This window comes from Anarrhichthys ocellatus, unplaced genomic scaffold (genome assembly GCF_004355925.1).
Source record: "Anarrhichthys ocellatus isolate YVR2014 unplaced genomic scaffold, GSC_Weel_1.0 scaffold39, whole genome shotgun sequence".
Taxonomy (NCBI): Eukaryota; Metazoa; Chordata; class Actinopteri; order Perciformes; family Anarhichadidae; genus Anarrhichthys; species Anarrhichthys ocellatus.
The window spans coordinates 2,428,293-2,553,416 of NW_022280069.1; the positions used below are offsets into that span (position 1 = coordinate 2,428,293).

The 125,124-nt window shown below is 42.4% G+C and overlaps 7 protein-coding genes and 1 long non-coding RNA gene across 11 annotated transcripts in view; 2 read left to right on the forward strand and 6 right to left on the reverse strand.

Annotated features, from left to right (window-relative positions):
- meox2a (mesenchyme homeobox 2a) overlaps positions 1-8,238 on the reverse strand; it is a 9,724-nt gene extending 1,486 nt beyond the window's left edge. Inside the window, exons 1-2 of the mRNA XM_031867311.1 lie at positions 7,283-8,238; positions 2,943-3,115 (exon numbers count right to left, since the gene is read on the reverse strand). Of these exons, the coding sequence (XP_031723171.1) occupies positions 2,943-3,115; positions 7,283-7,850 (741 nt within the window). The 5' untranslated portion in view covers positions 7,851-8,238. The remainder of the gene's footprint in view (positions 1-2,942; positions 3,116-7,282) is intronic.
- A 27,566-nt stretch (positions 8,239-35,804) lies between these two features.
- On the reverse strand, positions 35,805-80,625 carry crppa (CDP-L-ribitol pyrophosphorylase A). Its single transcript, XM_031867310.1, has 10 exons — positions 80,253-80,625; positions 77,798-78,068; positions 73,907-74,056; positions 69,450-69,554; positions 68,627-68,672; positions 66,336-66,433; positions 60,197-60,274; positions 59,908-60,000; positions 54,577-54,696; positions 35,805-37,279 (listed from the first exon to the last, which is right to left on the reverse strand). Exons 1-10 carry the CDS (start codon positions 80,504-80,506, stop codon positions 37,175-37,177), a joined length of 1,320 nt encoding a protein of 439 aa, XP_031723170.1. The 5' UTR covers positions 80,507-80,625; the 3' UTR covers positions 35,805-37,174.
- LOC116394308 (uncharacterized) lies at positions 50,858-53,938 on the reverse strand. Its single transcript, XR_004213449.1, has 2 exons — positions 53,748-53,938; positions 50,858-53,707 (listed from the first exon to the last, which is right to left on the reverse strand). It is a non-coding gene; the product is annotated as an uncharacterized LOC116394308 (long non-coding RNA).
- A 1,453-nt stretch (positions 80,626-82,078) lies between the features above and the next one.
- sostdc1a (sclerostin domain containing 1a) lies at positions 82,079-84,317 on the reverse strand. The gene is made up of 2 exons (XM_031867567.1): positions 84,110-84,317; positions 82,079-82,518 (listed from the first exon to the last, which is right to left on the reverse strand). Exons 1-2 carry the CDS (start codon positions 84,315-84,317, stop codon positions 82,079-82,081), a joined length of 648 nt encoding a protein of 215 aa, XP_031723427.1.
- Positions 84,318-90,861: 6,544 nt separating this feature from the next.
- On the reverse strand, positions 90,862-96,443 carry ankmy2a (ankyrin repeat and MYND domain containing 2a). Its single transcript, XM_031867453.1, has 10 exons — positions 96,246-96,443; positions 95,876-95,940; positions 94,268-94,406; positions 94,058-94,156; positions 93,338-93,498; positions 92,586-92,800; positions 92,177-92,312; positions 91,888-92,016; positions 91,617-91,746; positions 90,862-91,230 (listed from the first exon to the last, which is right to left on the reverse strand). The coding sequence occupies exons 1-10, from the start codon at positions 96,310-96,312 to the stop codon at positions 91,109-91,111; spliced, it is 1,263 nt and encodes a 420-aa protein (XP_031723313.1). The 5' UTR covers positions 96,313-96,443; the 3' UTR covers positions 90,862-91,108.
- A 3,877-nt stretch (positions 96,444-100,320) lies between these two features.
- pkdc (protein kinase-like domain containing) lies at positions 100,321-102,465 on the forward strand. The gene is made up of 2 exons (XM_031867529.1): positions 100,321-100,861; positions 101,177-102,465. Exons 1-2 carry the CDS (start codon positions 100,425-100,427, stop codon positions 101,766-101,768), a joined length of 1,029 nt encoding a protein of 342 aa, XP_031723389.1. The 5' UTR covers positions 100,321-100,424; the 3' UTR covers positions 101,769-102,465.
- An 822-nt stretch (positions 102,466-103,287) lies between these two features.
- Positions 103,288-111,746, forward strand: herpud2 (HERPUD family member 2). The gene is made up of 9 exons (XM_031867566.1): positions 103,288-103,410; positions 105,123-105,529; positions 107,215-107,292; positions 107,943-108,050; positions 108,837-108,976; positions 109,256-109,381; positions 109,594-109,923; positions 110,144-110,240; positions 110,843-111,746. The coding sequence occupies exons 2-9, from the start codon at positions 105,383-105,385 to the stop codon at positions 111,044-111,046; spliced, it is 1,230 nt and encodes a 409-aa protein (XP_031723426.1). The 5' UTR covers positions 103,288-103,410; positions 105,123-105,382; the 3' UTR covers positions 111,047-111,746.
- Positions 111,747-123,124: 11,378 nt separating this feature from the next.
- Positions 123,125-125,124, reverse strand: part of tbx20 (T-box transcription factor 20) — a 10,018-nt gene continuing 8,018 nt past the window's right edge. For 2 of the 4 annotated variants that reach the window (XM_031867521.1, XM_031867519.1), the window contains exons 7-8: positions 124,248-124,360; positions 123,125-124,034 (exon numbers count right to left, since the gene is read on the reverse strand). In XM_031867521.1, the coding sequence (XP_031723381.1) occupies positions 123,712-124,034; positions 124,248-124,360 (436 nt within the window). In that variant the 3' untranslated portion in view covers positions 123,125-123,711. Of the gene's footprint in view, positions 124,035-124,247; positions 124,364-125,124 lie in introns of all 4 variants that reach the window. The other 2 variants (XM_031867520.1, XM_031867518.1) reach the window with 1 other exon arrangement.

Sequence of the window (125,124 nt, forward strand, 5' to 3'; positions counted from 1 at the left end):
GTTGGTTGACAGCACAAACGTTTTGTCTTTAACGTCCGGGGCGTACGCCGCGCTGAGTATCACCTCGAATACTTTACAAGCCTTTTCTGAGAGCAGGGGGGTGGGGGTTTGGGGGGTTCATTTATATACACCAGGCTCTAATGTCAAAACCAAACATGTGATCCTCCAGGCTTACGTGCACACACACACTATTCAGACTCACACACCAGCACTCTACCTGCACTGATTGACGATACTGATCGATAGTGACGCTAACAGTTAAATCCCAACACATCACACTCAAAGACTCAACGTCCATTTTATCCTCTTATCGGTTAGAAGAACTGATCCACTGGTTCAAAACATTCAAGTACTAGTGGACAGCTACACTCCTTTGCATTTAGAGCACGAAACACACTACTGATAATAAAATATATCATAAATAAACACTTTTTTGCTCGGTGGCTTCGAGGTTACTTCTGCTGTTTGAACAGCATTTCAATGACTTTATGTCAACGTGTCAATACAACCTTCTTCACACTAAAATGTAGTCATTTAAATGCCATTAAAACATTAGTTAGATACATTCTTTTTAGGTTAAAACCAAAAAGTGTAGGCAAATTTTGCCGGATCTAAAAATGCATGATTGCTGATCACTTCATTCCCAGTTTCTTTCCATTCTCAAGCTGTTGTAATCTCCAACTGTATGAAACGTTTGGCCCCTGTAGCTCCACCTCTGCCATCAACAAAACATCCATCAAATTTCTCCAAACTGCTAATGCTGCAAATGCTGTGGCCAAATGTTTGTGTTGCCAATATTCAGCCCTCTATCTCCTGCCGTATATTTTTCCTTGACAAAATGGTCACACACGATTAACGCTGCATGAGCTGAAGATACTCGATGCACATTTTATGCTTCGCGGCACAGAAAGATTATTTTCAACAGTCCAAGGCTGAAGTGGAATTACGAAGGCAAACTCTGTGCTTGGTGGTTAAATGGGGTTTTGCCTGACATGGCGGTATCTAGAAGTACTCCTCAAATTCTGTTTTTTTGTACTGTGGAGCAAAGGCAGAGGTTTACGTTCACCATTTCTAATACGTGTATCACTTTGCATGTCACAATTTCCAGTTGCTCTCAGATTGCGTAAGAACTTTAATGCGACTGTTCAGGTTTACGACTCTCATTACTTTGAGAGGCCCCTAAAACACACTTGCGACATTTATATTGACTGGGAAGAAATCATTAGATGCCCCTTCCACAGTACTCTGAGTGCATGCTATACATTTTTATCACGGGTGTCTCAAGTGGGAATTGAACCGCTAATCACGACAGCAAAATGGTTTCAGTATCTGCGGTACTAACGGCATTTCTTTTGAGACATTCGAAGCCTGTAGATTTCTCATGGTGGACAATATGTGATGACAAGAAAAGCAGGTGCAACTAATAACATTAATGATGGCTCTGTTCCATTTAGGTGTCCCAGTAAGAATTAGCTTGCACAATAAAAAAGCAGGGCCCTGGTACTAAATTGTATGGAGCCATTTCTTTTTTAATTAAAAATGTCCACAGTCATCAACTCATTTAGTATTTTTGCATGTACTTGTGCCCATGCAATCTTTGTACCTTTCGTATGATATACATGAATCTTTACAAACACATAATCTATTGATCGCTATTATGCTCCCGAACGGACGCGTACACGTACATCTGCCGACACCACGGACGCCTTGTAGTTTATACTGTCACGCTCCACTAATGCAGTAAATCGTTAGTGTAGAGGCCGCGGACAAGTCCGGACAAGTCCGCACCGCCACAACAAATTGACGGACGTCCCCACAGTGCCTACGCTTAAACCCTCTGATGACCTAAATGTACGTTTCGTGAACCAGAGTGTCACTCGGGACGCATATTTCTGTCCAAACCCGACCCGAGTTTGAGAGAGTAGGAACCGAGCCCGACCCGAACTCGACAGGCATTCTGTTTCTTCAGACGCAGTTCATTTAAGATGATGCGCAGAGTTTGTGTTAACGAAGTGAGTTCGTAAATAGTCACTTTGAGCGTCAGAGTGCACTCTGGCACAAACTGGCCCGTGTGTAACTCTTCGCACTCCGTCTGAGGAGACGAAGCAGTGAATGTGTGATGAACAGCTGAAATCACACATTCACACAGACTGTAGGTCCATCATTTTATTTACTTTACTCAAAACTTTAACTAAAAAGAACTTCAAGCATCGTGACCAGTAGACGGAACCCGAAGATCATTTGCAAATAAGTGTCTGAACCTCGGGTCGGGTATCCACACTCTGACGTGGATCCTAGTGGACTTTTTACACACTAGTGGAAAGTATAACTTTGGCTCAAAGCTCTATCTTTGGCATCTGAAGTTGGGATTTGCATCCGAGACATCAGCTGAAACGCTCAGGTTTCTGTCTCCAGGCTGTTTTTTTTACACTTAATCTGTACGGTATCACACTGCAAAATATCACCAGTGAGGTGTCAACTAAGTGTGACCTACAGCTCCCAAACGGGTCTCAGAGAACGAAGCGTCTGTACGCCGTTTCCTCCCCCCCCCCGCCCATTTGTCTCCTGTTATTCATTTCACAGTCCAGCATTTTACAGCAGCCGGCCCACGCTCGGAGACCAATTTGTGCATGCAGGGGTGGTGGGAGAGAGGAAGTGACTTGCTAGACAGCACTTCCTTCAACCCGTCTCCCTGCCTCGACTCTGGCCCGCTTGAAAGAATGGACAGGAACATCTGGAATATGATAGTCCCCGTCTCACGGCCACATCTGGAGCACAATAGCCCCCTCGAACCCAAGTTACGAAAACACAGTAGCGAGCTGAGAAAAGGCTTCTCGTCGTCCCGAGGCCGCCTCTGTTTTCACAACATGGCATTAATGTGCTAATGGGGGGAGGGTTGTCTGAACCCAGGGGGGAAACAAGCTGCGGTGGGGGGAACATACTTGTCTTTCAGTGAGGTCGAGGTTGACGGCGATCTCGTAGCGCCTTAGTCGGGTTAGGTAGTTGTGGTGGGCAAACTCGGCCTCCAGCTCTCGGATCTGCTCCTTGGTGAACGCTGTCCTCTCCTTCCTGGGTTTGCTGCTCACGTCGGACTTGTAATTCCCGTCCTGGGACTCTGAAACCAAACACCACACGGGTTTCTGTTTCCACTCAGATTTATATGCAACAAAAATACAAAATAAAGCCAAGGCCATGTGGCAGGTGCAAGTCAGCAGGGGGAGAAAAGAGGCGAGGTAAGAGAAACAATGGGAGCTGTCAGTCAGGCTTTATTGCTCAGGTATTGTTTATGAACACTTTAAGTGTCTGGAAGGACTCGTGGGCGGCTACACATGTGCGTCTGACTCAGGCTGGCGGCTCGTATACTGCCAACATGGGTTTAATTTGTCTTACTCTATTTTTAAAACATGGAGCAAAGCAGCTTTGCATGATACGTGAAATTTATGTTTCTTTTTTACGTAAGAACTGACAGGCTGATCCTCGTTTGATGGCAAAATCTGCCAAAGTACTGTTATTTTCCCAAACATTTTTAGTTTTTCTTTCCTTTTTTGAGCTTTGCATGTTTTGATTGACATTTCTTTTGCACATTTCAGAATGCCAGTAAAACAATAAGTTTTCAGCAATCAAAAAATGAAAAAAGAACACTAAAGCGTTGAGCTTACAGTAGATAACATAACATGTTACCTGATATATGGGATGCTGGGGGACCCTTTAATACAAATAAAACATATCTATGCGTGAGCAGCGAATGCAAGGCTACTTGCAACATATTCTGCATTTCATTGAGGAAGATGTGGGCTATACTTGTGAAAACAAATGCCCAGCATGTGTCATCTCAACTTCAGCTCATCAACCCGGAAAAATACATTTTCTTTTGTTATTTCTACTTTCCGAAAGGCAACACGCACAGTCAATTTACCCTTCAAAACTTTCCTGTTGTTACAGCCTTTTGTGGTTTCTCCGTTGGAAGTGCTTCACTTACACATTGCACTCGAAGGCGGCAGTGATTGCACGCTAATTCATCTGCGGTTGCTGTTAATCCGGCAAGTCAGACTGCAAATAGTCCTGCAGCCTTGTGAGCCAGACTCACAAATGTTTGCGAAGCCTCGAAGCCACGTCAGAGGACCAACTACCTCTTCACCTAAGATTTCCACCCGGAGGGACTCCTGTCGGTTTGTTTTTTTCTGTCAGAAAGAGGATCTTCCTTCTAATTAAGTGTGGGGTTTTTTTCAGAACAAAATAACTCCCTTGAGAGGCTGAAGAGAAGATGAGGGGTGAACTGCTCTACAAAAGTTATATTTGTGTGGCACATCGTTTCAGAGCCAAGGACAAACAAATATATAAACTGTAAGAGTTTTATGCAATGAAACAGATCATTGCTTGACCCGCAGCCTGTGTCCGGCTCCCCCCATGACCTTGCCTTTCCCTCCCTGTAATTTCAAACCGAGCTCTCCAAACAGTGTCGTGGCTGATTGACACGGCCCTTCAGACGTATTTATCCTCTCTCTCTCCCTCCCTCTTTCTCTCTCTCCCTCTCCGGTAAACACAGACATTGTGTAAAGAGAAATAAAAGAATAACACAGCCAGCTGGTTCGGACCAGCAGGCCTGGAGTTAAAACGAGCGGCGGGCTTTTATGAGACAGCCACTACACCACAGCAATTAGGTCCCCGCTGTAACTTTCATCTCCCCACAAAAAAGGGGGAATAATATGAGAAAAATAAGCGCCACCAGACAGGGCACGTCATCTAGGGTTCCTAAATGAACTGAGCTCAGTGCAGGAGGGCCCCTCTCAAAACTAATGTCTTAAGAAATTAATTTTTTTTTTCTCTCATGGTGGAACTTTGCGTGTAAGTTTTTTTTTCCTTTGGTAAAATAATATTGCATCAACACAAGAATGAAGTCGAACCGTGACCCGACACATCCGCGATGTTTTTCTAAAGCTTCTTTTAGGAAAAAGCGTCTGCCAGCGAGAGGCCTCCAGCACCTCACAAAATAAGACTTCAAGCACCTTTTTATTGTTCCACGCAGAAAACCCAGCAACTTCTTTTTAAAAGGACGACCACTCCCTTGACAGCACCAGTCCGTGTCGCACCAAACCACCAGACCACAAAAAATGAGCAGGTTCCGCAGAAACCAGACACCCAAAAATACCAGGGAGCTGGCTCATCTCATTAGCCCACCCTGCGGCCCTCCTCGAGGAAACAATCACAAGTATCAGACGCAGAGAGTTGAGATGCCTCACATTCGAAGGCTAAACCTAACATGGAAATGAGCTCTCAGGGTTTTGTTATTATTTCTGTATCTGAGGCTTTTTTTATTTTGTTTTGCTCAAGTCCAGATGGTGAAACCTAACCGTGGCTCTATCTCGTGCAATTTGGCGGCGGTGTGATATTTAGACAGCTGATTGAGTCAGCAAACCTAGTTAGCCCCAATAATCAGCGTGATTGGCGTTAGCGTGGAGGGAATGCACGGCTCGTGTAATGTGCTGTATAACTATTGTTACAGGGCAAGAGGGATTTGGAGGCAGAGGCTCGGTTTCCAAATGATCTGACAAAGGAGGAGAGGAAATAGGAGGTGGTGCGCTGGATTTGTGGATTAAATATACTATTGCAACATTTTGCACGTGGATAATGTAGTTATAGTAGACATTTAGCACAGACAGAACTATAAAACTGAAAATGAGGCCGTCTGGGCTCTTAAAGGCTCTCTGTGTTACATGATCTGTGTTGCATGAATCTTTAATTTAACTCTCTAGTTCCTGCTAAATCAGAGAGTAATGTGAATTCTAACTGCTCTTTCTAGTGCTTGGTGTTATAACCTGAATTATCACAAATACATATTTCCAGTGCAGTCACAATGTCTATTCATTACAGCTCCCTGTCAGAGGGGAAGGCATGCTCTCTGAGGTGACCTGCAGCATCCTAATCACATGCAGGAGTTTCAGTCGGTGGTCAAGTGCAGGTGACACGCTGCCGTGCACACAAAAAGGCCTATAAAAAGGGTGGCGGGTCGGCGCTGAGGGCCCGCAATCCTCAAATGGACAGAGAGAACGGCGAGCACACTTTCCTTGGAAAACTTAAGATCTCTCGCTAATATCACGTTCCCTCTGCAAGAACTCCGGCGACCCAACCCGGGCAGTTTGTCACGGCGTGATTGATTATCGCGGTGACTGCAGGTTGGAAATGTCCTGCATGTCATCGGGGAGGTGTCACCTACTTGAGTACAATCCTTAAAAAGAGAGATTTGTTCATAAATGTGCAGAGAGATTTTTTTTTGTCCCCTGTTGGTTAGAGTTTGATTATATTATTTTTAATATAAAGCTTATATAATTAAAGGACAATGTAAAGCCTTCAATGTAGCTTTATAATTTGTGGTTTATCTTCAAAAACTACACACACCGGCCAACGACTATATAGAGATCAAAGTCAGAAGTCAAGTCACAAATTTGAGAAAGTCATAAAACAAGAAATAAAAGTGTTTTGAAGCTCACGGCGCTGGTTCACTTTACTGGAACATACAGTCCGTCTGTTGACTATTTATAGATATATGAATATACATCCATTTAATAAATCTGACTTCTGATAATAAGAGTTTATTTGTGGTATTAAATTTATTTTGAATCCTTCTTAAAAGTGCATTTATTTGAGGATAAAATAAAACCAATATCACATCCTACACAGATACTAGAACTCTGCAATCATTTCCTTTTATTTCAGTAAAACCTGCCTGTGATTTATTTGAACATCAATATTTAGAGAAGAAGAAAAGGCTGAGACGCCTCCGTGCGTCGGGTGTTTAGTGTGGCTGTGAGGCGCCGGTGAAGCCTTTTACTATCCGTGACATTAATTCTTCACTGTGAAACTCACTTTCTGCCCTCTGACGAGTGTCGCAACAAACCAGGTGTGATTTCTTTGAAAACAAAGCATGGCCAGGAGTCAGATGTGCCCACACTGGTAACGATGTGGCCTTTTGCTCCACGCTTCAGTCCGCCTGCTGCAACAGCCTCCCTGTGTGTCAGCCGACACCTTAAAACTGCTTCTCACACCGTTTTTTTGTTTTCCTATCGGAGCTGCAGAACTCTCAACAGTAATGTGCTGTTGAAAGATTGAGTGTGCTATTCCTCTCTTCTGCACGGAATTTTTTTAAATGCTGATATTTATGCAATGATGTTTATCTAACAATAAGACTGAATAATGACATGTTGGACGTCTCGACTTGTGTAATGCGTCACGAGCAGCTTATTTAATCATGAAATTGTAAAAGTAAAATCTCAGCTCCTCTGACCTGAACTGTCACTTTTCCTCTTGCTGTTCCTCTTCTCGGCCTCAGCAGGTGACAGAGTCTGTCTGCCAAAGTCTGCAGGCACACAGGAGGCCCCCGTAGGGGTGCTGCCGATGCCCAGACTTGGGGTGCTGGCGCACATACTGGGCCCCCCGGGGTGGCCCAGGTCCGGGGGTGTGGGCCCGCTGTCGTGGGTTGAGTGGGAGTGCGGGTGGCACAGGTTGTGGCGCGTGTTCCCGCCAGGTGACGGCATCTGTGGGATGTGCCACGATGCATGGTGCTGAGGCGGGAGGTGATGTTGCTGCGAGGGCAGGTGGCCGCGGTGAGGGTGGTGATGGTGGTGGTGGTGGTGGTGTTGCCCGGGAAACAGGCCGTCGTCCACCGGGTAGCTGGAGATGATGCAGGGAGAGGGCGAGGAGGTGGAGGAGGAGGAGGAGGAAGAGGCCAGGTCAGGGTAGGAGACGTGGTCCGAGCGTCCGTGCAGAGTCAGGGGAGACTGGGTGAAGGCGGGATGCAGGGCCTGCGCCGGGGCGTGGGGGCTCCGCAGGCACCCGAACAGCGTGTGATCCATCGCGTTCAAACACAAACACACACACACGCGCGGCCCTCCAGGAAAGGTGAGAAGGGCAAGTAAAAGAAGGTAAAGTTACTAAATCAACCCCAAGAAAAAAAAAATCACAAGCACATATCCAAGATCCTTTGACTATCCCAAAACTTTTTTTTCCTCCAGTTTAAAAGAAGTCAGTCTACTCTCGATGAGTCAGAGCAGAAAAGCAAAGTGTGTTTTGAAGATGGTGTCCTGTGGTAATCCGGAGCGTGCGGCCAGTTGCCAGGCTGTACAGGATAAACAGTTAGCCCAGGATAAGCTGCAGCAGAGCCTCTCGGATGTCAGGAGGAACACGGAGGGGACTGGAGCTCGAGGCTGGGAGCAGGAGGTGCTTCCCACTAGGAACTGCAGAACGAGGGGAGCCGGGCGGAGGGGATGTTATAAATAGGGTGTAACGTGAGAGGGAGGCTGGGTCACAGGCTGCATACGCGCTACTGACCACATACATATGATCGCCCTCCAAAAAGCACAGCACAATAAATCTGTACTATTAAAATGGCTGAGCCTCAGGAAAGAGGGCAATTTATTTTGGACTTGGATCTGACCTCCGGTGGCCATCTTTTTCTTTTTTTTTTTCCTGAAAGAAACCAGCCTTAATGGTTCGTGGGTGGGGCTGGGGGGAGGAGGAGGGGGGTGTGGGGAGATAGGGAGGCGAGGAGTCAGGGGTTAACTCAGCATGTCGCCCTGTCTTTGTCAGCGTTGACCCTTTAAATTACTGTTAGTGTTGTGGAAGAAGGCTTCAAACGGTTTCCTCTGCACGTCGTTTTGTCTGCCTCTTGGTCCCTGTATGTTTTACTCCCCACTACTTTTTAAAGGACAAGTTTTGTTCCAAAATAATAACCAGAAACTTAAAAAACAACAACATTCATTGCAGTGCAAAAAGTGTCCAGTCTGAAATAAAGGTTAACATTTTATACCTACTACTCTCAAAAAACCAACCACAGTTCATTTTAATCTAGTGCAGTCAATCATTTTATAGGAGCGGGTTTTTCTTTTGCATATGATTTTTATCTCGTTTTTGAAATGAAACACCTCACATCGTCAAATCCAAATACACAGCAACACTGACACCGGGTTGACTGTCGATGTGAGGTCACCAAGTTGAAATAACAGCTTTATTTTCAAACACCACTTTTGTTGGCTTTAAAAGCAACGTTAATTACTATAGCAATGCAGCAAAATCTTTATAATTATTTGAAATAAGTGCACGCAGATAAAAAAAGAAATAAGAGCTTGTCGCGTCGAGAGTGACCAGGAATAAATTCCCCCGGTAACGGTTTATGACTTTGCATAAGATGAAATATTCCAACCACCTACAACCTCGGCGTACACATCAAACGCATTGTCAGCCCCCACATTCATCATTTTGGCCATAAAAGTGTCATTTTCCAGAAGTGAAGTAGGAATATAAAGCCGGTAAACACCCGGGAGTGAAAGAAGAAAGTCCTCTTTGCTTTGGCTTCTCTTATCCTCTCTTACTTTTATTATTATTATAATGAGCTCAAATAAAACTAAAGCAGATTTACAAGCCCTCAAACTCTGTTATATAACTTCTGATACAATTTATCTAAATGAATCCTGCTCTGTAATTGATTTGAGGGAATGATAAAAAAATCTGGTTTTAGTCTTTGCAATTCAAATATTTTGGTTGTAAAATGTATACAGATAACATCATTAGAACATTGTAATTAAATGTTTTATATTTTATTGAAGATTAAAGATGAATAATCACTTCACACACATGTTCCCCATCCTTCAAATCTCTGAAATTCACAGCAGCAATGTGACTTATACTGTTCAGTGAATCAGGCATCGGATTTAAAGTGCACACAGTTCAGATTTATAGTAAAATAATACATAAAACTAATGATAATTCTAGAGCTGTTGCAGAGTTTTCCGTGGCTGCGGCAGGTTTTTACAGATGGACCGTCACAGTAACTCCGGGGATCCGGGTGGACGACACACAGGCGGTGCCACAGGCGCTGTGGGCCGTCTGAGAGAGGAAATTAATTCCTCTTTGAGAGAAAATTACTTTAACAGATAGCACGGTGGAGGAAGGCTGTAACTTTGCTGCTGTCGCTCCCCCAACACACACACACACACACACACACACACACACACACACAGTTCCTCCTAAGCCTCCGAAGGCAGCAGAGGCAGCGCAGCATTGGAAAGGTGAGTGAGTGTCAAACTCTTCTACTGTTTACCTTACAGATTAAGGCATTTAGCAGGTTAGCCCAGGCTATATATTTGCTCAGGGCCCTGAGTAGGTATTACTAATGCACACGTGTTTCCAATCCTGTCGCTGGTCTCGCAGTACTGATGGCCCGTGGGGGTGTTTTCAGTCAATAGTCTTCGCCCCTCGTGGGCTATTTGAGGCAAAATATCCCACTGTGTGAATAAATGTGGCTTTCACTCATATATCGGGCCAATGTTGGGCTTTTATTGTGAAAATACTTGTTGTCACCAGGTCATTTTGAGGTTCCACATAACATCCATCAATCCATGTATTTTCTTTACACATTTGAATAATTTAATTTGTGATTTTAATATATATATATATATATATATATATATATATATATGTGTGTGTGTGTGTGTGTGTGTGTTAGTGTGTCCTTATTTGTCTTCCCTACAGGAATTATGGCTGAAATCAGATTCTTTACAAAAATAATTGACGACAATGATATTATCGTGATATTGACAGAAAAAAATTACTAAAAAAGTTAAATAATACCATCAGTCAAATTGACTTTAAGTTTGTTTATTATATGTCTCTTTTTTGGCAAATAAATTACACTCAAAATATAGGTATAGATGGAGAGACAGTCCATAAGTGTGTATGCAAAATGATTTAATTAGACATGAAAAAAGGTCTCAACATGAAGATATTGTAAATATTCCGGCACAAAACTACCTGTGTTGACCTCCAGACACAGGAACTTTTCATGTGACGTTATGTCAAAGGAAGAGGAGAGTAAAAACTGGTGAAGAGTTTAAAACGGCGAGTAGGTGTAACTCACAAAAAGGGGGTCAGTGGAGAGGAGAGGCCGCCGGTGTCTGTGTGCTTCTGATGGCGAGGTCGGGGCCGGCGCGTTTTTCACCACAGTCGACAGAAAGTGAAGGTAGACCTGCTGCTCAACCTGTTGCTGTCACTCACACGGGCAGGAAGGATTACAGCAAACGCAGCTCTCTGCCGCCGTCACCAAAACAAACACGCAACTGCCACTTTGGTCCCGTTCTCACATGAAGTTCAAGTGTGTCGCTCACTGCCAGCTTTGGGTTCGGTTTTCTTTTGGGAAACAGCAGCGTGCACGACTTTGTTTGCAGAGCTGAAACCCAATGCACTTTTGCAGAGTTTAATCAAAGGATAACAGCACAGAAAAGTAGTGTGGCCTCATTAATGTCTTTAAAAGCTCCACAAACAGTAACACTTTACTCCAAGTCCCTTTATTGTGCATTAATAAGCACAATATAAACATTTAATAAATGGTTTATGACATGCTAGAATGCATGTGAGCAGATGTAAGTGTTTTTAAATACACATAGTATATATAAAATAAGAATAAAATAGTTGCTGACAATATAGAATATAGTTGTAATAATATATATATTACATAACTATTGTGCATTATAAGCCATATATGAATGCAAAATAAAAGAGTTAAAATACAATCGTACTCCAAAAAGACCTGAAAAATACGAGCCAGTGAAAAGATTTGACATTAAAAATTTGCATTTGATAGTAAAAGAGAAGCATTAATGACAAGAAAGTATGTAAGTCCTGGATGAACTGTACCAAACCGTGTGATAACATTTCATTTCCAAACTCACTTCCCTCAGTTTAACAGCCCCTGATGTGTTCTATGCTTTATAGCAGAAAGCTTTGATGCAGCACTCGGCCGCTCGCTATAATAAGAGTTTAAAAAGACCCAGTGTGTGTGTGTATGTGTGTGTGTGTGTGTAATCATTACTAGACGTGTCCCTCCTTTTTTGTTTTACTCTCTCTTTGCTAATAAGGAAACATTTCAGAGCGTATAACACTCAGTGAGCCTCTCTCATGATGTATTATGCCAAGATTAGAATTAGAAACATAATATGTCCCAAATAAACAGAAACCTTTGAGAGGAGAGGTTTCATTTCTCTCTACGGAGTTTGAATTTAATGGATTTTTAAAATGTCTCTTCATATGTAATATTTCCACCTTCTGTCTGCTCTTATAAAAAGATTGCTGGATCATCTAAAGATCATTGCCTACAAGTATACGTTTGTTTGAGAACAAAATCTGTGAGCAGCTATTTTACAGAAATATAAATAATAGTTTCACCAACAAGGAAATACTTGGACTGTTTTAGATTCATTTCACAACTTTTTATAACTTCTTTATAACGTGACGATACTGGATTATCTGAGCGTCAGCTTCAGAGATAAGTGACACGTTTCCTTAGTTTGATCCTGTGACTAATAACAGTGACAGTGGCGTTGCAGCGTTGAGGTGAACATCTGCAGGCGGCGAGGAAACTGTCGTCGCTGCTCGTTTCCTTTCAGACTTCAAGACGCAGATTTACTGCCGACAGTTGTTCAGGAACGTTGTCCGTGTGGACGACAGCGGCGGGGATGTCAGAGACGTATGACGGAGTGAGACAGTAAATGTTGTCTCCGTTTACAGCTGCATTACATGAGGAGGACAGGCCTTCCCCCGGGAGAGACAGCATGAAAGCATAAAGCTGACGGCTGTGAATGCATTTGTTATTTTAAAACTCACTGAGATGGACAAGACAGTTTTTCCTTTTCAAATTGTGGCTTATTATATAAACACTTTAAAATGTCTATTAAATATTTATTATATATAAATATTATATATTCTAATAACACTTTGCTTCATTGAGGTATTTAAAAGCTGCCATTGTTTATATTATCATGGGAAGTCTTTTATTTCTGGCTGCTATAGATAGAGAAATATAGAGATATTCATCTACAGCGAGACAAAAGCAAGCTGACTTTCCCTCTAAAGAGTTGATATTTGAGAGCTATACCGGCTCTCATGTGACACTGATGATATCTTTGTAAAGGTCTGTCTCTTCACAGTCCGATTTCCCGCTCTAATCGAGACACAGCGCTTCTCTTAGGTGGCCATTTTCTGTGTCTGTAATGGCCGCGGATGGCCGGGGATGAGATCATCATCTATAATGGGGGGCGGTTGGAGCTGCCTGGGTGTGATGGTTCCCCTCTGCCTCCAGCTTGAAGGCATTGGAGCCGTGTGTTGATGCTTTGCAGGGCCTCGCACCGAGTCAGACCACACCTCAAACAGCCTGGGGTCGCCACTTTTAAAAACCCCCAATTTAGATCTGGTCCCGGTGCAACCGCCAAAAAAACCCAAAAGCGGCACCGGCTCCAGCCAGCCACAGTGCTAAGCCCGTTTCCTCCCAGACTAAATTTGTAAACGCCCTCCTTCACTTCGCCCCCCACCCCCCGCATTCACACTCCTCGCCATCTTTCAAGCGAGAGGGAATGGGTGCCAGGCGGGGAACAACTCCAGACTTCTCAATTTGTTGAACGGGGCCATTAGTGATTTTTATTTGTTCGATTGGAATTGCCCGCCCGCCCACCGACCATCCAACCGAACCCACCCTGCACGCTAAACTTACTGCCCCACAACACCAAACGTTGCCGTTGCCGGCTTCGACCAATGGCTGTGGAGGAGCTCTGACCATATTGCATCACTCTGATGTTCCGGCCTCAACATGCTGTTCCAATAAGCCAAATCATTCAAAAGAGTGAAGTCAACCTTTTATGATTTTATGGCTTCCTTCTCTTTTTAGGTTCCTGGGAGTTTCTGGATGATTCCCAGAGCATTTATTCCACTGGGTTACTGTACAGAGGGACCAGCCTGCTTTATGACTAATGTTAAGTCAATGTGTCTGGGCTGAATCTCATTAACACTTAATACAGACTCAGCGCCATCAATTTGATTTCTGCCAAGCATCGCCATTCAATAATATCACAGTGGGTCACTGATAGTGTTTGAATTTGCAGCCTCGCCTCTTAGAAATTATATTTATACGCACCAAGTGTTCTCACTCCAAAGCTGTCAAATACTGAGGCTTGGGCAGTGGCGTCTTGACACCGACGCATAAGGCATCCTTTATTGTCTGTATGAGAGGCACCGGGCTGTCAGCTAACTTCAATGTACACCCATTCACGTCATTATTAGACAGTCAGAGCAACAGCGACAAAGTCCGCTAAGTGTGTGAGGGAGGTGGTGCATTTTTAATGACAACGTTATGCCACAGAGTCACTCGAAGTTACGTCTGTAGCTTACGTTACGTTTTAAGCCAAACCATGTTTTTCCTAAGGGGTTTAGTTGCTTAGACCTAAACTCCACCATTTCCCAACGTTAACCACATGTTCTAACAATAACCGCCACCGCTTCACAACGTTAGCCATTTGTTCCAACGTTAACCGCCATCTATCACAATTTAAACTACGTGTTCCAACATCCACTATCACAACGTAAACTATGTGTTCCAACATCCACCGTTTCTCAACGTTAACCACAGGTTCTAACAATAACCGCCACCGCTTCACAACGCTAACCCTGTGTTTCAGCGTGCAACTGCCACCATTTCTCAACGTTAGCCATGTGTTCCAACGTTAACCGCCACGTTTCACAACGTTAGCCAGGTGTTCCATCGTTAACTGCCACTATTTCACGACATTAGCCATGTCTTCCAACGTTAACCGCCATCGCTTCTCAGCGTTAACCAGGTGTTGCAACGTTAACCCCCACGTTTAACAATGTAAACCACGTCTTCCAGTTCGTAACTGCCACCATTTCAAAACGTTAGCCTGGTGTTCCTACGTTAACCAACACCGTTTCACAATGTTAACCAACTGTAACAACACTGTTTCACAACGTTAACCAACACCGTTTTCCAACGTTAGCACGGTTTTCCAACGTTACCCTCCACTGTTTGACCATATATTGCAAATACTAATTGCATCCTGATGCGTCCCAGACAAGAACGTAACAAAAATATACGTCATCAAAGCCGCAGCTCTCCTTTTGGTCCTCCTTTTTTTTTAGGTGATCGCAACTTCTGAAAGTCTTAAATAGCCCGTTGACATGTATTATGAGTGTGTCTGTATTATTTTTATTCCCTATTTAGATTTTAAAGATTGCATCTTCTTTCATTTCCGGCAGACTAGGTATTTGGTCTTTTCAAACAGAAATGACACGTGTTCTATTGCATAGCGGGGAAGTGAGATCTGTGGAGACATGTGGAGACACTTTCTACTTTCAGCTGTCCACTTGTGATCGAATCACTCAACACACATTTTGACACCAAGTGTAAACAGGGCCTTTGTTGCCTAAACATAAGCACACGTGGGACTCAGGATGTGAACACTGGTGTCTGAGTTATTTAAATAATAACTGTAGCGCTTCATTTAGAAAAGCTGCCTCTGAACATAATCCAGCCATTAAAAACATTACTCCTCACTACGTAAACTTCAGCAAATGTAGTAATATATAAACATCAGCTCGAGTTTGTTTCCTTTACAGCCCTTCACACCCTCATGCCACTTTATTTTACCTGATTGAAACCTCTTTTGAAGACTGCGTCGGCATGATTCTGCTTGATTGACACCTCCCTCGCTCTCCTGTTGGTTCTGCTGCACCTGTTTGGGCGGCACACGTCTAAACTTTATCGTTCTTATTAGCACACGGCCCTCACGTGGTTTCATCATGACCAGATGTCTAATCAGACAGAGTAACTGAAAACACCTGTGAGGCTGTGCAGAGCATTTCATTTAATGTGATCAAAGATCAGCCAGGCCGTGTCTGACTTTAATTTTAATTATATATTATAATAATTGTTGTTTTTTATACTCAAATATTTCATATGTGATTTGACCTTTATTGCTCGCTCATAGGTCCACATGGGTTTCAGTTTCTTTTTTTAAATTTCCTCTCTGTACAAACTAATTATTATTACAGCAACTACCCATACTGCTGCTATTTATAACAGTTATATTAATAGAGCAATCTGAGAAACAAAGCAAAAGTTTCCTCACAGAATATCGGATAATAACAATACATTTCTTAAGATAAGATAATCCTTTATTAGACTTACAGATGGAACAATTGCAAATAAAAAAAACAAGACACAATAAATAAGTGAAGAGTAAAAAACTAAATGTAATAATAGATGGACTAATTGTTTGTTTATTGCATTATTGCACAATTAAAATACTGATATTGCACAATCAATCTATTAATCAAGCTGGAGGTAGCTTTTGGACAGCCAACATTGCAGCGGTATTGATTGGCTAACATTTAATTGATGGGTGAGCTTTGTGTTTTATGTTGTTGTGTTCTGGGTCATTTTGTGGAGGAGTCCAGTCGTCGGGAGCTTGTTCTCTGTGATGGACTATGAGGCACTTTGTAAAGTGACACTAATCCTATCCAACTGATGGTCTACAGGCCTTTTCACTGCACTCAAACCTGTAGGGAAAATTGACTGTTAATCTGTTAGCATATCGATTATTGGCACATTTTATTAATGACTTAGGTGTAAAAATGTTGAAAGCGAGTGCCTCTCGGAGCTGATGAGTCATATCTGGTTCCAAATTAAAAGCTCAATTGGCATTCTGTCAACTCGGAAAATACTGAATACTACCACAAACTATCAATGAAAATAAATCCCCACATAACAAATTATAATACATCTCAATGTCACTCTCAACATAGCTTCTGTAATTAGATTCAGCTGTAATATGACCTGTTGCTCCTCTGCCTACTCTGGTTTCGCTGTCACTGAGGTGTTTTCTGAAGTTGCAGCAGAAACAGTGACCCTTCATCTCTGCTGCTGAAGCTCTCCACGCTTCGACCTGACACCTAAAGGTGCTGCTGACACCTAGAGAGGAGAGCAGGGTGCAGCAGGAGAACAGGGACCTCTACTGGTAGGTGATGAAAGGGATGTGTGAACGTGGGTGCGTGCATGTGAGTGGATACAAGCCTGAAAGCTACACTACTTGACATGATTGTTTAATGTTCAGACGTGTGGATGCAAACTAAAATATATATTTCCATCGTTTATAAATAAATTAAAAAATGGCTTCAGTTGGAAGTCTAAATGAACATCATGACACAAGGTGCTCATGAGTTCAGAGATCATTTTGTTTTGAAATGGTCTCATCTCATTCAAGATGCAAGAGAAGATGTCGATGTGTTAAATAATTTACACCACTGACATACAGTATATACAACTTTTATAGAAATTATTTCCCCTTTATCTTGACACTGGCATGCATACTCTTCAGTTTGAGTCATTTTTTGGCAGGATATCCGGGCCATGGTTGGATTAAATCCTTATCTGAGAGCATGTATTACTATTGTTATTATTAAAATTTGCATTTAATGAGGAAAATTAAATTTACATTTATTGCACCAGATGAGTAAGTATTAACAGCAAAATGTACTGTTAACTTAAAGTACTTGTTGGGCAGAATGGCCGTTTTCAGAGAGTTATATAATTACATATCATATTATTGTAATACTATGACTGATGCTTTAACACGTCAGCAGTATTTTAATGTGACTGTGGAGGAGGTGGAGCACATTTTAACTACTTGATATACTGGATAGTTGGATGGTTTTATCTATAGCAGAGTATCATATTGTATCAATTGATCATTTGTTTTGTTCATAGTATGTTTATAAAGTAACTAATTCCAGCTGTGAGATAAATAAAGAAAAAGTACAACATTTCCCCCTGAAATCCAAGTATAAAAAAGCACAGCTTTTAGATTTTCAAAGTTGTGCTTAAGTACAATACTTGAGTAAATTCAGATGAATGTAATTCCAAAGTGGAGAGACAGCGATGAAGTACTCGTTACTTTAATGCTATGTTATGTGAAGTCCCAACTCCAGCTGCACATGGCTGTGACGAGCCAATAGCAAAGTTATTCTACTGTTTGTTTTTACTTGTTTTTTACTTGCTGCTCTGATTGAGCTGACATTCCTCTCCCCCGTCGGTTTACATCCCAGATTGTTTCCTACTGAAGGCGTGTTTGAAATCCAGAACTGTTTGCTTGACATTTATCTGCCTGCAAATAAATAGCGCGGCTCCGCAGCAGCCCTCGAGTCAAGGGTTATTGCTGCTCGGTGTCAGTCATATTTAGCTCTTGCCCAATAGGAATCCGGTGACCTCTGCATGTTTTGCACTCAGCGGGGTCACCGGCTGCGCCTCCGGGGAACCGCTCCGCTCGCCCATCTCCTCTCACGCTGGGAAGTGGAGTTCCCAAGCATTTCCCCCGACTGTGGTGCAGAACAATCCCATGTCGTCGCCCAATCAGGGGACTGGACGGCGTGACGCATGGCCGGGACAATGGGAGGATACAGGAGCATGCCGTACGGGTGCAAATACCCCCCCCGTTTGTGATGACGACAGGGTTCAATACCCTGAGTTTAGGCCGGCTGTTGATACATGATGACCCAAATATGGAGCTCTCACCCTGATAATATTTAAAATGTGTTGCCTGAGGATCAGATCCACGGAGAGTCACGCTATGAGCTGCCCCAGAGCCGAGCGTCTCTGTTGCCTGTGTGCCGGGACATCTGTTGAAATCATAGCGGGACCCCGTCCCGCCCCTGTTTGCAGTTGCCGCGGCGACGGGTCAGTGTGCAGGAGGCAGAGCGGGGTTTTGTCCGAGCTCGCTGGGACTGAAGAGGAGGCGGCGGTTTGGACGGGATGGACGGCGTTCAGTTCCAGGGCTTTCCGGAACCTCCCAGGGGCTCCATTAAAACAAAAGGAGGAGGAGGAGGTGGGACTTCCTGTTGGAACGTTACAGACCAACCGTGACCCCAAAGGAACTGCAACTTCTAAAGTGGACAGAAGGTCTGCAGTCACAGGACAGTAATACCATGCGTATCTATTACAGAGGTTCTCCATCGTGCAGCAGGGCTGGTACAGCCCGCCTCGGCTATTTTGAGCAATTTACCGCAACTCTAACCCGCTGCCAGATTATCCTCCACTCAAATAACCTGTGACCGTAGCAGACCTCTGCTGGTGACCAATTGGAACTGCAACAACATCCCATTAGCTTTCCCATTCCATCCAAATGTAGCGCACATTTTAAATATCATGCTTCTTTTCAGGTTCCAGGTTCACTCTTTGGGTTTCTAATGGAACATGTTTACATGCTTTATTGTACATTATTCTTCTCATACTGTCTGTCTTCATATACCTGTATTCACTAACTGTCTGAAACACTCCGGTTTCACGCCTGTCTTTTAGCCTCCCCTCCCAAAAAAGCTCCATCTGCTCTTGTTCAGCATTTCCAGGTTTCCACATCTTGCTGGTTTTGATCAGGCGGCAACTTCCGGTTCTGCCGAGTGAAGCCGATTCAGAAGTGTCTTAGAACCTGCATTCTCTCTACTGACCATCAGGGGGCGACTCCTCTGGTTGCAAAAAGAAGACCGATTTCACGGAGGTCTATGAGAAAATGACACTAAAAAAATGGTAAAAATAAAATGCAAATGAATGCTCGTTTCCATCCACGACTATTATGTGACTATAAGGAGTTTGTTCAGCGATGGTGGCGCTAATTCTCCAGTCGGGTGTCATTAAACCATAACAGAATAAAAGGGCGCATTGACATGATGTTAATTTAAGAGCTCAAATGTTGACAACATGGAAATAGGAGATGGGGAGATCATGTGTTTGGTCATGTGTGTGCGTGTGTGTGTGTGTGTGCGTGTGTGTCTGTCTGCAGCTAATCTCGTATACTGCTGGACATATTAGATAAATATTTTTTGCACATTTATGACTGTATGTTACAGGACCTCCCATGGTAACGGTGATTCACAATTTTTGAAAACATATTTTACTGACTGTCATTGACTGCTGACTCCCTACTCCACTCAGGGGGCTGCAGTTGATCAACAGCTGCTTCAGTTTCAAGGGATTTCCATCAAATAGCTACGCTGAAAACAAGCCTCACATAGTCAGACCACATTTTGTCCTCAAAAAACGACATCCATAGAAAAGTTTGGTCTCATTTTGAAACCACAGCATTTTTAGATTCAATCTTGAGGAAAAAGCCCAGCGTTGCCAACTCTTTTCCAATGAAAGCCGCTAGCAGCATTAGCTCCGAAAGACGCCAAATCAAGTGAGAAAGTCGGCAAGTTTGCAACACTGACAGCCTGTCCCTTCCGGCCTCCCTCCACAGCCACTCCCCCAAAATCATCATTATGAACGTAAACAATAAGCATGGCTATTATTAGTCTTCACAGCCGTTAAACTAGCAGCTTGTACGAGACTCCGGTGATGAGCAAATGAATGCATGGACACAGTGGGATCAAACAGATGAACAGGCAGGTAGCCCATCCAATTATTTACTTACTATAGTCCTGCAACAGCCCCAGAGACCAGATTTCTTCTTTTTTTATATCCACACGATATATGTTATTATCCACTAATATAATTCACAAGATGATATGATGTATAAATCCCTGTTTTTGTTCATTTTGCAGCCATGTTGGCTGTAAGGGAGCCTGGAGGGACATTTAAGTGAGATTGCGCTCTTCTTAGTTTGGTGTTTGGAGCGGGAGACACACCTTAACTCTATGTGCAGTTCTCTAACTGTTTATAAAGTGTCAAAGGAAATAAAGTGATATGTGTAATATTTTACAATCAAATAAATCACTCTTGAATAAATTGGGGATATCTTGGCATAATTGTCTCCGATGATTGTGAGGTTTATTGTACACCAGATGTTCGGATGATGTAAGAACACATTCACCAGAAACTTCTTTTTAAACTCTTTTTGTTGCTTTTGAAGATGGGTTTGTAACCTCACATGTTCTCTGGTTTTATGAGAGACACTTAACATTTGAAAAAGGGGGGTTTTTTTTGGGCTGCTTTTCATTCCATCCTCCAACATGAGCTGCAGTGTTCAGACAGCCCAATGTTCACAGACAGCCGTGGAACTTTTTTCTTGTCTTTACGAATCCGCAGGGAGCCTGGTGTGTGCAACTTTTTAAAAAATGTGTTTTTTTTAGATATGTCTTTTTTTCACAGCAGACATTTGGGGCTTATTAATATTGACAATGGCTAAAAATGTCTTATGAGGGCAGGAAATATACTTAAATTATAACCTTGTACTAAAAACAGCATCATGTAAGATGCCTGTAAGGTCATAATAAAGGTCGTATTTAGATTTTTGATGGATTTGGATTTCCTCTCCTGAACTGGGACCAAATGTACAGTAACGAGTCTCCCATGCCACAGGAATCCCACAATGCATTTGGATTTGTTACGTCTCACGTGTTGTTTTCTGTATTTTGATTTCACATTTTGAATGAACACATTGTTTTCATGAGATTAAGTTATTATCTAATAAATGGACCTTTAGTTGAGATTACTTTGTCGTGCTCGTTTACTTTGGTCGTACTGCAAAATGTTCTGAGAAATGTTGCATTTTGCATTTGTGACATGAATCAGTAAATTATTATTACATTATTTTTGAAGGTTTGGCTCAATCATTCCCATTTATAATAACAAGTTAACGCAGTGACATCTCAAAGAACAAGATCGGAAGTTTGACTGCCCGTGTTTCTTGCTCGGACAGACTGTGTTGCCAAAACTATGAAAATAAGACAAAGTCATCCTTTCAAACATGTATTCTCCAAAGAGTGTGAAAGAAGAATGATCTTTAATCACAACATTAGAAGTCTGTAACGTGATGTTCTGTGATCACGCAGCTCCATTTTCCTTCTTAATGGAGTGTGTTACACAACATGTGTGTTTATCTTCCACCTGATTGATCCTCCATGAGGCGCTGATTACAAGCGACTAATTACACAAAACACACACACACACACACTGAGATTTAAAAGACACACACTATTAAGAGGAGTAAGGAGATACACAAGGACACATCATGCAGTAGTGGAAGAAGTACTCGTATCTTTTAAAAGCCGCTCAGTATAAAAACTCTGTTACGCGTCAAAGTCTTATTTAAAGATTTCTCGTTAAGTAGAACAGCAAAATGTACTTAAAGTATTAAAGTTAAAGTTCTTGTTGGGCAAAAGCGTTTGTTTAACGTTGTGAAACTGTCGCTGTTAATGTTAACGTTAACATTTAGGCAACAAAATATACTTGGTTAAGGTTAGAAAAAACATTTTAGTTTGTCTTACAGAGTAACGTAAGCTACGGACGTAACGTCACGAGACTCTGCAGGACGGTCTTATCCAGCATCTGCAGCAGCTACGAAAAAGAATGTCCCGTAATTTGTAGAAATGCCGCAACATTTTTTCCATATGTTATATGTTAGATCTTGAACGAGGAAGTGTAAAGACTGCTAAATCACAAAAGGCCGCGTGGCGAGGGGAGCGATCCTTCAGCCAGGAGACACAATTTGTTCCCCGTGCAAAACGAGAACTCAATGTTGTTGTTTTTGTCACGGTACTTGTGTACTTTACGATCTTTTCCTAAACCTGACCAAGTGGTCGAGTTGCCTTAAACTAACTTAAGTATTTAACAATATATTTCTAAACCTAACTAAGATTCCTGTGAAGATTATTTAGAAAAAAAAGTGGAAATTGACACGCGTTGCAGGCTTTTGTAGGAAAACGAACGAAAAACTTCGTAGAATATCATTCGAACAGCTTAATGAGGGTACTTTGAACTCTGTGGCGTAACGCGGCAAGTAAAAATCACTCAACTTTTGGTTTCACCTGGAACATGAACGCTGGTCCTCACCACATACAAACGTATACAAACGTCAGCTGCTCTGACCGTTAAATAACGAGGCTGATAGGTTTTCATTGGAGTGAGTTACACTTTCATACAGACGTTACAGGGCGCCTGGTGCATTGGGGTCAAAGGTTGGTCTTTGACACTCAGGTAAGACCAGGCTGTTGTTTGTGAAAATGTTGATCTGTAAAGTAACTAAAGCGGTCAGATAAATGTCGTGGAATAAAAAGTACATTTCCCTGTGAAAGGTAGTGGAGTAAAAGCTTAAAGTTAAGTTAAGTAAAAGTGCAGCGAGTAAAGGTACTTCCTACTATCACCACTGCACACATGTACGACAATACCTGATATTTAAATGAAAACATATATGCCTAACACACACATTCACATACTGTACACACACCCAGGCAAAGACACACACACACACACACACACACACACACACTCTGGCGTGGGTATAAATACAGAGATTCCCTGCCTCGTTCTCACACACACACACACTGACAAACACAAACACACACATTCCTGGATTCCAGCTCGTGGCGGGTGTGTTTACATGCCGCCATCACTTCGTGGTCTGGCGCGAGGCATCGAAAGTGATCAGAAATCGGACCAACAAAAGGCCCCGGCCAAGCCGGAGAGTAAATAAGTAATAAATCTATCCCACATCAGCGGGACGTTTCTCTGTAAACACGCTCTTTAAGAAAAAAAAAAAAAAAGGAGCGCGCCGCGGCGTCCCGTGTGGATGGGAAGATGGCCGACATTCCTGCTGCTCTCTCTCCACAAGAAAGAGCGGCGATAGAAAAAGAGCCGAGAGTTTACGGGGGTTTTTGGCCGGCTTCTCTCGGAGCATCTGGTGACTTTAATCACAACAAAGCACAATTAGTCAACGTCGGAGAGACGGAGAGGAGGCGAAAGGGAGGGTTTGTGTGGGACGTGTGAGAAAGACGGAGGGAGGAAGAGCGAGTGAAAATGTGTTTCCATCGGGCCCTGGACATGGAAATCATAATGAGAGTAAATCTGCTCAGTTTATGACAAGTAGGTCAACATTTATCTCCAGAACACTGCAGACTGACAACTTTCCTCGGCTACAGAATCAACGATGTTTTGATGTTTGTAATAAAAAAAAAAGATCTGAAACATCGTGTTGTGACGAATCGACAGGAGTCACTTTAATCAAAGTTTGTGGAATGTTTTTCAAACGTTTATTTATTTTCCCCCGTGGTGTTGGGATCAGCAAGAGCTGGAGGAAGCATGTTTCAGAGGAAACAAATGTTTGGCAAACCGACGGACATTCATTCCCTGCTTTGCGTTTCACTTTTCTTCACTTTTTGTATGTGATTTTTCATTTTTCTTTCAAATGCAACTGATTTCATATGAAGTTGAAATTTGAAATCTGGATACAGATGATGAACATAAAGAAAACTGTTATTCTTTACAACAAAAACAGATTTGCAAATGTATTATATTCTTATCAAAACAGCATTAACGCATTGCAGAGAAGATCAAATCTGACGTCTGACATAATCAACTTATGAAGCTGCATTAGCAAAAAGTTGCCTATTCACACCAATCAGATGCAATCAGAGCAACATCAGAATGTTATTTATTTCTCTGTTTCGTAAGACTGTGTACAATATGAGATATAAATGTTACCGTTTGTCCAACATTCTTTCTCCTTTTTGCTCTATTGTTGGTCACCACCAACTCCTGGCATTAAAAGCAAACACACAAGATGGTCATATAGCTTTAATGCTTGTATTTGGGGGTTTGTATGTTTTCTAATTATTATATATTATTATAATATAATCTCTAAATTCTCTTTCTTTACTTCCTTCTCTCAAGGGCTCTGTAACTATTGTTTTTAAATAGCTTATTTCTTGTGACGTAAGATAAGTGTTGCCTCTGTGTCCCCCCCGGCTGATTCAAGAGGTCACACATCAGCATGGCGACCATTTTACTGGTCAACATCGGGTCCGTTTAATAGACATGGAAAGAGGCTGGGATTGCTGTGGGAGTTTGAAACTGATCCCTTGCTCCCTTGTAAAAGTTGCACACTTAACTGGACGCATGCAATGAGGTAAAATTGATCGTAGCAGAGTGGGTGTGAAATATACGCGCAGCTCTCGGCCACCTGCGGGTCCCACGCACCGAAGAGAGCCGGAGGTGAAGCGAGGAGCAATAACCCCAAAAACATCTACGGTCAAATTAGGAGTGCCTCCTTTAAAAAAGAGGCCTCCCACGCAGCTATCAGCACGTTCTGCCCCGAAGAGACTAATTATCAGCTCAGAGAGTTCAGCCGAAGACTCAACCTCATAGGTCAGCGCAGACAGACGGCCACGCCTTCATACCGTCATAAAACACCGTCATAAAATAGACCTTGATGACATAAAACAAAGCGATTGGCTTTGACGTGGGAGGAGATTTTAGCTCATTTGGGGGTTTTAACAAAAAAAAATAAAAAAAAGGGAACCAGATCTGAATTGATCCCCATGCTTTACGGCCTGCTTCCCCCTCTGCGCTATAGGTCGCTGGATTTATTCCCGCGTCTGCACAGCAGGACATAAATCATCCTCGGACTCTCTTTCTTCTGCCCCCCCCCCCCCCACCCCCTTCTTTCTCTCTCTCCCTCTGAAGTGAGGGATGTCTGCAGGACAGAAGAGTCCGGCTCTCTGCCCTCCGGAAGAATTAGGCCCGCAGACATTACCACATAGGATTTTGCGGTGCGTAGCTTTTCAAAGAGGGGGAACCAGTCCTGGCTCCACCACTGGTCCCACTCCATCGGGCCTCTTTCCCTCACTCTCTAATTAGATTAGCCAGGTCCCCAATCTGGCAACATGGCTACCTTTGTGAGAGGTCTTAAGAGGAGGAAATGACCTAAATGTTGGTCAGCATGGTATTCTCTTACGCTCAAGGGTGTGCTGACAAAACGACTTGGGTAATGAAGACGTCGGAGGTGAAGGAGGGAGAGAAGGGAGAAGAAAATTTACAGCCGAGCTCTATGAAAAGTGCCGGGCCGACCGAAGGCTTGTGGTCGGGGGGGGGGGGCAGCCATTTTTGGGAGGAGAGCTGGCGGCTGAGGGTGCCATCGCAGGTCGGGTCAGTTCCAAAACAGCCAATTAGGCGCTCAGGGGCTGTTGCATGTCAATAAATATCACCCGAGCATGTCGCTACTTAGAGGCCTACAGTTAACTTGCAATAAAAAATGTAAAAAAGCAAAAGTGGATCTTTCAGTCAGGATGAATGCTGAAGTCACAGAAAAATGACGGGACCACTTTGTGTCTGCTGTTTTCAGCATCTTCAAGTGTCTCAGCAGAAGGCTGTAAAATATCACAGGAAGTCATCGAGCCAACCGATGACGTCGAACTCAAAGCCAAAGTTTTGAACGGTTTAGGAGCCTGAGATTCTTACAGGGACGCTGTATTTCTGTCAGTACGAATGCTTAACCGACTGCCAAACAGATGATTAACAAATATTAAGAAAACACAAAGTCGGCCTGTGCAAAAAGGAGAAGAGAAGAATAACAAGAAGGCGTTAAAACTGAACGAGGACGGTCAAACGGCACAGAGCTCCCTGCAGCGAAACACATGTGCAGACAAGAGTAATCCAGCCGTGCACTAAATTCCACAGCCAGCCGCGTAGATGGGACGTGACAGTATAAAACGGAGGAGGACGTCTGGAGATTTCACTGACAGGAAGTGAGTGCTGTGAGTGATTCGGCCTCATAAATCATTTTGGGGGGAAAGACGCAGGGAGCTTCCAGAAACCCGGAGTCCTTTTTATTTTTCATGCTCAAACTGCTGAGTTGATCCTTCAAAAGGGTGCTGCTGAGCTCCCACGCTATGACACAAATCAAGATGTTATGGCAGGTCGCGATGGCTAACTTGCTTTTGAGGTTTTTTTGGTTGTGGAGAAAATGGTTTCAATGCTTCACCGTGGCCCAGATGGAGCTGAGGCTCGGGCCTGGTGGAGGGGGAAGAGTCCTGAGTCAGGGAGACGTGTTCCACTGGGGATTTGTCTCTACGGTGTAGTTAGTCTGTGAAATGAAGTGTGTGTGTGTGTGTGTGTGTGTGAGGCAGCTGAGATTGACCCTATAATCTCAGTAATTTGGAAGATTTGTTTTGGCTTTCACATTCACACAGAGCTTCTGTTTTTCTGCCTTCATAAATTGTTCTTCTTGATCACGAGTTGATTTTTGTAAATGTAAACACTGATGTGATTGTTAACCTCGATTAACAGTGAAGTACAGTCACAGGTTCATGGGTGGTGACCGTGATCCGTGCAGAATCAGTGAAAACGTATCATTTTTAATAAAAAGCTTTTTATTAATACTAAACTGTTTTATACAATCAGGGCCATTGTTGGTAAAAAAAAAAAAAAAAACAATAAATAGAATTATGGGGCTTTGGGAGGGGGGGAATAAACATGCAGAATTTCAAAGATTAAAGTAGTGAATTTACACGGAAAAACCTCGTTCAATGAGATTAATGTCACAAATTTCAAACCCCAAAAAACTTGGAAAAAAATGTTTCTTGAGTCGAGGAAGAACTCGTTGGATGAATTTCCTCACACTGAGTTCAAGCCAGTCAGGGCAATATTACCCCCTCACCCATCTCCATCATAATTTTTTTTACCTAATGGCCTTTAATACACTTAATATTCTTTATTCAACATGTTTATATAATGTTTTATTATTATTACCTCCGCCAAGGAAGTTGTGTTTTTGGTTCAGTTTGCATTTCTGTTTGTTTGCAGGATTACTGCCTGATCTTCATGAAACCTGGTGTCAGGGTGTAGCACAGGAGGAACCCTTTACTAATTATCTAATGTGATATTGGAGGTCAAAACATCATATGCTTGCAGATGATCCTCGCAGCATGATTATATATATACATATTATATCTGTGAAAGCAACACATTGTTGTTTTTTGTTACATGTCCTGTTTGAAACAAACCAGATACAACGTGTTAGTGAGATTTACAGCTGCTGGGTGTTTTCCAGCTTTGGACATGAGAGCCGTTTCCTCCTGCTTTCAGTTTGTGAAAAAGTGAAAACACCCTCAAATCGTGCTGAAGCCCTGCTGTTATACGGTCAGGTCAGAATATCTGGTGAAGCTTAACATGACACCGTCATCAGCTGGCCGCTGTGTTGTGTTCTCTGCAACAGAAAAGAAACTCTCAGTCTAACTCCGGCTCAGAGCTGCACGCCACAGACGGTGGATTAATGCAAACAGAAAGAGAGAAACAGTGAGTTGCTGGTTTAAAGGGCAGTAATGGGTAACGAGGTGGGATGGCGCCAGCGTGACACAGCATTAGCAATCTGGCAAAGCATGGGTGGAAATGTGCTGGTATATTTATACTGTGAGACTAATGAGGGAAATGGAGAACAGGTGAGCAGGTGGGCGGGTTCACTGCAGAGAGTCAGGTGACTGGTGGACAGGTAGAGAAATGGCAATGAAGGGGAAGAAGTGTGAAAGTGGCTGAAGGGGAGAACGGGCGAGTGTTCTCTAAAGGCTGTAATAGAGATCGAAACACATAAAGGACGTCAAGGCCAGTTACCAGGAGACAAACAACAAGCTTCACCCGGTTAAATCCTCGTTTAACTTTAAATCTTGTTCCACCAAACTTTAAAACTAACTTAATAACAAGAAAGATTCAAGTTAAACCTCTCTGTAAACGTTTGGCTCTGCTGTGAAACAAGTACTTTTATTGCCTAAACATAACACAGTGGACCACCACTGATGAAGAATCAGACATGTATTAATGCATCAGCACTTTACAGACTGGAGCAGCCGTCTCACTGCTTGTGTGGGTGGGAGCTGTAATGGATGATCGTCCTGTCTCGCATGGAGGCGGGCTTTGATTGATTGGCGCCGGAGGAGTGGAGGAGCAGAGACGAGCAGCCAGGATGGATGCAGAGGGAGGAGGGAGGCGCTGAGCTCTGCTGATATTTCATCGTCTGAATCACGAACACAGAACCCAGAACCCACAGCTGCTTCCAACTAACTCCCCCCCCCCCCCCTCCAGCTCGGTTCTATCAACTTTATTGGCAACAAAGTGAAAGAGAAATGTTTCACAATTCAAGATAAGACATCAGTGTTTTGTATAATCTCTCTTCCTCCTCTATCAGCGAGCGGTTCAGGAGCTGAGAGGTTCTTCTTTCTTTCTTTCCACTTTTAAGCATCATCCTTTCTTTCACTCTTCATGCGTTTTTTCATTCCTTCCAGTTTTCTGCTTCCTTACTTTCTTCCTTTCGTTTTTCTTTCCTTCCTTCATTCATTGTTTCTTCTCTTTCTTCTGTTTAATGATCCTTCCATTTCTTTCCCTTTTCTCTCTCTTCCTTCTTTCCATTTGTTTCTTCTTTCCTTCCTTACATTTATTTTGCTTCCAGTGTTCCTTACCTTCTTTCTTTCTTTCTTTCCATTCCTTGTTCCCTTCCTAATTTTCTTCATATTTTGCTTCATCCTCCTCTCCTTCCCTCTTTCTTTCCATATAGTTTTTGCTGGCTTTTCATTTCCTTCCTTGATTCCCTCCTTCCTTCCATATTTTGTGCTCATGCCCTGTTTCTTTCTTTCTTTGCGTCCTTCCTTGCTTCTTTCCTTTCCTTTCTTATTTAAATCCTTCCTTCTGATCTTCTTTCATCCCTCACTTCCATTGTTTTAATCCCTCTTTCCTTTCCTCATGCCTCCCCTCTCGTCTCTCCACAGTTTCTATTCACAACCTGTAAATAAATGTTTTCCACATTATCTATTCACTTTAACGCTCATACTGTCTCGTGTTATGAGCGTGTGGGACATCCTCCATTTATAAAGACTTGCAGCCAAAAGCACAAAGAAGAAAACTCAAACAGACGTTCACGTCCGGATGACTCATCCCCTCCTGTTCTCCTGATGATGGAGAACCCATTAACCCGCAGCACCCGGCCGCCTCCGAACACAAATAATCAGCTCTGATGTGCCATCGCGTCTTGCCTCTGCCATAATTGTAGATAATTGTTGGACCCAATTTGGACCAATTCACCCTATTACTAAACTCTGTGTTACATCTGATCCAGGTCTTTGGCAGCGGTAATGTAGACAAGGTTTGGACCTCAGAGCTGCTGAGTGAAGGAGTCCACAAAGATTACACCAGAAAGCTTCTGATCTCAGACTTATGTAGAGCAAAGAGTACTGTGATTAAGTACATTACTCAGAGGTATTTTAAAACATCCATCATTTAGTGTTGGTATATGTATGACAATACTATTGATATATATGTATTTATTAAATGTAATGTATAAAGGATTTGTGCATATGATGAACCTATATTGGACAGAATTATTAAAGCTTTTTAGCCCCTTTACTTTAGACTTCTGTATGAAACCCGCCACTCAACACACAGTCGTGGTTCACCACAGCACCACATCGTGGGCCCCCGGGGGCTCCGTCCCAGGCTGCTGCAGCTGGCAGATGAGGCTTCACACTGACTGACCCACTGAATCTCCATTTCCAGCAGGTTGTTTCAGAGGTAGCTGTCAGCGAGGGTCCTGCTGAGTCTCATTTATAAGGCGAGCCTCAGCTGTGTGTGGACCAGTGACGGCTCAGGAGGGGAGAAATGTGGAACTGATTTGGCCCTGAGGAGCGGTCAGCGAGTGGGGGAGGGAGGAAATATGTGGGAGTGGGTACGGGGGCCGGAGAAGACGGAACATTAAGAAATATATATGTTCTACAGTTGTTTGGTATTCAAACACGACCACGCTGAAGGAAAGTTATTCCCCAACAGTGTTGATCTCTGGCAGCTTTTCCCAACATCTGCCTGTTTGTTTCCCGGTCAGTGCTCTGGGAAATGATGAAGCGCATACACTCCTGGATTCTGTTATAGTGTCATGAAATCCCCAAATTCCCCTCCAGCTTGCTGACTGCTATTTAGAAATTCAACTGTTATTTTAACCCAAACCACAATATTTTCCAAAACCTAAGCAAGTGATAGCGAGCAGCAGGAGTGAGTTAGTGAGTCAATTAAAAATGAAAACGACATGATGAGGTTTGTATTATAGTTTTATGATACTTTCTGTTTCAGTATATTTCCTAAATACTTACCACTCAAGCAGTTTTATTTCTAATAACGTTCACATTGCGGACACTAAAAAGGGTTTAAATGTGGAGTAACTTCATCACAGTCTCACTGCAATGTAACAGAAAACTCTAATTACATGTGATTGAACTGATGCATTATTTAGAAAACGTTCAATCAATTAATGGCGGCAAATTTCCAAGTATTAAAGAGCAATATACCAAACAATGTTCTTTTACATGAATAACTTAATGTTTATTGTCTTATTTCTTTGATCTCTGAGTGTGTGTAGAACGTGATGCTTAACACTGAAAACCCATAAAGTCCACTGACATGTCAAGAAAGAATGAGAAAGCTGCACACTTCTAACGCCGATGAATTTATTTCAACTTCATGACATAAATAAATTACAGATCAATACAAAAGTGGATTGTTTTAATCTAAGTTGTTTTTCTGGTTTGTACCGGTTGATTTGTTGATCAGGTGGACCTGTGATTGGTCTCCTGATTGTCCTGATTTGTATCACCTGTCCCAGTTGGTCCCAGTCAGCTGTACCTGAAGGTTTGTTTGTTGAAACGTTGATAGTTAATAAATGAATTGGAGTTGTGAGTGCCCAGCTTCCCCATTCTTTGTCTTCCATGTCTGCCTGCGAGCCGACGCCTCACTAAAGTAGAGTTTTCCTTTCCGATTTTTAAACGTTGATATCATCCAAATGCATTCGCCTTCACACGACCTCATGTGATCTGAATAGTCCTCGTGGAAAAAGTCATTTTCTGAACTCACACCAGGATTTAACAGCGAGCAGATGAAGACCACGTTAAAAAATGTAGGTTTTTCTCAACATCATCACAGTGTTGGATGTGCAGCAAAGAGGAGCATGTGTCATTAAAATCCCCCCTCCCCCCCACAGTGACTTGATCTCTAAACCTCCAGACCACCGAAATCACAACTTAAACCCCCAGAATTCTGCATGAACTCATTTCTCCACACACACTGACATCATTCCCGACATGTTTACACTTCTGCACAGTGATCGCTCCAACGTTTCATCTGAAGAAGCTTTATGGGACGCTTCATCTGAATTCCGCTTCACCCTTTTATTACAGTCATTGTGGCCGCATGTGAGACAGCACACCTGCATAGAAGTGCTTGGATTTGTCGGTTAGACGGTTGTGTATTTGTTTTAAATCCACCATGAAATGTGAAAGTAATCTCCACCAGATGGCACTATGCTATCCACACGTGTTCCTCTCTGATTCAGGTGGCAGTTGTATGAGGAGCTTTAATCTGAAGTGACTTCCAGTGCTGCAAACATTAAATACGACATTTATGTTTTCATTGTTAGCATTGGTGGGAATTCATGGAAAGCAATTTGTGTTAGAGCAACACAAACAGACTCTGAACGCCACTGATGTCCAACAATATCAGAGCGGGTTTCATGCTCCGGGATGCCAGACAATGTGGGCTCACTATGACTTCATGAGGTCACATTCCTGAACACCTTCCCTCCCGTATTCATCGCTGCGTTATTGTACTTGGCATCCCGCCTCTCGGAGCTTCCTGGCCCGTCCAAAGTCCTCATATTCTTCGGTCTGCTCTGTTGACCTCCTCGCTGTGTTTGTTTTGTAGTCTCCAGGAAGAAGGGCTTTCTTGTGGCTTCTCTCAGGCGCTGCTGGCATGGACGCGCCACTGTGATCTGTGATCCAGATTTGGGAATCCTTCAGCCGGGGATGAACTTAGGGCAAGAGAATCTAAATTTAGGGTCGTCACATTGGTTTCAAACCCAGGAAAGACTGGAGCGAATGTGCTCTCATTGGAAAGACACACACACACGCACACACGTCCAAGGCCGTAATCAGAGCTGTGGTTGGCTGGTCGGGGCGACGACGTGCCGTCTGAGCCTGGCAAACCTGCAGACCGTCAAACTGTGGGATCTGGCTTCGGTCTGCCTCCCTGGAGCCCCAGCTGTGGTGCTATCTAAACAGGGTCCTGGTCTGAGGTATCAGCCAAGGCCCCGTGGCTCTGGTTAGCATTGAGCTAGCTCGGCTCAGACACTAACAGCAGGAACAGCAACCAGGACTGAGCCATCGGAAAGCAGCTCGGGTTAATCTCAGGGTCAGGAAATTAAAAAGATGATAGATGTGTGTTTCAAAGACAACTTTGAAATCAATCACAGGTCAGAGGGCTTTTTATGCTTTTTATTTAGATTTAGATTTGACAGTTTAAAGATGAAGATAAAGAGAGAGAGAGAGAGAGAGAGAGAGAGAGAGAGAGAGACGCAACAAATGTCTTCATCCAGACTCAAACCGCAGACATTGTGGTTCATGGTCAGCGCCTTAAATCACTGGTGGAGACTTTGTTGTCCCTGTTTACACTTAAATAACAGACTGATCACTTCAAAGAATGTCTAAAAATGACTTAGTGTGGATAACCTATAAAAGGACAGAAATATCACCCAACGGCTGAATTGAGACTGAAAACCTACTTTATTTGTCCCTCTTAGATTAGATTACACAGAATACAATCACTGAGACAACAAAACGCAGTTCAGCATCTAACCAGAAGGGACAATATCAGTACAATTTATATAGAGAATAAACAGTAATATAAAGAAGAAATATAGAATGTAGAATAAACTGACTCAATCGTTCACTTAGCGATGTCAATGTGCGTGTATACAGTATCTTTAGTCACGATATACATAAAAAATATATGATTTTTTTTTATTTCATTCATCCCTGTTGTTTATTTCCCCCTTCTGTTTTTGTTCTTAGTCTTACATTACTTATTTATTTTTGAATTTTGTAAATATTCACCTGTAAAAGCACTGCCTTGTTCTGTCTGTGAAGGAAACAATACATATTATAATACAAAAGAAGAGGTAGATATGAATACACTACAATACTTACATTAAGTAGGCAAAATATATTGTGCAGAAGTACAATAATGACAATAGTGAGAATAAACAGCTGGTCTAAATATGCATATGTACGAGTAAGTGATGTATAAATACAACAAGTTACAATTGAGAGCTACAAATGCTATTTATTTACAGCCTATTCTGTCAATAAGCAATACAATTAAACGTCTGTAACTGTGTTATGTTCGTTATTGTAAAGTCTGTTGAGACACTGGCATTCCACACTTATAAACTTACTTATGAAGATGAATAATAGAATAGACGGAGCAGAATTTGGCCTATTGCTTCTATCCCCATTCCTCCACAGAAGTACTTCAAAGGACAGTTAAAGATTTGATTTTCAGTCCAATCCTTTGAAAAGTACAATAATCCGTGTATTTCTACCACATCTCAGCACCACAAACAGCTTCAGTCTCACCAAAACATCGAAACTTTCAGAGCAATATGCCCCCCTAGTGGAGAGAGAATGTCTCACACGCGCATCCCACCAGATGTATTAACATGAATGTATTAACATTAATGTCCACCAGGTGGCCCTACACCCAAAGAAATGCATCGTTTATCATCTTCAGCACAGCCTCTTATCTCCAGGCATGTGAGTAGCATTGATGAAGTACTTACATGCAGACGTTTCTGTCCTCCTCACTCTTTTCATGTGTTTATGTCCGGGTCACAACACCTGAATCACTTCCCCCCCCCCCCCTTCAGTTTCTGACCAAAAAGGAAACATTTACTTTTATCAACCTCGGCGATATGCAAGTAAATTTTCCCTGACTGACTGACTTATTGCCAAAAATAGTCCCCAACAAATCCAGTATTTGCTCCTGTCTGAGTAACGCTACAGTGCTACAGTGACCAGCTTCTTTAAGGAAATTACTGATATTTACAAAAATGTATGAAACTTTAAATTTGTGCCTCATTATTAAAGATTTAGTGTTCTGTAACGAATGGGCACAAGACAGGAGAGGGAAGTCAGACACGTTTTCATGGGATTTGTTGAGATAAATATAGATTAAGGGCAACAAATGAATACATGAAAGTAGAGAAGGTGGAGGAAGCTTTCAGAAGGCAACAAAATAAAAGGACAATCCTGAATGAATGAATAAAAAATGCAGATGCGTTCACACCATTAGCTGCTGGCAGCGCTCATCATATTCCACTCTGGGTCACAATCTCCAGAGAAAGCCCTGAAATAGAAGCGTGTATATTGTTGCGAGGAGTTCATTACAGGAGTCTGAAGATGCCCCGAGGCGGCTCTCCATCAACAGTTGGAATTCCACCGAGCTGCAGAGGACGGAGAGACGCAGGAAACTGGAGATGCCCTGGAAGTGTGAGAGGTGTACACAAAGCGCCGAGGCCTTTGTGGCCGCCTCAGGAATGTTCCGGCATCAACACTTTTAAGGTCTCTTTGATGTGCGCGAATGGTTTCAACCCTTTCCTGTGACAAGTACATGAACCCTGAGGACAGCTGCTGTCACCTGCACACACAAAGTCAAATGTTTCTCCATATTCAGTTATGCTTCAGAGGTGGAACAAGTGCATTTACTCAAATTAATTCATTCAAGTTCAGTTTTGATGAGATTTTCCCCCTGGAGACTTTCGACTTCTCCTCAACATATTGCACTTTCTACTCCACTATATCCCTCTGACAGCTGTAATCACTAGATATTCTGCTCATTAAAAAGGGGCTGAATTCGAAATTCAGAGCAAATCTGTGATTGAGGGGTTGCCTCTATATGGCTCTCAACATGGTGACGGCTGAGCTGGCGGCTAGGAGCTAACAGCCAACAGGCGGCTAGGAGCTAACAGCGGCTAGGAGCTAACAGCCAATTGCTCCCGTAGCTGTGCCTACACACACACACACACACAGAGGACTGGCTACGTAAACAAAGCAGAGAAGCTCAGATTACAACACATACCCCGGTAGAGTGACTTCATTCTCTGCTCAGGACACCATTAATCCACTACATCATTACATAACAAACAGCCGCTTGCCACGATATTAATGTTCTAAATTTCAAATTTAGCACCTTTCAGATGTTGCTTTCAACATGAGATGAATATCGCTGACGTTGCTACATTTTTGGGAATTATCCAAATAAGATTTCAAGAAAAAGAAAGCAAGAGCCAAATCTAAAAAGTCCAGGTGTTGATTAACAACGTGGCCCAGAGTGAGTGAGCACTGCCCTCTGTGTTTATGTAATGAGGGTCAGACAGGGGAGAGGTCAGGTGATCTGCTGTGAGAAACACCTATTTTAAAATCCATGTTAAGAATATTCTGAAGTTTATGTAAACATCAAACAAACACAGGACTTTGATCAGGTGACCTGGGTGAAACAGAAAGTCGACTTATTTTGTCACATTTATTTTTGTCACATTAGTCGTTCGTATCGTGACTCGTTGGTCCCGTGAGTCACGTGATCAGCTAGTCACGTGACTCGTTCATCACTCCGTGGTCCCGTGAGTTGTTAGTCAGTGAAGTTAACGCCAACCACGATCGTTTCCCAAAACTAACCAAATGCTCGTGTTGCCCAAACCTAACTTCCTGAGGAAGTTTATTTTGAAAAGACTGAAATCTGAATATTTTGTGATTTCTGAATAAAAATCAAAAGAACATTTCCAGAAATAAACACTCGTACAGTGCAATATGCAGAAGACAAATATTCCATTTATTGTTTTAAATAAGCAGTTTTCATAGAGTAAAAAAATATAAACTCCTTATTACATATTAGTGTCGTCATTAAGAACTACATCCAGTGGTAAAAGCAGTGGTTATGACACAATACAGTAGTTTATTCAATGTGTTTATAGTGTTGAATCGTCACCTGATTGTATGTGTTGTGGTGTCTTCATTAATACTCACATCACTGCCGGTATAAATAGTTTTAATAAGAAATATTTGCATTCGAGTATGTAGCATTTTTGTGTTGTTTATTCATCATGCCCCATTTTCCCCAAAACGACATTGTAAAGCAGCGGGAAGGTGCAGCATTGACAGATTTTGAATCAATGCAGCCCAATCGCACGGTTCACCCGGTCGACTCTGTGTGAGGCTCAGCCCTGCCGGCAACAGCAGAGAGAGACGAACAGGGGAAACACTGAAGCACATAAAAACACAGCGCGATGGCCGCTTTGTGTCCTACAGACGCTAGAGGGGGCCGTGTGCATCAGTATCTGACACAGAGGGGGCGTCACACAGCGGCGGGATCTGATGACCAACACCAAATAACAACCAAATATGTTTATAACAACCCACCACCTTCACATGATGCTGGATTACAGTGAAGACTTGCTGAACTTCTTTAGCAGAACACCTGCGTTACAATGGAGTAACAGCTGGACATTGAGTTTGAAAGACAACCTCCTCCTTACCAGGCAGGGAGGAGGTTGTTGTGGATATCTGGAGGTTGAAAGTCGCCATACTTGAGGGCAGTACGTAATCGTGGGAGTGCTCCTTTTAACTGTTATTGATGAAGAGATATAAAACTGTCTCATTGCTGCTGAGTTCATGAGGTACTCTGAGGGGATCTTCTGCTGCTGCTGCTGCTGCTGCTGCTTCAGGCCTGCAGAAGCTGTCCCACCAGGGCGGGGCTCCTCTCCCGGATCAGGGCTGACGTGATCTCAGCGACCCTCGATACTGACCTCTCCCAACGTTCTGTGTCCTGAGAGAGAGAGAGGAGGAGGAGGAGAGACAAGGAGGACCCGTAACACTACAGACAGACACTCATTACATGAGCTCAGGACTAGAGACTCCTGCAATAACAAACTGAGACATCTCCACGCACATTCACATTTGTTCACGTTTATCCTTTCTCCCACTAGTCACGACTCCCGTCTGAGTCATCCGTGTGTTTGTACACCAGCAGCATCCAGTTAGCATTAGCAGCCAGTTCAAACTAGCATTGCTCCACTTGTAGAAACAGCACAAGTAAGGAACAGGCCTGTTGGGAAGGAGTCATCGATGTGTTTGGCTGCACGAACACCTCTCACAAACAGTAGATTAAAAAAAAGAAGTGGGCAAGGTTCCGAATATGCCATTTTCTTTAAAAATAACGACACTCTTTAGAATATCCTGGACGCTGACGTCTCTTCATGAGAGAAGAGCTGTGAGGTCAAACACACACACACACCGCACACACTGAATTCACCACAAGCGATCTGATTGTGGAATCAAGGATTCTCTCGTGACTCCCGTGTTATTGTATGTTCAAATCAACAGATGGAAACAATTTACCAAAAGGGGGGGGGGGGCGCACAATTAACTTTCCCTTTTCCCAAATTTGTGTTGATGTCAAGTCCTCTGAAGCTTGTGAACCAACAGGGCCTACTTTGAGATCTATGGTGCATGATATTGGACAGATCTACGCTGAACCACACGCAAGACAAAAGTTTCTTTTCAAGGCAAACTGTACTGTTGTGGTTGTTTTGTGACTCCTCTCTTCTGCATCTCTTTCTTCTTTTGTTCTCGGCAGGCCGCCTGCACGATGCACTTTTAATGGTTTTCACTCGCCTGACTCCATTCCTCAGGCCACACAGCGACTCCCTACTTTGATTTAATTTCTTGATGAGGCCTAAGAATGACCCGTTTTCCATCTTTTCAAAGGCACTGCAGTTCAAGGAGCTTTACTTTTTGTTCCTCACGTAGATTTATGCTTCATGCTCTACCTGGACTTTTTGCACAAATGGATGGTGGACTTTAATAAGGCTTTTGATGTATAGCAGCATGCATGAGGGAGAACATATAAAAAATATTTTCATTTCTTGAAATTTTTAAAAGGTTCGAGAGAGCTCGGCAAAAACAAGATGTTTAACCACAGAAGAAGAAGGGAAGGAAAGACCTGGGATGGATTCTGGTTTCCGCAACGAGCAAATAGTTTCATATACATTAGTTCTGCATTCATAAAACATTAAACCTACATGATCAGTTAAATGGTAAGTCTGTTATTTTTTTTAATATATTTCCACAGTTTTAGCCAACTAATTGTATGCTAAGATTTTAATTCTTGCATGTAGTTTACAAAGAAAACTTCGGCAGATTTACTGTGAAAATTCATAGCAACTTTTCTAACAATGGGTCCTTGTTTTTATTGATTTTGCCCCAAAAAATATATGTATAAAAGGGTCTTAAATATGCACTTGATGAGGTTAAAGCTACATGTCCCAGACTAAAAAGATGAACTCATAACCTTATTTGGCTGGATACTGTAGCATACAAATCTCCACCGAGTGGACCGATTGGTCTGGCATCGTGACATCGGTTCCTCGGTTAAAAAAACGATCGGAGGGGAAAATGATTAGCGAATCAGCGCCACGGGAAATCTGTTGGAGTGACGCCAATTACTGTCAGACTGAAGATGGAAACAAAATGTCACGAGTTGAGAATTCTGTCAGTTATCAGATAAATTAAGAGGAGAGAACTGCTAACGTCACCTTGAACTCAAACAGACAGTTCACAGCTAAGCTGCACATTCAACTCGTAGAATACATATATAGAAGTTTGTGGACTATGGTTTTGAAACCTCGAGTTCGGTATTTTCTTGTTTTCTTTGCAACAAGAAGTGACACGAGAGGGCGGAGCTAAGTATGCTGAATAAGGCATTTTATTTTTAGGCAACCAAAATGTTACGATTAACTTCCATAAACTGAAAAGACACAGAGAAAGTGTTTAAGTTCTAAGATAAATACATTGACAACTCTCAGACCGGACAACTCTGTGGTAGCGACCTGTCAATCACAATGTAGCCCCACCCCAAAGCATCCCCTGCTTTATGGTCTGTTTCACTCTGAATGGACCATAATGTACTAAATGAACATCATGCTGTATTGAAGAAGACTTGAAACTAGAGATTGAGACCATGAACTCATGTTTACAATGTTTACTGAGGGAATAAATCAAGAGAGAAGTAGAGTCATTTCCTCATAGACTTGCTGCCTACATCCATAGTTTGGGTAATAATTTCACTGTTCAACTTTGAAGGTTCCGTCCCCGTCTGACATATTTTTGACGATGTCACCGTGCATTCAGATCTTTCATTCGGAAAAAAAGTCACTTTTAACAGCCGTCACTTTGACCTGTCGTGGCAGGAAAAGTGCAGGTGTAACTAATGACCGTAAGAACGTCTCGTTTCCATTTGGGTGTTCCAGTAAGTCATGACAGCGAGCCAGGACGGACGACACCAGAGACCTTTATTACTTGTGCTGCTACGAGATGTCAAAGACATCTGCTGTGAAAAATACCTTTTACTTTGGAGAGTACAGTGTTATCAAAACAGACCAAAACGATGGCAAAACCTACGACAACTGGATCCAAGTTGTATTAATCGTAATCATCCTTTAAAAATGGGATTGGATTTGACGTCACCGACCAATCTGACACTTTCTCTTCTGGGTCCGTAATCAATTTCATCGTCCAGCTCTCAAAAGGCAGGTTTGCTTAGAGGGAAATAAAATAATTTAAGAGAGATTTTCACAAAGCTTTTAATGTCCTAACATCCACAGAGAGGAACATAAAAGTATATTAAAAGTAAATCCTACTGAAATGACAAAATAGCGATGATTTGTGATCTGGAACATCCTATTCAACATGTCTTCAGGTCTGGCTTCAAAATGCTTTTGGCATTACAACTATGGGTCAGCGGTTTTAACACATTTGGAGGCGAGTGTGCGATCAACTCCAGGAGAAGAAATAAGCTTTTCTCTCACTCCGTCCTTTCTCCATCTTACAGCCTAACTTCACCGGACGGCTCCTAACAGCGCAGTCTGTGCAGGAACCGGACGGGAATGTGACGAGGTGTGAGAGCGATGAGCGTGGAATCGGGCCTGACCGTTATTTAATGGGAGCTAGAGACCCCGGGATCCAAAACTCTCGGAGCACTCCTCCCCTAATCAGAACCAGCGGAGGAGGGGAGTCAGATGACACGGATTTTCCACACCAAACCGACTGAAGGGGGGAACTGGAGTACAGATCAGCGACTCCAGCCTCCTCGTTGATTAAAGCAACGAGGAGGAATGAAAAAAGAAAGGATGATGGAATCAAAATATGATAGCTTTGAATGAGCTCCAGAGGCATTCTCTGTCAGCTTCTACAATCTTTTCTTTTTTTAAATATGCTTTTTAGATCTAAAATTGGCTAAATCTTTGAAGAATCAAAGGAAATGGAGGGAAGGAAAACCAGTGAGGCTTCCCTGTTTTTCTTTAGGATTTACCCAACTCGTTGTTCTGTGGCTTAATCACAAGTATGAGGAGATCCAGTACATCTGTAAGCAACCAACAGAAAGCAGCTGATAGCACAACGTTACCACATATCGTCAAAAATATGCAAAGATTCAACAGTGATCAATGATCTGTGAGGAGCTCGCAGAGAGAAATCAAAGCGTCCTAGAATGATCTAATTGCATCTTTTCATTGTTTACACCATAGGCAATCAGATCAAAGCATTCCTCCGATTGTTATCTAAAAGAAATTGCGTCTTCTCACGCTAAGTATTTCAGATGTTACATGTGTTCGGAGGAGCTAAAACGCCACAGGGATGATAAAAGCGATGAGCACGATCGTCGGTCGATTACCACCCAAGTGCATTGACGAGGACGATGGGAAAGTCACGAGAACGTCGGGTGTCTCGGGCATATTGAAGACAGCTACGGCAATCAAACCACAGCTAATGACTCTATTACAGAGGCCTGTTTTCTTACAGGCAGAACAAAAAAAACAAAGAAATACACGAGTTTGCACACGAGAAAATAAGAAAAAGCAAGTCGAGATCACCAAGGAGGATCAAAGTTCTAAGCCCGTCTAAGCCCGATCGCTGAATTATTTCCAGCCCAGATATGCGGCCTTTGAAATATGAATCATGCTTCATAAAACGGCATTATTAAATCAAGTAGTTGCCTGCACAGTGGAACGCGAATATGACTTGAGCTCTTCATCGACTGGTGGCACAGCTTTAAGTAGTCACAACTGCCACTCAGGCTTCAAATGTGGGGGAGAAAAAAGCAGAAGAAAAGGGGTAGAATTACTGAATGGCAACAAACTCCGAGGCCTCAGAGATATTTGCATATCTAACTGCTTTCAGGCAGAAATCTATCTGAGCTTGTGAGCTGATTGATCACCGCTCACAGTTCTAGTTAGCCTTGACAGAAAAGAGCTGGTACCCCTCCTGACCCGGGCTTTGCTGCCGTTGGCGGGGAGGGGGCATCCATCCAGGAGGAATAAAGCAGCTCGCTAAACAACCGTGCTTTGGAACACGTAAGAGAGCACGCACGCATACGAAAGAGAGTGGGTAGCTACTTCATACCCGTACATGTGCACCCCTGGAATGTGATCCTGGAGGGATTTGCATGTCTCCAGATCATCACAGCCCAGATCATCACAGCCCATCTCCTCCAGCGTTTCCAGTGTCTCTGCCCCCCCCCCCGTGTCTCTTCCAGCAGAATCTTGGAGATGGAGAAACCAGTTCGCAGTGCTGAGACAAACAGAGCTGGAGTTGGGTGTTTGGACACATATGAGATAAAACCTGGAGCGAAAGCGTAACTGAGCCTTTGAGATGAACACCGCGAGCAGAAGAGTCTGATTGATAGAGCTATTTGAGCTAATAGACCTGTTTACGGTGAGGAATTAATCCTCTTATGTTCCACAGACACAAAGATCTTCGTGTGCCAAAGTCTTAAGTGCAGTCACAAGAGGGAATTTTATTTTACTCTACTCTAAAAGTGCTCGTTTTTACGAGATTCACCTACCTATTATCAGACATAAGGGGAACTAATTTTCCACTTCATAATGAATAACTGCCACAAATCCCTACTTAAAGGGTGTCCGAGCCAAAAGTATCATCATTTATTCACATTAGTGGAAGGCCTATCACCGGTAATGTGTGCCATGTTGAACAGGAAAGCGACGCATTTACATTTTCTGAAACACAACACGTTTTTTTTTTTTGTTTCCACTGACAGCAGAGCCTCTGCTACATCGATTACCGACGCATCCAATCCCTCGGTGGCCTACATGACATTTATATAGTTTCTCTTGACAGATTTCACATTTAAAAATAGAGACTGTTCGCAAACAATATATGAACTGGTATCACGGGGGAAAATACCAGTGGATACGAGTCATAGCTGGAGAGAGGTCTGGGGACTTTAGGGGTGTTCGGTTTTTATATTCTTCGTGCACACAGAACCTAAATACTAGTCCAAAAGACAAGTCATATTATGAAATTAAGTGACAGCATGGTTTCAATACATAAACAATGCAATATAGTATAATCATTTGACTGGGCAGTAACTAAAAGCAAATCGCTCTCAATCACTCCCATGTGTATGAATGTACAAACACATGCAACGGCCTTGTTATTCCAAACTGCGAACCACAAGTTTATGGAATGGAACTTCAATCATTAGCTTCTATTTTTGCTTACTGTTTAAAAGGGAGGATTTTGACAAGCCGTGAGGCGACAGGTCTTTGAAACGCAGAGCAAAAAGGGGGCGGGGAGGGGGGGGAATAACAGGGCAGGACTAGCGGACCACACACAATAAGCGATCCTCGAACTCTCTCTTTAATGCCACAGATGCAATCAGCCTCTCCGCCTGAGAGGAGCGCGCAGCGGCACTTTCTGCCACACAAGAAGAACCTGCTTTGAAGCTTTACGGGTTTCAGGCAATTAGGACGTTTTAACGGTGACAATTTGTACGCCTCTGTCACTCTCCCGAGATCCCTCAGCCCCGAGGACTGCTGCTGCTGAGGGCTTCCACTTCTGTTCCCTTCATGAAATGCCAAGAGCGCTGGGTCCTAATTGAAAAACAGCTTATGGAAAAGCTTGGCGCTGAGCCCGAGCCAAGAGAACTGGAAAGAGTTGTTAGAGTCACACCAGCTACCATAACCAAGGTGGCCAAGAGCATTTAGAAAGTTTTTATGGCCTTTTTCTTTCTTTTTACTATCCCTGTGCTTTTGCCTGTGACATGAGGGTGCTGCAGTCCTAATAGTTGTAGCATCCACTTGAGGGCAGCATCATTACTAGCAATAAGGCCAGGCAGTATTCTCCACTCTGGGTGTCTGCAACGCTAAATCCACCGAACATGAACTGCGCGTTACCCTGACTCCTGCCCTTTTAATAGATGAAGTAATTTCTCGGAAAAAACTCTCCCGAAATGACCTGCGCGTTGAATCCCGAGCTATACAATACTGCTCAAAAACAGCCAGCGCTTTGGTCAGATAGGGGATAGTGTTTCAGAGCTTCTGACAGCTCGTCCCCTGAGTGGGTATTGTGGTCCTGCTGCCCTCGCTCCCCTCCCGTGTATCACTGAAGACAGGCAGTAGCTCGGGGCGAAACTGCAAAGAGTGAAGAGGGCAACAGGTCCAATTACTGGCTGGTCCAAAAGTCTGATTAGAACGCACATTTAACACCGCTAGGGTGCTGCAGAGACTCATTTGGTGCAATGAAGAATGGTGGCAGATTGATGGAGCAATACCACGGAGAGAAAAATACACAATTGCAAGTAAAAGTCCTGCATTTAACTCCTTCACATCCATGTCCCCTTTTTTATTTCCCCTTAAGCAGCTTTCAGGATCCGTCATTCCACTCTGACAGCATCATATTGAGTCTTGAGCTGCTTGTTCCAGCTTTTCATCGAAGGTATACGAGGAAACATTCAAACCCAAGACTCCATGTCATTGTGGCTGGAAATATTCTAGAAGTCTTATGCATGATTTTATATGCATTGTCCCCAAAATTCAGTGCGACATGTTTGGCATCATTGGAAACATTGGAAACTTTCTCCAATAAAGAATTTAAATCAAGATTTGTGGGTTTGGATAAAATTTGGCTTCACAGCATGAGTTTGTAATGATTCAGCCACAATTCAATGTGATGAATAAAGTCTGAGTCAATAGTTATTAGCAGCAATATATCCTCAAATATAGCAAGTAAAAGTACTTGTAGTGAGGAAAAGTATTGCAGCTTTCCTGTTGGGGGAAAATAGACAAAGGGGATCAATAACTCCTCTGGTACTTGCGATACATTAAAGTCCACAGAGAGGAGGAAATACCTCCACACACTTAGATCCAGTCCGTTTTAATATCTACCATTAGAGCTCAACAACCTTCAGAGTATTCATCACCCTTAATCTGAAAGTTCAGCCATCAATATAAAAATGAGCTTGGATCCCAACCGAAAGACTGAGAGCTGAAGTTGACCGAGACGACAGAGACTTGAGCATTATTTCATACTTCTGGGAATGTGTTTTATTGAATTTGTGCAAGGTATTTAGTCACCGGCTGAATGTCTGTACTTTAGATACCCGTGTCGTTCTGCCTCACTTCATCTGAAAGAGATCATAATGGAGGAAAATTAATACGTCTGTATCCCACCCTACTTTTGTGAGTTCCCCTCAGACTTTCCAGCCATAGAAAAAGCAAGCTTTTCATTGATAACCGCTTTTCAGACCCCATTGAGGGAACAATTGCTGCCACACAACCCTTTCACGGTACACTGGTAAAGCTCTTTCAACACGGGTTTCCAAAATATCCTGTCTAGGGGCGTCCGTTGGGCAAACAGAGCAGTTTGTTAGTCATGTCCAATGTACTACTTCTCTTTCTGCTCTGCAGATGACTCAAACCCTGCTAAGAATGGGACATCGAGGGGGGTCTGCATCTCCACTGCATCCCCTCAGTGACAACTTATTTCTAAAACATGCTCTGGTGAGAGATGACTTTGTTTGAATTCAACTCGCCGAAAGACATCCCTCAAAACAGTAAGCGGAACAATGGCTCTTTAGTTGAGGAGGTATGAAAGCATGAAGGCATGGGTGGGATTTATGAACTGGGACATACCAAATCGCACATGCGGTGAGAAAGAGACCCAAAAATGCACACACCCTCCACTGATGCCTTAGTTACTTATCACACTGTATCACTTACAAGAAACCAAGGGAAGCCAAATATAGTCTCTATCCCAGGCCATCTGAGGTCAGATGCAGGTGCAGGAGTATTTCACAAAACAAGACATTTATTAAAAGCTGGGTTTTCAGCAATGCACGTCCTGGCCTAGGCCTAGTGCCCTCACTTCCATGCTTAACACAAGCACAAGATCGTAATCGCAGTAGGCCGTGAGCCAAACATACAAACATAGGTGCAACACTGTGTTTTTGTACTGCTGTCAAAATATCGGTGTACCGCAGACTAAACATCAGGGGGATAAAGCTGGCCGTGTGGCTTGACAGATGTAGTGTGAGAACCAGAAGGGTCCACTACGAGAAACTGTGAAGAAAAATCAATTTCACATGACACTTCATGACCTGAAGATTCATTTAAGGACGTTAAATACCAGAGCAGATTTACGTTCTTGAATCCTACCTTGAAATCTGGTTATTTATAATTTTATAAACTTCCAGTTGAGTTTTGCTTTCAGTCTGATTCGGTACCGTTTACTATCCCAAAATTTCCAAAGGTTATGCAACGAGCCAACAAACAAAAGCTGAATTTATGGTTGTATGGCTTTGAGGCCACTCTGTGAGCTACACTGTAGCTGGTGTTCCCCTCCTCCTTCACCACGTGGAGCCAATTGTCGCTCTATATCACATAGTGAAGTGAAACATTTACTGTGGCGAATTCGATTAAAGCAGGACGCTGCCACATCATGCGTGATACATCCGTTAAGTGTTGCGGGGGTCGTCTCAATGGCTGAACTATAACTCAAGCATAAAATCTGGCTAAATGATTACCATGACCATGTGGACACTTTGTGTTTGCGGTTTGTAACCTTTAAACCATGCCAATCAGATGTGGTCAATTGCACACTTTTGGTAATTTTAGCCAAGTTCACACTACAAAACTTTCAAAGTCATCAGATATCTGTACTGTTCACACCAGACAACTTGCCGTCTTGTAGTCGTCTTTCCATGACTGACCGGCGACAAGGGTCTTTCATCAGGAGGAATCCCCAATGAGTGTGTCTGGTCCCCGAACCACGTTTTCTCGCGCTCCCAAGAAGACTCCTCAATAGGTCCAGATATTTAGCCTGCTAGATATCTGTAATGTGTCTGCGATGCATTAGTGAGCCTCTCAGCTTGCGTCTCTGAGCAGTTCACACGGAGTGCTCGAGCGCCGATTTGCATGATGGTGAGTGTTGACTGATCAACAACCTCAACTCTATGAAAATGAGGTCCGTCCATAGCAAAGGCAGCAGGCTCGCAAAACTCAGATCAAACTGTTAAACGAGGCGGCGCTGATCAAATATGAACCAAGACTCTGTTACTGCATTGCCTATTTTGTGCCTCAAATGTTTTCAGCTACATATTTTGGACTCCAATTTGGGTTCTGCCGCATCTTTCCGTTTGTTGCAGACAAGGATTTAAAGTAAAATATGTACATGCCCTCCAAGTGACTGGAGGAGCAAATACATGTACCAGCCTTAGTTAAAGTTCGACCAGCGTTTTGGGCTATCTGGTGGTGTTTTCCCTGGTCTGAATCCACTGTGTGCTATTCCGCAGCTATTTTCCACCACACCCAATCAGACAAGCATGTGTACCGAGAGGTCCCTGCAAACAAAAGCACAAGCTGAGCAGGAAGGTGAGCGCCCGCAAAAACAATCTTAGATGAGGCCTGTTGAATGAAAGCGTAATCCCTGCAGAGCCGGGCTCACCCACGACAAAAAAAACGAAGAGCTGGAGGAAAACTCGAACCAGGACTCCTGTGGGTGGTCAGAAAAAGCTCAAAACCAAGTGGCAAAACAAACATACACGTATGTTTTGCCTGTTCTCTGAGTGATTGAATGTTTACAAACCAATTGTGAAGAGCTGGCTCACATTAATCCTCCATAAGAACATACCGTCTCCGTTTGTAACACTAATTCTGTCTTGGAATGTCATTTCCAAATTGTCTGTATGAGTCGAAGTCAAGCCGTATCAGCCCAAACAGCGCGCTCGCTGGTCTTCTTTAATCTAAGAAATCAAAGCTGAGTAAACACCGCTTTAGTACGTCTAATTCCTTGAGCCAAACTCCGGCGGTCAAGTTTCACACATACCGACACACATCTGGAGCGCTCTCAGTGTGGAAGATCAAGCTTGATATCCTGCACATGTTGTGGCAGTGCGAGTCTCTCCCAGGGCTCTGACCCTAACACTCTACAAATACATCACTGAGGAGGGGTGGGTGGGGTCCTCGGGCTTCTGTCTGTATGGAGATGTCAGGATTCTACAGAGGGAGCCAAGTGCTCTCGTCCACATTTCCAGGGGGGGGGGGGGGGGGGGGATCTTAGATAAAATGTAAAGACATAATTGTTAGAAAAAAGACAAGTACTTAGGCAAACAGCAGGGGGAAAACTGTGTGACGGGGCCGGGTGGATGTTGGACGCTAAGAAAGAAACACGAAATGCCACGCCATTTCTGATCTTTGCTGCTTTCTGCAATGTTTTGCTTTAACTTATCAAACAATCATTCTGTTAAGTGTTTTTTCCTCCTTTCTTTAAATTTCTCCTCAGCTGTCAATCAGACTAGACTAGCCAAAGAGGCTAATGCATGCGTTTTAGTAATCGCATTAGTAGAGATCGCCTCTTTTTTTAGACATCGGAATGACGATAAGACTCTCAGAGCACATTAAAGGTTCAAACACTCATTCATCCCAGAAAATATGACACCGGTCACTGATTCATCTGAAGACAATTGTTGGATTTACTCAGGAGAAAGGTCAGGAGTGTGCTGAGACAGCAGAGACGGCAGCCATCCGTGATCTTGACCCCGCCAGGGTGCGAATACACGGGTGTCACAGCAAGAGACTCGGCTGCTTGTGTAGAGTTTCACCTGTCTGCCATACTGGAGCTGAACGGGATAAGCTGCGCATGTCTCCTGATAGATGTAGTGTGAGAAAGTGGACAAAGACCTCTGGAGAAATCATTTTCCCCTGGTGCTTCATTTAGAAAATTCCCCAGGAGTGCGTAATTCATTTTACGGGAATTACCTAAAAGGGCCAGATTTCGGTTATGGAACTTTGCAGTGAATCATTGTTTATGACTTTATAAAGTCACTCAAACACTCTTTTGAGCCGTAATAGCTCTATCGTAGGGAGAGAAATGTCAAGTCGGTCCAACACTTTGGTTCAAACTCAAATATCTCATCAACAATTGCATGGATTAAGATGAAACATTGTACATACATGCATGGTCCCCAAATGATGAATTCTACTGACATTGGTGATTCGCAGACTTCATCTAGCGCCACCAGCAGGACAAAGTCTTACTTTTTACAGTGAAATATCTCTAAATCCATGATATAAAGTTTGGGACAACAGTTGGTACAGACATTCATGTTTAATTACTTTTTCTTTAGCGCCACTATGAGGTTGACATCTGTGTCCCCCTCAGGATAAATTGTTTTAACTTTTCATCTAGCACCAACGGGTCAACATTTAAATGGGTCCATTTCTTTGCTTTATGACCAAATATCAGTAAAATAAATGACGTTTCCATCGGCCTCAACAGTACTTTGAGTGCTGATTAGCAAATAATATTAGCATGCTAATAACACGCTAAGCTAAGATGGTAAACATCGGCATTAATATACCTGCTTAACGTCAGCATGTTGACATCGTCATTGTGAGGTTGTTCGTATCCTGGTGCTTGTATTAGCTGAAGTGCAGCCTCGCAGAGGCTGAAGCTTGAGAATCTTAAAGGCGTTTCACACCGAGCACAGACTTTGGTTTGAAAAATTCACCTGCAAATTTACAAAAAACTGATTTGTGGATTCTCATGAATGCTTTTACACCTCTGGGGAATATTCGTGGAGGGGAAAAATAGTCGGACAGACCTCGATTTCAGCGGATTTTCCGCCCATGAAATGTTTCATGTGATGTAACACCTCCGGGTTTAGCTCCAGGTAGCATTCTGCCAAAATGGCGGAACATCTCATCAATTTGTTTTCACACCAAATATTGTGTGAGAAACACAGCATCGACGAACTCAACATCCAAATAAAGGACAATATGAGTTAGCCCCGCGGCTGGGATACGATGAAAATGGTAATGTAGCTGATATGCTAACGTATGTTTGTTACAGGACAGAACTAGCCCCAACAGCTAGCGGTAGCATCAAATTAGCCCTTTAGTTAATATTTTGTGTAGCCTCCGATTCCTTTCATGCAATGTTGTGCCTCCCCATTATGATCTTTTATTCAGCAGAGGACAACTGGCAGATTTAGCCTAAGAAAAGTCTGGAGTGTGCTGAAGCCACAGGGACGACAGACTTCCCTGATCTCCCTTGACCCCGGCAAGGGTGCAACTCCACAAGTGTCACCGCAAGAGCTTCACGGGGTCGTGTTTGGTTTCACCTGTCTGCCTTTCAGACCCAGATCTGAACAGGTAGAGGAGAATAGACCTATAGAGACCTCTCCTTTTCTTCCTCCCCCCCTTCCTCCCTCCTCTCCTTTCTCTCCCTCTCTTTTCTTCCCTGGCCGACTAATCTCTTCTCAGGTTTAGGATTCCCGGTCCGGGCTCTTTGAGGAGGAGGAAATATGGGGTTGGGTAAACATCAGGGCTCTCACTGCAGGGATTACAACACCCATATATCACTGTGACAAGTCCCTTTTCAGCGGATGACAAGTCGCCGGGACCCTGTGCGAGGAGGGATCCGATGACACTTCCTATCGCCACGGCAGACACTGATAGCGTATACCGTCATCGTTTTCACAACATCGAGTCAGTTTATGAGGATCCGGTGTCTGCGCATCCTCAGCCACCGTCTTTAGGTTTGATGTTTTCACACATTATTGCACCTGATGTTTGGCTCGTGGGCATCTTCACAGAGGCAACAACACAAACGGAAAGAGGCTCTATAGAAGTGCTTTGATCACACGTCCTTTTTTTCCCAGAGAGGCCGCTGTTTATTGTCCGTGACTCCATTTCCCTCTCTTCTCTCCACAAAGCGAAGCGGCACGCACGGCGACGCGCTGCTGGATGCACTCTGCCCCAGCGGTTCAGTGTTACTCTGAATAACGTGAAACCACAGTCAGGCCTCATTTCAGAGAATCCACTTTTTTATCCAAAAAGACACCACTAAAGGTCAATGAGGTGGATCGTTTTCCCAACCTCTCTGCGACGAACGCTGTTCCATGCGCTCATGCATTCACACCGTCAGAGGTTAAAATTAGATTGGCCAAATGGCCGTACTTTTCCGAAGAGGTGGGCGCGTCCAGTAATTCCTCAGAGTGATGCATAACGAGAGGGAAGGGGAACATGAATGTTCTAAACGGGTGTTCTTCTCACTGGTGTCCAGTTGACAACAAGCAGTCGTGTCAGAGCAGAGAATGAAATCATTTAGGGAGGAACGAAAGGGACTCGGAGTTTATGGCTGAACATCTTTAACAAGGTTTTGTATAAAAAAGAAAAAGGAAAACATACAAAGTATTTATGTCATACCTTGTTATACTGTCAGTTTCTGGTGAACCTGCACGATTTCGCCAGAACCCAACCAGTGGCACCGATGACAAGCGTTAAGAAATAGCCAATGTTCTCAATGATGGTCTTGTTTACTCATGTAGTTCATATCGAGGCATCACGATTAAATCAAGACTGTTTCATAACCAGTTAAAAGTTCCTCATAGCAACTTTAAAAGAACGTCCAACAACCCTCGTCTAGTTGCATTAAAAATCAAATCACCTTTAGACTGTTGCCTGAAAACATAAACACGGAGACACAAGAACAGCTATTGCTTTGGGACATGGACTCATTTTTTAATTCGGAAAATGTTTTGCTGGATTCTAAATATTTCCAGTGACATGCAGCTCTGGTTATAATATTAAAATATGATATACTGGCAGCAGCATGTCTTGGTCATGGTAACTTTGCAGTTAAATCCAGAAAAGTAAACATTCATTCATTCATAAGACATAACACCTCAAACAGGCCGGCTTAAAACGGAGCACATTTCTCATTACAATTACCCAGTTCAGTGTTCCTACAATGGCCGCCTGATGATTCACAACTAACTTGTTCTTTCAGTGAAGTGTGAATGAAGTATTATGAAGCATTGTGAGTAGTGATTATAGTATGTAAGACACTCACTGGGATTCAAACCTGATCTCAGAAAGTGTAATTCAATTGAAACATGATCCCTTTGATGTATATAAACACTCAAGATTATTGCCTTTACACACCAGGGGGTGGTTTCGAAGTGTTGTTTTCGACATGCACACTTTCACACAGAAGACGAATATTATGAGACGAAAAAGTGGCGAAATTATGCATCGCAAATAAAGACATTAGCCAATCACGTTGTGCAGAACTGGTTAAATTGCGCCTGAGAGGCTCTGCAGTCTGAATCAAGACGGCAAACTTTATTACTTCTTTCAACCTTGACAAAGGCACCGCAGACCACAGCCACTCTTTCCGTTATTACCTTTCACAATAAAAGCCCTTGACATATAATATTCACAGGCGAGTATTTAAAATTGTCGTCCATTCGTCACGCCCCGGGTGTGTGAAGGCCTTACCGTGTTGTTGCTCCTGCACTGCTTTGTGTACAATGGCACAGCAAAAAATAAATAAAAAATGTTGAGTCAACTTTGGGTCTTTTAGGGGAAAAGCCCTAATTTGGTGGATGTTTGACAACATGATAAGGATAATGATGTGGAGAGAGACAGATTGACTTTTTGTCATTTCATTCTCAGTAGTGCTAAAGCTGGTACACATACACACAAGCGCACAAAGCCACACACACACAGATAAAGGGGGAAAATGAAACTTTTTTTAAACTACAGTATATATTGAAGTAACATCTTAATTGAGTTTATTGATACCGAGTGAACTGTCAAATGTCACAGGAAGAACACATGTTGAAAACAGCAACATAACCAAATGTTTTTTCCTCTTTATAAAGACTTCCAAACAGCAAAACATGACCTTTCCTTGTAGGGAACAGAATATGTGTTTTGTCATGGGGAAAACACACGACATGCCTTCATGTGCCCAATCTGAACGTAACCTCATCCCACTGGATGTTGAACATTTTGAATTTAATTATAAATATGTGCCTCAGTTACATTGCTGCTCATATAATCACAGCGCCATCGCATCAGATGTTTACGGTTTACATAGGGCTGGTTTAACTAAAACAACAAACACTGTGGACAAAAACTAAAAAGCATCTTTCACCAATCAGACTGATTGCATGAAAATGTTTGCTTTGTGTGCATTATTGCCTGCCGTCAAATCTTTTTTTAATCAAAGCCAAAGAAATAAAACAAACTTTGTGAGGCAATATTCATATATAGTGTACGGCTGACAGAGGAAGTGTTGGCAGGCATCCCCGCAAGTATGAATAAGGCCATCTGGGAAGAATTATCCTCATTATAACAAATAACGAACAGTGATTTATACAAGCCTGTATACTACTGCTCCACTATCTCATAACGATAAGCATTTTATCATGGCGAACACACGCATTATCTCCGTCCACTCCCTTCCCCTTTTCTCCGTCCAAGCAGGATGACTAATTAACAGCATTAGTTCCATAATTCAGAGGAAAACCATGATGTCCAACATCCGATAGCTGAATCAAACCCACATGTGGGCCAGCAGCGCCGTGCCTCGCTATCGAGAATACAAAACATCTCATTTTAATAAGGTGAGGCTGTGATAGAGTTTAAAACGCATGATGCAGATTCACTGACCAGAGATTCCTTCAGCTCACCGTTCTCTTCTGCAGCAGAGAGTAAAGCCGGCATCGCCTCGCCTGAAGCACACGGGCTGATATAGTTGATTTGTGAAGTGACGCAGCTGCCAAGAAACCTCATTTATCACACTGCTGCAGTCAGACGTGAACATAAATCATGATGGATGTCACATTGAAGGCCAACAACACAATGAATATTCAGCATCCGTCTTCGGGTTCGCCACGCACGTCTGGCCCAAATGTTGTGATTTGACTTGACGGCTTTGGTAGCAAGAATCCCGACACCTCTCACTGCACTGGATGAATAATTACATTTTATATAATCCTATAATTACTGAGCAGTCAGTTGTGGATTTCAGGTCAACCGCATCCACCCCGATGACTCCGGCGCACACTTGGCGGTCCCTCAGCAGCAGATTCCCATGACACACAGCGTAACTGAGGAGGTTCGACCATAGAGTGCATATAAGAAGTGGACATTGTCAAGCCTTGAGTTCGGTCATCACCTTGGATTACAGCCGTCGCCATGTTGTCACCAAAGAACGGAAGTGACATATTTAGAATGCGGAGGAGTGACGTAGAGAGGCCGTGTACTTCTCTGGTGGAGGCAGCGACCTGTCAATCACAGTAAGCCCCGCCCTAAAGCATCCCCTGCTTTATGGTCTGTTTGACTCTAAATGGACCATAATGTACTAAATGAACACCATGCTGTATTGAAGAAGACTTGAAACTAGAGATTGAGACCATAAACTCATGTTTACTGAGGTAATAAATCAAGAGAGAAGTAGAGTCATTTTCTCATAGACTTCTATACAACCAGAGGAGTCGCCCCCTGCTGGTCAGTAGAGAGAATGCAAGTTTTTAGACACTTCCACATCGGCTTCTATCGGGAGAAGCGGAGGTTGCCGCCTGGGTTCGACCTACACTGCACATGCGGTGGGTTGAGCTGCTTTAGACCTGAAGCGTCTCTGCATCCTTTTCAACCCTCTGGCGTTCAGTTGGAACAATACTACACAACACGAACGACGGAAGGTGAAAAGTTGATATCCCGCCCTCTTAATCACACTTGCGGGCACACTTTTATTCCCGCTCCTTCATCTAAAAAATAGACACACCCGTCCAAGCACACACACACACACGTGTGATAAAAGACAACCTCGCCTGAAGCATAAAAGCATGACAAGTCATTGGAACGAGACACTTGAAAGACATTAACCATTCTGTTTTGTTTGGCCTCTCGCAGCACAGCGACTGCCGTCGACATCAGGAAGAAAGAAAAGAAAGACGGGGAACGACCAAGAGCTTACCTTTGACTGATGAAGCTGGATGCCGTAGAGGAGAATATTTCGGAGCTTAGCTGCTGAGGCCAGATCCATGATAGCCACTGTCCCGCTGACGGACAGCTCATCTGAATCACTCAAATGCACCTATAAAAACAAAAGTCACGGCGCCCAAATCAAACGCTTGCCAATAGAGAGGATCTCTTACAAGAGCAACAATTATACCCCCTTTTTTTTTTTTGGAGCAATTACAGCTTATTGTCCACGCAGTCGTTTAAACATGTTGCAACTCAACAGGCCTGTTTATCTAAGGTTGCGTTCGGAGAAGCTCTGCTGTGCTGAGAGTAAACAGAGGTTGGTTGATGCACAGTCCTGTCTGAGGATATAATGATTCTCTAATTCAGCCGTAAATCTGTAGGGCCTCTGTGGTTTATTTTCCTTAATTAGGGCAGCATGACCCAGACACATAGGTTCACATTACCGTGTCATCCCTTATCCAAAACGTAGCCGATTTCCATAACCGCCCCGCTGTCAGAAACTTAACTCAAGATTTATTCACTGCAATTATTTTGTCATATATCCGTAAAACACTGCAGCATTGAGATGCGATAGTCTGGAGAATCATTTAAAATGTGTCTGAACATGCAATTATTACACTTATACTTCAACAGGTGATGTTCAGTTTGAAGAGTGATTATTCAGCACATTAGAAGGTGTTGAACCTCGAGGCTACGAGTCGTCTGAAACGCTGACAGTGATACTTTTACCCACAACATGAATAACTCTGTTCCAAAACAAACTGACACATGTACATCATGTACAGCATAAATTAATACATCAAACATGTTTTTTGTTGTGGTGGTCTTCTTAAAGTAGCAATAGCACAGACTGTATTTAAGAAGTGGATGTAGTCCGGACAATGCCGTGGTAGGGATCTGTCAATCACAGTAAACCCGCCCTAAAGCATCCCCTGCTTTATGGTCTGTTTGACTCTAAATGGACCATAACTTACTAAATGAACATCATGCTGTATTGAAGAAGACTTGAAACTAGAGATTGAGACCATAAACTCATGTTTACTGAGGTAATAAATCAAGAGAGAAGTAGAGTCATTTTCTCATAGACTTCTATACAAACAGAGGAGTCGCCCCCTGCTGGTCAGTAGAGAGAATGCAGCTTTAACACACTTCAGCATCGGCTTCACTTTTCAGAACTACAATTTTTCTGCTTCAACTTATCATTATGAAGTAAGACAAGAAAATACATTAAGATATTTATACAGCGACTACTACAGAGTATAATCATAGAAAATATCACCATCAGGACATCCACCATAGAAGAAGAGAAATAACAAACTTTCCACCATCAGTAGACTCAAAAGACCAGAATGAAATGCTTCCACAAGACGTGTTCTGTTATTAGAGCTGGCTTTTGCTAGCAGGCGATGCGCACAAAACTTAAAAAACATACACTAACTTAAGTCAAAGAAGGCCACACAGGTCAGTGGGAACTTGCACGACACGGTGTCCCAATAGAAGAAAACAATGAACAGGGTGGAGTGCACTATTGCACTTTTACAATGAGCATTTATCAATGAAAAGGAAGGGCGACAGTGTTCAAACCATCATTCATTTAGTTTCTTTTGGGAATAAAGTTTGTTCGTAACCCGTCAAACTACACCCTTATTTTAAGGGTTTCACCCTTAAAATAAATGCTAACACAGTGTAAAACACAAGAATTGTTGCTCTGTGGTTAACCTGTCATCCAGAAATAAGTTTGAGGTGTCCCGACATGTTATTTTAACCGCCAATTACTAAGAAAAAAAGTGTCTGCTACATAATAGAAAAAACTCCTGGAACAGACATCAATCACAGATTTATGACACCTAACAACACGAGACATAAGGTGCTAATGTCAACAACATGGGTCTCTTTGTTTAAATCCAATGCTCAAGGCCATCGCACCTCATTTCCATCAACCAGTCTGCTTCTCTGCCCTCCAGGCTACCTACTACACTTCAAACTCAATTACGCCTCCACTGATCGCTTCCATGTGATCAAAGCTGCGATAACTAACGCGGTACGTGAGCAATCTTAAAACAGCCGCCTGCAAAAACAAAAGGCAAGAAGAACACGTTGGTGCCGAACTAAGCCCGATCACTTACAACCGTGAAACTCGGGGGCTGCTTCTCGTTTCTCGTAGTCACAACTTCCCAGACAGTTCACACACATTCTAACGTGACCATGAAATCAGGTTATACAGGGAGGGAAACGTAGCGTCCGTGTGATCTATATGGTAATGGATGTTTTCCTTTAAATGCTCTTTGTCTTAAACTTTACAGACAGAGTAGTTTTTTCAGTAGTCCCGCTATAAACCATCATCTCCATGTTGTTTCTCACTGGACTGAAAAATGTTTCCACCACATAAAAATACAAAAAACACATGTGATTTCGTTTGCTGTTTCTTTTCTTTCTTCTGTGTCTTATTTGTGGTCTCCAAACAGATCATGGCCTTGTCCAGCAGCTGCATCATGACACATAACCAAACCATGATCACTGACCAGAATGCAATTATAACCAGATCAATATATTCATGGCTCTGATTATAACTGGTGGGCCTGTCAACATAAGGTAAATAAAGGACTTAACCGTATGCTACAAAGCCTGCAGTCATCTAGCCAAGTATGTGTACGAGTATGCTAGCTATATTATTCGCTAGCATACTTACAAATCATGACAGCGATTAAGCTGGAGAGGCTGTAAAGTTTCACTCACCAACACTGCAGCTCTGTCTGTTTCTTTTACACCTTCACAAGGATTATTTCTTACAAACGATAACGGTTTTATCTCCAAATAGGACATGTCAACAGAGATATTGCTGGCTAACTTTAGCTAAACAAACTGCAAAAAGCTCACTTAATTCATCGCAACACTGGTATGAAGGTCCAGATTTATGACATTAAAAAGATTTGCCAATTGGCGCCACCTCTTGACAATGATAGAAAGAGCTGGATTACATCAGTCCCACTGAATATTATTAATCATCATTCACAGTTTAATGGTTGGTTGTCCAGGAGGGCTAACGTTAGCCAACTCATTATTAGCTAACGATAATGTGTCCTGTTATTGGCAGGTTACATTTTATCTGTCTGTAAATTACTTTATACCTGTACACAATTAGAAATGGTGTCACAATGACGTGATGACCCTTTCTTCTTTTATATATATATTCCTTATTGCCGTGTACGTCAATGACATCAGCCTACAGGGAGTCAACATGGACCCAATTCTGTTGAAACGGTCTGTAGAACAGAAACATGTTGAAAGTGGGAGCTGTGGGAACTCTGACATGCTTTTTTAGGGAGTCGATCCCACTAAAACCCAGCTTCAGTCTGTGTGATTACACGTGTGTGTGTGTGTGTTCCAATCTTTATTGAAAACTTGATACAACAAATAAGAAAATGAAGAAATGCTGCGTGACATTTGCAGTGATTGAGACTTGTTTGTGGTAGAAGTCGGCCCTCTGTAGGTTTATTTTTTTCATTGTTTTGATACCTGCTCTCCGTGTTAGTTGAAGAGGACAATTTTCTAAATTAAAAGAGAGGGTTTTGAGGCCTTTTTACAAATATTGAAATGGTTCTTGGATCAGATTTGATCAGTTTGTTTTAGGGTTTTGTCCCTGGGAGCTCTTAGGTCAGTGTTACTCTGTTAGAGGGGGATGTCGGTGAATGGTAAGCGAGGCCGAGCGGCGCTCTCCTTCGAGGTGTACGGTTTTCAAACAGCTACGTAGCTCATCAGGACACATGAGGCGGACGACAGGTGACGTTTTTACAACCGCAAAAAAAAAAGACAAAGATTGACCGTGTAGTACATGTACCTCGAAGAAACTCAATCCGTCCTCCACCAGATATCTGTATTCAAGAACGCTCAAAAGAAAAGTTCATTCAAAGTGTGGGAAACGACAGTAAGACGTGTTCCACTTCCAGTACACACAGACACAGTTGCTCTTTATACACTTACTGAAGGTCTGGAAACCCGATGCAGGCTGTTCCACCACTGCCGACGTTAATAACAACTTATACTTATAGTTTATGGAATAATAATCTCTCATAACTTATAGAAATAATAAAGGTGTAAGAAGTTATTCTTCCTTAAATAGAAACAGAGCTATTATCTCTCAGCTGTTTAGTAAATATTGTGGAATAATCTAAGATGAAAAAAAATATTTACATATTCTATTATTATTTACATGTTTAAAGGAATATAAACTATAAATATACAATATTACAATAAAAAAACAAGAAAATAAAATAAATAATCTTAAATAAGACCGTCACAGAATTTTTTAAGTACAAGAGACCAACTGAGCCTCCTCCGGTGCTAAGAAATGAAGTCAATGGGGAAGTGCCAAAAGCTGTAGTTAATTATTTTATTATTTTAGGCCTAATTGAGTGCGTGGTTGCTTTGAGTGACAGACGGCCAGCTCTCTTCTCTGCTGCGTCACCCGGGCCCCCTTATCTCCACATACGATCCACCTCTTTGCACATTTTTGGAGACTGTCTTCACTGCCAAGTTTCCTTTTCAAGTGAAGAATGAAAGTATTAAGTAAGTAAGATTTACATCGATGCTTTTGGTCTGGTGTCATTTCGACAAGTCCTGTACTAATGAAACCTGTTGTATGGTGACTAACAGCTTATTGGGACTCTAGCGTACAAAACACAAATCAAGGCAGTGGTTTAATCGACTAATGCTGTGCGACATTTGCACTTATTACATTTTTCTGGTTAAAACACACATTACAGACTCACAGAGAGAAGACTTTCTAGGTTCTGTTTGCCTCATTACCAAGTGTTATCTGGGCAGCGGTCCAAATTTAAGAAGTTGAGATCGGCTTTTACGCATTCAAGTCTTCTCCCTGTAACTTTGCATGCCAGAGTTGCTGTGCTGATAGTTCCTGTAACTCATCATCTATGCATTTATTCTTCTTCACTGGTTTACAAATCGGTCCTTCAGACAACAAGGAGTGCAGTCCAGAGAGTGTAGGATACATGTGGACTCTTTGGTGGCAGCAACGGTCCGTCAGTCAGTACGTCACTTTGGTCCAGACTGAAATAATTCAACTACTGGATGAATTGCCATGAAATGAATGGCCTTCTACTGACTTTGGTGAAGCCTTGACCTTTCATCTAGAGCCACCATGAGGTTCATTTTTGTGGTTTTGAGTGAAACCAACAACATTTTAGATGAATTGCCATGAAATTTGGTACAAGTATTCATGTCTCAGCCTCACAGAGCCTCCAGCGAGTCTGAGAAGTCTTTGCTGCATAATCGTGGCTGCAGTATTCGGGTATGAACTCACCCAAATGACGACCAGCGGGTGGAGAAGAGCCCGATTCGCTGCCTCCAAATCCGTCAGCATCGCTTCCACGTCAGACAGGAAAGAACAATTGACCTGGAGGCCGAGGAAATCAAAAACTAGATAAGAACTTTTGGAGCAAAAATGATATTTTTCTCCACGATGACCAACAAGATAAAAACGTACGCTAGAAGCTTTTAGAGTCTCGACTCTCCTTTAGTCAGAACAGATGAATATATACGCCGACATGTTTTCATTTCTAAGAAAAGCGGAGCTTAAAATGGGAACTTACAGAAAGCTGGATGAAGTTCCACTCCTTTAACAGACACCTGGCGTTTTCTCCCATCAGATCTGGGATGACATCCAGCTCCTGTGAGACGGAGGTAGCCTGATGTTAAACATGCAGTTGACATTGTGCTTGTTGCAAAATCCTGAGTGATAACACATAAAGCAAGAGCTGCAGCGCCGCTGTCCTAATGCTTCTGATGTCGAGTGACAGATTGACTTCAGCGCACAAAAGGTCAAGAGGCTTCTGCTTTTTCTTTCAGCCACTTCTTCAATCATTTAGTGTGAGAGCACACCCACCTGCTTTCCTGCCATGACAGATTTTATGATTATAAACCGACATAAATCCAAACACATTTAGGGAGTTCGCAACTGAGTGGCCAACTTCCATCAACTGTAATTAGAAGCTTATTAGAACAAAATGGAGGAGATTACGCAAAATAAACAGTTTCTGGGCTCCTTCATACTTCTGAACTAGCACGAAAATCATGTCGCATGCAAAAAGCCGGGGACAGCGATCAGACACGAGCCAACTCAAATTCCATTACGCTGCAAATTGAGTCAAAGGCCGACGTGTGGCCAAGAATCGTAAAAGCTTTTTTTGCACAAAGAAGCAGCACATTTCGGTCCTGATCTTTCCAGTCGTCTTCGACCGTGGCGCATGAGAGACATGAGGCAACCGGATAGGACGCCGTGTCCACCGCGTCTGTTTAACATTCATCTTTGTTGTTGTGCCTCTAATTACAGCCCGGTCTTACAATTTCACACACACAGGAAATAAACATCCAGGCTGATTTTGGCATGGAGATACAGTTGTTGTACCCGTTAAAATAACAGGAAAGCCATAGGAAATTTGAAATGGTGATGGGAAACATATGTCGGAGGGTTAACTGGTCCTGAAATATACCTGCCCATGGCTTCGGGAGGCGGGTCATTTCAGTTAGAAAAGTAGATTTGCAGGGTTTAAAAAAAAGTTTGATATGATCTAAACCAGGTTGGGCATGAAATCCCAGAATAGGAATGTTTATTTAAATTTCGGCATGGCCTGGAGAGCCAAGACGCCACGGACGCTCAGCGACCAAACCACTCAGAGGACGCACGAAAAACAAAGAGCTCAGCGCAGCAGTGAGCTACCCTTGGAAATTAATTTCAAACTAGTGTCTAATTTAAAACAATGTGGTGTTTAAACACTAAAATATCTCATTAAAATATACTTAAAGTTGTTGTATTTGGGTATTTTGGCTGCTTTTGGCAGTGGAATTGAGCTGTAGCAAAATAAACTGACATATTATCACCTTATAAAGTTGTTTTGGCAAACGTGTTGGAAACAGTGGCTTATCTACACATCCAGTAATAACACGGCAACAATAGCATTTAGTTTAGAGTCGTGTTTCTGGCCAGCAGAGAAACGAAAGTCCAATATTCACACATGGCAAAAGTCATGGTGGCACTGGAGGAAAAAGTCAAGGGATCAGTAAAATTGGGAAACTTCATCTTCTGGGGACCATGAATGTCTGCAGAAATTCTCATATCAATGCATCCAAAAGCTGTTGAGATATTTCAGTCTCAACCAAAGAAGAAAAAAGAGACCGAAGCACAGACGAGCATCTTTAGAGCTACGCTGCTGGAGAATCATGGGTCAGATTCAAACCTATGTGGAAATGATAACGTTTTATTTACTTAATTTAATATTCAAGCCTGAGGTGGCATCATGAGGGAAACTAACAGCAGCTCAGCGTCGGAAATACACGAGGGCAAAGGGCAAAACTGGCCCTAAGAAATATCATTTTGCCCCTGATGAACCATCCCGACCCCTTAGGTCGACTGGGACTGGTCTACTTTCTGTTCCCAGAGTCAGAACTAAACATGGAGAAGCAGCGTTCAGTTTTTCTGCTCCACATATCTGGAACAAAGTCCCAGAAAGCTGCAGGTCTGCTGAGACCCTCAGCTCCTTTAAATCAAGATTGAAGACTTTTCTGTTTGCTGCTGCCTTTAATTGAACCAGATTCAATTAATATATTAATCAATTTCCTGCATTTCTGCATTTTACGACTGTATTTTATTTCTTACACTGTTTTTATTGTTTCAATTAATGTTCTTAATTGTTTTTAAATCTCCTTTTCTTTTGCCTTATGTTTTGATGCTTTTGATGGTTTTATGTGAAGCACTTTGAATTACCTTGTTGTTGAAATGTGCTATACAAATAAACTTGCCTTGCCTGATATCACTAGGAGAGGGGCAAAAAATGCCCCCGAACTTTCTAAACGAATAAATAAATGGAGCGCTTCTTAATCAGACCTGTGACTGCGAGACTGCGGTCAACTCAGCAGACACTTACACTTTAGTGCACCTATATCCTGAAATTCACGGTAAACTCATTCAAACGGCGCAGATCGGGAGCGAGCGAAGGACTTTGAAAGCTAGCGGAAAGACAACATCCGGTTTCTTCAGACGAACATCCGGTTTTCAGAATAAGATGCCAACAAAGTATACATATTGCACAATGGAAATTAGATTAAATTAATTATATTCACATTAAGTATAAAACATGCTACCTGCATCTCGTGAGTTAAAGGTAAAATACACCTAAATTGTGCGTAAAGTGTCTTTATTCTTTGATTTGAGGGTTGCTAATGAATAATACCTGACTGTCAATTAAGGTATTTTACTAAGTAAAAACTCTGAACTGAATTTGTACCTTCAAAAGGCACATTTTTTAAATGTTTAAGGCGCTATAAAAATGTTTTTCTCAAAAATTCCACACAATGACTAATGCATAAGTTCAGGATAAAAATGAGTAATATCACAACATTTGAGGTGCTACAAAAATATTTTTTCTCAATAATTCCATACAATGACTGATGTATATGTAATCAAGGCATCGTTGACTTAATAATTGTTAATAGTTGTTTAAAAAATTTAATAACAATAAATAACCACAAAGAAATAAGAATAAAATTGAATATGATTGTCTGATTTATGTTTGTTTTTTGTTAAAAAAAAACTAAGAAAACACTTTGAATCTGTAGACTACTGCCTAATAGTCTTATTATTGCCATTTGATGACAATTGCTCATATACTGTAAGTATAAATAAGTATATGTATTATTTAGAACAAAGGTTAAACGTTATTTCACAAGTTTCAAAAAGTGCCCCCAATTTTTTGAAAATGCCCCTGGATTTCAGTCAGTGGGGGCAAAAGTTGCCCCCAAAAAAATATGTAAATTCCCAACCCTGCAGCAGCTACAGACACAGTTGATGGCGATGGAAATGTAATGACAGTGTATTTACCACATTTAAAGGTCATGTCTATACTCGATTCAACTTTTGTTAATTGCTAGCTTTAACTTTGAACCCGTTGCTCAACACCATCAGTGGCTGACGGACAAAGAAAGCTCTCTTCCTGACGTGGCGTCTGCTCAGCAATACTCCTTCCTCTACGTCTCAAAGACTTAGGTTGTAAAATCATACTTTGGTTGCTTTTCGTGAGTTTATTTAAATGTAAGCGATTTTGATATCGTCTCGTAACGATCACAGGCCCCCCGATTCCATAAACATCGTATCGTGACTTTCAGCAAATATTGTATTGTCAGAGGAAGCCATATGAAAGCGTATCGTGATGAAACTTGTGAATTACACCCCTACTTTTGGCCAAGATTACCAAACTATGCCTCTGCACCGGCAAACGCCTTAGCTGGGGGAACTATGTGTTCAGGTTGTCCGTCTGTCCGTCCGTCCAGTGTATTCGCATGAACATGATATCACATCAAACTGCGACTTGACTGGTTGGCGGAGGCGTACGACCGCGAGGCGGTAATTCTAGTTGTTCTATATGTTGGTATTTTGCCTGTTTCATTGACAGAAACATGATCACCACTGAGACACCGTTGAACAACGCCTTTAACCCCCAACTGTCCAGTGAAGGCACTTAAAAAGATAAAAGGGTTGAAAAGGAGTTCATGTGTGAACGTGTGTAATCCTCCTGTAATGTGGTATTTTCAGGAGTTAACTTGACGGATTCCTTTTTTGTATATTTTTACATCAACTGACAACTTTTTCCTTTTTCTCTGTAAGCCTTAAACTACATCAAACGGATCTCTCAGATAACATCCTGCTGAGAGAATCCCTTAATCATATTCCTTCTGTGAGTGTCTCTCTCACACATGCAGCCAAATCACCTATACACACACACACACACACACACACACACACACACACACACACACACAATACTGTGCTCACCCCTGTATTAGATTCAAGTAATGGCACTGGGACAAAGGTAATTCTCCGTCTTCCACTTCTTCCACTCTCCTTTCATCTCCCCCTCTATTCTTCCTCCCTCCCAAACTCCCCGAAAAAGGATGTATCTGATTCCGATAACACACGCACCGGAAAAAACACACATCCCCAGCAGCCACCTGAGCGCAGACGGGAATGGCTCCAATCAGCCGATCCAAAGAGAGGCCGACACCGACTCCAATCCGTCTCTGGGGGCCCCGGTCCACCACCGGAGAGCACAGATCCGCACGACTTGGAGCCAGTTCAAAGGAGGATGGACTGTTGGGATCATGCTGGAACATGGAAACGTGTAATGCAGCGTGCACTGCCTCCACCCTGCCACTGTCAACACCAACACGCGGGGAATTTATATCTACATCAGGATGATCCGGGGAACACGTTTCTGTACATGAAGCCATGTGTGGACGATTTGTCTGCTCTGGAGATGAGTAATATGTGACGGGAACAAAGAGGGGCAGACACAATATCATAAACACCTGTACGATATGATCCAATACAAAAGATATGTAACATTTTGTGAAGCTTGTATTTTATTTGTTTTCAGAATTAAATCACAGGTTCTGTAGCCATGAAATAAACTAGAATTATCACCTTACAGTTGTATTCCTCCAGCAACCAGTTGTGCAATCACGTCATCGTCATTTTATCATATTAGATATTTGTCTTTACATTAGGTCTAAAATAAATATGACTTGTTTATATATATATATATATATTATTTTCAGCTAAGATAAACTACTCAAATAACAGAAAGGAGTACACATTAAGAGAAAGGAACATCATCTTTCAAACAGAGCCATCTGAGAGCGGTGCAAGTAAACGATCCCAGCTGGGAACAGAGTTTCACTTTCAGCTTCCGGCTGAGCGATTACATCGACGCGCCTCTAAAGAGAGGAAAGAACTGTGGAAAGCATTCTTAATATTAGATCTGAATGAGCTCTTCCCTACAACGTGGCACCTTCATACAGCCGAACACCTTTACTGCAGGGTTCATCCGTTTGTCTCAAAGCTGATGTTACAGCTCATACATCGACCATCGTAGCTCGTCAGTAGCGGAGGATCCTCACTGTCTTGTTCTAAACACAGCTTTGAATTATTTCTGAAGAACCCGTCCTGTACACAACATCTACCGCATGTCTGTCCGTCGTGGGAGAGCGATCCGACGAAAGGTTGCTTGAGTTGAGTGGTTACGTGGCTTGCTCGAGGGAAACCCAACAGTTGTTGAGGTAAGAACATTTCACATGTGGTCCTTCTATGTGGTCTGTGCCGTCTGACTGAATATCTCAGACTGTCACTCGTACCGTTTTGCATATGGATGCTGTTTTCCATCCGTCTATTAGGAACCATTTTACAAACTTAACGGAGGATGTTTGCAACATGGGGACTTTGATGTGCCCAAAGAAAATTAGATTAAAAGTGAAAAGGGAGGGATGTGAACCGTGGTGGGAAGTGGGATCCTGTCAAGACTGAGCAGAGGTGGAGGGAGGATGAGGAGGAGGCAAGAACTCATCACTAAACACTCAATTAATCAGGCAAACTCCCACGGCACAGAAAATATGACTGCCATCTGCTCTCCTGCATGCAGGGGAGTGAGAGGTGGAGGTCGGGGGATGGAGGGTGAAAACGAGGAGGAGGAGGAGGAGGGAAAGTTGCAGAGCGTGGATGCCACAGACAGGGTCCATTAGAGGATCTGACCGCAGATGGGCCACCCACACGGAGCTCACGTTGAGTTTGTTGGGGGATCGGAGGTACAGGGACGGTGAGATAGAGGAAAAATAAAAGTGGCAAACTCACGCCATCATCGACGTAACCGGCACTTTCAATATCCGAGAGTGACACACTCTTACCGTGCCGAGAGCTCCGACAGCCTTCTGGAGGGCATCAGCCAGCGTGGCAGCGCGTGCAGATCCACCTGTGATAACACAGGCCGACCGCGATAGAGCGTCTGCAAGACAAACACGTGCGACTGAGAAAATTACTTTATCGACATGTCAGAGCGTTCATGTGCATGAACGCAAACTAAGTTTGGTTTCCTTCAGTAAAGTCCTTCAGATAAGCTTTACACAAATAATGAACTGTAAACATCAAGACCAGGCTAGAAAAACAGACACTGGAAAAAAGGTCTGTGGGGGAACAATTATTTAAAGTAAAGGTGAATATTCTGATGGGGAAGAGTTGTTTGTGTTCTGTTCTGCGCTTCAAATCGTTAAAGAATCTGCTGCTTCTTACCAACCGGTGTCTTTCAGTAGCTTCTCATATTTAACATATATAATAAATATCAAAACATATGATGAGAGTGATGGTGCACAGCATTGATCTGCTTTAAGTCACTTCTCCTACGTGTTTGGGTTGATTATTCACAGCCATAGAGTGCTGCAGGGATGAGGGATTTCTGTAGGCCAACCCAGAAGATAGCATCACTCTGGTTCCCTCGTCAAAAAGCCAACGGTCAGATTTTCACATTGGATTTTTGGATTATTGCAGAAAATAAGCAAATGTGGCAAACACAAGGTCATGATGATCACACGTTTTGTTCAGCTGGATAATCTTCACAAATGAACACCACTAATGTTCGGCTATAAACAAACTACACCACGGTCGCATGGCTTTACATCACCCCCACTGAGCTAAAGGCGGACTGGTGTTCAGCTTGATGGCGTCTCATTTAGCCGCTTGTTAACAACCGCCTTCGCTGAGACACGTAAAAAGCTTCAAAAGTCATGAGAGGGGTATTTACCGACGTGTTTCATGTGGTAGAACAAAACGTTAAAATCTCTTACGCCTGTGTTAACCACAGACCTGATTTCAGGCACGTAACCAAAAACACATAAAAAAAAAACTTTTGACTTCGAGACGCAGGAAGTGCAAAACTGCTGACTCATTTCCGGGTTTTAAGACTCATTCCTGCAGCGCTCTGTGGGGAATATATCAGAGGCCAGTGTCACTAGAAATGACAGACATGTTTGAATGTAACAGCCCTTTAGGTTTAGCCTTTGACGCCACCAGATGTACCTATCGTCTATCATTTTGGCTCGTTGCTCGGCTCTAAATTACCCATGAGACTCGGTCGCCACTGCCATGAAGAAGAAGCCAGTCAGGGGCATGAATCAGAGTGATTCAAAGAGATTTGTTGTTTAATTTGGGAACAAAACACATTGCCATGAATTCATCCTGAAGTGACCCAGAATCTGAAAGTAAATTGATTTAAGATGCAGATTGTGTTTTCAGATTTGTTCATGCTGGAATGCACCTTGGGACGTACAGTTTACATCTACCTTAAAGTTTCAACGTGCGCAACCATGTACCTTCAATATTTATCAATGAATCACATATAACGGTCAGGTGACATCGTCTATGGGAAATATGAATGGGACTTGTGCTTCTGCTCCTACTTCGTATCTGTGGTTCATGGTCTAAAACAGAACGAAGGCTTAGAACATGAGTTTATAGTTTAAGTATCATTTTGAGAACATTAAGTTCGGATGGCCAACTTGTACTTTGTAAAACAACATCGACAGCCGCAAGAAACAGAGGACCTCCAGGACGGCTAACTCACTTAAAAAGTCATCTGTTGAGAAAGCGGCTCATAAGTGTTCACACAAACACACACTTCTAACCAGGATACACACACACACACATACTGAAACACACGACAGTTTCTCAAACTGACAGATGTGAGAACTTTCTTCAACACACACACACACAATGAATTCATTCACATCAGAGGCTCTGGGTATAATCACCGTGCACCTCATGTCATCATCAAACAGGTGACTGTTGGTCCAGGTGCTGGCGGGGGTGAAATATGGGGCTGTGTTTATTTCCATGTCTCTGATTGTGATAGGATCCCTTGTCCTGACTTGCTCTGCGCGGAGGTGAACAATGCCACAAAGAATGCATCCCTCTCGGTACAGCGAGGGCTGATTTTGGGTCATTGTGTTCAACAGAAAGCGAGAGACACTCTCTCACTGCTCATTTCTGACCATTTAACCTGCCGGAGAAGACCTACTGCCGAGAAGCTTTCATGTGTACACGTCTACATGGATTCATCGGCTGTGTATGGAACATAAGAAGATGAAAAACTAGAAACATTACAGGAAACGATGATGATGGAAAATGCACAAAGAAGGTAACTCACCTTTGATGATGGACTCTGCAGCAGCCAAATCCCGTTTGTAGGTCACCTGGAGAACAAAATAACTTGGGTTTAAACATGTTCATCTATTGAGGCGTCTGAAAAGGCAGATAGTTCTGATTTTATGTGTCAAGAGTTTGAGATACGTGCCTCTGAAAGATAACTTACCGAGCCAACACACCGAAGGTGTATGGAATGTTATTTGGGTTCTTCAGAGCTCTGAATCAGTGACTCGAAATGAATAGTTTGGTGTGACAAGAGGATGAGTAGGAAAAGGAAAATTGGAAATGAATGTATTTCTTTGAACTTTTCTCTACTCTTTGCTTTTTCTTGAGAAACACTGTAAAGTTTTTTCCTCTTCAAACCTCTAAAAATGTAAATGAAAGAATCTAACAACATGATGCCACTGCAAGACCTTTATCAGGTGACCAGGAAGCATTTCAGAAACTCAGGAACCGTTTCGGCAGAAAGGGTCGAAATTAAGTTCCTCCGTTTGTGTTACTGGTTTCAAAAAGAGTCGAACACTGAGTTTAACAAGAAAAATATGTCTTTGTGTAATGTGGGCGAAGTGACTGTTTAAGCCAGAAAGCTACATGATCTGACGGAGGGTCGAATTCAGAACATTTACATTGAGACTAATTTCTACATGCTAATCCTGGACGCCACGTTCGATATCGTAGCGCTCCCTCTTCTGCCAGCGGCGCTCACTTTCAATTTGTGAGCTTTGTTTGTGCCCATATGATAAATCAGCAGAGGGCACACAGCTGTGCGAGCCAAAATGTCACCAAATCCCCAACCCCAAACCCGGGGCCCCTGGCGAGCTCACCTTCCACAGTGTTGGCGGCCCCTGGATGAGCTTGGCTTTGGTGCCACAGTACTGCAGAGCCAGATGGAGACACTCGGTGCCAAACTCAAAGTCTGACTCACTGCACTGCAGAGGGGAGAGGGGGGGGGACACAACGGAGAGGAGCGGCTGTTGACAACAATTTATTTCCATCACACTCGAACACAAACTGAGGTACACCGTGTTGTTCCACTGCAGCGTTACCCGGTTACGTATATGAACCCACTGATACACATCTGTACACATACTTGGCCACTTTAGATTTTTCTGTTAACTAGCTGGACAGCCCATTACATAGACATCATCAAAAAAGACCAAACTGAGATAATTACCAACACGGCTAATAGTCTTCAGTCATGTTAGCGGCTCTGCGAGGCTGCAACATCTGTGCTTTGAGCTAAATGCTGACATCAGCGACTAACATGCGTCATCACAATGACAATGCTAACATGCTGATGTTTAGTTTTAGTTCAGCGTGTTATCATTCTAACAGTTTGCTAATTGCTTATGACAAAGTACAGCTGCGAGTGATGTGAGTGCAAGTCATTTTGACCTGAAAAGACACAAGAGGAAAAGTTAGGGGATCACAAAAGTTATAACAATTCAACCCGAGGAGACGATGGAGAGCCATCCAACAGTTGTCGAGTTATTCGCTCAAACCCAAAGTGAAGCCAGAGGCAAAGCCAGTGGATCGCCAAAGTCGGTAGGATTCATCCACTGAGGATCATGAATATCTGCACAGAATTCCTTGACAATGCATCAAACTGTTGTTGAGATACTTCAGTTTGAAAGTCAGACTGACAGAAAGCCATGCCGCTAAAATGCCTACTTCTTTCTAGAAATGAAGAACAAAACCAAAGCTGAATTCTTAGAATAGGGGTTAAAGTTTAAAATGTAAGGTTTATAGTACTTTCATTTGATCAGAAAAGCAGTAACGCATACAACTGCAATGTGACATTTTTTGTTCCAGTACTTTACTTTGTCTTGTTTTTCAAGCAACAGTTCTGAGGCTCATTAGTAGGTAAGAACATTTGGTTCTTGTATATTTCATTGGACGGAAACGCTACCAATGCAAATTTTCTACTTGTTATATAAAAACACGGGCGACTGTGGCTGCGAATGCAACAAAAGGGAGTCGGGTAAGATCTGTCCTAATCAGCTGAATGTCACTTCTGAGAGGTCAAAAAATGAATACAAAAGGTATGAAAAGTCTTCAGGGCTGTCCTCAACAGAAGACGTTCTTAGTCCACCAACACTGGTAGGAGTAAGTTTCTCCACAAAGACAAAAGCACCACTTTAAATATTGTGTTTACCAGAGATGTGCTCAGAAGTTTCCTGGAAATTAGTCATTCAGCATGAAAAGGAAGAATAACTAATCGACTTCGACCGAATCGACGAAGAAGGGGCAGCCCAAAAAGTATTTTTGTGAGCCAAGATGAACTAAAGGTCTAATTGAACTAATCACACTTAATTGCAGGCGAGGGCAAATCTGGATGTGAATGTTAAGGCCGGAGTGAGTCCCAAATCCCATTGTAAAAGCTGAGCACACTAATGTGTTCCCTTTGTTTGGCTGTTTACAATATCCCAAAGGAAAGTTAAATGAAATTCGGATTTTATTGGGGGTTTTCCGGCCTTGAGGAAATAAAAACTGAAAATGGAAACGTGAAGTCCTGTTGTGCGTTAGGTTGGGTTATTAAACCACAATTATTTACGAGTAGTAGTACCGACCAAAATCTGTAGCAACAAAAACACGGAGTATTAACTGCTGGTGAGATCTTTAGTCTTTAGTCTTAAAGCTGAATTAATTGATTTTTTAAGCCACTTGAGGAGTACAAGTAAAAGAAAAGCACAACATTGACATATTATCACCTCATAAAGTGTTTTATGTTGAACGCGTTAGCAAACAGTTGAGAGTCCAACATTCACTTTCCAAACTCTGCTTTGGCCTCATGAACTGAGGAATGTATCTGCTCAATGCATTTAGCTACGCTCCTCATAAAGTATAAATACTTATCTTAATTAAAGATCAGTTCCTACCCTTTGTTGCAGCATTGAGCATTTTATTTGTGCTTCGACTCACAGCTGTGGGAAAGCTCACACCGTGTAGATCACATGGAAGTTTGGATTGAGGCGACGAGCTCGTTTGGTGTAAAATACAGTCCGGACTACAAAGACACATCCGTGCTACCTGAGAGCTACCTGGGTAATGTTTTATCAAGCTATAAACGAGAGGGGGTCGTTCATTCCGTGGACCCTGGAACCGAGGAGAGAAGTTACAGCAGTAATACTCAGGTCTTGAGGTAATCCATCCTCTACCGGTACAAAAGCTTCCACCGGGGACTGGATAAAGTGTCCGCCCACTCTTTGTCTTTTCAACACACACTTCTTCTACCCTCAATGGCCGTCAAGCTACCAACGTGCAAATGTCCTACAGTCCTAACCTGACACTTTCCCTATCTTTTGAAAGGTTGAAGAGGAGAGACGGGGGACACACTCTCTCAAGCATCCCCCCCCCCCCCCCCCCCCCCCTCAAACCTTGTCTTTTCTCCAGCGACGTCCCCGGTTCATCTGACTCGACCGGCCTCAACACCACAGAATAAATGTGAGCTCATTTTCTGAAAAGGCCAGCGCCAAAGCCAACAGGGCTCTCACAGCAATCTGAAGATCCATACGTGCCAGGAGTAAAAATAACTGCGGACAAATGTGGCTCCAATTGGAGGCATACTTCAGCTCTTAGCTCAAAGGTTTGCTGCGTCCTTCAATAAAAAACAAAGTGGCTATCGGTGCCACCTAATGGAGTCAAGGATGAAATGGCAAAATAAATAAGGTCAACTTCTGCAATTCAGATTTCACATTAAGTCGGCTTGCATTAGGAATGTCTGCCAAGTCTTAGCAAAAAGCCCCGGCTTTCAGGGAAGAACCAACACATTTACGGTTTACGTCAGCGGGTAAATTCTTTCCATTTTTCAGGTACACATATTAAAAAGCGCTCAACTGCAAAGGCTATTAATCCGACATGTGCCATGTCATTTCATCGCTCTCTCTCTCTCCCCATTTTCCAACGGAGCCTTTGTTCACATTTGTTCCACAGACTAATCTGCCGCTGTGTGGCAGAATATATTAACGTTTCTTTCCCAGACGCAGCACAGGCCAAGTGAAAATGATAGCGCCCACGCCACAAGCTCCACAGCGTGACACCCTGCAGGTTCTGGCACATCTGCTGAACAATGGAGGACTGTAAAAGGCCAGTTATGATGTATGAGTACCATAAAGTCCTTTGTCATCCAAGTGGTGTAATTTTTAGCACATAAATCTCAACCTGACTGTCATTTTATAAGACGTGAGAGACCTCCAGGAGTAATCGGCACACGCATGCAGGCCTTGATCTGTCCATCCTCTGATATTATGTGTGGTTTCCACTAATATACTGTAGCTGTTGTAGAAATCAACTCTGGAAAACTCCTGGAGTTCTGCTTGACCTCTTCAGTGCTGCGTTCATCCTTTTTATCCAAGGTGCCTGGGTGGTTGTTCTCCATGATGATGATGATGAAGTTGCAGTAGTTCAAAGCACATCAAAACAAAGAAACGGATTCCCAGCACCGTAAATCCCTCGCAGTAGCTTTACTGCTCGATTAGTCTGTGTCGGTTTGGTTAACCTTTAAAACTGGATGTTGGGAATAGTCAGAAGGACAGATTGTAAAGCTCTGAGTAACTTTCAAACCCAGAGAAATACGTACTTTTAATAACGGTCTGTTCTAGCGGTGCATCGGATCATAACACTCACGGTCCGGATCGGATCCTGGATCAGATTCACGGATCGGATCAGCAGAAAAGGAAAAAAGGGAGCAACTATAACTTTTAGAGATCCCTGATCACGCTTTTTGCCGCCGGTGCTAATTGCCGATCATAGATACAGCAGCTGGTCTACAAGACTCCAGACAAAAATCATTTATTTTTAACCAGTTTCAAGCCAATTTCTTTTTGATTTTTAACTATAAATTGTAACCAGATCAAGAATTTTGTTCTTTCCAATATCAGAAAAACAAATTGAACAAACACACAAACAAGGTTCTTCTTCTCCTGAATTCAGTGCATTTTTGTTGAGCCCGTCTGCTCTACAGTTCAGAACTCTTCTACTCTGGACTGCAGCCGCTCCATTCAGGAAAGTTTCTCAGAGGCTTGAAGTCTCGCCAAAAGTGAAGCCAAAACATTTCCACCTCTCCCAGGTGGGGGCACTTGATTTGATATGCAGCTGACTTTTCTATGGCAGAGGAAGCATTTTAAACGTCAGTATCGTAGACGATTATGTTCCTTTTCAATCGTGGGAAGCCGTCATCACGATCATCCTTGTGCTTCTTGTCTTTCTTTATCATGTACGCACTGACTGTTGTCAACAAACACTTTAGTGTTGAAGGTAAGTTAAAAGAAACGGACTCTACCCGCTGATAGGCTTGATAGATGACATCGTATGTGAATCCCTGAGGCATCTCGCTGGCTCGGTACTTGGCTCGCTCCAGAGAGTGATCCAGGAAGTCCTCCGATGTGGTGGCTATCACCGTCGAAACGAGAGGGCGGATAGCTCCTGCTGCCTGGGCCAGAAAAGAAAGAGTTGTTAGTATTTGTTTTGATGACAATGATAGAGATGTTTTACCCGTAGACGAGCTCTGTAAAGGGTTAAATTTGTGTCAAAGCTGCTCTCAAAAAGAACCAAAACATAACAACCTGTGACATCATTGATCGAATGAATAATGATTTTGGCATTACTCAAACAATATTTAGCTATCTTGGAACATGGGGGTGTGAAACAAAGAGTTTGAAGTCGTCACAATATTCTGAATAAAGTCTGGCAGTAAACGAACTTTGTCAAAAAAACGGAATTACATCAAAGATTTAAATGAGCTCATTTTACAAGCAGATGTAAAAAATATAGAGAAGAATAAAAATAAGACAGATTAAATGTCTGAACAAGGATTAGTATTAAACTAACACCTTAACTCAGCAGACATAGAGCCACACTGGACAGCATGAAATGAGGTGAAGTTATTCTTATTCTTATGAGGACACGAGTTGACAGTACAGGGAGAGGAAAACCCAGGTACGTTCTGAAATCAGTCTGTCATAGAGAGTCAGTCCTCGACGGAAGAAATTCTTAGCCGACTAACACTCGTACCCATTCTGTCGATTTAATCAACAGATCTGTAAAACTGAGTCTCTCCACAAAGAATCACACAAAAGCACAACTTTAAATCTCATGTGTTCAAAAAGACAAAACAACTAATCGACGAATTAAATCTTAGTGGACGAAGACCAAAACGATCGATTAGTAGATTAACCGAGGAAGAGTCAAAACTACTTTAAACACGAATGTTACATGTTAATGGAGACACTTTTCCTTTCGAATGTCTATTGTAGATTAAAATAATCAAAATGTTGACATAAAATGTCAAATTTGTTTTTTTGGAAGACGAAAGCAAGATGAACAACTGTTATCACAACATAATAATGAAACATGAATAAGGATCATGAGATGCTGTGGAAAGCTGGAAAAAACTAATGAATGGACTTTCAGTTCAGATTTTCTTTCTCAAATAATCTTGATATCTGTGCAGCCATAACTGCACATTTCAAAGAGAGAACATTTCCCTGATCATACTTCAAGACCGCAGCCACATTACAGAGTAACATAGATCTATCTTAACTAGCTGGAGCACGCACTGCTTGTACTTCTTGGAAATCAAAAATAATCACAGCTTCTGAGATAATATTTGAGTACAGCATGATCGGAGGCAGTTGCCAGGAGCCGACGGTCAGAGGAAAGCAAACATGTGTTCCACGCGTTACAGCATGCTGTTGAAATCAAAAATAATCTGCTGCTTTTTCCGCGGAGACGGGCTCTCTGCCACGAGCATGGACGCCGGCAAGATAACGAAGACCAGACCGCCCGCTGTGAAGGTTTGTATCACGGAGCTCTTGCTTTCTCTCCGAGCGGCCTGCGTGCAGCAGAGTGTCGGCCGTGAATCACTGCGAGACTAATCCGCGAGTGTGTCGGTCGCAGCGGCCTGGGACTTCAGCCCAAATGTTTTCCATCCATCACCGACGTATAAACGCTTCCACCGGGGAGCGATGGGCCTGTCAATCTTAAAAAAAAAAAAAAAAAGGACGCAGAGACCTTAAAGGTGTGATCAAAAGAACTGTTTGTCCTCTTTGGTTCTGAGCCCGACTGGAAAACTTTGACTTTGTTTGTTGTATTTTTTATTTATTTATTTTGGATTTTGTTTATGTTCGCACCGCACGGTGACAAATGAAGCCCAGGGACGCACAAACGAAAGCGCTGCGTCGCATCGGGTAACCCGCCATCCCACAAGGTGAAAGGTTTGATTCCTGCCACTGCAGCTCACCATGACGGATGTGTTTACACTTTAAAAAACGAAGTATGAGCTACAGTCGACATTTAATTACTTGCATGAGGAACTGGCATTCTGGGGTCTGTTTCCTCTATTTGTAGACGGATTGGGATCGACTCTGAACTGCTCCTCTCTTTGAAATAGACGCATCCTGCCTTCATGTGCAACTGGAAACACAGAGTGCATAGAGGTTACACATCTTCACGACATGCTCACAAACGAGCTCTGGAGATAAGTTTAATTATGAGAATTCACTGACATTTACGGAGCTTTGAACGCTTACTCGCGGCAGAATGTGAATGTTAGCAGTGAGCTAAAGGCCTCCAGATATCTGCGAGGTTTAACGTCACAGACCTGAGCTTCTAATCAACATGTGTTTTATGTCTGAACTCAAGATTATTGAGTTATAGATTAATCTGACGTCATTTTGTTTAATCAATCAATAATTTTGACTCCAATGCCCAAAAATATTGACATACGCTTATTTTCCCGGGGTTTACTGATGTTTTGTCTTATATAGAGCAATATATACTGACGATTCATTATTTGGCTCATAAAACATCTAAAAATAGTGAAACATGTATATCCCAGTTTCATAAGGTGATGTCTTCAAATGTCTAAGTTATCTTACCGACGGTCTAAAACCCAAATATACTCCGTTTAATATTATGTAAGACTAGAGCTGTAACGATTAGTCCATTGATCGATTCCTCGATTGACACAAAAAAACGTTAAAATTTTGAAAGTCATTTTTCAAGAAACTTTTGCCAAACATTTGATGGTTTTAGCTCCTTAAATTCACTGATTTTACTGGTCTTTCGTTGTAGTGAATTTATTATTTTGGTGTTTTATTCCAACTGTCGGACGGACAAAATGAGATATTTGAGGATGTCACCTTGGACATATTCAGACAATGTATCAAGAGGATTTTAAATAATGTAATAATTATTAGTTGCAGCCCTAAATGTAACTATAAAGCAGTCTGTCTGTCTGTCCTTCACATATCTTCAATACCATTCATCAAACTTCACACTTGGTGTGTGTGTTGCTGGGGACGTAAAGACGTGCAGTGTTAGATTTGGTGTAATTTCTAAATGCGACACGATCAATATTAATAAACTTTGACTGCACAAGCAAACGGCTCGCTGTTCAGCAGCGGGGGGGGGGGGGGGACTGCAGCTCATTAACTATAGGTGGACAGAGCCCGCTAACACTACATGGATGCTGGATAACGTTACAACCAAACCCCGACACTAATTAAATCCATTTTCTACTTTATAACCCCAGTGGTTACTTCAAGAAAGCAACTAATACTCCAAATTAGAAATGAATACATCCACTAGGTGTGTTTCACAGATGTTTCTGACAGCGAGTAGACAGACATGGGTGTGTTTTTTCCCCAGAGAACCAGACTATTTTACCTGCGTTTCTGATTAGTATGGATGGGGTGTGTGAGGCTACGGTGTCATGGCAGGTGTATTACTGAGGAAGCGCAGAGTGAAGCGGGTAAAGTTGTTTGTATGAACAGCAATACTACAGTCCAAGCATTCAGCCCGTTCTGAACAGGCTCTGCACCAGAAAGACAGAAATTAAGCAAAAAAGTCACTTTTGAGGAGCTGGAACCTGAGACATTTTTTGCTTAAAAATGATGAAATCATTATAAATATATGTAAATGGTAGTATCAGAATAGTTGCTGAACTATTCTGATACTACGATTGATTAATACATGGTTTTGTCTCTCATGTATTTGGTGCTAAAGTTGTCTGTGGACAGAATGAACCAACAAGAAGGAGGTCACCCAGTTGTAATAAACAATAAAAACAGCTTTGATATACATGAGGAAGAGCAGCAGATGTAACAAGTTGGAGGGATTTCAGTTCAGAATATTCATGTGTTTTGGTTTAAATAGCGTTGATCATACTGACCCCGTGCTCCTTGGCAGCCGTGGCTATCAAGTACAGAAAGTCCTCGTCCACAAAAGGCCGCACGGCGTCGTGGATGATGACCACCTCCGGCCTCACCTCCTCCTCCTCCTCCTCCCCCAGAGCCAGGACTCCGTTACATATCGACCTGTGACGGGTCGAGCCGCCTGGCACCGCTCGAACCTTCCTGTGCTGGAAGCGCTGCACGATGTCCGTCATCAGCTCCATGTTTTCTTTGGCTACGACGACCACGATGCTCTGGATCCACGAGACCCTGCGAGAACGCACATCTGTCAGCTCAGCGACATCTGTTTCAGTGAGGTGACAAGTCACAAGTAACCAGGGACGAAAGGCAGAACCCAGCACCCACCCAGAGCTCCTTACGTTTAGGAAGCAGGGCTGCAACTAATCTGTTGATTATGTTCTGCGGATTTAATGTGGAGAATGTGGAAAAATGCTTGTTTAAAGTTCCCAAAGCCAAAAGGTGACGTCTTCAAAATGCTGCCAACCAACAGTCCAAACCAAAATAAATTGTAACTAAGAGACATAGAACAGAGATGCAATTACAATAGTGGTAAAACAACTAATTGTGGTTTTGCTAGCTGGTTCCCCCTGTTTCTGGTTTTATGCTAAGCTAAGCTAACTCACTGCTAGCTTCTAGGATCTGACTGAAACCCTTTTAAGTTCAGGACTGACAGCGACGACCTCCGACCTCTCCGTAATCACGCGGGGCCACACAGGCAGCGTCTCCATCCTGCTCTCTGGTCCCAGGATGTTACTGCACACATTTCCTGACGACACGTAAACACCGACAACAGGCGAAGAGGAGACACGTCCGATTATAAACACCGGTTGTTATTGTGTTGTTGTAATGAGGGTCAGGCTGTGATCACCACGCAGTGTAAACATCCACCTTCTCTTCACTGTTATGGAGCCTGAAATCTGTCCGTCCTCCAGTGGTGGAAGAGAGACTCTTATCCTCTGGCAACATGGAAATAGGATGAACTGCAGTCAAATAAGTAAGTAAGTACTTTCAGAGGTACACCTAACAGTACACAGGTACTAGTATTAAAGGGTCGGTTCAGCCACATTACAACAGAACTATTCTTTTATTTACCTCTAGTCATAAAGATGGTTTGGTTTAATGTTGCCCTGGTTCTCTGTGTCCACTTGCAGTTGGGCGATATGACTGTTATAAATTACTGATATAAATGTGTAAACTGTTTTGTATTTTTACAATCCCACTAGGCCCGTCACAACAACTAATTTTGTTGGATGACATATTGTTAAAGAAGTACTTGCAATGAACAATATTATTGTAATTCTGAGACCGTAAAGGTGCCGAATACGAGATTGGGAGCATTTCTATTGCCTCTCAACATGGCGATGGCTGAGCCGGCGGCTAGGAGCTAACGGTGCTAACAGTGCAAACTAAGGCAACAGTGCTGACTGTGTTTACCTGAGTGTAAACAAACTTACATGTAAACACAACGGGCAATATCGAGGTCAGCAAAAATGATTGTAGTCATGTCCACATATTGTACGATAAGTCAATATTATTGTGACAGGCCTACATACCGTGGTAGCTACTATATTAATGTCAGAGTGTGGACAATAGTGCAAATCAATGAGCGAGACTGATTTAAGGTAATATTGCATATTAATATGATTTGTGCATCAATACGTTTGTCGGGTATTTATTTTACTGGATCTGCCAAAAGGAGACATCAAGATAATCCACAGAAAACACAGGAACTACTACTTCTTCTGTGTTAAAGCTTCATTATGCTTCAGACATGGTGCATAACGGATCATTTTAACGGCATCTGGAACCTCCTCCTCCACACATTTCAGATGTTTTGTAAAATTTCCCGAACTGTGTGGAGGTGAGAAAGAAGGCAGGATTTTCAAACTCTCTTTTGTCAGCACCTTTGGTGACTTTTCATGTGTACAACCATGTGCAGAAATCACATCATGAATACAATTATTAATATATTTTAAAGTTTTTTTTAAAAAGCTGCAAATTCTCACATTTGAGAAGCGGGAAACATATGTTTTTTTGTATGATAAATGACTTAATTGACAAATTATTTTCTGCCAATCAGCAACAACACTGTATTGTTTGTACTGTTGGCTAGTTTAATTCATAAGATCATTCATTTATAAGGTCTTCATAGGTTTTGCGTGCCTACTTTAAATGTTTAGAGTAACTAAAGCTGTCAAACACTTGCAGAAGTAGAAAGTGGTGTGAAAACAAAATACTCAAGTACAGTACAAGTACCTGTCATTGCGTTTGAGTTCATGTATTTAGTTACATTCCCAGCCTGCACAGACACACATCCTGACTGTTTCCCTCTCCTGCTGTCACTAACGGCTCACCTGGAAGTTACCTGGACATGTTACACACAAAGAGAGTTTATGACATTTTATTCTTATGGTATTGTTATAATTCTCCCACCTCTCGAAAGCCTGGATAGTGTAGCTTATGAGCGGCCGACCCAGAAACGAGCAGAACTGTTTCGGTGTCTGTAGTCCGGTTCTCTCTCCGGTGCCGCCGGCAGGAAGAACCACCGACACCGGGAAGTCCACGCTGTGTTCCGCCGGCTGGAGGTCGCTCTTCCCGGCCTCGCGTGTTGGGAAAATCCCGGGATGAGCGGCGGGCCTGTCCGGATCACAACTGTCGCTCTGCATGTCGGTGTGGTTAACCTCCATCCGGTGGCAGGTGAGGGGGGGTCACGGCAGGTAATTCCCAAACCTGTCCATCCCCAGCTGATGGGCGGGGTGGGAATGTAGCGGTAACGTGGATGGAGAGTTTGGGAAAACAGCGCGTTCAAGCTAGAACCGTTGAATGTTGTTCTTCCGGTGGATGCTTTCAAAATAAAAGAAACCAAGTCTAGGTCGTTTACTTTCACCACCAATTTTTGGTAGTGGGGTACTTGTAAGTCTGTTACCTTAAGCAGACTGTTTTCAAATGTCTTAGTTATTAAGTGGTGAAAACTACTTTAAAAGTAATACCATAATTAAAATACTCCATAGCAAATAGTAGGCCTAGTCCGCAAGTGTAAATTTAATTAAAGTCTCAAAATGGAAATACTTAAGTACCAGGTCCTCACACTGTATTGCACTGACAACAGAAAATATGAATTTCTATATAATTCGGACTACCAGTAAAATACATAAGATCTGTACCAGATATGGTAGACAATCTATTACCTTAAAAATGTCAATAGTGGTCAAACCAATTGATTAAATAACGTTTTACAACGACTGTAGAAGCAAATTAAATGAATCATAATTTGCTCTTGCATAATTTGACACTCAGATGTTTGTTTTTTTAAGTTTAGAATCAACTTTTATTTTAAAGGTGAAATAATTTGATTTCCGGTTAAATTCAAGTGAATACTTGATGCATCTTTGGAGAAGCATCTACAGCTGCTACAGGTCGCCACAGGTCTCGCGTGATTTCAGGTTCTCTGTCTTGTGCTGCTGAAAGTAGGTTGTGGTAGCACATCTCGCGAGAACACAAAACTATATCAGCCTTGGCATTGGAAAACTATTCCTGCAGTAAAAAGTCATACCAAAATGTTTTTTACAGTCTGTAAAAAGAATTTATGCACATACATATTTATGCATTATTTAAAATGAAGAACCTCACCACCATGAAGTTTGTCATTTGTACCCATAAAGTCTCCACTGACAACAATACATGTGATAAAAGGTGATATTTATTTCATATAAAGTTATTACAAGACTTGATTGATGAAAAAGCTTTTTTTCCAGATTTCGCCCACATGCTGACGCCACTCACCAACCAACATATCATATTGTATGTTGCCACTGAAAATATATTACATCATACATCATAAATCTTACATAGTAAAATTTTATACACATGGGCCATACTTCAAAAAGGCAAGTAAGAATTTTGATATATGTACAAAGTATTTACAAAAAAAGATTGTTTGGTGTTTACTGGTGTTGGTGCCGAGACTGCAGATCTCCATCTGCGTATAAAATGAATATATAAGAACATATATGGCTGGGACAATGTGTGTTGGCTCGGGGATCCAGAAGGTTTACACCCCGGTTCTGTTCACATATCTTTCAACCACAAAAGTCCTTAGCATGCCATCTGGAGTTCTCCGTCATAGCGAGGAACCAGCTTCACCTAAATCAAGTCCCAGTCACTTTGAGAAGTTTAATCCACAAACTCTGGCCGTCGAGTCTCTATATCACCGAGACAAAAACCTCCTGCAGGTGCACGTGGATTTTTCGGAGCGAGTCTCAGGGTTCGGTGTCGTGCCAGTTCTCGCTCAGCCGGTTCTTCCCCGGCCTCCTCTTGCTCTTGGACTTGTGCACGAGCTGCGGTGCCGACAGAGCCGGCTCCCCGAACTTGTTGCCCGACTCGTTGTGCTGCCTCGAGTACCTCTTGCACTTGCAGGAGGTGACCACGGTGATTTTGTACGTTCTGGCGCTGCCGTCCTGGCACTGCAGCTGGATGCGCTGGGTGCGGGTCTTGTCGTTGACGCACCGCCAGTCCTGGCCGCCGCCCCGGCGACCCCACAGCTTCCTGCCGTAGGCGCCGCCGATCCAGTTTTGGAGCATCTGAGCTGGGAGGCACTCGCCGGCGCACACCAGCTCCTTGATGGGGTTGATGCTGGTGCAGTGGCCGTCGGAGATGTACTTAGTGGACCTCAGCTCTCTGCATCCGATTTGGCCTCGCTCTGTGGAAAGACACAATCAGGATTGTGGGAATCTGGCAGCTGCACAGGATAGAAAACCATATAGGGCTTGCAACTAACGGTTATTGTCTGACTATAAAATGTCTGTGAATAGTGCACAAAGCCTGTAATAACGTTCACACAGCCCATAGGTAACCCTTTAAAAGTCTTGTTTTGTACGACCAACACTCCGAAACACCACACAGATTCACCTAATAATCATGTACGAATTGAAATGCAGCTGAAACAAGAGCATGTTGACTTAAAAACACGACCAGAATCAGTATTTCCTCATTAAAAAGGTGCTGATTCATTTCAGTTAATCGACTAATTGTTGCAGCTCTGATGTTAGATTTAGTTTTGAGAGATTCCCATCCGAATGTCCTCTTCAGCACTAATTGAGACAACACAATTACAGACTTCATGGTGACGTTATAAAGGTTAACACACGATAATAAAGGATCACTGCTCAGCCCTTTACTCTGTAGCCTACATTATGTTGGTTATGATTCGAAACCTCTGGCAAGTCACAGGAACTCAGGGAAGCAGCTCAAATCGCGTTTTGACCTTTCTGCGTCGAAAAGCTGAGGAATCATCGCATGTGAAAAGAGTAAATCTTTTTATTTATATTGAGTGTGGCAGGGATTTAACAGCAGGATTACCTCTGTGCAGCTATGTGACTCTGTGTTATTCTGCTGCAGGCTCGCCCCCCCCTACTGTAACCCAAGCTCAGGTCCATTCATAGTGCTCCATACAGCTCAGTGTCAGTGTATGATGAATGAACCCCCCCCTCCTTCACAGCCGGCTGCTGGTATAGAGCTCAGAGCCAACAATCAGAGGCTTCCTTCCCCTTCTTTAAGCTGCAGCTACTCGTACCTGCAGCCAGGTGTGTGTTACACTGAGTGACACTGACACTGGGAGTCTGCAGCAGAGATCTCTCACCACACATCCCTTCTAACTTCACAGTGATTTATATTTTTTATCATTCTACAACTGCAGGGTTCTTGTGATACACGCCAACTTTTTGCCAATAGAATGATATTTTTTAAGTGAGGCATGTCGTCTGCAATCTCTTTTGAAGAACGTGTAAGTGATGATGATGAGATTAAGTGACTGATTAAATGGGTCTCTTGGCTCTTTGAGATGGAAGACAAAAAACAGCTTCATCAAGAGGCTGCATGCATCCTTAAAATGAAGAAAATCAAATACAGTTGTTTTTTTTAATGGAGCAGCTTGCATTTGCTGTTAGTTCTGTTTTCTTCATCTGTTACGAATGCTGCTATTTGATTAATAACTCAAAGTAAGAGATTGGACTATAATAATCCATGGCCAAACCCTAAACAGTATTCAGATAGCATGGCTGTTTAATGTCGTGCAAATAACCTCAGATTAGAAATAACCAGAATTATAAGGACAAAAAAAGTATCTTAAAGCACAGAAAGGTTATTGCAACTTCTTCTAAAGTACCCCCCCACACACACACACACACACACAAACACACACACACACACGTTCTGGTCTCCATACTAATATCATAAGAGCGTATATGAGAACACCCGGTAAACGACAAAGCGGAGCATCCTCCGGTCCTCACCTCCTCTGTCGTGCGCCCCGCCGGCCGCTCCTCGCCCGCCGGTCCGCGCGCGGTTCAGGGTCACGTTGCTCTGAACCTCCGGCGGCACCGGCGCGCTCACGCTTGAGAACAGGAGCTCCGTGGCGTCGTTCCTGAAGGGTTGGCAACTCCTCAGAAGGATGCAGAGCACGAGCAGGGAGTGGCACGACTCGCACGCGCTCAGGTGCATGGTCGGAGAGATGTAAGGTCCGACTGGAGGAGGACTGATGCTGGATGAAGAACAAGCGAGACCCGGGACTCTTTATACAGACGGCACCGCCTCGCGCTTTGGCTGCTACTCAGGTGCGTCTCTGTTGGGAGGCTGTGATTGGTCGCCATAAATGTACGCTCGTAATATAACCCCGCCCACTGCTTTTATTGTGGAGGTTTAGAATTTGATCCTGGATTCTGCAGAGGAGGCCTATCATGATGATGATGAGGATGATGATGGGATTTCGTGCTTAAGTAATCAACACGTGTTTTTTTTATTCCTGATATATTTATTAAATATCAGATTTTGTCTGGAAGAAGAGGATAAACATCTGGTTTCCATCGTTGTCTCCCTCAACCAACCTTCATCACGATGAAGACAGCTGATCAATATCTGACATTAAGAAACATAGAAAACATAGAGAAGGCAAACAAGATGAAGCTTCTTGGATTTGTTCATTATGTAATATCTGAATGTTTTGAGTGAAAGAATAAGACGATTTCCAGACTGCAGAGAAGGAAAGATTTGTTTTGTATACATAACATGTTTCAATCTGAGAAGGTTTGTTTAAAAATACCAAAACTGTCCGAAAAAACAGATTCTTTTTTTATTGTAAATATGTTTTAGCTTTACTTTAGTGACCTGTGAAGTGATACTGATGCTCTTCCATGAAGCTGTTGTGGAGCTGTGTGCTGATAAACAGACTTCTGCTTTTAGTGACTCCTGCTGTTCTCCCATTGTATTTTCTGGATGTTCTTTTTTTTCACTTCACAGCAGTTTGGTTTGTTGTATGTTACTGCTGCAGCTTCTCCTCCTCATTCATGGCTTCCATATGGAAATCTTAAGAAGTCCTTAATGGCAGTCGGTATTAGTTTCATTAAATGTTCCCTCCGTCACTGGACTCCAAATCAAAGCTGCAGCTGCTCTGAGACGTGTGAAAGGGTTTCCACTGTTCCATTCTTTAAAAACTCGTGCAGCACTTTGTAAAACCAGTGAGATGTTGATTAACTTTTCTATACTTCTGATGATGAAAATTGCAATTTGTGATGTACAACATTGTTGTTTTACCTCTCTGATCACATGCAAAGGAGAGCAAATAATGTTTTGTCCAAATGTGCTATAGATGCTGTTGTATGTAAAATAAAAAAGTACTGGAATGTAGGATTTCTTTGCACCTCCAGATTTGTTTATCAGACATTTTCAGATCAGCTACAGGAGGAAAGATGGGAAGGACGGAAATAAAACTTAACATCTGTCCCGTATTTCTACATAACATTTAGGTGCACATGATTAGATCTCCATCCACGTGCTGTTTCTCAAACAGCAGAGAGCGATAAGTCTGTCTTTTGAAAGACGGACTTATTAGCGTTAAACAACTTTCCACTGTGCACGTAGAGAAGAACTTTCCACGTCCAACAAAAGTGTTGTAATGAAGAAGAACTTTGCGTTAATAATACCCATAATATCACACACACTGATCGTCTGCCTTCATGACTCAATCCTCCAGTTTCTAGCTCGCAGTTTCCACATTTGTTTTTGTCAGACACAGAATGCCTGTCTCCATTTTGACAGATCATCACCATCTCTGACAAAGTGTGATGTGTTGTAATTCATCATGATGTCACTTCCTTTCAATAAGCAAATAAAAACGAACTCAGATGATCAATTACTGAGACATTTTTGCTGAATTCCCTCTGAAACTGTTAAAAGTCTGAGCTCTCTGACACCTGTTGTGTCACAGTAACACTATCCAGACACAATGATGCTCATTAATCAGTGGAGCATTAATCACACGCTGATGACTTAAGTATCATGTTTTACCTTCTGGTTTGTCTTCCATGTTGGATCTTCTCCACGTTGAGACCTGCCTCTCTCTCTCTCTCTCCCTCTCTCTCTCCCTCCCTCTCTATGTCTCTCTCTAGCTCCCTCTCCCTCTCTCTCTCCCTCTCTCTCTCCCTCCCTCTCTATGTCTCTCTCTCTCCCTCTCCCTCTCTCTCTCCCTCTCTCTCTCCCTCCCTCTCTATGTCTCTCTCTCTCCCTCTCTCTCTCTCTCTCTCTCTCTCTCTGGTTTGATTGTGAATGAAAGCTGATATTGTCTGTGTGTAATTGGCCGTCTGCCTCTCAACCCCCGTCAGTTACACCTCTAATGATCAGTGTCCACTGTACAAAAACAAGGAGAGGTGCAATTACTTTTGTGGGGGAATGTTCATTCCAGGCTTGTCTCACTGATTTGAGGAGAGGCGTTGTGCAGAGACACTAATTGTTGCTCATGTGAATGAAAGCTGATATCACTCGGTTTTATTATCACAGGAGCACCTTTTTTTTCTTCTCTTTTTTAGGGTTGTGGTCTCGTTGAAGAGCGTGAGGAGGCCCGGGGACATGTCTTCCTTCTCCCGAGTGAAAGGAAATACTAACATTTCGAATTCCACAGTGGTAAAAAATAGGAAAATGTACACAGGTATTTACCCAAGTGAGTTAAAGTAGTCATCATGAAGAAAAGCAGAGTTTAGTTTTGTAGTCAGTCAAAAATATCATACCTCCAATTTTGGTATTATTTTCCTGAGGAGGGAACCAGGTGGGCGCTTCACTTTGGCGATGTAGACGTGTTGTCCTGACGGCGTTATCAGCTGTAACCTGCGTATAAGAACGGTGAAGAGCAGCGGCCACAAGCTAGCCAGTCGGGCACGCTCACATGCACTAACATGCACTAACAGCATGAAGAGCCGGCCCGCCTATGTCAACAAAGCACATGAAGCCCTGATAACAAAACACACAGAGGAAGCGTTTATTCTCCGCTCACGTTGCTCCACTGTATATTTACTATAGCATAATAGTTGTTTGCTGCTATATTAATGTTTTGAACATCATATGGAGACCCTTTAATAGATGTAATTCTTGACTGGGAGGGTTTTAAATCTCCCAGCAGGTGAAGCCAGTCTGTTATTAAACGTCACAGTTTGTGTTATTGTTTCCTCTCTTCTGTTTGTCCTCAAACAGGAGCACCAGAGGCTCATTCACTCCACTTCCGACAGAAAATAAAAGGGCAACATGGCCGGCTCTTCTAACACTTCGACGCCCCTCTGAGCTTCTTATGGGACCGGGTTCAATGAATGCGGAGAGGCGAATATGATAGGGCTCCCCCTTTTGTGCCCTCGGCAGCAGAGAAACTCAGCAGCGGGAATTCGGTAGCCCCCTAACCCTCATGGGAAATGAAAGGTGGCTGGGTTAATAGCCATATTGACAAGCAGCGTGGAGGGAGAGGGAGCGTGATCAGGAAGCGCCCACATGTAGCAATGGGAGGTGTGGCGGGGGTCGACCGGAGGGGGAACAAAAGGAATGCACAACACCTGGAACAAAGAAAGAAAGAAAAGGTCACTGATGTCACAGAGTTTGCAAAAGATCCCAGCGGACGACGTACGACGGAGGGAGGGCCGTGTTCCCTGAGAGTGATAAGACAAACAATGGCACTTCAACCATCATTACTGTTACACCAATATTCTCATGGTGCATTTTCAAAGTGCAATAATAATAATTTTGAGGTACTTTACTTGAGTATTTTTCATTTTCTGCTGCTTTATACTCCTTCTTGACAACATTTCTGTATTATATTGTACTTTCTACTCTTCTACATTTATTTGATACCTTTAGTTTCTATGCAGATTCAGATTAATAATACAAAACTAATAAAGTATGATGTATTATTGTGGCTAAAGATAAGAAATTCACAAGTTACCCGGCAGTAGGCCTTTATAAAAAACTGCAACATTAAGTCTATTACATAAATTCAATAATATAATATATATGTTTCTACAGAAGCCCAGAATGAACAAACCAAACTCTGGCTCCAGAGAGGGACATTCACGTTTTCACATCGGCCACCAAAGTTCTACTTCTCGCTCGATTCATGGGAGAAGTTTCAGTTGGTTGCAAAAAAACAGATGCCAAATCTACGCACTGCACCTTTAAGGATATTTTAAATGCAGTACTTTTACACTGTGGTATTGCTCCTTTTACTTGAGTAAAATATCTGAGTACTTCCTCCACCTCTGCATTGTACTAGTGGTCATACAGGCAATAACAATCTGCTCTTAGAGCTTTTTTCAGGAGCTGTCAACCACATCTCATGGTCTTCATCAGCAAACGGAACTGGTTCAGGTGTCATCAAGACAAGAGGGTACGAACTCACCATCGTGTCCGACCTTGTTATCACGCGACCAACTTTCCACAATTCTGATGTCACCTAAATCGTTTCCGTTAGCTGATAGAGGCAGCGGACTAAAAACCTCCCCAAAAAAGCCAGTAAGTGGACCTTGAGTTGAGGGAATTCTGCACCAGGTGCCAATTCTAAGGTCAAGAATGACCCACAGTACCATGCTCAAATAAATACAATTTATTCCCAAATAAATGATATATTTACATGCTCCTCCAGATGTTGTAGAGGTTTGTTGGTTGAGAGAAATATCTTTAAGTGTAAAGTCATCATGTTTTTTAAAGTTCCAGTCTTTAAACTGAGCTACTTGTGTTCCTGTTTTGGCTCCATTCTCACAGACATAAGAGTATATCTTCTCACCTCGCTCTCGGAGAGAATGGGATTAAGTGTATTCATTGTTATGTTGAACTCAAAGTAGTGACAAGTTACCACAGCTGTTACAAGTTATGAAACACAAAACTACATTATTTCCCTCTGAAATTTAGCTGAAAAAAGGTAGAAAAGTTCCCCAAACTCAAAGTAAAATAAAATTACATTAAATTCAGTACTTCAGTAAATGTACCGACAGTGAGGATGAAGAGAAATTCTTTTGGGAGTCCATTGCACATTATTACGAACCACAATGTGAATAAATAAAGCTGCAAACTAAAATAAATTGACTTCGTTTGCCTATTCATTTTTTAATTTTGGTAAAACATTGCCCTCTGCTGGATATGTGCCTTCCCTGCAGATCAATGATACAGTCATTTAATCACATGAATGTAGCTTCTGTCACTTTGTAATCTGTGATTTCTTCTTCTCTCACCATAAATACAGCACATGGAGGAGTCTCTGCAGAAGTCTGGAATAAGGAGGGACGTCGACGTTTGCAAACTCAGCCTTGTCACAAAGTAAGACACCTTTTGGGGGCATTTAAAACAAATGTACCTGTGGTACTCAAACAAACAAGAGATTCAGAAAAGATTGACATGTTTTCTGTTTTGCTGAACAGAAAACTCAACAGCGTCCCCGACTTGTCAAGATTCCACTCTCTGAGGGACTTGTGGCTGAATAACAACAAGGTAGGCTTCTGTTGAGGAAGGAAAAGCTCATTTATTTTAATTTAATTTAGATCAGAGGGCTCAGCTGTCGTTCCCTCAACTGCTGCTTGACTGCACTTCACCTCCACAACAATAACATCAGGTCTGTTTCTGATGAGTTCTATATTTCTCCTGTGAATTATCTGGGAAGATGTGAAAATGTCATGAAGTTAAAAAGTTACTCTGGCTGAGAGGTTGTTGGTTTGAATCCCTGGGCTTGCAGGGGAACTAAAGCCAGGAAAATAAATGTCATGCATGACAAAACATTGGTGGGTTTACTAAATCATACTTCATATCATACTCAGTACAACAGAACTTAACAGAGAATCCTCTTGTTCTGAAGTTTTCTTCAGTACCAAACTAATCCAGTGATAGTTGACTGTATATCCATCGGTACATTACAAACAGGACCTGCGACTTACTGTTAATGCCACCAATTTACCAAAATGTAAACAAATGTAGTGAACGTGATGCTTTCAGAGAGATTAAGACTTCACACCAAAAACCAATAGGATCACTTTGATGAAGCTGGTCTTTATTGCACGTGATTGAGCTCAAGTTGTTTGACATTTTGGAGATGATCAGTGTGTTCAGGACAAACATCAAACATCTGTGCATTCAGGCTGCACAATAAAGGAAAGGTTATCAAACGCACACGACTAGAATGTTGGTGTTCTTGTGCTGTACACGAGGCTCCAACAACCAATAATGTTGCATTTTGAGGGAAAAAAAAAAAAACACTTTCATTTTGGTTCAGTTAGGAAAATCATGAAAATAATAATAACTTTATTTATAGCACCTTTAAAAACCATGTTTACAAAGTGCTTTGACATAGAAAGCAGCAAAAGCAAAGGCAATAAAACAGAAAGTTCAACAGTGAGGCCCAACAAAGCTCAAACTAAAGTTACAGTTAAACCAGCTGATTAAACGGTCGATACGATCAAAATAAACTAAGAAAAGCATGAGCATTATTGTCATCTATCAGGAAACACAGTAATTCAATTAATGTTTATGTTTGTATTTCAAAAATATACATGTTTGGTGAATATTGTGCAGCCTTGCCTTCCGCTAACAGTCCGCTATGAAGTTAACGTCCCAACAACAAATCAAGTACGTAGCAAACAAGCCGCTGCTCTGATTGGCTACACAGTCACGTCTTTCCTGCACAGGTTGCTACAGTTTCTTAAGGCCATCATCGATGTGAACCATTCACATGCCGCGCCGCCCCCCCCGCCCCCCCCAGAGACCTCTACCACAAACACGTCAATTCTTCACATTCACATATAACATATAAAATAAAGAGATGACCGCCGTGGCCTCGGACCTTTGAGACAGTCTCAGGTGGATAATAAATATGGGTTCTCGTCTACGGCTGGTCCGTCTCCGTCTGGCTTTCAGTCTCAGTGCCAGTCAGCTCTCTCTCTCTCTCTCTCTCTCTCTCTCTCTCTCTCTCTGTGCCGTTCGGCTGGATTCAGGCCCGCTCAGTTGTCAGCAGCCGGGATTGGAGAAGGGTTTGAGGTTTCTGAGGGGGGGGCCTCACTGTCGGGCTCCATCGAGAGCTCGTGCATGGAGTCTGAGGCCTCCTGCACAGCTTCACTCTCCCCTGAAACACAGAGACGACACAGTTTAGTTTGACCGTGCAGAAACACAGAATATAAATACAGAAACAAGACATCTGTGATCCGAGGGTGACCGTCGACAGTTTATGTTCTGTCATGTTGGTTTAAGGCGAGACATCAACATCCAACATCCAACAAATTGCTTTTCCATGCACTGGTTAATTACAGATTAAGATTTTAAAAATCTAATATCCATCTTTCTATTTTCCCTCATAATGGAAGAAATAACGACCATTTTCTGAATTTCTTAGACAAATAAAAAAACTAAAATACTGAGTCCTACATATGTATTTATTACTCATTTACATTTTGCATTTCCGATCTAAAACAAGTCATCTTTTCTTGTGTGTCACGTTTGAGACAGACGTACCTTTGCTCTGCTGCAGCCTCAGCGTGGCTGACTCGGCCTCCTGCTCCTCTCTCTGCTCTTGGAGCGTCTTGCAAACTTTCTTGTGGGTGAACCAGTGCATCTTCTGACAGGCCTGGCCGCAGTAGATCACCTAGCGCCCGAGAAAAATAGAGGCGACTTTATTTGAACGTGTAACGTGATAATTAAAAGCCGCACGCAGTAAAACACCAAACACTCTTTACACATGAAGAAAAGATGAAAATTGATACGTTTCTGTCGTTTTGACACTCACCATCTTGCAGACGGAGCATCTCTTCTCGGCGCCCTTCTCGCCACACGAGGTACAAAACTCTGCATCCATGAAGCCGACCTGACCGGTGATGGCCTGAGTCAGCACCGACAGAGCTGTGGGGTCGTTACCCTGCAAGCACAGAAAGAAAACCCGATCAGGCATCGCACAACAAGACACTAACACAGAACCTTTACATCGAGATGAGACGCAACCAAAAGCATATGCTTCAGCTCTACTGTGATGTACTGAGGAGCAGCTAAATGCTGGATTAACTCTCATCCAGACTCACGATCTCCACGGGGGCGATGCTCCGCACCAGCTGCTGCAGCAGAGTGGCGTCACAGTACGGGAACTTGCGGATGCACTCTCTGAGGAACTTCTCCTGGTACACGGGGAAGCCGTCTCTGTCCCGACCCTTCAGCAAGCTGCAGGACGGGGAACCAAGGAGCTCAACTTTTAGAACGGAAACGCAAATCACACGACAACTGATGATCAAAGAAATGTAAAGTTTGTGTTTGAAGATTAATGAAACTCCTGAGATTTAACGATCAGATGACAGAAGCCCTGTTGGAACAGACACAGCTCCAGTCAGGCTCCTCTCCGTTTAGTCTTGAAGTCGGAAACTTAAACCGGCATCATAACATCACCCAATTTGGCTTTTTGGCCTCCTTAAATGAGACGGTAAATACCGGCCTCACCTCTTGATGAGGCCGTCCAGCTTGTCCTCGCGGTCCTTGAGGAAGGACGCACACTTTCCCAGCACGCAGCTGATGTAGTGCATCTTCATGGCCAGCACCTCGTTCATGTCCTGCTGCTTGATGCACTTCTCACAGATGAGCTCCATCACCCGGCGGCATTTCTCCAGAGCCTCCACCTCGGCCACCAGAGGGTTCTCCTTCACCAGCATCACCATCTGCAAGACACAGGAGACACTCATCAACTTCCATTCTGGAGCCAGAAAAGGCTTTATACATTCATTTATTTACATACATGCGATAGCACTCCCCCTCCCCCAGACTTATAAACAGACTTGATGTGTAAAATCGGTGGAGTTCCTCTTTTAGCCGGAACAGGAGGCATTACTGTACAAAGTGGTCGTGTATTTTGGGCACACGTGGAGCCTCATTTAGTGCTCTTGTGCGTGATGCAAGATCCAAGAAGCCCTAAAGCATGCTGGTCTTAAATCACTGCAGCAGCTGAGTCATTCTCTGATTACTTGTTTATTTGTTTTGTGTTCCTATTGTATCGATTTCTTTTAACAGTTTAATCAGTGTTTACATTTATACCGTAGTCCATCTTGCTTTCTGTTTTATTGCCTTTGCTTTGTCTGCCTAAGCACTTTGTAGAAGGTGCTGTATACGAATAAAGGTATTACTATTATTATTATTATTATTATTATAATATTTACAGCACAATTTAAACCTATTAAACCACCCCAGCGGTGTCCTACCTTGACGGGGTTCAGGTTGGTGCTCATGATGACCTTGTGGAGGGGTCCGGCCAGTTTGGATGGCAGCTTGGGTTCCTTCTCCAAACCCTGAGGCTTGGTGTAGTAGTCCAGTCTGGCCCGGGAGAAGAAGTTGTTGATCACCGTGACACAGTCGTGTTGTCCTGCGCAGGGAAAAAGAGGAGACGGTCACGTGTTTATGTATTAAACAGAGCAGGTTACAAGCCGTTTAAATGCAACACTGGAATCACAGTTTAAGTCGGTGCAAACAAAGCTCGGCTCTTTAGCTGCAACCCATTGTACTCGGAAAAAATGACCTCCAACGGGGGAAAAGTCTAACAGAACGGTGATTCAAGTGGAAAAGTTAGAGATTGATCTTTGTCGACATAAACAAATCCTTTTCCTCACGTCTTACTTTACGTAGTGTTTTATGGAGTGTCGTGAAAGATGAAGTAACAACGTTGGAGCTGCCGTTTCCATTAAGTTGATTTGTGCTTCTTTGCGGTGCTAGCTGCTTTTAGCAGGGTTACCGCTGATACTTGAAATGTCTGAAATTAGATTTTCAGAAATATTTCCCCACAGGATTCTCTAGCTGTGGATTTAAAGATGCTCTCAACACTCTTCAGCTGATGTTGCTGTGGTGATTGATGTAGATGCTTGTGAAGTTGCCACATCTACATCCGTTAACACTGGGACGCATTTAGATTTCACAAACAGACGTACCGACAAAGGCTGCCATCTGTGCGGCGGTCCTTCCTACTGAGTTGACCACGTCTGTTTCCGCCCCGGCGTCCAGCATCATCCACGTGATGTCGGTCTTACCTGCAGCCACAGAGGGAGGAGGAGTCACAACACACATGGGGGGGGGGGGGGGGGACTTTCACAAAAAGATAACAGAGATGAGATTTTTTAAATCAGGTCATCGGCTCCAACCTGACAGGCCAGCAAACATCAGCGCTGTGTATCCGTGCTCGTGTTCGTTGCAGTTCACGTCCGCTCCGTGTTGCAGCAGCAACTTGCACATGTCGGCTTTCCCTTTGTAAGCAGCGTGCATGAGAGGGGTCATCCCGTACTGTGGACCAGAACAAAACAGAGCTCAGACACACAATTTACATGAACAATTTCACTTTTCAGAAAATATGAACAAAGTTCCTACAAAGAAGAGTTTAATCATGAATATAAAAGTCTTTATAAAATCACAAATTAAAAACATTGACAAACATTTTGGATACTGTCTCCCCTTTCTATAATAATAATAAAATAAATAATAACAAGGAGTTTAAACTGATCGTTATTGAGTATATTTTATTTTTTGTTATCCCCGTCTGTGTTGTCCTAACGACTGCCCCCCCACCTGTTGTGATGTTGCATGTCCTGTAAGGTTTAAATATTCCGTCGGCTGAATGAAGACCTCTGGTTTAAAGGATTTACAGCATTAAGGCTGCCACTAACAAATCGCTTTCATTTGTCATTCATCTGCTGACTATTAATCGCATTGTTAAATTTCTCCCTTCCAATGGGTGGTGGCATCAGATGTCTTGTATCTGACAAACAAAGAACCTAAAGATAATCAGTTTTCATGTTGAAGATATTATATAAATGATATAAAATAGAAGGCAGCAGCAAACCTCACACTGGAGAAGCTGGAACCTGAGATTTAAATGTGTGCAGTTAATCGATTGTAGGGATGTCAGTTTTGGTTAATTCAGCTTTTGATAGCCCGACACCCACTAACCAGTTAATAATTAAGAAATAAAATACTAAATAATGTGACATACAAGAGCTGCTTTCCTTTTTCCGGCACTCCATTGACTGAATGAGCTTTGGCATGTTAAATTCTGCAGATCCAATACTTCACCTTTACATGCATCGCCTGTTCCTTAATGTGAGACCCAACTTTCAACTGAGCTTTCAACTTTTTCCTCTTTATTTTTGCATTCTGACTTTGAGTTGTTGTTTTCTTTCAATCTTTCCAAAACGTTTAGACATGAAGGTATATCCCTGCTCTTATGCAAACAGAAAAACAACAACAAGTACTCAACAGACTGCCACACCTTCAGCTACTTAACAGAACATCTGTTTCAAACACCTGATGGTGACAGGCGGACATGAAGGGCGTCCTATAAAGCCCTTCAGAGTGCTGACTAGTGAGTCCTCTTGTCCCACACATATGTCCCTGAACAAAGGAAGAGCTCAAGGATCTTATGATGTTCACTCGCCAACATTTGACCCTTTTGCACGAACGACGACATTCGAGTCACAGCTGAAAGCTAATGTTGAGAATGAATACAAGACTCACTTCATAAAAGTTTGTTCGGTGCAGGACAATATGAGAACGTTATAATAAAACAGACGGTATGAATATAGTTAAATTAATTAGGATGTAAGTGATGCATCGTTGCTGTAGGATGAACATTTAATGAGCATTGTTGGAGGAAGCCTGAGGTCTAAGATTGTAATTGTTGTGCACGAGATAAATACTTGATACATGTAAAGTAGGAGAAATTAATGTTTGTTGTGTCCACGTGCTTTAAGAGTTACCTCATCCAAGCAGTTGACTCGAACATCCTTACAGCCCAGCAGCCTCGAGGCCTCTTGAACATTTCCTAAGTGCATAAAAATCAGTGTTATTGTATTATAAATACAAACACCAAGCTTTACCTGCAGTTCATTTTCTGAGATTCTTAAACGTTTTAGTCATCAACTCGTCTGTCATAATGTTACCGTTACAAAATACACACTTTTATGACTCTACAGCAAGAAAAACAGGCATTTGGATACAAGTTAAGTTCACAGTGGTGAGCTTCAAACTATCACAATATAAATTGGCTAACGTTAGCATACAAGCTAACAAGAGCTAGCTCCCTGTGTGGGGGTTCTAGAGGGATTAGCATTATCCGAAGAGGCTTACCTGCAGTGATGACCTCAAACAACTCCTTCTCGCTTGGAGACAAGTCTCCCTTCTTAGGTGTGGACATGTTGGTGGTCAATAAGTAGAAAGTAGGCTATAACGGCACAAATAAAACGCGATGTTGTTGGTTAAAAGAAGGCTTTCTGTGGTAGTGGCAGTCTAGCTCGCGCTCGAGCATGGAGCTAGCTGTCATTTGGAATGTACCACTGCGTACGTGTTCGCAGGGGTGTACTAGGTTACAGACAAAAAACATACTTCAAATTTTAGTCCGGTAGATTTAAGCAGATGTTTTCGAAATAATTAAATTGAAATAAACTGAGGTATATATGCAGGATAAATCATACTTACGACAAAGACGCATAAATCATAACAAATCAAATCAAGTACCCCCTGTTGTGTCGCTGAAATAATCAGTTCCACAGAAGTCTCCAAAGTTCATTCAGAAATGTTAAGTGCTTCAATGTGGTCATCAGGTGAGAAGGTGTCATCCTTATTGTCCAGCCTTCATACATATTTATACCCAGATTAATAATCTGTGTTTGTCTGCGTATCAAAAGAAAGAGATAAAAGAGACAAGCTCTAATAGAAGCTTCTCGGGGAAACCCCAGCATTTTGCTATTTTATGTATTTCTTGTTTTAGATATGGTGCACAAATAATTATGTGAGCAAGAGAATATAGAACAGACTTACCTTATGTTATCTTTGCTCTCTCTCTCTCGTCTCTCTTCATGTCCCGTTGAATTTATTCAAATCTTTCAGGAAGTACAGTGTAGTATTTGCTTGTACCTTTGGCTGAATAGACCTCACCTGCACTTACAGACGTTACACTAATATCACAATGTCCTGTACTTTTTCATTTTGTCAAGTCAAATCTTAAGTCATGTGTCCTGCGCCAACACCCCTGATTGTGAAATGCCATTTTCTACTATATACGAAAAAGGAGTATAACTATAATATATCTGTAATATTATTAATAATAGCTCTCTTTGGGGTAACATTCAATGCATATAAAGTGTGTGTGAACTTTAATTATTGTTGAACTCTGGGTAATCTTAGGCACTGGTTTGGGAAGGATGATGTGATCAGCAGCTATTTGTATTTCTTCTTCCTGCCAGCATGCATCATTTTTCATCTTATTTTCTCTTACTATGTTTCTGTTACACACCAATAAACCAAAGAAGTGTGACTGTATGTGAAAGCCTACTTGGCAATAAAACAAAATTCTGATTCTGAAATACTTGCAAAGTTAATGACATTCCCATCAGCCTAGCTGTACTTTGTCTTCAGCACTAATTAGCAAATGTTAGCATGCTAACATGCTAAACTATGATTGTGAACATGGTAAACAATATACCTGCTAAATGTTAGCATGCCAATGTTGGCGTACTATTGGTTGGCTTTATTGTATCAAGGGTTTTCAATGCCTCCAATAACATCATAGCAAATGTGCATAAATAGCATGCATAATCAATGATGTGTCTATTAGGACTGCTCGTGATGTGGGGACATAAATCTGTTGACACACTCACATTGTGGGGACTTGACTTCCTTTTGGGGTCAACATGCACGTCTCCAGAAAATAAATGTAAGTCAATATGTACCCAAAGTTAATGGTAACAAGACTGTATGTCTGTGTGTGTGTGTGTGTGTGTGTGTGTGTGTGTGTGTTTGTGTGAATGACTCACCATCAAAGCAAATAGTATAATGAAGATCTGGGCAGTTTGATACTTTCAGTTCCCCCTCTTTGTAAGATCTACAGTTGTATTTTGCAGGTGGCCCCAAAATCTCATACAGATAATTTCTTTCTCCCTCCTTGTAGAAATCTTTGTCCGCCAGAGAACTTTCCGAAGTCCTATCCACACGGCTTCATTTTAGTCCTGGACACTTTCAAGACCTGTCTCCATCTCGCTGATGTCGTCCATGGTGGCGAGGTCAATACAAGTCTCTCTGCAGTAGCTCTGCGCCTCATACCAGGTTTTGGGAGTTTGGACGAATAAGTATCGATGCCGAGGCACACACGAGGACAGAGAACACAGCCCTGTGGGAGAGAAGCCGTATATATTGATCAACTGATAAGTATGTGCTGCAGTGAAAACCTGAACGATCAAAATAAAGATATAAAGCCAATGGGAGGAAAGAAAGTGAAAAGTCTGTGGACGAGGACACTGTGTGGTAGAAACCCACAGACCTGCAGTAGTTGAGGGATGCAGCAGGATTCGGTCTGTCAGATTAATGTCATGTGATGTAAACTTGCACTCACACAAAGTAAAAAGGTTACAACGGCGTATTAGGGCCATTTTAGGTAAATAATAATAATAATAATTACGGATCCAGTGACGGGGTAGTATTCAGAGAAAAAACTCAGAGATTAAAGTCAGAAATTCGTGAGAAAAACTTGAATATTTTCTGAGATAAAAGTGACTGATTGAAGTTAATACAACAAATTACACATTTTTTTTTATTTATTTAATCATAAATGTATGAGACAATGTATATCTTGTAAATGTATGATGTTATAATCTCGCTAATTTACAATTTTTTTCCCGTAAATTTGCAACCTTAATCTCAGAAAATATCCATAAATATTGTAAATCTATGATTTTCTTCCACTTAAATCTCAGAGAATATCCAGGTTTTTTTCTCATCAATTTACAACTTTAATCTCATATTATATTTTTTTTTCTGAATTTTGCAGTGTGCAAGCCATCGGCCTGAAGTTACCGCTCATCTTGTGAGGAAAGAGCCTGGAAGACGTTCAAATCAGGGAGTAAAAAGTTAAATACCCACAATTGTACAAAATATTTTTTGCCTTTGTCATAATAACGTGATATGTTGCAGCAAAGTGCTGTCCCGTTAGTATTTACACCATTTCAATCCCTCACAGACTCTCACACTCAACCATTTAACAGGTGATGTCACTAAGTCCCTGAGGGTTCAGGGTTTAAAGCCTTAGGGGGGGACATTGGGATTAGGCCAGCATGTTTTTCTGGCTATTCTGACCCACAATCCTTTGCGAGGCAGGTACATAGGTAAGAGGGTCACAGTTCAAGGTGCCATGTTATGAGGAAGTAGTATGTCCCAATGAAATACATACTGCGTGAAACAGTACGCACTTTCTACGGGCAGCTGCAGCTACGAGTAAAAAAGTATGTGATTTGGAACGCAGCTCCTTTTAGCTCACACAGCGACCAACCACGTGTCCAAGCCCCGAAGGTCTCCATCAGTTATGATGAGGACCACACGCTGCTGTTGATGCACTCCAGACCAGCAGGTGGCAGCAGTGTTCATTTAGCTGTCTTTACTCCATGTCTGCAGCTTTAAGCATCACACGGAAGGCTGTGGAGAATACTTCCTGTTATCGGACATAAAGCAGGAAGTAAAATACAGCGTTGTGTTTCTGCAGCGTTTTGGCATATTTGAGACACAGTTATTGTTACATAGTTACAATGTATACGTCACAGCAGCCTCCACTGAATGTGTGAGAAGGAAACATAAATAAAGACTGTTTATTATTTGTGAGTGAGGTAAGCGATGCACTCTAAGATACTGCAGTGACCAACAGCAACAATAACGAGAGGATCTATATGTCGGTATTTTGCATGAGTAAAAGATCTGTGAGCAGCAAAAAAATGTACTTAAAAATAAAAGTATTGACTGTGCAGTAGTTTGTAGTAGTTGTCAGTGTTTTGCTATTATATAGGATATTTCTAGATTCATATTACTGCTGCATGAATGTGTATGTTACATTTTAATGTTGTAGATGTTGAACTTCTTTATATACCTTTGGGTAGTTTAATCTACAGCAATGCACCATAGTCTCTAATATCATCATATGTTTGAAGCCTCACTGTCCTGTGAGAAACACGTATCTCTAAAAAGTCATTTTGTCAGAAGAACGATGAACTTTACAGCTGATCAAAGAGGCTTATTAAAGAGTTTATTTAGTTTATGAAGTAGCTTTCTCATCACACTTCATCCTTCAGCTCATAAGGAAAAAAAATCTAATATAAAATCAACACATCTGGAGATGCAGGTAGAGGATTAAAATTGTATTGTGAAAAGTAACTCAAGCTGTCAGACAAAGGAAGTGAAGTAAAAAGTACAGCATTTGCCTCAGAGATGTAGTGGAGTAGAAGTATAAAGCTGCATAGAATGGAAATACACAAGTAAAGTACAAGTATGTTGAATTTGTACTTGATGCACTTAACACGCCTCCTCCTCTTTGCTCTTCAGCTCCGACTGGAAATGAAACCGGAGCACCAGGATCTCATCCTGCGGGCATGCGCTGCGTCATCCCTGCGCGTCGGTGCGAAGATCCAGACGCTGTGGAGCGGCTACGGGGAGATAGTGAGGCTGCACCTGGAGGGCTGCGACCGGCCGTCTGTGGTCGTCAAGCACGTCATGTTTCCGGAGGAGGCTGAGCACCCCGGCGGCTGGAACACAGATCGCTCCCACACGCGTAAAGTGAGATCCTACCAGGTGGAGACGCACTGGTATCGGAAGTATTCCACCGATCGTAGCTGTCGGACTCCTGCCTGCCTGGCTGCTTCTTCCCATGGAGACGAGATGCTGATGGTGCTGGAGGATCTGGACGTGGCGGGTTATGATCAGAGAAGGTATACGAGCACAGATTAGGTGTGAACCACTGGGACATTCTGGAGCTCTGTTGAGTTTAGTGCATCACATGAGTGGACAGAGACACTAAAAAATGTTTCATTTCATAATTTTATTCAGTCACTTCTGTGTGAAATATATTTTTTTCCCTGAAATTGTCATAATTACCATATGAATTCTTGCGTTATGGCTAAAACATCCTACATACTGAAGAACATTTGTCAGTTTTAAGACTTGTTTTCCATGTCTTTCAAGGCATGGAGAAGAGGAAGACATTCCATGCCGGATGAATAACAGTTTGTTGTTTGTCTTCATAGGACCAGCGTGAAGGACAGAGAAATAAAGGCTTGTCTCAGCTGGCTTGCCCACTTCCATGCTCTCTTCCTGGGCGTGACACCAGAGGGCCTGTGGCCTGTCGGCACCTACTGGCACCTGGAGACCCGTCCGGACGAGCTGGAGGCCATGGACAACGCCGAGCTCAAAGCAGCAGCCGGCGACATCGACAAGAAACTCAACGAGTGTCTCTTCAAGACCGTCGTTCACGGAGACGCCAAGTTAGCCAACTTCTGTTTTTCGCAGAGCGGAGGGGACGTGGCGGCTGTGGACTTCCAGTATGTGGGAGGAGGCTGCGGGATGAAAGATGTTGTGTATTTCTTAGGAAGCTGCATGGAGGAGAGGGAGTGTGAGAAGAGGGTACCGGGCCTGCTGGACTTCTATTTCACCGAGTTAAAGCAAGCGGTGAAGAAAGATGTGGATGTCGTTGCCCTGGAGAAAGAGTGGAGGGAGATGTTTGCGTTCGCATGGACAGACTTTCATCGCTTTCTGCTGGGATGGATGCCCGGACACCGGAAGATCAACCGGTACAGTAAACAGTTGACCAAGGAGGTCCTCCGCAAACTGAAACTGTAAACAACATACCTTCAGACAACCAGAGAACTGAGCGTGTGGCTGAGAGGAGACCGGTTTGAAACTGAAAATCTGTTTATGTAAAACATTAAATCAGCCACAAACACCTGTGTACAGAGAAGCATGCAAACCATTTCTGGAAAAATACAAGTTTTAAAGAGTTACAAAATGCTCTGGCTTTTCTTTCCTACACTGCAGCTCTTTGAAGTCCTTTCTGACTTTGCCTCGTTCATCCACACATTTTGTGTCATTATGTGAAGTTAAAATGATAATGCTGGGAGCAGAAAGTATTTCAGTACTGCAGGACGGTTTAGCAGTAGAATAAACATGAAGATAAATAAATCAGGAATAAAATTAGAAGAAAAGATTTACCAAACGATTGTTGGTTATAAAAACGTTCCATTGGTGAGATCATTTTCTAGTAATATATAGAGATCTTTGTCACATTTGGAGGCATATTAATAGCTTCATAGTCATAACTAGGCGGTGTCTTTGTATATTCTGATTTATGAATAAATAATTAGTTTGATTATTACTTAACCCACCTGTGTATCAATGCCGTGAACACACGAACATTCCAACAGGAAATAAAACATAGAAATGGTTTAAAACAAAGGGCGTCCACTTAGAATATGTATGTTGTTTGAAAAGGTCCATTTCTGTATTCACTGCTACAAAGAAGCTGAGGAATACAATTGGTAACAAGAGGAAAAGGGGTAAATACATTATATAACTTAAAAAGAGTTTTTTTTTATAGTTGACCATAGTCCTGATGGTTATCTGAATTGTCAGTACTTTTAGTGTTTCACTGTCCAGTTTCATTTCCTGCTTGAGCTGGTACATATTGAGTTTCCTTTCAGACCATTTGCATTTGTAGATACAACACTTAACATATAAAATTAGATGGTTCAAAAGAAGACATAACTTCTGTCCAGATTATTTCCCCCATAATAAAGAATAACATCTCTTTTCTTAGTCTTAAATAATATATATCATAAATGCATTCATAGAATAAATGTAGAATTGTTTCTGTGCCAGTATTACAGAACACACAGGATTCAGAGGGATCACTTCTATACTTGTGTGTATGAGTAGAGCAAATGTAGAACTATAAAAATGCAATTAACTATCTTTATTGTTGACAAAATATATATTAAGTCTAAATTCCTAATGAATGCTCTCAAAGTAATTATAATGTATCACATGTCTAAAATCTGTTATTATATTATCATATGATGAAAAAGTGCTTGTACTTAAGAAACCATCATGGTCTCTTATAACAGTCCTTTATTAATCACTAGGGATGGACAAGAACAAAAAAAGAGGAATAATAAGAGGCATAAATCAAAAATAATAAGATATTTTCAAATCTTTCTTGCTTTATTTAAGTGAGGAGGAAACTAATCTGAAGTAATGTGTTAACCAAACAGAGGAGGGATCATCTGACTACTTCCTCGACTGGTCCTTCTGGTTTCTTAACCGGATCTGTTGTCTCGGATCAGCTGTTGTGACGTGGCCGATGACGTGGCTTCCGGTCTCTTTCTCTCTCTCACACACACACACACACCCGACATTATTACAACAAGGCGATAAGGCGAGCCGATCTGGGACGAAGAGACGACGGCACCACCGGAGTAATAAACAGGTACGGTTGGGGGGGGGGGATAAAACAAAATAAAAGACTTTGTCTGATGTCGGTAACATGCCGTCTGTTCGTTAAGTTAAACGTGCTGTCACCGCCGTCAACGGTTTTACAAATTGTTGTTTTTCCCCCAGCAAGCAACAGCGAAGCTAACGTTAGCCTACAAGCTAACAAGCTAACCCTGTTACCCTGGTTTCAAAGACGGGTCAAGATATAACCCGAGCCGTTACAGGAGTCACCTAAAGCTACTTTCGTGGTTTTATTTGTTGGTTTTGGCAGCGGATAACCCGGGTTAGCTTGACTCGGGTGTGAATTAGCCCGGTGGTTAGTAGTTAGCTAATTGTTTGACAGTTTTTACTGTGAGGATGACGCAACGTAGCAGGTGTCAGAAAGTGTGAAGTGAAACTCGCGATAGCGGTTAGCTTCTGTCTTCATGCTTCAATGGTTCTCTTGCCTTTAAAATACAGACTGTGTGTGCGTGTGCGTGCGTGCGTGCGTGAGCGCGCGTGTGTGATATTTAAATACCTTATTTCAGGGTCAGAAAATCAATTTTCAAGCATAAACAAAGACATCAATCAATAAGCAAACCATTAAAAAGTGAATATATTTTCTACTTAATTTGGTTCATTTATATTTTTCTTACATTTTATTTTTACCCATTTCTCTCTTTTTTTATTGTCCTTCTCCATTCACCATTCATCTTTACACTTAAAAGGAAATATATATATATGATAAGAAATGTGGAGTTATAACTACAGATATAACTCTCGATAAAACTATATATTACCATCTCATTCAACACCCCTCACTCACTCATTATCCTGAACACACACACACTCACACACACACCTGCATACACAGTTTTTTGCCGGATGTTCGTTTTGGACCAATATTGTTTTCCTCAGTTTGCTTCTGTTCCTTTGTTTGTTTTTGTCATTTTCCTTATCTTGCTTTGTATAATCTCTTTTTGCTGTTTATGTGTACATGTACTTGTCTCCACTTGTCTTGTGAATCCCCTTACACTCAATCTATTACTAAATACAATAGAAATGCAAAATATTAAATGAGTTAAAAACAGTTAAAGGCCAAAAGTGGATGGTCATTATATAAAATCATAAAGCATCCAAATTGATGGAACAGTATTAAGCTGTAGGTCATGTACAGGTTAAGTTGTAGTGATGGGAATCTTTAGTAATCCTACGATTCATATCATACCATCATACTCTTGGTGTAACAACAACCCCGCTCTATTAATGTGTCTGTAGCACCACTTTAAAGCTTGTTTACCAGAGATGGGCTCATATGTTTCTTAGAAATAAAGCATGAAAAAGGACTAATAAACTAAAATGTCCCATTAGTCAACTAACCAGCTAAGAGACCTAAAAGGTATACTGTATGTATAAGTGTCTCTAATAATTAGTCTTATACATAATATAATACACCTTTCATTATAACGTAGTACAATACTACAGCCTCTAAAGTGACTAAACAAACGCTTTTTTATCAATTCAGCTTTAACAAATACGGCTGAAATAAGATATCGCTAAGACCACGGTATAAAACCTGAGACAAGACATTAACAACATTTTACGTACATGATTGCAGTAAAAATAACTTCTTCAAATAATAGTTACATCTATACAACCAGATATATAATGTGTGAAAGACTTATTTCCCCTCAAAGAGACTTTTCTTCATATTTTTCTTCCACCTAGAAATCCAACGACTATCACCACAGAAGAATTCCCATCAATACAGTCGGAAACCACCAACTTCCCCAACAGATGAGGCAGATGTTGTAGAGGGGGAACCACACCGCCCCCCCCCCCACCCCCCACCAGAGACAGCTTTAGGTGTGTTTCAACTGAGCCCCAGAATGGAGCGGGTTTGAGGCAGCTTCCTCCTCAGGTGTGTCCTGAGTTGTGACACAATTAGCTCAGGTTCTTCAGAGCCCACCCTGCTAGTAATATGAGCCATGGACTCCTGGGCAGTTGATAGTCCTGTAACCCTGGTCCTCAAGGCCCCCAACCAGAAGTATGAAGACCAGACCATTAACTGCTTCCTCAACTGGACTGTGGAGCGGCTGAAGAGTCACATCACCAACGTGTACCCCAGCAAGCCGGTAAGTCGCTCCCATGTTTGATGTTTTCTTTTAATTAAGTCTTGAGTTTAAGCTGACTCATGGACCAGGAGTGACTCCTAAAAGTTTATAATGATCTTAGGGTGGACATAGAACTAAATGTGCTTTAAATAAACTGAACCAAAACACAAATATAGGGCTGCGACTGACAATTATTTAAATTATTTGTTTTCCATTGCTGTTTGTTTTCCAGTAATTAATTAACCGGTTGGTCTACAAAACATTCGAACGTACGCAACACAATTCCAGAGAGACAAAGTGCTTCAATTGTCTTTTTTTTTTTTTTTTTGTCTTAAAGTTCCCAAAGATATTTCCATTTACAAAACATTAAATTCTCACAAATATTTGTCATATTTCTTTAAAAATGTTAGCGTGAAATAAAAAAAAAAGTCTGCCGGTGTATTCTTCATACTTCACGGAGCACAGACGCTTCCTGGATTTTATGTCAGTTACACTTTTTTATTTTTTACAGCGTGGAGAGAAAAATGATCCTTTTTGAACCACTCCCTCCGAGAGAGTTCCACACGATCATGTGACTAAATGCACTGCTGCGGTGTTCATCCTGTGTGTGGAGGGTGTTAACAGGTGCAATGCACTGCTGTGGTGTTCATCCTGTGTGTGGAGGGTGTTAACAGGTGCAATGCACTGCTGCGGTGTTCATCCTGTGTGTGGAGGGTGTTAACAGGTGCAATGCACTGCTGCGGTGTTCATCCTGTGTGTGGAGGGTGTTAACAGGTGCATTGTGTTGGTGTGTGAACAACGAGCCTCCTGCTCGCACCTTTTGACTGCTTTGCAGCACTAAAAGAAGAAAGAAAAAGAAAAGAGCATTGCAGCGGTTCACTTTTAGCAGATTTCTGACGAGCAGAATGGAAAAGAAAAATACATCTTTACAAATGTTTCTGTTTCATTTTGTCATGACTAAAAACAGACCACAGATATTTAGAGCAAAGCAAAGTGTGTTAAAATAAAAGTGACAGTTTGTTCCTCGAGTTAATCAGGTCGTGTTGCAAAAGAAGAAGAGCGACGATAAAATGGAAAGCTCAGCACACATATTTGTATGAGTTTTTTATGCTCCAGTTGTCGGTAGTTTTTTAACATGGGCAAGTGTATTTAATGATATTAAGTGCAGCTCCTCGGGAAGCACAGAAAATATGATCGTACATACTGCGTGTGCTTTTAGTAAGCCTCAAAATCTAATCTGTAGCTCAGCAATCTAATCTCATCTGAAGGAGTCTAATCAGTCACCCTCCTGTGTTCTAACACAACAAGGTCTTCCCCCTCTCACAGCTACAAACACAATCAGTCTGTTTATCTAAGAGGCTGAATGTTTCTGCTGAGAGTTCATGCTCGACCTTCGAAACAGCAGTTGAGAAAAGTCTCAATTTCCATATTTTTTCCTGAGCACCTGAAGGACTTCTCATCCGGGTTTTCTTAAACCTCGACCGTGGGGATACTTGAAATATTTGTTGACGTTTGAGGTTTTAGTCGCCCTTATCTGTTTACACTGTAAAGAAAAAGACAAGTTGGGTGGCTGAGACGGTCACACAGTGACCTAAAGGCACTTTCTTGTTGCTGTTTTAACAAAAGAAAATGTATTCTCACCGTTTCACACTGTTTTCACACCAGTCCATTCTCTGTCTCACCATGTGATGCTGTTTGTGTTGCAGCTGTCCAAAGACCAGCGGCTGGTGTACTCAGGGAGGCTCCTTCAAGACCACCTACAGCTCAGAGATGTGCTCAGAAAGGTAAGGCTGTGTGTGTGTGCATGAGGTGAGTGTATGAGCAATGTTTGGCAACCCACCCAGGTGGATTTGTCCCTGTCTGAAAAAGCCTTTTTAAAATGTATATATGTTAAATTTTTTTCATCAACTGCTGCAACTAAGGATTATTTAAGCTGCAGATCATTTTCTCAATTAATAATTTTGTCTATAAAATGTCATAAAATAGTGACAAATGCCTGTTTATAAGTCAAAGTGTAAAATATTACGTTTAAAATCCTGTTTGACAGAGAAAAGCATCAAACCTGCTCGTTTGAGAAGCTTGGACCAGCAAATCTTTGGCATCTTTGCCAAAACAACAGACAAAGCACGCACACACACACATAGCGTCTGTGTGTGTGTGTGTGTGTGTGTGTGTGTGTGTGTGTGTGTGTGTGTGTGTGTGCGTGTGCGTGCTGTGGGAGAACTGAAACAGGCTGCCTGGGAAACAATAGCTGATCTGATGTGTTTTACCAACAAAGACTGAGCAGTGTGTCTGAATTCTGGCCATTTCCTCTTTAATCCTCTCTTTCTCTTTTTCTTGTTTTATCTCTCTGCTCTGTTGCTACCTTCTCTTCCGCCTCTTCCTCCTCCTCCTCCTCCTCGTCCTCCCACATCCTTGACTCGTGGACCCGCAGCAGGATGAATACCACATGATGCATCTAGTGTGTACCTCTCACAGCCCCCCAGCCTCGCCCATGCCCCGGAGCCCCGCCATGGCCAGCTCTTCTGCTCCTGACTCCAGTGTGAGTAGACCGACACACACCAACTCTCCCCTAGGGCTCAAACTGAATATAAGAAGTTGATGTAATCAATGTGACGTCACCCACTGGTTTGAAGACTGCCCTTTTGGCCATCGCCATCTTGCTTTTTTGCAACCAGATGTGACAAAAGAGGGTGGAGCTAAGTACAAGCGAACGCTGAATACAGTATTTTTAGTCGACCAAACCTGTTACAACTAACTGTCATGAGCTGAAAACGCTGTGAAAGGGTTAAAGTTGTAAGACAAAAACACGGACGACTCCCAGACCAGACGACGCTGTCGTAGCGCCCTGTCAATCACAAGGATCGGGTTTGGGCCGTGACGTCACAGATCCACATTCAACACATTCAACACATTTCTTTGTCAACATCATTCCTTCAGTCACGGCGGGCTGGTGACTCAGCTTTTAGTTTCTATTCTTGACTCCATGTTACTTTAGATGAAAATAGTCCCAACCAGCTCCACACAGTGAGGGTAACAGATTTTAAATTTAGGGGAAAAGAGCGCACATGGTATTGGACCAGTACTCTGTGTCAGCGGACGCCCTCAGTTGAGGTTTAAGGAGAGTAAAAGTTCGATTGGTCCGTCCCCAGTGAGCTGTAACAGCTTGGTATTATCGTAGTCACTCTGCCTTTTAAAACTCGCTTTAGGTTCAGTCCCAAAAACACACCTTTTATAAAACCTCCTCTTTTCTTTGTATTCATTATTTAAAAAACGCAGCAACGTCCTCATCTCAACTTCTGATTGGTGTTCACATCTCGTCCCTCAGAGTTCAGACGGCGCCGGCTCCACCTCCCATGCCAATCAGCCAGCCTCTTCCTCTTCTGTCCCGGGAAGTCATGACGGGCTGAGGTATCGCGGCGGCGTCCCCCAGTACAACCCTCAGAGCCCCGCTGGTGTCCCTCAGTGGTAAGCAGGTCCTCCACAGTATAACTGATGTAGGACTCATTCTCACTGACTACGGTGGTTAGTCAGCTGAGCTCTACGGTACTGAACCTTGGTGATTTTGTGTTGGGTTTTATTACACTGGAAGCAGAACTGCAGGACCAGAAGATTGTAAAATATATTTCTAATGTGGATGATGAAGAGAAAACTAAAGAGGCAGACGGAACACGTTGTCATTAGCCTGTGTGTGTGTTTGTGCAGAGTGTAAACACATGTAATAACAAACATGGCGCTCCTCCACAGGCCAGATGGAGCCCAGGTCCCTTTGCAAGGAGACCTCCCTGCCAACATGCCCCCCCACCCCATGTACATGCCCATGCAGATGCTGTGGTGGCAGCAGATGTATGCACGCCACTACTACATGCAATAGTAAGTTGAAAAGATGTCAGTCAAGGTTGTTTATATAGATTTAATCTTTTTATAATTGCTGCCATTTGCCTATAAATGCAGCAACACTCAGCTTTTTCTTATTATTTCTTCCTCTGAAGTTGAACAGTTAAAAATGACTCCAGACCTATAAACTGAAGTCGAGTTGGTTGTATTTTCTTCTAAACAACTGAATGTTTTCTCTTCCTCATCAGTCAAGCAGCAGTAGCTGCCTCCCAGCCTCCCAGCACCCCCCCACCTTCCTCCCCCTCGCCCCTTCAACCCGCCCAACCCAACGAGGCCGTGCAGCCCCCGCTGGGGCCCAACCCGGCCCCCAACCCTCTGCCCGAGAACCAGCCGGCCAACCCCAACATCCAGATGAACGCGCAGGGCGGGGCGGTGCTGAACGACGACGAGCTCAACCGCGATTGGCTGGACTGGTTGTACACGGTGTCCCGCGCCGGCGTGCTGCTCAGCATCGTCTACTTCTACTCCTCCTTCAGCCGCTTCGTCATGGTGGTCGGCGCCATGCTGCTCGTCTACCTGTGAGACACTTATATTTTACACATACACTTCTTTTTATTTTTCACATTTGCTTTAATTTCTATTCAGTTAGCTGCATGTGTGTTTGTGGCCAAAGTCAGTTTTCACAAATCTTTCCATGGGATTAAAAAAATAATAAACATTTGAAACATTTCTATGTACGTGAGATAAAAGCTTTAAACTAAAGGGTAAGAGTATGTTTGTGTTTTTTTTTTCCTCCAGGCATCAGGCTGGTTGGTTTCCCTTCAGGCCGGAGCAGCAGAATCTCCTCCAGCCTCCTCAGGAGGCGGCGGAGAGACACCAGGACATACAGGAAATGGTGAGCTGGAGGACGTCTCTCAACCTCGCTGTCTTAATCTCTGCAACAACCATCCAACAGCTTTTACCTATCCGCCCAGCATGTTGCTCCTGACAGCTGTTACATGAACGTACTGTTCTATGTAAGATTTCTACGGTTGACAAGTGACTAGATAAAGTTTTTAATAGATCTGCTAAAGATTAAAAGCTGGTGATTACAGCACATGCCACATGGCCGCAACATCCCGGGTTCGATTCTGGCCTTGGGAGCTTTGTTGCATGTAATACCCCTTTTTATTTCTCTCTCTCTCTTTCTCCCCCATTTCTACACTGTCCTCTGTCAAATATAAGCAAAAATAATCTTAAAAAACCCCAAACAGACTATTCGCTGCATCAAGTTGTGGAAAAGACAACTGGGTGTGTACCTGGATTTTTGCAGATCTGCATCCAGGTACAGATTTGTACTTTAGGACATGGATCAAGTGTCATTAAAATCAACTTTTGGAGATTAACTGCTGAAAATTAAACCAAAACATGAAGGTAATTGATGAATGTAATGATCACATTGCATGTATGTAGCATCGCATCATCAATGTTTTCTGTATCGTCCCATCTGTGTGTCAGGAACGCCTGATGGATGAGGGGATGGACGACGACGATGACCGGGGTGAGGAAGGAGCTGTAGGCCCCGAGGACCAGAACCAGGACCAGGCTGCTGCTGCCGCCGCCGTCGTCCCCGAGCCCAGCCTCTTTACCACCGCGTGGTCCTTCATCAGCACCTTCTTCACCTCGCTCGTCCCAGAGGGACGGCGCCAAGCAGCCAACTAGACAGACCCCACCCCCTCTGCCCTACCTCTCATACACCCCTCTTCCTCCTGCCAGCAGGTACCACTCGACAGAAGTATCACAGCTCCTGTACTGTCTTAAATACCCCCAAACCATCTTCAGATACCCTGATGCGTTCAAATACCTTTTTCCCCCCCGGACCCCCTGGTTCAACACCAGCCGGGCGGCTACAAACCTCGTACATTCAGAACAGGCTCCTCTGGAGTTTAAGAGCAAGATGCATTGTGAGTTCAGCAGGAGGATCAGAGAATAAAGGAAAATAAAGAAAGTTAATCCCACGATGTGTTAATGGATCAAGTGCTTCAGCAGTGATAGTCTGTTTATTTCTTCTTTATTTACTTCCATTGATCATGAATTCATTGATACGTGGTGATGGTGAGAGAACCTGGGGGGAGCCGTCTTCCATTTTAAACAGTGATGAGGTCATGCTTTTGAAACTTAAATGAGGAATGTGAAGAAAAAGAAATCAGGATGAACGGGGAGATGTTTCCTTAAACCATGAAAACCCCACAACCCTAAAGACATTTCCATGTGTGCACATGATGTGCATAAAGACATTGCAGCTACTGAAGCACATTGTTTTCCCACTTTGTGTATTTGAACATTATTTACACATGTAATTATATGCATCTTTAATTCCTGGATATATGCTTTTTTTTTTTTAATAAAAATCTTGCTGCAGTTCGACTCGTCAACTGTGTTTCACTTCCTGTTACTGTATCTGTAGTTCCTCTGCTGTCCTGCAGGTGGCAGTGCTCACACACATGTCAAAGTAGTTTGATCGAACTTTGTACTGGAACCTTCATAAATCGTTTCATGCAACAATTGTTTGCATGATTTGATGATCTTAACTTCTGCTTTTACATAAACTCCAAACTGAAATATTTTCTTAGGTCCATATTTTTTGTCATGTCCTATTTGTCCTATAATTTTTTTACATGTAAATGTTACATGGTATACAAATATAATGATTAATGTCAACAAAAATGTTTCACAAAAGAAATGAAAAGACAACTCAAGTTAAGTGATATAAAATAATAGTAACTTCAGGAAACAGACTGTTAATTTAACTTCTATCATGCATAGTTATACATTCTGTCTCAAAGCTTCGAGAGATAGTAAATGTTGGTTCATGACCAAATACCTGCAAAACAAATGATATTCCCATCAACCAATGCTAATTGTGTTATGTAATATTAGCATGTTTAATTGGACATATAAGAAAGCTAACTTTTTTTAGTGCTTGTTCACATACATTTGGGAATCTGGAGTTCCTGTTGATTCAACAAGCCATTAGGATCTGACTTCCCTTCCTATGTCACATGCAGGCTCATTAGAAAATACCGCCCACCACCCGAGTAGCTCCATCCACGGCTGGAGAACTACGGCATAATCCCGATGTCCCCCCTAAACCCTCAAACCCGGAACCTTCAGGGACTTCACTGACGTCACCCGGTAAATGGTTGAGTGTGAATTATTAAGCTCGACATATTAAGTTTCCATTACAACGTCGTAGCGTGTTATGTACAATTGTGGCTCTTTATTTTATACTTTTTTACTCCCTGTAATGACTTCCAGGTTCTTGCCTCACGAGATGAGAAGTAATTGTCGAAAAATGATGTGCTTCAGTATCAACCTGAAAATGCTTTAACACTTAGCACATCAATATATTCTTTCAAACAGTTTTGCTTTGTAAAGGTCTGAAGATGGTGAACGTGGTGAACGAGGCCTGCTAAAAAAATCAGCATGTCAGCATTGTCATTGTGAGCATGTTGGCATGCTAATTTTAACATTTAGCTGAAAGCACCACTGTGCCTACGAAGCACCGCCATAGACTTAGTGTTCTTAGAAACGCAATACCGTCTCACTGCACGGGTGAGTGCCTTGCTCGAGGGCAGCTAAGTGGTAGAAAAACGGTGGAGGGGGATGTCTCATTGTCTTCACCTGCTGAGAACTGTCAGGTGTCTTTTGTATCTATGGGTCGTAGTGACTTTCAGCAGAACATAGGCCACACATTTTGCACTCGACTCCATGAAGTATTATGTCCTTGAGTTTTAAAAGCACCTTAATGAGAGTTTGAATTTTGTTCCCCCGGCTGGATGTTAGAAGCTAAACCTGCAGCGGGCTCTGACACTCTGTTCCTCACTGATAGAGAGGTGAGCAGGGAAGCGGCTCAGACAGCGATGCACTTCAGAGAGTCCTCCAAAACCCCCTAATCAAATGACCATGGATTTCTGTGTAGTTGGTCGTAGAAGGCCCAATTAATTATGCATGACAGCGGCTTGACGGCCGTTTGATTTCGTTATGCGCGCCCCCTCCGGGCCGCCGATCCAATCAGGTTAGGACCCCCCCACCCCCCAATCCCTCCCTCCGTGGGGTTAGACTCCCCTTATCAGAGGGAGAGATTTCTTTAAGAGGGTGTTTGAGGCCTTGTAGGACATTTCATCATCATAATAAGTCCTTATTATGCAGACGGCTCCCTCCTGTTTCCCTGCTATCAGGCCTCGTTGTCTTTGGGGAGGCAGCAGTTGGGCTGGACACATGCCACGGAGACACACCGACTTTATTAAATGAACACAGAGAGGAGACGGGGGACGAGAGACAGAGAGAGTGACACCTGTGAGGACGGGACGGCGATGCACTGCAGCAGCACGCTTTCAGTAAAAGGGCCCCGAATGAGCTTTTAGACGAGATATTATTGGTTGATCACACATATTTTATACTGTGTGGTCAACCAATAAGTAACATAACTGCTGAAGACATGCTTCAGATTATTAAGAAACAGAAAATCAGCAAAAGAAAATGCTAATTATTGCATGTTTCCATCCACTACTGGTATGTGAATATTAGGCGTTGGGTGCATCAAGAGGAACAAAATTCTCCAGTCGGGTGCCGTCAAACCACTGCAGAGGAAGAGGAAGAGGAAGAGGGTGCAACGAGATGACGTAATCAAAAGAGTCACATCAATCAAACCTCAAGTGATGCAAATCCATTTAGGAAAACATGATGGAAATACAATATTTCTGTTCCATATTCTCTTCTCATCGCTCCACAAGGATCTGATGTTTTCGTCTCTCCCATTGGAAGCTTGAGAGATATTTTAAATTTTGTTTTTATCGTCACGGAAATACGGAAATTTAAAATGTGCATGAAAACAGGTGGATGAAAATGCACTTAGTGTCATCATTACATAGTTTGTTCACCAGAGAGCAAAAAAATGTATTTAATGCAAAGCTGGAACGATTAATCTGATTGTGGAAAATCGATCTTCAACTATAGTTTGAAGTTAAGTTTAACACTTTCAATCACCTTTCAGTTGTTTTTAGCTCCACCCTCCGCTGTCACTTCTGGTTGCAAAAAAACAAGATGGCGACGGCCAAAATGCAGAACTTGAGGCATCAAAACTGCAATTCACAAACCGATGGGTGACGTCGTGGTGACTACGTCCACTTCTTAAATACAGTCTGTGACTTTTCAACTGTAACATTTCCGGCTCTTGATCACAAGTAAACGATAAAAAAATCTGAGAGATTCGTTTTTGACTTTACGTCATCACAAAGGCGTACGTTTGGTTTTAGAAGGGGGAGTACTGAAGTCAGAGGTTCTTCAACCTGGGTTTGGGGTTGGCCCCAAAATTGTACATTTGTTTTTTTTAAAACCTAAATAACCTGCAGAGGAAGTTGAAGTACTTTTTTCAGCCCTGAGCAGTCTTCCTCTTTGACTGAGATTTGCATCTTGTAATCCGCAAATGGATTTTGGCAGCTGCAGTCTGAGCAAAATAATGTCCTTAATATCCCAGGTGGAAGTCAGGCCATAATGTAGACTTGTGTGTCAGAGGTAATCTTTTATAAAACATGTAAAGTGAATTTTCTCGGCTGTGTCCGACAGTGAAAACTTTTACAGCATCTTCTGGCCGACGGAATCCTCCGACTCACTCCTGTCAAACACACGTACGAAATATGTTTGTGATTCAATTGATTCTCAAACAAAACATTAGCATTAGCTGAAGAGCTCAAATTGTTTGTTGTAGTGCATAGAGTTGTTTGATTTTAATAATCTATACATAAATCTAATTTAGGGTATAGTATAAAAGTATAAGCAGCAGCACCACATACTTGCAGTGACTATTTTCTTCACTTAAACAGACACAGAGGAGCTGCTATACTGAGAGAGTTAGTAATTAAGTGTGCTTCCAATACTAAATGCCCAATTTAACCAAAAGTTTAGATTCATGACACCGGTCTTTACGTGCTCACACACTCAAAAGCACCTGGAGCAGATTGCATCGACCTCATTAAGTCCACCTGCATCAATTATCTTAAAACAAGGATGTTCCACTTGGGTTTTGGAGGCGCAGACATAAATAACACAAATTTATATACGTATATATTCATATAAAAACTGATGACCACTTACTACCAGTAAATGTGTCTCCTGTTTTGTATGAACACAGTGAAGGTTTCTGAACTTGACCTAAATAAAGTCTGAAGAGGTCCAAATATTTTGTCTAATGAAGGACAAACACAAACCCGTTGGTCTTACACTAACTTTGTTCTGTATACTACAAGTGTTGCCAATGTTTTGTATGTTAAGTAGATTTTTGGAAAATAACTACAGCTGTCAGATAAATGTGGTCCTATAAAATGTTCAATATTTCCCTCTCAGATGTAGTGGAGTATATAAAGCAGCAAAAAATAGAAAAACTCCAGTAAAGTACCTCAATACAGTGCAGTACTTCTTTGTTTCACATCTGATTTGGGGTTATTCCTTAATGGCATTACTAAAAAAGGGTCCAACAAATACCAGAAGTAATCTGACAGCAGCCTGAACGTCAGACTACATTTGGTCTTAAAACCCAAAAATCTTTTTTTACTTGAGCAGAAATCCCACCGTTTGTGGGCGGGAAGTGAATTTAGCTCGAGCTCTGTCAGGAAGTCCTGTCGTCTCTGCTTGTCCTCGTGCATCTTTGCCTTCAAGGTGCATTTCCCTTCTGAAAACAGATTTCCCCCGTCGTTTGCCAACAGGTTGCACATTTCAGCACAAACTCTCGTGTGGTCGTCTGGTGTCCTTCGTCTTCCCCGAAGCACTTTGTGGCCGGTTTGTTAAAAGCGCTTTATCGCTAAATTTGACTTGGCACGTCTCGTCGGGACAGACTGCGGCTGATGAGACTCTTGACCTGCAGATAAAACATCCATTAAGTGGCTTGTCTGGGGCCCTTTCCCTACTCTGGCCCTCATTAGCATATTGTTAGCCATTTGCTGGATGGCCGCACGCTGCCGTCGTGCAGCCAGTCACCACGCCATAAAGAACCACCTCTCGCTCGGCTGTCGTGCTAAATGACGTCTCCGACATTGTAATGCTCGCCGGCTGTCCTCCGCCAGACGATTCAAACGACCGCTAAAAGCCCGGGGGAGGGAGGGGGAAGGGCCAAAATGCAAAATTGATGGAAATGACATTAGATTCGGCTCATGCTCCTCACTGTGTAAATTATGCCCCAAAATGGACTCTCTGGCCCGACTGTTGGCTCCAATTTGTTAGGCCATACCTCACGGTGGCTCGTCTTGCCCTTCCCCTCTCCCTTTAATCCAATCAGAGCCACACTGGATGTTATTTATTTGTTTATTTATTTATTTTCCGAAGGATGTAACCGATTCTTATCGGGGCAGAAGTGGGGCCTTCTTCCTGGTGAAACGGTGACTAACGTCCAGCCATCGATCCGTCAGTTCGTCTGCGGTGGCGGGTGATGGTTCTGGTGATAGACGACAGTGTGTGTGTGTGTGTGTGTTTATATGTATGAGTGTGTACACTTTGCTGGAGTCAATAGTGCAGATATGAGTGTGTTTTTTCAGTCCATGGATTGTGATCGAACATGTGCACATGAACATCAAAACATGGAATGTTATTTTGAACGGATTTCCCGTCTGACTTGATTTTTTTTTTATCTTTAGGAGGCCTAATGAACATTCTTGGACCCATTCAAACATCTACATCAAAGTGCAGCTGCTTGCCTGTAATGTTTACGCTCATAAAAGCGTTGGCAAAATGCCTAAAATGTAAATCTACAACATTTACGTGCTCCCATTGGAAGATATTTGGGATGCATTTTGGTTCCAGGTCTATTGGCTTTACAGAACATTATGATTTATGATCTCAGCGCTGGCTTTAATAATTTAACAACTCCTCAGAGTGGATGTTGTTCAGTCTCATTACGATCATCATTCATTTTGTCATTTTTTGGCAGAATCACAGAATCTTACTTTTACTTCTTGGCAGGAGACATCCTCAGTTAAAGAAGAGATAAGGCTGCTGTTATTCTATATTTACCGGCCGCGGCAGCGTGTTGGTTGGCTGGTAATGTTTTCAGCTTGTGAGTCTGTGTGTGAGTCATCATGGCCAATGTGTAGATCTGCAGACACCAACATTATCACAGAGTAACTTTGCAGGCGTTATATGTTTGTCTGTGGGACAGGTGTGACTTCAAAGATGAGTGTGGTCCGAGCAAGGGTGCTGTAAGTAGAGGGGGTGGAGTATTTCTGGCAGCAGGATGGTGTGTGTGAGATTGAGTCAAAATAAACTACAGCATCAGTATAATATGACGCAAGTTTACTGACAGGAAACAAGAACAAAAGCACACACAAGATCACCAGACTGACAATGAGAATAACACTGAGGTAATGTGTGGCAGTGGGTATTTATACAGGTGTAGTGACGAGGGGACGAGGAACAGGTGATCTGGTGATTGGTGGGACGAGCGGGGTTACAGGTGGCATGAACGGAACATATCACTCAGTACAACCATTTTTAATATTTCTTGGACAACAGTGGAGCTCTATCTGTGGCGCAGATTGTTGGTTTGTGTCTGCACGTGGAATTTGTTCATAACAAGAAATCACTAAATTTAGACTTTAATCTTCTTCAACCTCAGTGGGAATAGTTGATTGTTAGAGCAGTACAAAATAAAACTATATCACAAAGGAAAAACCCCAGAAATAACAGAGAAATATCTACTAATGAGGATTGAAAATTGTTTCCTAAAGGACATAAATCTAATAATATGTGCGTCATTAAAACCAAGTAAAGCCAATTTCTTTCAGCTGTGAGGCAATGCATTTTCCAGCTGATCCAAGAGGCTTTTTAAATAGTTTATTTATCATAAGAAGTATGATAACTTTATCAATACATAAAGGAACACTTCATCCTTCAGTTTACCAGAAAAAAAAATCTAATTCAAAATCACCAAATTTGCAGATACAAGGTGAAATGAACTAAAGCTGTCTGACAAATAGTGGAGTAGAAGTATAAAGAAGAATACACTGGACATATACTCAAAGTGCAAGTTCCTTGAATTTGTACTTCTACTCCTTGGTTACATTCCACCACTAACCCTAATCCTAACCCTGAAACTGAAGCAGCTAAGTGGAACTCAGCTATCGTTCATTTTTTTTTATTTCTGTGCCTTTGCATCTCGAAAAATGTCTTCCGTGAAATTGTGGATGTGACGGTTGAATCAGTTTATGAGGCCGTGATGTTCTGTGTTCTCCTGCTGCAAAGAGGACGACAAGCAAGGAAAACCTGTCCGCCCCTTTATAAGATAATTGTCCTGCAGATTAAAAAAAGGGAAAAATTTGACATCAATCATTTCTTGCTTTAGGAATATGTGTATGAAGCACAATGTGCTGTCCTCAACTATTTTCACAGTTTTGAGAGTTAGTAAAAGTATCTGGTTCCAAATCTGACCGATCAGCCACGTCACCTCGAATGGCTGTGACACATTAATGTTTTTATTTCCATATTTAAGAGGAAAAAAACATTATTGTCTGTAAATAAGTTACTGTGAATATTTAAAGACATAACTTGTTGGTAACAGGTCACAAACTTGTCTGATACAGATTATGGCTGATTTTATTTATATGTAGTACAGTCATGTTGTAGCATTATGGGTTACCGTTCCCACTCGTCCATCTTCACACAATACTCCATAATGACAAAGCAAAAACAGTAATTATCATAAACAAAAACAAAACTGAAATATCACATTGACGTCAGAGCTCAGGTGTCTCCGATTTCTCTGGATCACCTCTGAGACGTTTTGATTGGAGTCCACCTGAGGTACATTTAAAGTGATTGGACATGATTTGGAAATGCACACACCCACACACACGCCTGTGTGTGTGAATGAGGTCTCACAGCTGACCAATCAGAGCAGAAGCTCATCCATGAGGCGAAGGGATCCACCCGCAGAGCTCAGAGACAGGATTGTGTCGAGGAACAGATCTGGATGAGGCTGCAAAAACATTCCTGCTGAATTGAGGCCTGACACGACCTGAGTACTTATGTATATGTGATATTTCAATTGTTTTTTCTGAAAACCTGTTTTTCTTTTGTCATTGTAGGATTTTTACGGGGAAATTAATTTAAACAATTTCACCACAAGGATGTAACATAAGAATATGTGAGAAAAGTGTCTGATTTCTTTCTGAATGCACTTTGACTTGTAAAGTGAAGTGTAATACGAGGGATTGAGGTTGCATGAATCTTTAGAGTTATATGCTGACTGCAGGTTCTCTGCAGCTCTAAAGGATTTCAAAATGAATCTGGCAATTCTCTGTTAAAGTAAGAGTTAATATTCAGACTCAGAGTGCAGTTTATGGCTCGCTTTCAGATAAATGTTTTTTGCGAATGTAGTACAACAGCTGCCCACTAGGTGGTGGTGTAGGATGCGTTTTATGATCGTTTACATCATGATGAAGCTTTTGAGGTAGAATAATTTCTGCTTCTGTTTTTGTTGTCTTGGCAACTTATTTACTGTTCTGGCTTTTTCACAATACAAACAATATTTCATCCCATAAACTCCAAACTAGGAGATACAGAAGACTTTCTTAATACTTGCATGGGAAAAATAAATTAGAGATATATTACTCCGATAGAAATAGAAAATGTCTCACTGTGACAGGTGGTGCAGAAACCTTAATAAATACTTGTGTCACTTATTTTGAAATTAATTCACAGAATTTATTTCTGTGATTCGTGGAGAGAGAAAAGTCAGCCAGTGAAAAGAAAGAACTCGGAGAGTTTTGGGTGGTGATATATATTTCTCAAGGTTTACAAATAACGTTTTTTTTTTTTTTTAAATGTGGCATAGTACATTACACATTATTTCCAGAGAGCAAAATAAATATATTGCACTTAAAAATCATCAAAACAACAATCTCGTTCGGTGTCGTATTTGTATTACGTCATACAAAAGAAAACGTCTTGTTCAAAAAGGATTTGTTTTCAGGGGTGAGTCGGGACTGTGCGTATGGTTCAAAAGAGGGAAACAAAAGTGTTTTACATTTACACAACGTAATCAACATTCAGCTCATTTGTGCACCTGACAAACAGAGCTCAGGTTGCACATCAGTAAAGGACCGAGATCTCAATTCCAAAGCAAAGAAGAAGAAAAACAGGTCAAAGTACAAAGATGTTCTTGACTTTCCTCGATAAACAGATGAGGTAAAACCAACTGCTCGCACATAAATAACATGCAAGGGGTCAGAACAGAACGTGTGTCCATGTTTCACTGCAGCGGGCTTCATATGTTCAAACGTGGCAAACTGTGTCACAGTGTTCGTGTTACCAGCTCATGTATCACTTTAATACACGTGTTTGAATTCTGCACAGAGCAGCATTAAAAGTGTCTTCATCGTCCATCACACTCACACCTCAATGAACTTATCGTCCGCTTTGGATGCGTCTAAAATGCTGCTTTCATGACGCGAGAAGCTGAAATATTTCAGTTTCTTTGAATTTTGTGAATAAAACGTGAAAAAAAAATGTCCAACACAACCAGCGATTTATTTAATTATTGTGTCCTTAAGTCATATTGTTGCTGAGAAAATAAAGGTTTTATTAGATAAATACTGGATTTATTTTTAAACTGATCCAAATGTTTGATATTTTAAAGTACAAAATAAATAAATAAAATAATCAGCCAATTAATGTAAAACATAAACCAACATTCGATAAGGATCTCTTAAATCAGTTTGGTTAAGAATTTAAATCAACGATTAGTCATCGATGGGAACTTGATTAATCGTTTCAGTCATTTGTCAAACATGTAACTGCTTCTCGGGATATTATGCATTCATTTGTGATTTATGATAATAAACTGAATATTTTGGGGGTATTGGACTGCTGGTTGAAAAATAACAACATTTAAATTTGTCATGTTTAGCTCTTAGAAATTCTAACTAATATTTCAAAGACATTTTATAAACATAACCATTTTGAGCAGAGTAATCAATAACAATAACTGTTAAGTTGTTGCAGCCCCCCAAAAAAAAATGTTCATAGATGTAAATGACCAAACTGCATTCAGAGACAGTTCTTAAATAACCTTTAACATATTTGGGCATTTCTGTGCTGCGATTAGGGCCGACACGTACACATATATCGATCTATCCGTTTGAGTCTAGCTCGAGGTTTTAGAACTCGGTTATAGAAAACAGAGTTTTTGGATGTTGGATTGAAAATATATCTTCATGATAAAGTGTATTCAAAACAACAGCAATAATTGTCATTTCAGGCAGAACCACATCATCTGTGTACCTTGTATTTCTTCATATTGTTTAAATAAATTAATCTGTCTACTCCACCAGTGAGCTGCCATTTTGTATGCACCAGGTACTGAGTGGACTCCAGCAGCTTCCGGCCTCGTTTTCTTCCCCCCTGCATGTTTAAATGAGACAGCAGAGAGCCATTATTTCCAGGTGTGCATCAGCTCGGTAACACCTGCTGAAGACCAGCCGCTAACGGGCTGCAGGCGCCGGAAAACACCGTGACGTTTCTCCACAGATGTGTTTACAATGAAAACACATGAAGTCACACTGCTAGAGATGAAAAGGCATGATGAGTTCACCTTCTACCTGTGGAAATAGATTGATGAGGGCTGTCCTCTATGGGCCCGTTTCACACAGTGAATGGAAATATGACAATTTTAAAAGTTGTGATTTGAGCTCGACAGATGATGTGGATGAATCCCTCTTAGTGAAAGCGTGGTCACACCAGGAAGTAGCCACCAGGTGACTCCGGACTACTCTCAGGGCGAGTTGATGAGCTACTGTGGCTTGCACGAGCTAACCGCTAACGTGCTAGCACTGGTCAGTCACAACAACCCTCTTGAGTCTCTTTGTAGTCTCTCTGGACCGGGCAGGTTTAATCCCATGTGGCATTTCCTTTCAGGATTTCATTTGAGAAGAGAAACAAAAAGCTCTCCAAGCGAGCTGGTTTGTGAGCTGTCTGTTAAGAAGCTCAGCGGCTATGATTCCCAACATGCAGTTTGTTCAAAAGACACACATGTACAACATCAACTCCTCACTCCTTCTTTGTGGAGCAGTTGACACTCCAGCAGAGGTGGTTAGTTAAAAGCGTATAGAGCTACGATAGCGTCCAACATCTTGGACTCTCCGTTCCCTCAGATGTCCAGCACTGTCGACACAGTTTGCCATCGGCCAATGGGGGAAAGTATAGTCTCTCATGAAGAGAGGTCTGGCTCCACACATTATCATTCTGCTATAGTGTTATGTCTTTAAACCAAATCATAATCGTCTGAAGCACTGGATGTGGCGACGGTGCTCTTGCTAAAGCAAAAATAATAGCAGAAGGGGAAATGACGGTTGAAATAAGCGGCGAATGGCAGGCTTTTATCCTCAGTCTACATCCAGTGAGTCAGAATTACCAAAGTGCAACTCAAGGCGAAATATTTGTTCAGATTCATCCACAGATTCCATTGAAATGAATTGATTTTTGCTGCCAAAGTTTGCAGTTTTACATGCTGGTGTGACCGCGCCTCTAAAGCCTCAGAGCTTATTCATCCCATATTATTCCATATAGAGTTTACCCAGCGTGTTTGTCTACTGCTGTCAGCATGCGTCCTATGATTTCTTTTTTTTTTTTTTTTTTTTTGTTTTTTTTTTTGCACTCTACAGTGAGAATTTTCCTATGAGTAAATGTTGCATTTTCATCTTTGTACAATGCGTTTTAACATGTTTCTCACATTATTTTCAACAGAGAGTGAGGTTTGAACTGTACATATGGCTGGCTTTCAAGGAAACGGAGGAAAGCTGAGACTCTGATGCTGAAATGTTCACAGACTCGGACTGATCGGACTGATCCTCGGTGGCCAACACGCTGTAGCATCAGATGAGTCTCTCCGAAAACGTTGAAGGGTCACACAGCAACCTGGCCTCTTTAAAGCCTCGGTGGAGGCCCTGTAGGGACTGTTGCACCTTTAGAGGTTCTTCTAAATATTGTTTCAATACGTTAAAATGGAGGCTCCACTTTCTGTTCTTCAAGGGGGCAAGAACAAACATGCTCCTTGTCTCGTCTCGCATTAGGTTTTATAGTTTGTTTTGAGGTTGCAGTTTGTACAATGTCGCTGAAGTGTTCACAGAAAGGTGCCGATGTGTCCGCACACAGTCCTTCTATTTTCTGAATGTTGTGGATCAGTATGCCACATCCTCTTCAGCTGCAGGTGAACTATTTACAAAGACCAGGGGGGGACGATACAAACAGGATGAGGAGTGATGAGCCCGAGTGGAGAAATAACTGGTTGCACTGGATTGGGGATCAGAGCGAAGATCGGCCGACTCCTCCCCAGGACGGAGTCATACGAAGGGCGTCATGACCGTGGAGGAGTGGCGGAGTCCCTGGATGGCGGCATAGGGCCCCTGCTGGAAGTAGTGGTGGTAGCGGGGCATGTGGAAGGAAGGGAAGGCCGGCCCGCTGCCCTGCATGGTTCCAGCCAGAGCGGTGGGCGTCAGCGGCATGCCCAGCCGGCTGTAGGGGGGCAGGGAGCCTTGGATGGGGTGGGGCAGGGAGCCGGAGCCCATGGCCGACAGGGACTGTGGGTGCTGGAAGCCCGAGAAGCCCGAAGCGGTGGTGACCCAGGAGCTGAGGGAGAGGTTGTCTGAGGCGGTGAACGCAGAGCCTGCAGGAGACACGGGAGGATGTAAATATTAGGGTCATACATACTCAGGATGAAGCTGCTAATATTCTTTATATTTTCTTGTTTTTAACTAACAGAATGAAAAAAATAAAATAAACTTCCTCTTCCTTTGTGCAATATTGCTCCAAAAACACAGTTTGAGTCAGTGCCAAATACAGCATTTCCTCATCTCCTGTCTGTGCTGAGGTGACTCACCTCTGGTGAGTCCACCGTGTCCGTCCTCGTGCAGGTTCTCCTCGTCGCCAGCGTAGGTTCGGATCGGCGACCGGGCATACGAGTGCTTGTGGATCAGATTCTCAACACTTTCCCTGCAGCAAAAGTCGAAGAGAGAACCCCAAAATAAATCTCTTTTTTTCCATATTAGGTTTTCATTTTGTGGAGTTGCACCCCGATACACATTCTTGTTTCTTTCAGACAAAAGTTAAATTGTGGGATCTGATAAAATGTTGTAAAAAGTTACCAAGAATTCAACTTGAACATCATTCTTAATATCTGGTATAACCTTAATGTATTGTGTTCATGCAACTGCATTTACACATTTTAGCAATCTGTGACCTGTTAAATACTCTGACTCGTCAATAACTAGTCAATACTTTAATCTCTTTTTCTGAGTGAACACTTAAGTGTCACAAATTGTGGTCACAGATTTTCAGTGTAACACCAGTTTTTTTTATTATGTCTCCGCATATTTCTTTGCATTCATGTAATATTATGTTTACATGTCTGAACATGAGTGTGTCCACTCTGTTTGTGCAGACTGTGCATGGAGGTTTGGGCGTGTGTGTGTGTGTGTGTGTGTGTGTGTGTGTGTGTGTGTGTACGTTTACCATCCCACAAAGTGCATTAGCTCATTTGAGTCTTGTCAGATCGCACTTCTCAAACACAGTGACACAAATTGTTAGGGGAGGTAGTGAGCATGCGTGTGTGTGTGTGTGTGTGTGTGTGGGGGAGGGAGTGGGGGGGGGGGACAGGCAAGTGGTCTGCATCATGCGAGCCATGCGTCCACATTAGCAGCCCCCGCCCCTCCAATTAGGTTAGGAAAGTGCAATATCTGTCAGCAGAGGAGTACAAA

Excerpts from the sequence above, each read along its gene's own strand:
- sostdc1a (XM_031867567.1), bottom strand. The coding sequence starts at position 84,317 with ATGCACCTGAGCGCGTGCGAGTCGTGCCACTCCCTGCTCGTGCTCTGC. Across the intron at positions 82,519-84,109 it reads CGGGGCGCACGACAGAGGAG|AGCGAGGCCAAATCGGATGC; the intron begins GTGAGGACCGGA and ends GTCTTTCCACAG.
- herpud2 (XM_031867566.1), top strand. The coding sequence starts at position 105,383 with ATGGACTCCTGGGCAGTTGATAGTCCTGTAACCCTGGTCCTCAAGGCC. Across the intron at positions 109,924-110,143 it reads GCCATGCTGCTCGTCTACCT|GCATCAGGCTGGTTGGTTTC; the intron begins GTGAGACACTTA and ends TTTTTCCTCCAG. Across the intron at positions 110,241-110,842 it reads ACCAGGACATACAGGAAATG|GAACGCCTGATGGATGAGGG; the intron begins GTGAGCTGGAGG and ends TCTGTGTGTCAG.
- crppa (XM_031867310.1), bottom strand. The coding sequence starts at position 80,506 with ATGGAGGTTAACCACACCGACATGCAGAGCGACAGTTGTGATCCGGAC. Across the intron at positions 68,673-69,449 it reads GGCCGCCAACACTGTGGAAG|GTGACCTACAAACGGGATTT; the intron begins GTGAGCTCGCCA and ends TTTGTTCTCCAG. Across the intron at positions 54,697-59,907 it reads ACCCGCTGGTCGTCATTTGG|GTGCATTTGAGTGATTCAGA; the intron begins GTGAGTTCATAC and ends TTGTTTTTATAG.
- pkdc (XM_031867529.1), top strand. The coding sequence starts at position 100,425 with ATGTTGAATTTGTACTTGATGCACTTAACACGCCTCCTCCTCTTTGCT. Across the intron at positions 100,862-101,176 it reads GCGGGTTATGATCAGAGAAG|GACCAGCGTGAAGGACAGAG; the intron begins GTATACGAGCAC and ends TTGTCTTCATAG.
- ankmy2a (XM_031867453.1), bottom strand. The coding sequence starts at position 96,312 with ATGTCCACACCTAAGAAGGGAGACTTGTCTCCAAGCGAGAAGGAGTTG. Across the intron at positions 93,499-94,057 it reads ACAGATGGCAGCCTTTGTCG|GACAACACGACTGTGTCACG; the intron begins GTACGTCTGTTT and ends TTCCCTGCGCAG. Across the intron at positions 91,747-91,887 it reads GATGCTCCGTCTGCAAGATG|GTGATCTACTGCGGCCAGGC; the intron begins GTGAGTGTCAAA and ends CTCGGGCGCTAG.